Raw genomic sequence first — 134,410 nt, 5'->3', positions numbered from 1 at the left:
AGAGAGTTTCCCACTTTGTGTAACTCTACCAGCTAATGGGGAACTGAGATACCCCACAAGTCAGGCTGCTTTTGAGAAAATGAACTTCCCACTGTCTCTCCAACAGGGACAGAGACAAAAAGCAATCAAAAAAAGACTGTGGAACTGGTGTAAAGCCTCACACCTTGAGTGAAGTAGGCTGAAAGACATCTTCCCCTATCACCCGCATGTTTCCTTGGCTTTCCTTTCTACAGAGAACCTGTGCTTTGTTAGAAACCAACAAAATTCAGGCCAGAAACTGGCCCAGCTCTTCTGGGGAGTGTACAAATACACTGCTGTGTTGTTGCCCATGGAGGAGAGCAGCCAGTAAGGAATCTCACCATGGAAAGGTGGTTTTTGTCTATATTCTGATATGAAGCCCATGCCTATCACCATGTGACTCCTGAGTGTAATATAATCACTCTTTGCTTCCTTAACCCAACCTACAACAATGAATGCATTGCTTTAGGAAAAGTTAAATGTGGTTTTCCTAATAAATATTATGGAGGGAAAATATTTGTAGTGAAAAAATCCTGACAAATACGTTTTTTATTGTCTTGTTTCCTTGATTATCTTCCTTAAATGACAAGAGTGTAAAAAAATATGAGGAGAAAAAAGTCTTTATAAAAATAATCTTACAGTCTACTTCAGTTATCAGCAGAAAATATTTTGCACATAGGCTCTTGGCAGGTCTGGAATTTACATATAAAGAGGTACAATAGATTTACTAACACAGAGGTTGCCAGAAAAGTCTTGCCTGTTGCAATGCTTTTTGCTCCACAATTTCACTAAGCAAAGATAAATTACTAATTCCACTGTTGTACATTTCAGAAGTCTGCTTGCAATTGCAATTCAGAGTCATCAAGGTTTTAGTTTACTCTGAATAGTTATTACTTCCAGGCATGCTTGGATGCTCTTGGTAAGGACTGAACCCCTCCTCTGTTCACACACAGAAGATTATACGTTTCCTACTCCAAAGACCGGTCAGCATTGTGCACCCTGTGTAGCGCACACTATACATTACCAGACTCATCATTCCCAGATGAAGGGCTCTCACATTGCATGAGATCAGCTGCAGTATCTGGACTTAGGCTGGGCTTTACATTCCTGCAGACGTTATTCTGCCATGGCAGGACCCATGTGCTCTGTGACCTCCTCCCCACACTCTGCCGGCCCTTTGGCTAATTACAGGGGTTGGCAGCCACACCGCCTTCTTTCCAGGACAAGCCTTCTCTTCATTCTGCTCCTGCCAAAAATAGTCTGAGCTCAAAGAGCAGCAGAGGTCACCTCCACTTGGAAATCTTTGTTTTCTTCTGCCTTCCTACTCAGTTTCAGGCATTTGTATTCTGGATGAACTTCACTTAGATGCTCTACAAATTACTGTAATAACAACCATAATAATAATAGAGGAGGAACGGGAAGATCTGTTTAATTGTAGATACTATATATTCTTAATCCACTGTCCTCAGCCTGGCAAAGCATTAACCCTTGCTTTTACCCTCTGTACACAAATGCCACAAAAATGTCACTGGGAAGAGCAAGACACATTGGCACCTTGCCCAATACCAGTGTCTCTACTGAAGAATATCTTTCACTACAGAATTGGCTTTAGATTTCTCAGCAAAACCTTGGTTTGGGGCTGCAGCCAAGAGGTCTGAGGAAGAGGTAGAAGGACAGTGTGGGAGAGGGCAGAAAGAGAGCTGAGCAGAGGTGACACATAAAGGCTTGGTGTAGCACTGAGCTGACTGCCAGTTAATCAGAGTTTGGAGGTCAGCAGATCTTTCAGGGGGACTCTGAGAAGATCAACAGCTTCTCCTCCTCTCAGCTTCACCAGCTCCTCTTCACTCCATTCCCCCTGGCCATTGCAACTTGCAGAAGACAGGCTGAGGTAGAGACCAGTGAAGAGCTCTGAAACCACAACTTACTGCTGCTCCTGTGGCCCAGGCTGTGGCTACTGCTGCTGCTAGGGGGGCCAGTGCTGGTCCCTGGCTCATGGGAGAAGCTGCCACCCACAAGTACTAGTCCCTCCACCAGCAAAGGCCCCTGCACACAGGAGAGCAAGCTTGGCTGTAGAGAGGAACACACCATTCTGTCAAAACGCATTGCCTCTAACACAAGCTGAGAAGGTGTCCTGCCCCTGGGGAGCAGCCCACTTTGCTCATGTGTGCAGCCAGCCAGAGTCTGTAACAGACCCCAGTAGCAGCAGGGAATATTCCTCTTCATTGATCTTTCCACTGTGATTCCACCTGCATGTGCCAGACCACAAACCTGTTTTCAACTCATTTGTGCCCATACCCTGCTTATGAGGCTGCTTTTGGGGGTACTGGTTTTTAAGCTGGGTGTCATTTCACTGACTGTCCCGGGCTGTGCTACACCATTGGTGCTCTTCCTACCCCCTACCAGCTGCTCACTTGCACAGCTCCCCCTCTTCTCTTTCAAAGCTGTTCAGCACCTTTTTATCTTCTCTCACAACCGTTTCAGGAGTGTTTGCCTGCTGCAGCCTGACCATAAACTTTTCCCAAACTAAATCTACCTCCTTCCTTCTCATTATGCTCTCTGCAGTCTTTCTTGCTGAATTTCTAGGGAAGCTCTGTTCCTGCAGCCTAGCCTGTACTAAGCTGTCATCAGCTCTTCCCATTTGCTCTCCATCCCCACCAGATCTGGGTCACATAGGAAGTTCAGACAGATATCTTCACGGAGAATATTTCAAGAGCAATGTTTTGCTTTTGTGGATCATCTGAAGTCCTCAGCATTGTTGTCAAAGTATTTTCCTAGTGTTCAGTGGTGGGTCCCAGCTTTTCTGTGCTTCCAGCTATCGGATCTCAAGTCCTGTCACAGCTGAGATCAAAGCCTTTGGCCATGCTTCTCTCCTTGATTTTTTACAGAATTGCTCCCATTGCTAAGCCACCGCTCCACAAAGAAAGTGGGGGTCAGGGGTATTAAGAACGGAGAGGGCAAGTATTAAGAAAAAACAGGTTTCATATCCATATCCCCTTCCTTTGTAGGCTCAGCATCACAGATATGAAACAGTGAAATAATAGAGCACAGGCTTCTAAGTTTGCCATCGTGTATGCCTGTAAGCCACAAAATAGTACAGTGAGGGGCTCTTCAGTAGCACTTTCCCGTACTTCATACAAGTGCTATTGCTGGAAACTTTGAAACATAAACGAGCAATTATTATTGTCTTAAGTCACGTACTTTGGATAATACTGCTACCTAAAGCCAGTATAGAGGTTTCTGACGTTAGGTTCAAGGACTGATGACATGAGTCAATATTTAACTGACATTGAGAATCATCTATTCTGTTATTCTTTTTTCCTCCTGTATTTAACAGCCCATTTATTCATTACCTTTTACTTTGAGTTTCCTAACAAATAAAAATACTCTCCGAAGTGGATCTGGTAGTCTTCTAGAAATTGTTGCCTCTCTGTCCACAAATACATTCAGGGATGCATTCACTGCATTGAGCTTTTTTTTAAAATTTTGTCTTTATATCTTTGCATGTTTTTTCTGGCTAATACCTTCCCACCCAGAAGACTTGCTTTTAACTTAAGCAACATGTTAAAAATAGTCTTGCTATTTTGGCTCCAGGTGCTGGACTGAAATCCTGTTCACTAATTGCTTTCAAAGACACAGAATTGATGTGTTTGTTTACATGTATACACATTAGCCTCATTTAGGCTTTATTACTGTTAAGTTCTTGGATCTTGGTAGATGAATTTTATGAAGTATGGACACTGCTGTTTAACATCTGGCCACATGTAGCTTTACACAAGGCTTAAAATCCAATTTTAAAAGTCAAATAATATTAGCACTGACTGTGAATCCATGTCAGTGACCCCAAAATGCCAAAGGCTTTCAGGTGCTGTTAGAGCAACTGAATCTCTCTGGCATCTAGAGAAAGATGGATGACTTAGCAGCTGAATGCTCATCCAGCAAAATGACAAATCCAGGCAAAACAAAATAGATTGTCTCTTTGGGGATGAAAGCAAACAAAAGATGTACAGCTGCTCGTCAACATTACCTATTCTGCACATGCTGGATGAGAAATCAACAGCGTGACAAAGCACAGACAGTGAATGCACTTCTCTTGCAAAACAACAGGTATTTCCTGGGCAAATCTGCCAAGGAATATTAAGAGACAGCATGTAAAAAGCAGCTAAATTCACTAAAAGTGGGAAACAATAAGTATGTCACGCTCCTGCACCGCATTCTACTGCACAGCAGCACGATGTAGCTCCAGGGTGAGCCCAGAGCCCGCTGGGCAAAGCGCCGCTGCCTGAGCTGCTGCCGCTCAGCGGCCAGCGCTGCCGCAGCAGGCTGAGCATCCCGGGTAGCACCCGGAGCGCTGCGCTGCCCCAGGCTGTGCGAGACGCAGAAACAGCTTATTTGGTAAGGCTTATCAGGAGGAAATATTTCAGTTGAAGTGAACAAGCCAAGCATCTTGCTGATAAGAGTAAGGCAGAATAGACAGAAGAAAAATCTAAGGAGCTTTCATTTTATTTTCTTTTAGTCTTTCAAGTATTCCATTTTTTGCTTGTTTTGTTTTTGTTGTTGTTTAAAATAATGGGTCTAAAAAGTGACAGCAAAGGAACAAAAAAACAAACAAAAACAAAAAAAAAACCCAAACAAAAAAAAAAACCACCAACTTGCTCAAAGGATGGTAAAACCAGTGCTGCCAGTGCCTCTGAGATGTTCAACACTGCCATCATCTGAAGCACGGGGGGTTCCATCTGAATATGAGTAAAAACTTCTTTACCTTGAAGGTGACAGAGCAAACAGGCTGCCCAGAGAGATTGTGGAGTCTCCTCTGTAGACATTCAAGACCTATCTGGACACATTTCTGTGCAGTTTACTCTAGGTGTACCTGCTTTAGCATGTCAGTTGGACTAGATCTCCAGAGGTCCCTTCCAAGCCCAACCACTCTGTGATTACTGATGGGGCCAAAGCTTCTATAAAACAGAGAAATAGAGTGGTGCCAAGGACAGCCACAGCCTTCATGAGGTTAAAGTGGGGAGCATTACTTAGACAAGATCTGCCCGCCCAGTTGTGACCACAGATGCTCCTTGACAGGTTCATATCTTCTCCTGCAGTGCCCTTGCCCTGAAGCAGGTTCTCTGTAACATTACCTCCCTGTCTCCCTGACAACACTAAGCAGCAACTTAACTCCCTCCAGAGCAAAATGTCCCACCAGTACTCTGGGACATGGGCAACAGACCCCAGTTTGCCAGGGATTTGTTCTTCAGGGATTTTGGTCACTGATTCTGCAGCCTCAGAGTATTTGCTCACAGGGACCAAGCACTATCCCTGGAAAGCTGTATACCCTTGTCCTGCTTTTGCTCTGGGGAATGCTCTCTGCAGTGCTGCTCCTCCACCTCAAAGTTACAAAAGCATCGAAGGGCAGCCTGCCCTGGGTGACAGCAGAGTAGATGAAGGAGGTAAGCACCAGGGTGCTGTTTCTTTTTGCAGGTATTAGTATCGGTGACACATGAGCTCAGTTTAAAAGGGTATTTTCAGACTTCTGTGGTAAATTGCATTGAAAGCAGAACCCAGTAGGAAAGGAGACCTTCAGAGGCCAGGGTGGGAGCAACAAAGCAAGAAGAATCTGAAGGTAGTGAGGTACAACTTGTGGGCTTTTTTGTTTGGTTTTCTGTTGTGGTTTGATTTAGTTGGGGGTTTGTTATTTGTTTGGGTTTGTGTTTCTTTGTTGTTTATTTTTGTTTGGTTGGGTTTTGGTTTGGTTTAGTTGTTTGTTTTAATTCATTTGGGTTTTTTTTTTTTGGCCTGGACAGGGATTTCTCCAGAAGGACATACATTTTCAGTAGGGCTCTGCAGGAGCCCTGGCAAAGGCTGCCAGCAGGATACATCCATCCTGGCCCAGCCTGCAGCATTTTCCAGGCATCAGCACCACGGTGGTAACTGTGATGCCCATCACTTTTTCATTCTCTTTCTAGCAGAAGGACAATTGTGCCTGACTGAGCTTCACTACTGATTCATTTCTGCCTCTGAGATTCAGTGCCAGCCCATAAACCACTAAGCCCTTAGTATTCCTGTAGCTCATGACTCACACGAACAGGAGAACTCAGCATGCAGCGTGTTGTCTGTACTAAGACTGTGACTCTAAGGAAATACTCGATCTCTGAGTCTTCTTTAGAGGCCTCTGAAAATAACCACACACAGCAGACTGTTTAGGTAGTGTGCTTTAAGACCTCAGTTTCACATCTAAGAGATCAGCTATATTGAAAACAAAAAACCCACCAATCACAAAAAAACCCAACAAAACAGGAACTTGGAGCAAATAGGCAAAGTCTAGCTCTTCTGTTCTCACTTTCTTCTGGGAGGCACAGGTCAAAACCAGCCTGGCAACACTTGAAGCAGTTCTACACACCACAGCTGTTGAGAAAAACATTAAATTTAATGATAGAAATTATCAGTGTAGGCTCCAATACTTTCTTTGGAGGCATGAGGAGCACAACTATGGCTTTAAACAGGTTAAATGAATCTCCACAATGAGCTTAGGGCATGGCCACCCATGTAATAACTGGAACATTTAAGGTCAGCTGTTTGAGTGGATCTCTCAGTTACAGAAGCACAGAAAAGCAACTCTTCTGCTGTGTCCCAGTAGAGAGTTTCACAGGTAGAGCACTGAGAAATGGCTGAGAAGCACAGCTAGCAACCTGACTGGTTTCCCAGGCCTCACTAATGAGGAAAGGAGGATTCAGGGCCATTAAGATCACATGCCATCTGGTTGGAAAATTTAAGTTAACACTTCTGCATGCAAATAACCAACAACATTACAATACACTAAGTACATTTGTAAGATACATAGGTGGGAATCCATAAAGCCTCCTCCTGAACCTACTTTCATAAAACCTATACTACAAACAACTTTATATAAAGTTACACAGTGGTATGTACAGATATCAAGTCACCCCTTAACAATGTATGCTCTAGGCACTACTAAGGAAGGGAGTTAAAGCCCTCTCCACACACTCAGACAAATATGCATGAAGCTCCTTAACAAATTTATGCTTTCAAATCCCATTGAGCTTGCCTTGGAAGAAATTAACCATGAGAAGGGACTGGAAAAACTTGCTATAAAACATAATTCAGAAGATGTTTCAGAAATGAAAACAAAAACACCAAAACACAAAACAAACAAAGGAGACTGAAAAGAGTGGATGGGTCAGAGTTGAGTTTCCCATAATTTCAGGAACTAACAAAGCTACCAACAATAAATACACATTACCATGTTTCCAGAATGCTTGCAATATTGTGATAAGAGGAGTGGTGTGGGACAAGCAGAACTATTGCTATTCACTGCAGTGGTGCCAAGGGTTCATCCCTTAATGCTTCACCCACTGCACCCCTATAGTTAGGGAGTTAATTCCTCTACCTTTTCCCATTCTTGATACAGAGACAGTAATTGTATGCATAAGCTATGTGGCTTAACAGTATATCAGTGACATGACTTTGGGCCAGTTTCATGATCTTAAGCATTTGGAGTTGACAGTACCCATGACTGTGGATTGTCAGCTGCAGATTCATGAAGAACCACAAAAGCACAAACAGTTTGCTTAAAGTGACAGTCCAGTAGCCTCAGGATGGTTAATTTAAATGATGGAAAGTGAACTTGGAGGTTTCTTTGGCCTTCTTTCATATAGAAGAATCTCAACCAGAGAGAGAACTGATATTAAGCATGACTGTCAGTGAACAGTGCCTTTGAGGACAACAACAATACACCTACAGAGAGGAATTCCTTTCTCATCTACAAGTCAAAGAAGGAAACAATTTTATTATTGGGTTGACCTCAAAAAAACAATATCAAAGACTTGAATTCAGGCAGTTTCCTAAGTGGGTCAAACCCTCTGGTTTTGTAATTTGTGGCACAGTCCTCTGAAAACCAGATTTCCAAAAGCACATAGTGCCAGTTTCTGAGCTCAGATTGAGAACCCACAAATTGGCTGGACCATCAGAAGTGCTTTGTACATATTATCTCCTATTGGGACAAAATCTTTGAAAATCGGTCTGTAACTCCATGAAACCACAACACTTACATTTGCAAACAATTCAGCCCATAATATTTTCCCACAGCTATGCCCATGCAAATGAAAAAAATACTACTTGTATAGAAACTACTTAATCCATGTTATTCACATATACTGATGCTCAATTCTCTAGAATACCTGGGAGAAAGCAGCAAGGTGGAGGCTTTTTTGTCCTAGAACTTAAGTAGCTACAAAGAAAAAGTCACTTCTAATCCCCAAATACAAGCTTTCTATCACTAAAATGCAGACTGTTTCACTTTTAAATGAAACTTCTTTAAAAGTGATCTCAGAATCCCTATTCACACAAATAGTTTTTGTTTGCAAGGGTAGTTATTCTTGAAGAAAGGGCTCAAAGATGGAATTGAAAGGTGATTCAAAACGTGCAAAAAATCTCCTGTAAATCTATAGTTCAAAACAAGACAGAGCAGAAATAAGCAATTCACATTATGTCAGGGACAGTCAGTTCTGACTGGAATAACTGACAATTATTTAATAGCCTTTTGAGTCCCAGAAATTGGCAGCAAACCTGATATTTCAGCTATTTGGATAAAACTCTTCCTTGTCTCTAGGGTATTGCTGTTTATTTGCCTCAATTCTATTAATCCCATCTTAACCAGGTATTCAGAAAATGCATGATAGCAGAATTGATCTGTCAAAACATACTGAACATTCTTTTCCAGAGGATTGAGAAATAATTCATTAAAGTAGTTCTTTTGCAACATCCTTTGGCTACACAATCCCTCCCACTGGCTTCTTATAAGGATAAATAATTACATCTATTTTCTCACTACTTTCTTTCTCTACAGACTTTAGCAAGATACTCACATACACTTTTACTCCATGTAGAGCAGGAAGTTACTTTTTTCCCCCCCATAATAAAACAGTTCCTCATTCACTCCCCAAGAGAAGTGTGTAAATTGTCACAGCAAGGCACAATGACATGCAACAGTAAAACTGTAAGCATTCTCATGTCCCATTGAACTTCAAGATAAGCAAGTGGAATTAAAAAAAATAATGGAAAGACCAAATCTTAAGTGCATGGGTGAAAGGAAACTGGAAAAAATTACCTACAGCCTCCACACAATGAAGCAGATCCATGTCTCCAGGGGTTACATCAGGGAGGTGAAAAGCTTGGCTTCCATGCTACAAGTCACCTACAAGGACTTGACCTCCTCCGAGTGTCTCCACAGGCTCTGCAGAGTTTCTGGTTTGGGTTTGCAGCCTCTTTTGCCTCAGACAATCCCTTTCCTGCTGCCACGGGTCCCTTCGCACACCTCCAGCCCTGTCCGCCCTGCAGACCGCATTCACTGCAGAGCCACCAACTGCACAGGTAGCACAGCTGCTCCCAAACACTCAGAGGCTCTGAAGATGGTGCAAAATGAGAGGCGCTATTGCCATGCATCCATGCTATGTTTCGCACATTCAGAGACACATCCTTCTGCTTGCTGGAGATCACACAGGACCAGTAAGTTATGGCATTATGACAAGAATACAGAAAAAAAAATCTATACACAAACCTAGCTTCCCTATCTGAATTTTCTGTTCCCAGTAGAATAAGGGTGAACAGCATACAAGATTTTTTTCATTTGTCCTTTTACAAAATTATGGGTTATTTTCAGAATGCAACTTTGATTTAAGTACTGGTTGGTTTAGTTCAGGCTTGTATCCAAACCTTTTAGAACAGTTCAGTTAAAACAGTTAAAAGTAGTAGTACAGGGTTTACTGTACTTTTTCCTTTAACAGTGAAATGTTTTGACTGGAAGCAATTTGGGTCAGGAGCCATTTTTTATTATAAGTGTATTCAGATCCTGATGGACCAAAGTACAATAATAAACGTGGTGGGTACTGATTGTTTATTCTCACTTGAAAGTAACTGAGTAGTTTTACCATTAGGTGGCACCAGAGAATATTTTAACATTCATATACAGGACCACTGGAACCGAAATCTGGAATGGTCTCAAAGCAGATATATACACTATATTTAAAAGAGTCATCTTTGCTATGCATATGAGCAGTTTAATTAGTTGAGTGTAAGTGATAGCTTTACACAGCTCATCAGAATGCAAGTTACAGCTAAATCCACTATTTCATTATTAGCATTTTTTTCCTAATCTTAACCACACATGAGAAATATTTAATGTGAAATTGCCATACAGTTTGATTTAACTGAGATGAATGGCTTTGTAGTGTTTTATTTGTCTTACTGAAAAGAATTATATCTGTGTCCAGACAATTTCAAATGTAGGCTATTAAAAAAAGACGCTTTCGACAGTGCCTGTGCATACCTGGTACGATTCCAGCTAGGTCTATGAATAATTTACCAGCTAATGCACTCTTTTCTGTTTATTAAATAATACTCTTAAGAATAGTAAGACAGGACATAAGCAGTAGCCATATGTTTCTTCTTGAATTCCAGCTAGACAAATGACCTGAAAATTGCTGTTGCAAGAACTTCTAAAACATATGGCTAAGTACAGGGAATTTGTTAACTTCTTGTGTCAGATCCAAGAGTTTCCAATTATTAACAAAAGATGGCATACCAACCCAATTACTCCTGATATATTCCAGTCCAGATAGATTCCAAGTAACTATAGCCGTGTGGGTGTATGTGATTTGAAATAACAGGGATCACTGAAAATTTAGTGCAAATAAAAAAAGTAGACCTTCTACGTATCACATTCAGACGAATGTGTCCCAGTATGCTGAATGTGCTTTCAACAGGAAACAGGAATTTTCAGGCATCCTACCAGCGCTGATTTCAAGCCATCATAAACTATTAGAGGTACATTTACTTTCCAACATTACAGAAAAATCCTGCAACAGCCTATTTATTTCATTTGTCAGAGTGGAAAAAAATACATGTTTCTTACATAAGATAACAAAAATGTACCAAATCATTTTCAATTACATTTTTTTAAAATTATTAATTGCAGATTGCTTTATAAAGCAACATCCTTGTATTGCTGGATAAACATGAGGCTACAATTAACAGTCAGAACACTGGCACATTATACACATAACTGATATATCTGACTAAGCAACTGAGTCCAGTCCTATGTTCTTACTCATAGGAGTACTTAGACCTAGACCCTGCAGACACAGTATGTTCTCATACCATGCCTTCTCCAAAGAATCTCTGGGCATTCCACTTGACAGCAAGATGGAAAAATAATGATAAATTCACAACAATGAACCAGAATTCATAGAACCACTAAGGAAAAAAACATGAGGAACACATTTGTAAAATAATATTTCATATTAATACTGTAAAACTTATTACATCATTAAGAGCTATATGAACTGTCAAGGATTATTCCCACTGTACTATGTCAGTGTAGCAATCCAGGTCAATGGCAGTATATCCTTCATCAAGTATTTCTGTGGTTTAATTTTTGATTTAATCCCACACTCATCTTGCTAGGAAGATAGAGGCCCACAGGTCACTTCACACTGCATCTATGTTTGAATTCAGTACATCGAAAGCCACTGCTTAAGTCCTTTATTTTTAGCTTCCAACTACTGCAACTGTTCTAAGCTTCAAGCCGTGAGTGGTAGCACAACATATGAAATGACAATTATACATAAGCAAGCCAGTTACTGAGACATTTGCCTTTTGATCAGCCACAGCCCTGCAGTCACTCCTCAGACATCGGTGCCCTTGGGTCACATTGTGCAATCCCCACCAGAGCAGGATTCACTCATTACACCACAGACCTCCAGCTTTGCTCTAGCAGGAGTACAGCCTGAGTAAATGCTGCAGGGACAACCCCAACAGGCTCCTTGCTGAGGAAAAAGCCTGACAGGAACCACATCACTGGTGAAGTGAGAGGGGAAAACACCCACAAAGCCCAAGAACCTCCTCATCTTCCTCAAGATTTCCAGCTAGACAAGCTGAGCATGAGAGAGACTGGGTCATTCCGACAAAGGAAACAAAATTCATGCAAAATGATCCCCAAATTCTTAGCACAGACTAAACATTAAAATAAGTGCATGTACAATAAATGTTTAAGAGTCTAGAAATGCAGTCTTTTCTTAAAGGCTCAGCTTCCACCTTCATGAAACCGAAAAAAAATCACTGATTTAACTAATCCCTTATTTACTATATCAACTTGAAGAGTAGTACCTGAGCTGTTAGTATAAAAAAAAAAAGGCAGATTTTTTTTTAAAGAAACACAACTTTGGTATAATTAATATGTCACAAGGAAAAAATAGAGGTAAAAAATAACATTTTGTGCCTGCCTAAAAGTTAACTACAGTAGGAAGATTTTTAAAAATAAACTTTAAAAAGTTTATTCTGAAATTTGCTACCTCCATGCTGAGCAGAGATGACTGATGTATTCCTCCCAAACAAGATAAAAACTAAACTGTTGTTCCTTATCAGAGCAAATAATATCTGGCACTGTTCATAGGAATTTCCAATATTAACCCACCTGTAAACCAAAGAAAACATTTTCTCATAGCTCAGGAATCGCAGTGCCATGGCAGCTCATTTGTAAGACACAGGAATGTTGCTTGTGAAACTTAATCTGGTATGAGCATATGGAGGTTTTTCAATGATTAGCTATTGTTTTATCAGCTCCTTAATACAAAAAGATGAGTTTTCACCAGAATGTGAATGGTATCTAACTGGAAATGCTTCCTCACCACCAGAATAAACATTAGTAGTCAACAGGTCTTCTTAAGTGTCCTTATATACCTTTTTCTTACTAAAAAGTGGGAAAAGTACTCAGAGGACTCTGCCATGAATCAAGATACCAACTTCTAAGCAACAATGCACTTGCCAAAACACCAGTCCCCACTGCACAATATGCTCCACTTGTCAAACCTGGGCTCTCAGACTTGCATACAGCAACAGCCAAATACATATTTTTTATCTCCTCCTTTTTGTGCAATTAATTTTGTTGGGGATTGTACTTTGTCCCTGAAGTGCATTCACATGTTAGAGCTCCAAGTATGTGACTCCATTCCAGCAACACACATAAGCAGACACATTAATTCAATCACACAAGTAAGCCAATTGATTTTGGTGAACCTACTTCTACACATTAAGCCAGGCTTAAGCACCACAGTGAACAATGGCCTTTATATTCTTAGATATTGTCTAGAATCATCTAGTTATCTTAATGTCAAGAAATGTATGTGCCATCAGCTTCAGCCACTTCAGAATAGTTGTGTCCATGGTTTTTATGTTATTAGCTAAACATAGATGTTGTGGTGCTGCAGAGTGGCTGCTCGAGGGATCTGTGCCCTTCTCACCCTTCCTGCTGAGAGACAGGACATCACAGGCGAGCCTCTTGACTACGACATTCACAGGTGATCCAAGCAGTCTGCCACTGCAGTAACTATACATCTGCCACTGGATTATGTGCCTGTTATACTGGTTTTGTACATAAATGATTATGCATCTTTCATCTGCTTTCACCTTAAGGCATACATCCCCTTGGCCACTCCAACACCACCCAGTTTGTTGCATAAAATGAGTTCAGGAAGAGGACAGACTAGTTAAGTGAGCTTCATTTAGCACACAGGATGTGTGCAGTAGTCCCTGTATTGCAATATGACATCTCACAAATGAGAGCCCCCATGTCCTTGGCTTCTTGCATCCCTCTGAGATGGGTCTGCTCTTATCTAACTCCACTAGCTCCTTCTTGTGCATGATGGTTGTACAGAAGAGTACTGCTCATTAGATGGAATCACTGCTGCACCTCTTTAATTTGGTTACGTGGTCTGAAACAGTGGTTTTGTACTGGATATTAAAAGATTTGTTTATTTTAAATATCCTAACAGTCAGATAAGACACACTCAGTCCATTTTAGTACAAAATGCATAACATTCTTAGAGAAAAATGTGCGAAACTCCCACAACTATTTAAGTTAATAATTAAAAGGCCTTCCCCTAGGGTTAACCAAGTCAAGTTAGTGATTCATCTCATTTAAAAGTGCACATACTAGGACAAAAAGGGAATGGAAGGCTGTTTATTTTTTCATTCTATCCATGCATAGCTCTGTATTATAACTGCAGACAGGAATTCAATATACATCCAGAGGAGTAAAATATTGCCACATACTACGGTAGTTGTGACAGAGCACAGCAAGCCACATACCTTGAAGCCATCCAACCCTCCCAGTGCCCCTCAGATTGCTATAGAAGACATACCTGCATATCTGAAACTACTCTGGTGACTGCACCAGTTCAAACACTGGCATTCAATCAAGAGACAGGCAGACTTGTACCTGTAGAAACACATTTGCAAAGTTACTTTTACTTCCTACCTCCTGGACAGTCCATGGTAACTTGTACCTGGGAGTCCTAGCCAATCACTACTCCAAGCAATGCTTTAAAAGCAAATTTGCTTTAATCTCAGTACTGTTCACAGCTTTGCAGAAAGACTAAACAGCAGGAGAAGGCAGCAAGTAGAAAAAAATTCCAGGGAGGCACAGAAAGAAATTAGGTGCTTGATTCCTGTTGTAAACAAAACTAAATTGACTGCCTAATTTAATTTGTTTTCTGAGAAACCTTTTTTTTCCTAACCTTCTCACCTACACCAACTAAATCCAGAAACGCAATAACCCCAGCAGTCACCAGTTTAGCATTTTGGAAAGTAGATCCACCCCTTCTGCTGCCAGAAAATTGCTCAGCAGAAAAAACAATGTTAGTGTGGTCAGCCTTACAAGAGACAACTATTTACTTGAGACACTAGTCAATTGTCACACAGAGCTCCAGGGGAGAGACTAGTTGCTGCCTCCATTAGGCAATAAACAGGGGTTTCACGCCAAACCGAACTCAGTCCCCATTCTCCAACATCTACAGGCACCAAAGCTTTCTGCAAAACAAGAGAAAAGCAGCAGCTCCAGTCACCACAGCAGAGGTGCTGTATTTCCCAAAAGCTATTATCATTCCATGAAGGTGATACATTAGGGAAACACTTTTTTTTAAACAAAAAAAAAGAAAACATTCAGCACAGTCCTTAAGAAAAAAATACATACAAAAATACAAGAGTGCAGCACCAACTCCAAAACCAGAAAAAAGTGAGAGACTAGAAAGATAATCAAATATGATACTAGAAGAAGTTATTAGTAAATGATTTTTGATCATTTAGGGCATAAAGCATAGCCACATTTGTTCATAATATGCCATGGCTTCAACTAGCAGATGTAGTCCGTAATGAATAGTAAAATAAGCCTTTAACGAAGTTCCACATAACATTCATATAAGTAAACTAGAAAATTGTGGTTGAGACTAAGTTTCTAGAATAAGAACATACAACAGTTTGAAATACGGATTCAGAAAAGAACACCTTGGTATATTGCATAAGAAAATAGAATCATAGATTGATTTAAGGTGGAAGGTCATCAACCTGGTCCCATGTTCAAAGCAGGGCTGATTAAATCACATTGCTCACAGCCATGTCCAGTCAAGTTCTGGCCCATTGAAGGATGGAAAGGCCACATTCTCCCTGTGCAACCTGTTCCAATATCTGACCATCCTGAAGGTGATCATGTTCTAAATACAATCTCTTCAGGGCTCTGTGTTCTAAGATACATCCACTATCTCCATCCTGTCATCAGCTGGCTGCTCTTTTGAAAAAAGAAAAAATAATAGCTATCAGTAAGGCAACCCTTCTATGTGCAGCCACAGGAACACTGGAGATTGTGCTGAGGGCAACACCAGCTGTTCCAGAAAAATACCATTAAATTAGTTGTTCAAATTTGGAAAGAAATACCAATTTATGTCTTAAATTAGTTTTCAGATGAATTCTATGTCAACATACAATCTTAGTAATTACAGTGGAAACCCAGGTTTGGCTTTACTATTTGTAGCCCATTCATGCAGTAAGATAACAAGCATTCCTATATAATTAGTCTTGGTAGTAATTGTGTTTAGTTGTACTTTTTTTTAAGAGCAAGACAAACATGATTCTTTGAAGCTAACATTTTGAAAATAGGCATATTAGCAAATTGATAGTCAGGTATTTATTAGGCAAACTAAAGAACATGCTTCATGGTATTGCCAAAGAGTATTTGTTAAACTACAATCTCTGGATCAAATCTTTTATCTGTTACATGTACAAATTCATCTACTCCAACACATCTGTATAAAAATGTCCAAGAGCAAAATGTTTTCCTTTATGTCCAATGAAGTTCTTGGCCATTTACAGTCACTAACCTGATAAAACACTATTACAGACTTGTTTTAGGAATGTAATTCAGTCATTTCAGTGCTTCCTGTCTCTGCCTCTGTGGACTAGTAAACTTGACTGCAACAGTTTGGTTACATTAACCTAGCTTTTCTTGCCATTACTATGATGTTTTTCTTTCTTCTGAGTACCATGAGTCATTTCCTTAAATCTTTGCTGGTTTGGCTGCAGTCTTTTGGATACTAGGAACTGCCAGTGCTCCTCTTCCACTTCTGGTTTTAATTCCACTGTGTGCTAGAACCATTTCTCTATTACATTGGTTTTATCTAAGGTATTTTTGTTGAAATAATTAGATTTTCACCTGATGTAAGTAATCTAAGCTTAACTGCCAGCACAGCTTCTTTGAAGCCATACAAGTTTACAGTTGTTGAGGGTCTGAGCCCCATGTTCTATTACTCTTCTGATAAAGCAGATGACTAGCTGTTTCCCATGTGTTTAGAAACATGGCTATACCTCTCAATTATTTCATTCCTCTGCTTACACTGAAGGAATAAATTGAAAGACCTATTTTTGCCTAAGTACATAAAGGCTTCTGATGCATTTTGATGGCTCAGGTAGTCCTCTATGTATTCTTAAGCCTTGGGCAGGAGAAAACACATACAAAAAAGGAACAGGAATATCGGTGCATGAAGTCTTCGACCTCTCAAATGTGAACAATTTTTTTATTCATTTATTTCCCCACTGGATCACACACAACTCAAGCCAATTCTTAATAAATAAATCCAGATGAAGAACACAGGTTTCCTGAAAGACACAGCTTAACATGATCGGTACAGAGGAGACCAGGCAAAGTTGGTTTGCATCATCTTTGAACCACTTGGGCTCAAGTCTTATCACTACTGAAATGGTTCTTGTGGGCTTTAGGAGACTCCATAAAAGCACAAGAAACCAAATGACATTCCACAGTAAGCATCTGCTTCACCAAAGTGTTACATAGATAAGGAAGAAGAGAAACAAAAAAAAGAATGACTTCTGAAACTACCTCTGTATGTGGCCAATATACAGACAAACAGTGTACCCTGGCCACCAGTGATGTCCCCACTAGCACCAACAGGAACAATACACATTTCTAGTATTGTAGAAGCCAGCTGCAAAGCCAGGCTTGCTTCCCCTCACACCAAGCAGTAAGATCATGGCTGTGTTGGTCCTAGACAGAAACACTGGAAAAACCAAAGCTACTCCTTTCTCAGTCATGGCCCATGTTTAATACATGCATTAAAATGAACTAGTTTTACCAAATATTTAATTACGCAATTGGTCCTCACTCTTGGTATAGCCAACACCTCAAAAAGGAAGAAATCTTCCCCTCTTTTATTCCTCAATTAGATATTAAAATGATCATATAACACAGCATATAATATAGTATGAGATATGAAAGAAGAGAATAGGATTGTTTTCATGCATCCTCACAATGCAGTTCATACAGCTTGGCTACTGCTTTACACATAGCTATATTCAGCATTGAGAGAAGTACCATGCTGAATTTAAGGTAACATCTATACAAATGGGGAACAGAAAATATTGAGAAATATTGTCTCCTAAAAACTCCACATGTTCTGAATAGCTTTAGCAAAACTAAGCTTCTGTAGCACAGAAAAAATAATGCAATAGAAAGATTGTGTCAGTTATCAGTTTCCTTGTGCTTATGATGAGGCAGCCTCCCTGCCTCTGAGTACTTGCACATCTTCTCATAAGGACAAGAAATTTTTTGCTCTCACAGCCACTTGTGTGTTAGAGTTCATGGACCTTTTGTCTCCCTTCCTTTACTAGAGCTCACATTTTTTTTTTCCTTTGTAAACAGAGCAAAAAGTTACTCAGAAATCAAGCAAAACTAAAGAAATCAAAGCTACTAAGAGTATTAGGAGAGGAATGGAATTAAAATAAAAAAATAGAGACGATCTTTTTAAGACTTGTTTCTTCTTTTTCCTGCAGTTCCACCATCCAATGAAATACCAAGTCTGCTCAAGTCAACTGGTTATTTTAGGTTAAACAAATTAAACACATTTAATTTCCAAAGAGAAAAAAAATTAAAAAGCCCCTTTTTTTGGTTCTGATGACTTTTCACTCAGCACAGCTACTTATACCTGCATAAAGCAGACATCAGTGTTATATTGCCAATAAATAACTAAAAATAGTAACATTTGACACTGGACAAAAAAGCAACTACACATGGTAAAGGGTATTGGAGAAACAGTCGCCTGGAGTTCAGACTGCAGCTCATAAGGACTTTCCTTTTTTCTGATAACTGGAAAACACATCTGTATCACCTTGTGTTACTGAAAAGCCTGCTATAAAACTCAGTATAGTTCCACTAGTGTCACCTCCAAAATTCTGGTCATAATTAAACAGCTTCAGTTTGCAGTATTGACACTCATCCATGGGGGAGTTGGGCTCCTTTTCAGGAATCGAGGCCAGGCAGCTGATAAGGGACATTCCTACAACAGAAGGGAAGTTGCCAGCAGGGACAGGACCAGCCAGGAGCACAAGACAGCAGCGCCTCAACAACTCAAACAATTCCACCCTATCTCAACAAAGCAGGAAGAACAGGGTGCAGATAACAACTCCTACCAAGAGCCTCAGACCAGGGTCAGTGATGAATCACCACAACTCACCCAAGGAATACATGCAAGAACAGCAAAAGACAGGACACCACCCACCTACAGCACAGGCCCCATGTCCCATCAAGGCAGAGACAAAGGAGATGGAGCTCCAGCACAGCTCAAACCAGGTCTTTGTGCTTGGGACGGAGCTTAAATAGAGTTCGTGGGCCCATGGGTGGAGAGTGTTGGTGGGACCCCAGGTGAGGCTAGTCAGGGAAATTAAAGCTTCTCAGTGCACTCAGAGCCCTGACAGGGCACAAGTGTGGCTGCTGAGGACTGACAGTCATGTAGCTGTGGACAATAAATGCAAGCATGTTTTAATTGCTAAATCTATCTAGGTGGTTTGTGTTTGTTTGTTTTGTTGTGTTTCTTTTTACACAATAGTGACTGAGAAAGTGCAAGTGACTTTTAGTAGTGAAATAAAGTATTAAACTTGAAAGAAAAAACAATTAGGATCCTCAAATCACATTTTCTGTCTGATTTCTGGTAGACAACCGAAGGCTGATCTCAGCAGCTATTAGTGTTTATGACTGAAGTGGAAATGCATGAATTGTACCAGCTATTTTACATAACATGGAAGCCTTGAGTGACCAAGGGTGCCTGTGCAGTTTACACTTTGTTGTGGGACTAGTATAATAATTTAGTAAATCTTATTTGCTGAGACAAATGGAAGAATAGATTTTAACAATGTGCCGTTGTTAAATGCAGCATTTATTTATGCAGGATGCTAAGAAAGTACATTACATGTGCAAATAATAGCAAACCAAAAGTGATCAGAATATTATTAATAAAGAGGGTCAATGCATTTGGAGCCCGACTCCAGAAAACACTTTAACATACCTATAATTTTATTTCTATACATTTAGGAACGAAGAGGAAACTGTTCAATTATATATTTAATTTGAGTGAAGGATTAACTCCCCTCAGGGGTAAAGTTATATCAGAAATCAGTTTAGGTACCTTCTCCCTCTTTTAATAAAGACATTCTTTCCTCCCTTCCACTTTAAACCTATTTGAGTGAACAGAAGTTTCAGAACAGGAATAATTATTCTTAATCCAGGAGGAAATTTTTCCTGTGGCTTCTGAAGAAGAGAGACAGTCTTTCTTTCTCTTAAGTAAGAAAATAATACAGTTACAAAATACAGGATTTAGATTCTAATTTACTGAAAACATTACAAAAAAACTTTTCCTAATTTATAGATAAATAATGCTGTTCCTTTGACAGCAATGCAGGATATTGCCTGACAAGTCAATTCTCAGTGTAGTGTTCATGTTCTCAGTCTTTTTTGTTTGTTATAGTCCCATCTCCAACTACACCCTCATTCATGCTATTATTTATTAAGTACTCTCCCCACATATTAGCTAATATCAATATGTTCCTTCTAATTGGTAATATTTAAATCTCTCTTTATAGTAGATTTCTGTTTAGATTTAGAATGTGAACATATTACTTTGCTTCTGAGAGACAAAAGAGACAGGTTGCGATCTTGTCAGAAATTGCCACTGCAATTTCCAAGAGTGAAAACTGCTAAATTTCTGAGCCTCTTACATTTGTTTCTAATTCTTCTTATGTTTCAGCAAAGACAAGATTCACAAAGTCTGTCTGTTGAAAAGTCTTCCAGAGATTAAGATGTTTAATACTGCATGGCTGTAATAAATACCAGTGTATATATAAAATTGTATAGCACATTGAATGTTACCAAATGTTAACACCTTGTATGTGGTAAGACTTTTAAGCCTAGACTTTTTCAGATCCTCTGGTTTTCTGTCAGGTTCGCCAAGGCTGTATTTATTCCCTTACTTATTCTCACAGCTATTAATGGCTTTCTTTAAAATTCCATGGTGATGGGTGAGGTATCAGAAAACTGGAAAAGGTCAGTTATAGTGACTGTCTTATAAAAGGCAGGGAAAAACAAGAAATTTTAGCCTAGTCAGTTTAACTTCAGCTCTCAGAAATATTCCAGAGAAAAAAAAGTATCACACAAATTGGAACGGGTAACTAGAATACGTAACTTAATAAGAAGATCTACACACAGCCAGTATATATCTGACAAAAATAAATCTCATTAGACTAATGTGTTACTACAACAGACCAAGACTGTCTGCAGACTGGGGAGCAGCAGCAGAGCCCATACTTAGGACTTGAGCAGAGTTTAAACATTATTTCCTGTAATATTTCCATAAGGTATAGCAAAAATTGCCAGATGACGACATAAAAATGGGTGAATAACCATCTCCACACAGGATTGTTATGATTGTTTCACTGTCAAAATGGAAAAATGTATCAAATAGGACTGTGATTTTCTGTTCTGGGTCCATATCTGTTCTGTTTTTCATTGATGATCTGGATAAAGAAACTGGAAGTGTTATTAGAAGGTGTAAAAAATAAAACTGCAAAAGTACAGCATTAGTGCAAATGGATGTTAAAAGATCAGAAAAACAGACTTTAAGAAAAACAGGATGAAATTCAATACGGACAAGACCAGGAGACCATGCTCAGAAAGAGTAATCTACACCATTAATTAATTAATTAATCTACACACATAATGAGGAACTACAAGTTAGACAGTAGGTTTTCAGAAAAGGACCCAGGGATTAGAGTATATCACCACAGGCCAGTAACATCACGCCACAAAGACAGGATAAGTGTGGCACAGAGATGGGTAAGCTGGAGTGCAGTTTGTGAGACACTTGATAAGGTCATGCAGTTCTGTTCAGCACTGGAAAGGCCTCAGCTGAGTTACGCTCTCCAGTTTTGTGCTTTGTGTTTCGTTGAAGAAGGATGTAGGCTGCTGTGAAAAGGGTTTGCTGGAAAGCAACAAGAAACATGACTGCTGAGTATGGGCTGAAAGACACAGAGTGACTAGTTAAACAAAAAGCACACTTAAGGACTGATCAATGCTTGATAAAAGTCTTCACAAGCATCAAAGGTTGATACAATGAAGAAATAATCCATTCACCACGTCTGTGGTGGACGTGACAAGAGCTAATGGCTTTAAGTTACAGCAAGAATAATTCAAGTTACTTATTAAGGGGAAAATGTACCTCTTGATGGTAAGTGAAGCACAGGAATTTCCTGGAGAGGTCATGGAGACCTCATAATTAGAAATTGTAAAGGAGTGGATAAACAAATATCTATCAGGAATGAACTCAGTATAGTTAGAAGATGAACTAGATGAACTTTTGGAGATCTCTTTCAGTCTTTTTTTACGGTCCTATGGTTCACTGTAGCTGATAAGATGTTTCAGAATCTCTCTGCTCTTGGGAATTTCTAGGGGAGGTAAAGTTTTTGTAACAGATGTGGAGGACCTTCTATTTATATGCTTGTGTGCCTTAAGTGCATGCTACTTTAGTACATAGCACGCCACAATTCTGAGAAACTGGAGTTGATGTGGCCTGACTGGGGAATATGGCACAACATCATGAAAGTCAAAATATTATGGGCTTTTCTGCAAAATACATAAATACAACAAATAATGTCTTTCAAGATGTCCTCAGCATCACTTTTCACCAGTAATAAAGATCTCCTAAACAACTAATCCCAAATTCAGCATTCTCCCTAGAAAAAATATTTCTACATACAACAGATCACTTTTAAGGATTCTATATGCCTCCTTCTCTTTCCCCACCCTCACTTTTTAGCTTTCTGAGGTGGTCTTTTTGCACATGGCTCCCACCTCAAACAAAGATAACTGCATTTTGCTCCACAATGGTGTTGTGAAGTAAATAAATTAAAGAATAATAAATAAGTGCAAGCTCTGGAATACAGACTGTGCTGTATTAACGATAAGTTACATTGCACCACTCTTCCATTTACAGATAAACTTTACATGTTGTGCTGGTGGAGTGCAGAGGTATCCAGCCACAAGCTCTGTGCTTTGGCAGCAGAGCCAAAGCCACCTGATGTGACTGTCCCTTCTTGTCCAGGCCCGGGGACATACCCACATTCTTCACAGGAGAAATCCTACACGACTCTAAGTCTGGAGGTTCTATGGAGTCCCAAAGAGATGTGGCTTATAACAGTAGATCAATCCATTCACAAATCTCCTTCAGATCCATGGGATCTATTCCACGGCAACAAATATTATACAGTAGACTTTGCATTTAGAGGCTGAGTGCAGGAATAAAACACTTTTCTGTTCAGTTACATGTTTTCTGAGATTTGCAGATATTCTGTGTGTGTGAGGTGAGGAAAAGAGACCAGGATGAAAAAAAGAGGGAGAGAATGTGGCAAAATACACACGGTATGCCAAAAAGAGAAAGATCCTGTTATTCTTTTCTTTGATCAAGCTACTGGCCACAGAAAAATGGCCAACATAGATTTTATATGCCAAAGTCAACTTCAGTCATTTGATCTTTTATCTGCCAACTTCCACCCATTTTCCCCAATTGTATCCACATTTAATATTATTTTAGCCATTAAAATGTGGTTTCCTACTTAGTTCAAGTTTTCTGGGCAACAGACATTTTATTCTCCCACTGAAACATATTGGAGAAATAAAATATCTTTTGTGCAACAGAAGTTATATTCTACTGAATATATACTACCAATAATAACTCCTAATCACTAAAACTGTTAATTTCTTTTATCATTTATATGGATTTAAATAGGATGTCAAAGAGTTTAGTTCTTGTTTTTAGTCTAAAACCACACTATGAGAGGGTTATTTTCAATGAATAAAAACTGCACATTGATATTTTTAAGAGATCTCTGATTTATTTTATTCTTTACATGGCTGCTGGAAAAAATACTGCTGAGTTCAACCATCACTAATTGATGAGAAAGGTTTATGTGACTAAATCACGGGAACCGATAAAATGCAAGGGAAGTGACCTCCTACATTGAGAATCTCTGACTGTAAATCTCACTAGTTTCTGACTGGAAAATACCCCAAAAATTGTTTTGCTCAGAGGTGCTAAGCACCTGTAGCTGCTGTGGCCTGTAATTGACGCTGTCAACACTCGCAACTTTTGCACATTTGGACTGTGTAACTCACTGGTCCTGGCATCTAGAAGACAGACAACTCCAGCTGGTGCTGATCTGGGGTGAGGCAGCAGATTTCACTGAATTTCAGGTTGTTTTGAGATGGACACTGTTCAATTACCCATATTAAAAAACAAAACAAACAAAAAAAGTGGTTAATAACTGTAAACTTCTGAACTAGGAAGAAAAAGACTTTTGGTCTTTCCTCAGACTGCCCTGCACAGCTGAAGTATTATCACACTACAAGCAAAATACTGTGAAAATTGAAAATTGCACTGTTTTCGTTACTTATATTTGTATTTTCTATAGTTTTTTTACTTTAGCTTTTTTATTTCCCGTGGTCATGAGAAGTCTCAGAATCTTGCGAGCAGTGTGTTGCCTGCAAGCCACTGGGTAGCATCCACAGAGGCTGTGAGACCACTGAGTGAATTAAATACTAGAGCTGAATACTGGATGTTTCCGCTAAGATTGCCTCTCTCCATGCACACAGTGTTCAGTACGAAAGAAACCATGGGTACTGTCGAATTCACATTGTCATGGCACTAAGTGGGAAATATGTAAAGACTCAGCAAGTCAAAACCTGAACCTCTGTGAAAACCACTGCATATTGCAACTGGACACAGAGCAGTTATCATCTACCTGAAGTATCAGCACAGCTCCTGATGAATTTTAACATGGTCCTTCAAGCTTGTGTTAACTATGCGGTGAGTTTATCATCACCTAAGTCAGCTCTAATCTTTGTGTTGCTTTCCAGCAACCTGGTTTGGCCATCATGAAACTGAGAATGCTCCTCCAGTATGGGAGAAAACAGATGACAGACACCTGCAGCACCGCAGGTGAGCTGTGGTGCTCTCAGGGTGGGAGATCTCATGGGATTCCGGACACGGCACTGCTAGAGCATCTCATAGCAGACTGCTTTTTCATTGGAAAACAGGGATCCATCGAAACAGAAAGCTTTTGTTGGAATATGTGAGGTGCAGCATAACTCTTTTTGTCAAAGAGAATTGCTCAGATTCAGGAGAAATGAGCTGGCTGGCGCTGGAGAGACCCAAAAAGAGGGATATGTGTGCATCACCCTCGCCTGCCTGACCTGGGCATCCAGACTTTGGGCAGATCAGCCCTCCAGGCTGTGTCCGGCTGCAGGAATGGAGAAGCGGCACCACTGCAACTGGACCAGCATGTCCACTCATGCTGACGCTTTCTCTACATGGGTGTGTGCTTTAGGGCTTAAAGTGTTTGCAAAGCCACACGAACTGCACTATGCTATAATCTAGCAGCGGGATGCTGGCTGTGGATTAACGCAACTGTGCCTTGAAGGTGAGAGATGTGTAACCCGGTTTATTGCGGTGCAGCACAGGGCACTTCACCTTTCTGAGGCTTCACACAGACAAAACACCCAGCTGAAAGCCAGGGCCCTCCTCTACTTGACATCTGTCAGCCTTGCCAAGCGAATGCCGTTTCCAGGACGTGCCGTCGAAACTTTGGCTTGCCCGTTTCTCCTGCACACACACGCCATTTCGGGGACACCCCTTTTGGGCGGGGGGGCTTATTCAGGGCCCGTTTTCCAGGGCCGCCACCCTGCCCGTCGCGTGTTTCGCCAGGCACTGCACGATCGCTGCCGGCGCTCCCGGAGCGGCGGGGGCCGGACGGCTGAGGGGGCCGCGGGCAGCCCAGCACCCCCCGCCCCATCCGTCCCGGGCACCGCTCACCCCACGGCAGGGCTTGCCCTGAGCGGCGGGCGCCTCCCGGGGCGGGCAGGACGGCGGCAGTCCCGGAGCGCCGCTGGCAGGGACCCCCGCCCCGGCCCGCCCTGAGCAGGAGGCGGTGCCCTTGGGGGCGGCATCTTCCCTCCCTCTCCCCTCCCCTCCCTCCTCCCGCCGCCGCGCCGCTGCCCCCTCCTCCCGGGCCGCGGCCAGGGATATCCCCGGCCCCTCCCCGGCGGGCCGGCGGCGGCCCAATGGAGGCGGAGATGCTGTGCGGGTTGCGGGCGGGCTGGGGGCGCCGCCGAGCCGCGGACGCCGCCGCCGGCCCGGGGACGCGCACAGTCGGCGGGGAGCCGGAGGCAGAGGCGGGCGCAGGCGGCGGCGCCGGGGCCGGGACTCTGGCAGGCGGCGGCGGCGGCTGGGATGAGCCGGGGGGGCGGCTGTGGGGGCAGATAGCGTCCCGCGGGGAGGCGGCCGAGTGGGGCTCGGAGCGGCGGCGGGGTCCGCCTGGCAGCGCCATGGCGGCTCAGTGCGACCCGCTGAGCGGGTACCTGCAGCAGCCGCTCTCCGACCCGGGCTCCAACAGCGAGCGCAGCACCGACTCGCCCGTGCCCGGCTCCGAGGAGGACTCGGCCGGCCCGCCGCGGCCCCTGCACAGCCCCGAGTGGGGCGAGGAGCGATTCCGGGTGGACAGGAAGAAACTGGAGGCCATGCTCCAAGGTGAGGGCGGTGAGAGGCGGCGGCGGTCCCCTGGGGGCGCGGGGCGGCGAACTGGGAGGGGAAGGGCCGCGTCCCTGGCCCGCCCGGTCCGGCCTTGCACTTCGCCGCCGGGCCAGGGTCCTCTTGTCAGCCCGTCCGTCGCCACAGAGGGGCGGTCCTGGGTCGGCGGGAACCCCGCGGGCCGGTCCTAGGCTCTCCGGCGCCGTCGTGGCCTCCCCGGACGGGACTGTGCGGGCTGGGGGGAACCGGCTCCTTGTCTTCCCCGCTCTCCCGGAGCGGAGCCCAGTGTCGCGGCCGGGGAGCGGCTGACGGGGCACCCCCGGGCGTCAGATGTCGCTTGGGTCCGGGCCGGCCCCGGCGTGGCGGGTGGTGCCGGTGGCCAGCCCCGCCGGGACTCTCCCGCGGTGGCAGCCGGCGCGCCGCGGGGCTGCGGCTTCGCAGGTCGAGGGCTCTCAGAAATCCCTCTTTAAGAACAGCAAATCCTCGCCCGGTCCGGGCGGTTCAGGCTCTGGGCTTTCGAGGAACGGCCGAGGCCGCCGCGCGGCGGGCAGGGAGGCTCCGAGGGCAGTCGGCCCGGCCGGGGGAGCGGGACGGCAGGGGAGGGCTGACAGCCCGTGCCGCGGGACTTGCTCTGCCTGGCTTCTGCTTTCTACTTTTTTTTTCTTTTTCTTTTTTTTTTTTTTTAGCTTAAGACTACATATTTTATCCCGGTATGTTTTGAATTATCTCTGAGTGGAAGTTACGTAGGCAGTTTTTGACAAAGTAGCATGAGTAGCGATTGTGGGTTTTGTTGCTAAAGAGCAGCATAATAGATTTAAACTGATTGAGGATGTTGCTGAGAGGGGTGATTCCCCTGGGGTGTTCCCTGCTCTCTGCCCTGAAGAGCCCCTGAGAACGGAGGTGAGTTTCAGGTCTTACTATGTCAGCTCTCAGGGCATGTTTGGATCAACAAAGGAAGATGAAGGTGGTTTGGAGCAGCATATTCCTTCCTCTGGGATTACTGTTTTGTAAACATTCAATGCTAACACTTGACATGGTAACTCACATATTTACTTACAATTTCAAAACAAATAGACCCCTGCAAATATCTCACTGTTGTTCCTGTGGCATGGAAGGCGTTTCATTCACTTATGGAGCTGTGGGCACTCGTTGCCCCACCATCCCCTGGCAGAGCAGCCATGGAGGAGCAGAGCGGGTGAGCTGGGTTGGCCACTGAAGAGCTGTGGTTTGACTTGGTGGCTGCAATGATTGGAATTTTTTTAATTGAGATTCTGTCTCCTGGGGGTGAGTTAATCTTTAATCAGTTAATACTTCAGTGCTAGTAGAAAAATCTCATTATGTAATGCAGTAAAGAGGAAAGAATTTGGAGAAGCAGAAGTCTCGTAATCAGCAACAACTATTTATAAAAATGTGCTCATCCAAAGTGTCTCAAAACAAAAAACGTGGGTATTGAAAAGAAAAAGTATTGCTGTGTATGAAGTGGTAGGAAAAATGGTTGAAAGTTAGAGTACTGTAAGAAGATTGAAAGTTGCGTTAAAATTTTCCTTTAGTAGCAAAATAAATTTCCATTATCTCATCCCACATACAATCCTTCCTTCTGCTGGCTGAGGTAGGAAACGTGAAGGTAAACAAAGCTCCTAAGCAGAGTCCAAATACTGTATAGTTGTGTCATCCAGTAGCAGCAAGTGTCAAAACCTGAGATTTTTCATTTGCATATTTTAATTTTTTTTTTAATCATCATAATGGTTGATAGAGTAGAGTGAATAAGCGCAAAGAGAATCCTGCCTACTTCTTGATGAGAGGTTGCTGTGTGTCCAGTCTAGCACACAAATGCTTCGGGTGGTGGTTTGAGGGGTTTTTACATCAGTTACCATTTTTTGTGAAGAAAAGCAAGTGTTGGACTTTGTCATAAATGATTTTTGTGTGAAAGCTAAACTTTCTGGCTCATTGGTAATGAAAAAGTGCTTGTTAGGAAACAAGAGGCCAACATAATACTTCTTTCTATCTGAAAACTCTAAACTGTTAAACATTATCACTTTCATTCGGTTTCCTCTCTGTACTTTACAAGTTTTCATCTCACCTCTTGACTTCCTACAAGGCAGGCTTTACTTACCCTTTTCTTGTAGAACACCTCAATCACTGTGTAGCTCTGCCCGGGTGTCAAGGAGAGCATGATGAAGGCCAGATCTGAAACTGGTACCCAGAAATTCAGAGTCAATTATACTGCTGGTTACAAGCCAAAGTTGATTTTATTTTTTAACCTCTTCCCTCCCCCCTTTTTTTTTTTTGCTGTCTTTTGGGAGTGTAAACTTTGACTCCCTCTAGTGGGAAAGGAACCATGGAGAAGAAGCAGTGTGCCATCTCCAGAAACTAACTTGTTAGAAAATTCATAGAGTTGCATTTCCTATGGTTTCTAATACCACATCCTTCCCTGGAAGTTCTTCAGATACATAGACATGGCATCATGGAAGAGAAACATCTCTTTAGTCTAGGTGGTGATGACCAGATTTCTGATTTTCCAAAGTTTTTTCTTTTTTTAATTTGAGCTGGTGGAAATACAGCTTCTTATTCATATTAGATGCTTAAAGGCTCTTCATTTGCTTCTACTGGCTGCTAGAGAGCATGTTTACACTTGTGAAAGTTAATTTTAAATGCTTAAAAACTTGCAGTTTCTTCTCACATTCACCATAGCTTTCTTATATTATGGGAAAGTGAGGAATATGTCATCTGTAGTTCAGTTGTCTTTAAAGCCAGGTTTGAAACAGCATCTGTAGAAGAAACCTGTTGGGAAATGTTCTCGTTCTTGCTTGGGCATCCCTTATTTTTTTACTAGTCAACATCTGTTGTTTACTAATGATGAAATGTGAAAAAGCAACCAGGAGTAGAAAGAATATGAAGCAGCTCAGCGTTTGGCTTGGTGCTTCTGTGGCTCAAGATGTTGAGTAGCTCTCTTTCAAAAAAAGATGCTGTGGCTAGTTTGCCACCAGTTGTAGCTGAAGCACAAATCAAGCCTGGATTGAGGTGTCAGAAAATATTGATGGATTTGAGACTGCTCCTGGTATATATATGTATTTTTTTCCACTTCAAAATAATTGGTTTAGTATTTTTGGTGTTTTGAAGTTTGGTTCTGAATGGCCTAAAGATAAATGTTAAATGAAAGGTAGAGGGAGCTGCTCTAAGAGCTGCTTTTTTTTCTGTTTGGGATATCGGAAAATGCAAAAGCTGTTTTAAAAACCTTGAACATAAGAATTATTATGTTCTTGTTGTGTCCTGCTATTTTGTATGACTGTTTCATTACTTGCTTATAGCTGATTGGAATAGTGTTCCATAAACTACTCTGTCTTTGCAGTGGGGTGTCAGCTATCTTACGCTGGATGTCTTTGTCAGAGTTTGTTGGTGAAGAGATCCCTTTAGAATATTTTTTTTTTCCCCAGGAAGCAAATAAGAATAAAAGTGAGCTTTTCTTTTCAGCAGTGACAGAAGGTGGTATTTGATAGTAACCCTATCAGCTCTGCACTACATTCTGGTGAATGCTGAGGTGATGATACTGTGGAATGATTTAGGGAACGTCTGAGTGCCTGCTACCATAGCAGCCGAGTATTATTACAAAAATGCAAAACACTAAACTTAGTGAAGCTGTCCAGAAAGTATAATCTAAAGGCTAATTTCACAGCCATCAATAGACTTAGCCCAGTTGGCCATGCATCATAAAAACAAACAAAAAAAGACCCCAACAAACAACGACAAAATGAAAGCAAAACGCAACACCTTTTTCTCTTGAATGGTGTCTCTTATTTTTGGCTACAAGGTGTTACGCCAGTGGATTTCAGATAATCCTTTTTCTACATTACCTTCTTTAACAGACTTTGGAGGTTTTAGTGGGATGTATGTACGGCACATTCTCAAGTACTTTGTGACTTTATAATGCAAGATCACGCAACAGTACTTGGGTTAAAACAAACCCAAACAAATCCATGTCACTGTTTTTCAAGAAGAGTCCATCTCTAGCAGTGGTGTGGATGCCTATGGCTCTTTCTTTAAAAAAAAAAACACAACAGCTTTGTGCCTGTTAGAATTCAGATTTTCTCTGTTCTGTGTGTTTGCGTGTGGTGGTTTTTTTGGTTGTTTGTTTTCTTTAATGCATCAGCATTCGGTTTGGGGGCTGTTTTGGTTAATTTTAATTTTGGGATCTAGAGACTTTTTCATGAGTGGTTTTATGCGTGGTGATTTTTTTTTTTTCCCCTTCTCTCATGAGGTAATTCATTATTTGTGTTGGGTATTGATAACTAAACACATGAAGAAAAGCACAGACCTATGTGCTCAGGAGACTCTGAAGAGTACTCAGCACCACGAATACCCTGTTTGCTGCTGGGTTCATCTTCCAGAGCAGGATCTGTTGAGACCAAGTGGGGCACAATTTAATCTGGGTGAAGCCTGTTTACTGTAGATCTACTGCAAACCAATTGTTGATTCCTTTGCCCGAGGGTCGCCCTTGAGGCCGTGTCCCAATCCCAAGGCTGCACTTCCGCAATGCCCCGTTCTGATGCTTGAATGAGAACAGATTTATTTTGTTTGCTGATCCATCAGGTGAAACTTGCTCTATGTAAACAAGTATTTTTTCCCTACTTAATGCGTGACTATGTGGGAAATTGTAATTGTAATACTTTTCTTAGACTTCTCAGCTAGTTTGTTTCAACTACAGAGAATGATAAATTGATAAGTGGGACAAGCAAAGTTTGAGGGGGATGGAAGGGAAGATAAACACCTGCATTTGAGTGTACTGAAGACAGTGGAGATGTTCTAGGAAATTAAGGCCTCTGCTGAGACTGCTAAAAAGCATAGATTTATTAGAGGCTCGACCATGAAGAAATGAATTAATAGACTTTGAGTGAATTAGCTGCATAATAGGCAATTGTAATTGAATTAGAGTGGTCCTGGGTGTAATGGTTTCTGTGTGGGCATAGCAAGCTCTGTGATAAATTTACATTGTGTTTTTGTGTTCAGATGCGTAAGTAGGAATTAATACTTCTCTTTTGGATTTTTTTTTTTTTTGGTGGGTATGATGGTGGCAGGGATCAGTATGATAAAACTAAATGTACTGTCCTGCTTAAAATAATTGCTACACCTTGCTTGCAACTGAAGTTAAAAGTACTAAGAATGCTGTTGATTTATACCTGTGTTTAGAGTTCCCCATGTCCCTGTTGGAGCTGGAAGAGATGTGAAGTGTGTCTTCTCTTTGACTAGATTCTTACTCAAATATCTTACCAAACTCTTTATTTTAGTTTGACTTAAACGCAGTTTCTTTTCCTAGAGGAGGAAAATATTTTTTCTACTAAATTGTGAGATTTCTCTTGGTGGTTTTTATTTTTTTTTCAGTTCTTTGCAATGTATCAGCATAACCTGGACAAGGACATAGTTGTGGGGAAACTGGAACCTTTCTAATAGCATTTACATTCGGTGTTTAACTTGCATGTAGCAGAAAAAAAATCAAATTCTTTGTCAGGTTTTCAAATCCCTAAAGTGCTGAATGGTCTCTTTCTACAAAAATAAATACATGAAATGAATTTGTGTGACTTGTAGTTTAAAAATGTTCTTGCATTCCTTTGTTAACAATTGTAATAATACCACTTTCTCAAGTTTCAGTGTTTTTTAAGTAGTACAACGGACTATCATGGTTTGGCATGAACTGCTAAGTTAAGTATTGCTGGCTTGCACATTCCTGTTGGTTATATTGTAATCTTTACCTCCATTGGAAAATATGTCCTATTTTGAGTACTTATTTCAGGCTCTTGGCTTTATGCCTGTCAAACAATGAAATACGCTACTTTTCTTTAATTTCAGACCTCTGTGTCGAAGATCTAATAGCTTTTTTTTTTTTACAGTAGTATTCCTTACAGTGAAGACACAGTAGTAACTCTCATGAACTTTAAGCATAAAAACTAATACGCCTACACACGAGTTGGAGTTCAGATAGCTTATTAATTGCGTATACTTCTTGTAGCCAAAGGAATGAGTACTTGATTTAAGAATTTATTCTTTAAGATGCAACCTGTTAATCAGTGGTAGTTTTAAAAATAATTTTGACTTAAGCAAGTAGAAACATTCCTTGAACATATCTGCACCTTCTGTTTAGTATTGATTTTTGGTTTATGACGGGGCTTTCTTGTCTCTGGTTCAGATCAGTATGAATGTATTGCATGGGGCAATGTAACTCTTCATGTTTCAGTAACTTTTATAGCTGATTTATATAAAGATGTCTACAGCGATATCCTCTTTACTGGAATAGGAATAAATAGTTTTCAAAAAATTTCCTGTTCAAGGTTCACTGATATTGTGAGGGGACGCTCATGTGTGATAGCAGCTCTCTGCCAGGTCGCTCTGTGTGTGTGAAGCTGTTGGAGTAACTGTGATCCTCATAGTAAACATGGGGCTGTATCCCTTCTGCTGTTATCTCTTGTCATCTCTGTAGCTAATAGAGTCTGAAGAATCTGGGTATTCAACAAGTTCTCACATTTGTATGCAAAAGTGTAGTTTTTGGATACTGGGGAAAATACTCTGTCTAATCAAGAAAAGATGGATGTGATGGGTACAGGGTTGAAAACAAAGCCAGATAACACCAGGTGTCTGAATAGCTAAGTCATTTGCCTAGTAGCATAACTACGTTTAATTTTTCCCCTGCAAACCAGATTGCATGAGGAGAGATTGATGGGCATGTAGCAACACTGGTCTGTCCTACTCATTATCCTGGCTGTGTATCTCTAGTGTAATAGAAACCAGGACACAGAAATTGGGAAGGCATGTAACAGGCACTCTGTGCCTGCAGGGCAGCTACAGAAGGGCTCGTACATTTTCTGGGAGATCCACATGAGTGGGTACCTCCCTGAAGTGCCTGGTGCTAATTCAGGGAGCATGGATGGTGGAATTGGAGGTCTCTCCTTTGGAGAGTAAAGGAATCAAAAGATTCTTAACTACAAAGCTTAATGTTAATTTTATGTCTCCAATTGTTGAGTTAAAATATTAAGTCTAATATTAGACTGTAATATTGGAGCATAATATTTATTAATGTTATTTATTGAATAAGACTATAGATACACATTTTTAGGTAAGTGTTTGATCAGACAGCAGTAATAGAAATGGCTCTTTGCATCCTGGAGTGTACTCTGGGTTTGATAAAATAGTGACTGAGTGTACGGGTCAGTCTGCCTTCCTCAGGGCAGCAAGAACCATCTGCTGGGGAAAAATGGCCTGTACATCCCACTTGAAAAAGTTCTGGCAGGATTTAGGGTTGTGTGTTTCTTTTTTTAACTTCAGATTTCTTATGCCTATTGATGCTTTTTAGTATCTTGTCAGTGAAACAAAATACTGATCGAGCAGTCAAAAGTTATTTAGGTTGCCTTTGCATCTTTTAGCTGCGATTCTCTTGAACAGGTAAAAAATTACTAATACTTCCTAAATCTTTAATCTTAACGGCTGGACTTCAAACTGAGGCATCAGGGTTCGCTTAGGGAACTGGATAAACCAGCTGGAGGTTTGGTGGTGGAGCAGTGGGAGGTGACTGCGGGCTCCAGTGGCCTTGCTGGTTCCATGGTGTAGTTCATGGACCCCATGCTGTGCTTTACACCGTGTCCTGCTGATCTTACTGATGGCAAGTTGTGAAAACAAGTCTTCATAATGCAGCCTAGATTGGGGCACAGTTGTGTTATCTCTATAGCTTGGATTCTGTCGTATAAACCACAGAAAGACTTGTTGCTCTGTGTACCCTTCCATGACGTTTGTTTCTTGCACATGTGAGGGAGAAGAAACAAGAGAGAACTGGCTCTTTACCTTTCTTTTCTTTCAAGGGTAAGGGGTTTTAAGAACTGTTTATGGAAGTATCACTTGTGATGAGAAAGACAGACAATAATAGATGTTGCATTTAAGAGGCATGAGGTTTCCAGTCCTTCTGCCAGCCTCCCAAATGGCCAGCTGCCAGCAGCTGCGGCTTGTGAATTTGGCATCTTGGCATTAACAGTTTTAAAGTGCTGTGGAATAAAGCTCCTGTTTTTAATGTTTAGGGGTTTTTTAATGTTATCCATGTTGGTGTTCCCTAGAACTTTAAAGACCACATATTGACCCATTTTATTAGAAGCTAAGGATTATTGGAGCGCAGTGTGGTCACTTGCTAGGACATACATAATCTGCAATCACCTGAAGATTTTTTGAAGCCGTAGTTAGCAGCTGATAAGTGATATGCATGTATGCAGTTAAATGTTTTAGCTGTTACGCCACCTCTGGAGAGGTACAGATCCAGCCCGATAAAAATGTCACTGGACTAGAAGCAGTATCCTTGACTGATCTGCCCTAAGACCTTGATTAAATTGCTTTTCTTTCCCCAGTCTGATTTGATGGTTGAGCCCTTTTGCAGAGGCAGGAGCTGGTCTGTGCAGTTCCCGCCCCAGTGTGGCCCCAAATTCCCCATTCCCATGCAACTCCAGTACTTGCCTGGTGTGTCAAGTTTGCCATAAACCTTGTGAAAAATACCCTTGCAGAGAAAACTTGATAAACTTGTATGGAGAAGTTTTCTCTAAAATATTAAGCAAAAAGCGACTCTCCATTCCTCTTTTGGCTTTTTGCCTGTTAGGAGCATGTGTAGATGCAAGTGAAGCATGAGTGGTTCCGTCTTCCATTTGCTGAACTTATTTGTGGGCCAGGCCTGGGAGGCTTCGCTCGGTCTCTGTTCCATTTTCTGCTAAAACTACTTTTCTAGACCTGTCCAACATTTTATTTAAGAAACTATGGGGTGGTCATTTTTTTTTTCTTTAGGTTAGTTCTTCTATACAGCTTTTTAACTTGCAAAGATAACTTCTATTTGTAGGAGTCACAATGCCACGGGATGTTTTTGCTCTGGATGCTGGAATATTACAGAGCTTTTGAAAGCAAAGATTACAAATAAGAATGAATGCCAAGGAAAATAAAAAATGAGGCCTTATGCTTATTTCACTTGAATGAACTAGAATATAATATATAAAAAAAGATTGGGCTGTGTTATTTCTCACTTGGTACAATGTATCTGTAAAAGCTAGATTCATTGCTTGTACTAGCAATGAGATGACTGGCAAAACAAAATGAAAATATCATCTGCTGCTTATGGAACAGGTCAGATTATGGTGTTTGTCAGGTTAAACTTCCTTCTTGGAAAGGAATTATGCTGTATTTCCTTGTGAGGAAAACTTGGAGCATTTTCATAAGGAAATTCATCTAAGCAGTTTGTAGTATAACACCTCTGAAAATCAGCATGAAGCCAAGTAAATCTGGCCTGAAAGAAGCAATGTTAATAGATAACTGGAGGCAGAAAGTGTTGATACTAATGATTTCTCCTAGTTTTAAAAAAGGTGCTGTTTCAGTCCTTTTGAGCTTATGATATACATACATGTTGTATGATATAATTGTGCTATTAGTATCTCCCTATATATTTAAAAAAAAAAATTAATTGCATTGATATTCTAAAGTTTCATGGTGAGGTTTTATATATATTTTCACCACTTCCTTTTTTCTTTATGAAATATATTTTTTTTGTCCTACTTACAGGTGATGATACTTTTTTCCTTTCTAAGCAAAGTCTGGTTTTTGGAATCTTTATTACCACTCTGAATTAGTGGTTTAAACTAACCTTTAAATTTGCCTTTTTCCTCTATTGCCAATAACTCTGTGAATGGAGGACTTTGATTATATCTATTTTCATTGGCTCTGTTCTGTTCAGACTGTGCCTGCAGTAAATTTATGGCAATTGAATATATGAGATTGGTAACTTAAGACAAAGCATCTTGAGAAATGTAAAAAACAAAATCTGTAATTCCAAAATAAATATTAGGTCAATTAAGTGATGCATTTTTAATGTTATGGAAAGCTATAGCAGATTGATGTCTTCTGAAGAAATTCCCTGTGACCTTTATGGTAAAATAATTGAATGGCTTGTGGAAATATAAACTGGGATCTGGTGAACTGTTTGCAGTGTAATTGAGCTAGAAGCGATGTTGTGTTGTAAGGTAGTTCCTGTGCAGAAGATGATACTGCGATACAAAAGCCATGATGAGTGACAAGTTAATCACTTGAAGAAAAAAACAAAGGCATTTAAAATCGTATCTGTATCTGTAACACATATATTTAAATAACAGATATGTATTTGTATGTAATTCAAATGAAGGATATATACGCATGTTATCCTTACGTGACATGAAAATACTTCATTTCATTGTGATCCACATCAAAGAATGTAAGACTTGGTCATGCATGTTCTGAATGTGTAAGTGCATCCATGGGTGAGAAGTGTATAGAAGGTGGCATACTAAATTACTTTAGATGGCCTTTGTTTACATGCAGTTAAAGCAGTTAAAATAGCATTGAATTAAATACTCTGGATATGGAATACATTTTTTTTTTTTATATAGTGGAAAAGAATCTTAGTACTTTTTTTTAATAAAACAAACATAAGTGCTGTTTTTCCTTAGTAAATTTACTTCTGGAGTGGATAAGAGAGAATCTGTTTCTAATCTGCTCCATGTGCAGAAACAGTGAATAAATTTGATCAAATCTTTAGTCCTTTATAAGGAATTCCTTTTTGAAATACTAACATATCCTGCAGAATTTTCTTTCCTCCCTCTGCGTGGAAGACATTACCATTACTAGGGTCCAGAATACATGGATTCTCAATATGTGTGAAATTTTTTAATGCACTGAACAATTGAACATATAAGGATGTTTTCTGGGTTGCTTAGGAGCAGTCAGGTTTTTTACTTTAAGTGGCCTTCAGTGACATATTCAGATTGTTCAGAGATTTGGCAGAAATAAAGTCGTCATCCCAGCGTTTGAAACATGAGGAATCGCTTAAGCTGTGAAAGATGTAGGGTCGGCTTATTGTAAAGTTTTGTTTATATTGAAGCATTTACAAAACTTTATATTGAAACATTTACGAAACTTGAAATGTTTACAAAACTTTATATTCTGAGTTCTTGTAAATGTTTGGGAGCAGTGAGTGCTAGAAGAGTACTCTATTGGGTGTTAAGTATTGATTTAGGTGACTTCACCACCTGAAGGATGCTAACTTTGATTACAGATAAATTGTAACTGAACTAAGTTTTTTTTTTTTTAAAACTGGTATCTGTATCTAGTTGGAAGTGTATTTCTGTATTTATATATAGAGCTGAGTATTGTTAGTGGTGTTTTGAGTTGAGAATGTAATTCAGGCCAACTAAAATGTAAAATATTACATATACTTTTTTTTTTCTTATGATATATCAATTGCATATTTACAAGGATATTTTAATAGGGAAAGAGTGACATGGCTGCCTGGGCAGGTTGGCCAGACCAGAGTTGTAGTAGGAGGGAGTAAAGGCCAAGTTTTTCAGACAGATGGGAAAGATTTTCATTTTAAAGCGGGAAATCTTGGGACCTGAGAGGCAAACGGAGACATGACTAAGAGGATTATAATAAGTCCAGTAGCTTTGGATGTGCGCATGGAACATCTCCTTGTGTGTTGGCCGGACGTGCTGCTGCAAGAGGAGCTGCTCCTGGTGCTTCTGTTCAGCTTCCCATCCCCTCTCTTTGTGTCCTGTGAGAGGAGAGGAGAAACCGCTCACCGGCTCTGATCCGCTCCTTCCAGCGGTGTAATGAATCAAGGTTGACTGGAGCACATTCAGCGTTTCTGCAGCTGGTGCGCAGACTTGGGGCTGTTGCCACTTTGTGAGCGAGAGCAGGCTGCGGGGGCCCAGGGAATATTCAGCTTCTTCCCTCCTCTTCTAACCTGCCCTTTCAGAGGGAGCGGAGCTTTGCTGAATGCTCATATTTTAGTGTAGGCTTTGGTGTAAACACTTTCTTACCTACCCAGACTTGCCCTCTTTCCATGTGATGTGTAGAGCAGGGAGACCTGGTGCATATGTCAGAGCTTCCATGGGTCAGATCTGCTTTGCTGGAATGGAGGCACTGGTAAGATAGCGAGGACTAGTGCATTTGCTATTTGCAGTGGTAAAACAAATTCAGATGTGGCAGTGCGTGTTAACTTCCATATTAAAGATTTAAACTGGAGGACCACGATGTAGAGCTGCGGGTTCTACATCAGTCATCATTGGTTTGCATCATTCTACTCCAGAAGAGAGAAGCAGCAACCATCAAATAAATTTTGTAATCTTCTAGAGATGTTAAGATTATTGTGCTTTGAGTACAGTTGAGTCTTCACTTCATAAGGTATTTGTATTGTTCTGTTTTACTGATCATCTTAATATCTAGCAAATTATTTTGAAATAATTGAGTTACTATATGTGTCTTTAAGGTAGATCTATTTTACCTGGCAGTGTGATGATAATGGTAAACATACAGACAGAACTTCTTATTCTGAAGCACTTTAAAGTCCCTAGTATTTAGCATTATGTTGTAGTTTATCCTTTGTTACATCATTTTAATAATCAAAGGAATAAGAATTCATTCTTGACAATGTCCAAGTAATTTTATACCCTGCAAAGGAGTTTAACATCAACAAAAGTTAAAACATTATAGTCTCTTCTAATTATAAAATAGAAAAATCTTTCACTGTGTTCTCTTGTATTAACAACTCCTAACTGATGTAGTCACCTCAAACATTCTGGGTTTTGGGCTGTACCTCTCTAGTTCAGGTTCAGAAATACAGAGGCTATTTATCTCTTTAAGTAGTTAATGAGTTAAACTTCGTTGTATTTGAAGGGATAGTATTCTGACATTTTTGAGGACAGAAGAAGAGATGAAGAAGCTTGTTTAGGAGGCAGAGAACTTTTCAGGCAAGTTAGTATGTAATTTTTAATTCAGGTTTGCTGTTGTGATGTTTTGTTTGTTTGTTTTTAATGTGCTCTAATGACTCCAGTACTTTCTCTGTAAATGGCAGTTACTGCCCCAGATGGATACCAGGTCCAAGCCAGTATGTACCAGCTTCTTTTGCTCAAATACAGCCTGTTTAGTGATTTTTCTGGCAGGAACTGCTTAATTACTACAAAGTAGAGGTTGCCAGCTGCCTCAGCATCCACACAGGGTTTGGTGCCTGAGCTTGGTCCTTGATGCTGCTTCTCTAGCAATGTAAGAATAGTTGTCTTTTCTGGAGAAACATCTCTAATCTGTGATCAAGTGGGCTCATGCTGGCACAGTTAGAGCTGGTAAATGTTTCATTTTGACAGCTTAGGCAACAGAAGCCAATTTGTCTTATTCTAAAACAAGATGTTTCTTCTGACACCTTAAATTCGGTGATTATTTTTCAGCAAGTTACAGCAGAGATTTGTATCAATTTCTACAAATCAGTTTTGCCAAGGTTGTGGGTTCATAGTAGCCAAACTGTCTCATGATTTCAGGGTAGCAACTTAGAGCTGAAAGTATTTTATGGTCAAAGTCAGTTGAGCTGTAACAGGAAACCCGAATTCAACCAAAATCAAAATAAAAGAAAAAATGCAAACAGGAAATGTTACTTTTTTTGGCAGTCTTAATAATATTATAATAAAGGCTTATGAACTCTAGAAATGGAGTAGACCATCCAAGCTTTCACCACTGTTATTTCTCTTTTTTTTTTCTTTTTAATTAAGCAGAATTGAGATTTGCAGAGACTTTCAGAATCTTGTGAGTTTTTTTATTTTTATACTGGCCATTGCAATGTTATTTCCTCTGTATCAAGACAGCTTTGGGAGCTTTGCCGTGTCTATGGAAAAAGAATAATGTATAAACTTACATGCTTTTCCTTGCAGAGCAATCGACTAGTTTCCATACAACTTAATTAGTCCTAATTATATGCAATGCCTCACTGCTTTTAATAATGTACCAAAAAAAGAAAACAGTAGCCAAATTATAGTTTAAAGGGACAGCTGGAATAGTTGAAGCAGCACTGGTACAAACAGCATGAAGAAAGAAGCTTAAAAGCATAAATTCAGTGATAAAGTCATTTGCACAGTAGAAAACAGAGTTGTCAAGTTTGTCTCAAGAAAAGGCAGTAAAAATTATTCTTCCTTAATAATGGAAGTGCATAAAGTGTGTTGGAGCTACCTCTGATGCATTGTGCTATTGCATGCAGTTGATGGTGACACTTGTAGTATCTCGAGCCCAAGAATAAGTTGTACTCATGGTAAGTGTTGTCTTTAGAATGTGGCCAAATAAATAAAGTGTGTGGTTTTTTGTTTCTTGTTGTTGTTGTTAGAATACCTGGATTTCAGTGTTAGGAGTTGGTATTCTGAATCTTGGGTTTGTGTTTCTGTATGTGGACTTGAGTTGTTGTTGGGTTTTTTTTTTTCAACTGTAGAGGCTTGATATAAAATCACTTGGAGTCTCTGCTAGCTGCAAAACTGGGAAAATTCCTATGGATTAATTGCAACTCTAGGAGAATCCAGTTAAATAAAGTCAATAGTAGGCGGCTTTGCTTGATACTTACCATTTGTGGGTTGGACTGTTTGTCATTTTTCTGGAAGAGGCATAATGTAGTTGTATGCTTCGTATTCCAAGTGGACATTTTCACTTTAGAGAGGATTTTTCTGAGTTTAAAATGCTCCTTTTCTCTGGTGTCCATTGCATCTGCAGTGTGACAGCAGAGCTGAGCATCTGCTCTGCTGCTGGAGTTCTTTCAGCAGAGACTTATCATTTCTCAGTGCCTTTAAGATTACTGGATGAGGACCCCTTCAAGATTTCAAGAGCTAGTTCTTATGGAAATACCTCACGTCTGCAAGTGGAAGTTTCCAGTATGATACATTTGCAAGAAAACTCTACTAATATAACTTATAGTATTATTAACCATCTTCATCTTTAAGCACAGTCTTCTGCAGCCTTGAGATACTGTTTACTCTGCTTAAAGGCTCGTGAAACATGAACTTTCCAAACATTCAACTGAGGAACTAGAGCAGCAAGTCCTGAATTTTCCCTTTCTGCTTAGTTTTAAAGCTAATCCATTTAAACTGCACAAAGAATGTTCTTTTTCTGTTAGCTGGTTTGCACCGCACGAAGCTATAGTTCACGTTGTGGAACATCTTGAAGTCTATATTATTGTAACGGAAGAGGAATGTTAGGAATCTTTTGTGGACAGTTTATTTTTTGCCGCAAAGCTTTCCGTATCCTTGCTTTGGATGGAAAAGAGTAAAGGCTGTAACTGCTTGTTTAATTTTTTGTTCCTTACTAGTAGGCATTTTCTGATGCAAGGACTCCATGATCTATCCTGTCCTTCCTTAGGAGAAACAAGACAAACCGAAACAAGCAAACCAAAACAAACAAAACAAAAACCCACCAGAAACAAACTGTAGGGTTGGCAATTGTAGGCAAGATACTTGTCCTTAAATTTCCAATTTTCAACTTTTTTCTCTTCTGGGTGACTTGTTGGCAATACTCAGCATTACTCTAGGTTTGCATAGTTCTTGCAAACCTGTGAGAATACTGACCTGACTTTCTCTGTCCTGAATCACTGTGGAAGAGAAGGGTGAAATAAAGGCCAAGGGGTCAATATGTTGAGAAGAACACATCATTTAAGAGGGTGGTCAGTGTAGTTTTGTTTTTTCTTAAATTACAAGAAGAAAAGGCATTAAAATGTAAATTTAACTTGCAGGAATTCCCAAAAGTATAAATCGGACCCAATGTGTGAAAGACTTGTTTTATGAGGGTTTGATAAAGCCTTGAGAAAGTAATGAACACTTAAAAGCTTCAGATTTTTCTGTGGTTGTGTTACTTGTCTGTATGCATTGCAACTTGGTGTTGAAAAGTCATGTCATTTAAAATAGTTCTCAGAAAGTGAGAGAGAATGATTATTGTCTTTTGGGTAAACAGTGTACTTCTTAATAGGGGTTTTATATTCCTGCTAGTCATTGTTTTTCATTTTTTGTATTATTTTCTTAACACAGATTTAGAAGAACGAAGAACTAAAGCACTACTTTTCAGTATTTATTAATTGGCTCTGATTAGGAACTAGAGCAAGGCATTGTTGCTTTATTTATTAATTAACTACTCACTGTTGTTTAGCGAGACAGTAGCCAAACAAAAGCACACAAGGAGTAGTGACCAGTCTGTATACCAGGGTGGTGGTTGTTTTTCACTGGAATACTAAACTGATGTCCCCTTGGCTGTCAAGTGGCCAAGGTGTCCTTGTATTTAGTAAAAGTGAGTCCAGTAAAACTGAGTACTTGAGGTTTTGCTTATTGTTTATTCTGTTGAACCTAAAATGCTGATATTTTTCCTTTTTGGCTGAAGATAGTGCTGATGGCTATTGCAAACAAGCAGATAGTAATTTTTTTAATTGATGAGTAACTTGTCTCCTTCACAGAAACCTGACCTCAGTACATGCTTATGTCTGGGAATGCCAACTTTGAGTTACTTTACCCTGCTCTCAAGTGCACTGTATTTCTTTAGGAAGGTTTGTTGTTCAGAGACCCTTTCCTGTTTGAAACAAAACTCTTGTTGAATTAGAAATTATGCATTCATACAGTGTTCTTGTTTTTCCACATATCAACTACAGATATGATTATTGTAAATTAAAATAATTTGTGTAATTAATTTAGAATAATTTATGTGTACATGCTTACATGTTTTATATTGTATAAATCAAATACAGTTAGGTACATCTCAGGAGTAAATGGCTCCATAAATAAAGGAGTCCTTTTTCTCATATTACATATCTTTATAATTCCTAGTGAGAAGTACGTTCAAGGACACTCTTATACTGTTCCTTAATTATAGCTGTTTGTTGTTCTTTTTATAAAAAGACTTTTAGATAATGTTTCCTTTTGCTAGACTGACTTGATGTTTAAGTTGATGCTTTAGGCTAGTTATTTCTTGACTTATTTTTAAATAACTTTATCAATATTTATGTACCTGTTAAATAAAAGCATGCTTTCCAGTAGTTAAAAATCTCAACGTTATCTGCTGCCATAGTAATCTAATCTTTACATGTTTTTGCACAACACTTTGTTAATATTTTTGTCTAACCACTGGCCATGGTTTGGGTTTTATGCACTATCAAGTCCTCAGAGTGACCTTATGCTCCTTGATTATAATATATACCTTAAAAATGATAAGGCTTTTGTACACTGTCAGCTCAGGTTCAACAGTTAGATCTGAATGTGTCTGTTAATTATTATAGTTAATTATGACAACTACAAACAACACAAATTGGCAGATAACAGGGCAAATAAGATTTTAAAGTAGACTTGATTTTTCTCATTGGTTCACCGACATTCCTTCCAAATTAGTGACATTTCCATGTCACTTAGAAAGCCAGCGTTTTGGCAAAAGCTTTATGCAGGCACGAAACACGTGAACAATGTTTATAAAAACGGGGATGTTTTTCAAGTAGAACATGTTGAGAGATGTTACACAATGTTTCATCCGCAGTGCTTTATATTGGTAGCTGGCAATGTAATTTTGCCTTTAGTGATTAAGAATTATGATTTTTGCATTTGTAATCCCATTACCTAAAATCTGCTCAAATTTAAAAGAGCTGTAAGCCTTATCAGTTGTTACGCAGTGTACTGTAGACTGTCTTTGAGATTTGTTTTTGAGGAGTAGGCTGGTATGCCACCTGAGTGGAGGCACTTACTACTGTACTTGAGATTTTGAGCTTTTTGCTTTAGTACTGAATATGCATAGAAAAGAAAATGTAAAGATAGACTTTAAGGGCACCACTTTGCTGGTAAATGTCATGCTGGGATATGCTAGATGCTTGTTATGATGCTTACCATAGCTTCATCATTAATTGAGATGTGCCTTGTGCTGATCAGCAAGCACTTAACGGTAATACAAAATATTAAGTCATGTTCGGGTCATTTATAAATGTGCATGATGATGTATTAAAATTTTCTGCTACAGATTAGGTTTTGATGAACTTTCTTACTTCTCCTGTGTGCAAGTTTTTATTACTGTACACACTGAAAATAGATACTTTGCATAACACAGAAGAAAGAATATTCATGTGGACTTTTATTGAAAAGATCCGAGTTGAATAATAATGAGCAGAAATGGTACAAAATTATTCCTGAAAGTTACATTTACAAATTGCATTTTATTAAGTCAGCTGCACTAATATCTTGCTACTTAATACTGTTTTTGTCTGAAAAAATATAGTATTTCTTCAGCTAAAGCTCCCACACAGAAACGGGAGGCAGAAGTAGGCTAAATATCAGTTCCTTGCTCTTTTTCGTTTGTTTTTCTAGATTTTGGCAGAAATCGCACATTCTTTGTTTTAATTTTTCACTTCCTCACACTTGACATTTTATATCCTTTAAGTTTACAAGTTTATTTCCAGTTGATTTTGCATGAACTTAAAGGGGTTTGGTATACTATCAGCTCTTCGAAGCAGGACTTTAAGTCTTAAAAGTGGAAAAGAGAAACTTTAATTCCAGAAATACTCAAGGTTACTAGATAAGTGGGTTGCGTAACTCAGAATTATAGTTGTCTAACCACAAAACAATGCTTTCTTGTTTACTTGTGGTCATTAATTTAGCTTAAGCATTTCCTGCTCTGTATCACAAGGTTTTACAAATGGAGTTTTGTAGATTTTCTCTGGCTTATATGTTTCTTTTAAACAACAGTTTTAGACATAGCTTTGTGTTCATAAAAATACAAATTAGCTGGTGGGGGCTAGATACTTTTCTTCAAGATCATACACTGTGGGCAATGATTTGCTTGCGTGTAAAAACAGAGGAGTGTTATGATTTGAGTAACGTGTTTTGGGCCTGTTTGTGTAGGCAACGTAACTTCAGAACAACTCTCCGCTTCCTGGCTATTTCTTGAATGCCTTGCTCAGGTTATTGAAGTTTGTGGACTGGTGAACCTTTTATTCAAATGCTGGCTTTGAAATCTTGTAGTGATGTTTATTTAGAAGTAGCGTGATGCCTATAGTGATTTTGTGATATTTGCTTTGACTGCTCAGGGTTATTAGAGGTTTCAGGCCTGTACAGGATTGCTTCCTGAATACTGGAAGGTGCAAATGAAGATTCGTCACATCTCACAAGTGTAGCAGTTCAAAGGTGCTGCCAGGACACAGCAAGTCTCTTGGGCAATGGCAGGACCTTGCCTCTGAGGGGTGGAAATCACCAGGAATCTTATGTTCATAGATCTGGCTTTCTAAAGACCTATCTGTTAGGAGGGTTGGGGTGGGGGGAGCTTTGTAGTTCTATACATCTCCATTAATACGGAAACCAAGAGAAATTTACTTCAGCATGTTTGTATATATCAAAGCATGGCCCAAAAATACATGTGGGTTTTGGCTGAGCTATAAAGTTGGTGATACTCTTTATAATATGTTCATGTATTTTTATGTATTCAAGTACTGAAAAATTTATACCCCTGACTAATTTTTGTCATCTTGAGATCAGCCTAAATTTGAGAAGAGTCTGTGTGAAGATGGTTAACAGCCTAGGTCAGTGCTTTGAGGTGAATGGGGAATCTTAAGCTTATCATCAGTTTTCCACCATCCATATGTAGTCTCAGTGATGCGTGCTTCCAGCATCTCTATTTAACTTCAAAAAGAGCTTTGGCGTCTTTCTGAGAGACAAGTCTCAATAGCATTGAGCTATTTGAATATAAGTCTTTGTACATTCTGCAAAATAAGATTTTGATTTGTTGTGAGTCTTGAGGGGATTTTTGTTTGTTTGTTTTTGTTGTGTATGTTGGTTGGTTGGTTTGTTTTTTTACCTATGTCTGACTAATGGTCTCCTTAATTTTTTCCCCAAGGGAAAAGATTTATCTTCCTGTCCTTCAGCTCTTCATTGATTGAAGAGAAAATAGTTGTAGTTTTTCTGTAGTTATTGATGAAAAATTGACTAGAAATTGTTGGTGAAAGACTGCAATTATCATTCACCTGAAGTTCACAAGGATTTGCTACCTATGTACAAACATTTTATAGAAGATGATTTACTTTGAAAAACATGTTAGTAATAAAAAGACACTCTACCAGTGTAAGTGCAAAATTCCTTGTGGAGTTATCTTTCTGTCCAGAAGAAGGCTTTCTCCTGGTGCCAATTTAGAGCAATTTTTTTCTGGATATGTGTCTGCTACATCTCAGTCTCGTACTGTTCACCTCTGTAGCGTTGCTTCAGTGAAGAAGCAGGTGGGGTTTCCCAAACAGAGTAATTTTAACGTAAGAGTTAAAAATACTTGTTTTAATTTATTTTTGTCTTATTCTCTAAAATCAGAATGCTTATGCTTGTCTCAAGCTATCTGTACTCTTTTCTGCTAAACAGTCCACAACACTGAAATACAAGCTATTAAGTTACAGGTAACAGCTTGTGCAGTCCACATCTTCTAACATCGCCTGATTTGAGCCAGTGTGGATGCCGAGCTCCTGGCTCAGCTGTACCACTGCAATGTAAAACAGGGCAGGATTTTATCTTACTGTAAACTGTATCTAGAAATCCTAATTATACAACATGACATTCTTTCTTCACTCTTTGTGTTTATGTTTGTATGTTTTTATTTATATGCATATGCATAAACAGAATTATTTAATGCTTTGGCAGCTGTATATAACAGTTGTGTTCTTTAATATGGGAACTGTTAGTAAGAAAAAAATGATGAAAACATTAACATAAAAACAGCTGTGAAAATACAACTTTTTCACCTTTACCAGAAGGGTCTAGACTTCTGTTGTGCTTTTATCTTCTTACCTAAACAATTACTTCATTTCCTTAGTTTCTTGCAAACAGAAAGATCTTGGTGTTGTGAGTAAACTTTAGTTTGGTGAAGTAACTTCTATTGCTAGTTTTTGTTCTGATACATAATTTGGATTCCTTGTCTAGCTAATGTACGGGAAAATAGGTGACAAATCGGTGCCCACTTTGTGGTGATACATAGCTCTGAATTGGATCTATGGGCAAGTTTCTCATTCCCTCTACCTCTACCCTTTGGGCAGATCCATCTCACTCTCTTCTTTACATGACTACTTTGTAATTTCCACATTGTTGTTTGCTCTATATTTTGCCATGCGCAGAACTAATTGTATTTGTTCCTGAATGAAACAGATGAGCTTGTTGTATTCAAGTGTTATCTAGATTATGGTGATATCTAGGAGTAAGCCAAATTGGTACATTTTTTTCTGTAATTAAACCTGTGAACAGTATGAGTTGAGAGATACAATGCATTGCTCTAAGTTGGGTTACACGTTAAAGTGTGATTTTTACATTCTGTGTTAAGATATGAGGTTTTGTATGTTCTCCAGTTCTTAATTAACTGAAGACTTCAATGCCTTGCCCCAGTGTGTTTGCATGTGCTTATTTGAATCTGTTAGTATGTTATATTTTTCTTCTTGACTTTTTAAACTTTTTGTCCTTTATGATTTTATACTAGTTTATAGCCAAGTTATGCTTTTCATGAAGTAGCTAAGTGGGTTTACATTTTTCTGTATGTAAACTCAGACATCTGTTTTTTTTCATTCAGGAGGAGTAAAAAGATACAAAAAGGATTTGATTTAGTTTTATCAAATAATCAAAGCAACAGTTGATATCTAGTGGCTACCACTTCAGTAAGAGTGTCAGTAGTGTAACACATTATATATTTAATCTAGAATTACTCACAATCTTATACTGAACTGGATATCAGTTATTCTTAATTTAACAGCCCTCTTCTAGAATTCCTCTGTAGTCACATACCTATAATTAGAATATACTAAAAATAAGACTGAATTGGATTTGATTGATGTTTGAAATATCAATGAAGGCATTTTGTTTCTGTGTGAAATGGAATTGTATAGACTTGTAATATATATTTGGTAATTAATATAACTTATTTTCATGGTGCCATTTATACATAGTAGAATAGGTACTGAACACTTGTACTAAATACTTTGGAAGGAGACTGGAGTTGTGAAGCAAAAGGAATAAAAGTATCTCTGAGTGGGATCTGGGAATTTACATCTGAGTTGATCTATCTGTTTTCAAACTGACTAACACAAAGTAGACAAAGGCAGATATTCAATAGAATGCTCAGATTAAAGGAAAATTTATGCCATGCAGTGCAGAGGTGTGGATTTGTGAGTGTGATCTTTTTCATATGAAATGTTCCCAGCTGTGTAGATGTGTACGAACAGGGGCTTGGATGCCTAGGAAAGGCATTAACATTCATTAACATGTATCATTTAAAAGCTCTGAGGCTTTTTTTATTTTAATGTCAATGAAAGAAATAAGTGTTTTTTGGAAAGAAAAAGGGAACTGTTTGTGTTTTGTTCTCAAAATATTCTAATTGCATCCAGGAAGCTGGAGTGTGAGGTTGGTTGGTTTTTAGAAAACCAAGAGACCTAATTCCAAATAATGTTTTTTGTCCCATATGTATTTGAGGAATCTCGCTCAGCATAATGGTTCCAGATATGCATGGTGTCTTGTTACTGTTTGAAAAGGCTTTTTTTCCTTGTAGCTCAGTATGTAACCTGCATTTCAACAGACTTAAACTGGTTTCCTGTATAAAGCTTTGTCTTTGACTTAATCTTGGCTTCTCTCCTGTAACTCCACATCTGTGAATGACTCATAACAAGCAGGGCCATCAGAAAAATATTGTGTACATTTTTATCCAAATCTGTAGGGTTTTTGTCTTTAATTTTTTTACAGCCTTGCTACATCCCTTGCTCCCATGTAATGAATCATACAGTATCTGTACACATACCTGACAAGAAGGGTGGTTATGCATTGAGAGAAAGTTGAATGCTAAACAAATAGAAAGAATATCCCCAGCCATCAATCTGCTGAGAGCAGAGCTTTTGTATTTGGCAGTTGTCCTCTGTCAGCCCCTGGGGCACTTGGGATATTATGATTTTCTTTCCTCCTGTAAACAGCAAGTTCTGTTAAATGGATACTCCAGCCTGGGGGCAGAGTCGGATCTGTGGGGCACTGGCAGTAAGGGAGGTTCTGCCTCCTGGAGCACCATGGGGATGTTTTTGAGCCCTCGCAGGATCCTGTGAGCTGCATCCCCACTGCAGAGCCTTTTAGAAAAAATGCAAAGCGTTACACCTCTCACTTCTTACTCTGACATGAATGTTTTGACTCGTTTCCAGATGCACAGGGGCAGCTCAATCAGCTGCTCTGTCCCTTCTGGAGTGTTTATGGTGACTTAGGCTGCAGGGAAGAGGGAAAATGCTATAGCCTAGACGATGGGTCTTTGTCTCCCATCTTCTCACTAAATTCCTTCCTAGGTGAACAACAGCCCCCCAATTCAGTGTGAATTAAGTGCACATCAGCTCATATGCTAACAACAGGGGAGTCAATTTAGGCAAGATGAAAGCCTGGCTGGAATGGCTTAACCCACTGCCTTGTTTTGATCTCTTCCCTTGTGTCAGGGAGTAAGCACATCGGAATGGAAAAGTTGGTTGCTGGCATAAATAGCTTTTCATTGCTGTGATGAGGAATGTTTTACAACAGCAATGGGCCCTATGGGATATTGGTGAGATTTTCCTACAGCTACCAGAGCTCCAGTTGTTTCCTCCAAAACTACCTCTCTGGATCATGGGTTGAGGGAATTGATACTATCTAGACTGTGTTTAATGTGGGAGAGCACTCTTGCTGGCTTTGCGGCCGGCCGCTGGCTGCTTCTGTCCGTTGTGCTCCTATAAAGGATTCGGAACAAATTAATACAATGTGAAAATTGTTTCTGGCCAGCCTGTCATTTTGACCACAGATTCCCAGATTTCCTGAAAAACGGAAATGTAGAAAGGCTTGTTTAAAGGAAAGGAGGCAATTAACTAACTCCTTGAATAAAGTAACAGAAGTTAAACCACCTCATCTTTCCACTTCTCAGTAGAGGTGACATTTCTTGGGATATGACTCCACTTGGCATCTTTCTGGAGGTGGCTGAGGAGTGTAAGAAGCCTGACGTTACAGATGCTTTATTCTTATACATTTAGGTGGCAAAATTGTTTTATGGACATTGGAATGAATTATTCTCTTCCCTTTTTAGTACTGTATCCAACATATTATCAAAAAATGTTGTTGTCCAAACTGGGGGAAAGACACCAGGGTGAGCTAAAGTGCATTAATGCACTTAATATATGTTTTAATCAGTTTCACTGATACTAATAGCCATGGATCTTAATAAAGCTGTCTCATTGAAACTGACAGTGTTGGTTACTTTCACTCTTCAAATTATCAGTAGCACAGATACAAATTCTTTCTGTCTTAAGTGAAATTAGAAATACTCAGCTACTACAGCATTTACATGGCAAAAGGCTGACTTCATCCTTAATTAAAACAGAAGAAAAATGTTGCTTATAAGTAAGAAATCTGATTATAATAATCTAAGAATCTCTTGGTGAAAAATTATCTAAAGTTAGGTCTCTGTTCTTGAAAATGAACCTTTTCACAAAGCAAAGAAAACCTCAGTTTGCCCACATCAAATATGTTCTCTAACTTCATATATTTGAAACTTTAATGGTGTTATAGAAGTTCTGGTGAAAAGAAGAAATAAAATTATAGTTTTAAAAATGTAATGTATGAATGCTTACAGTAATGCACCAGCTGCTCTTGTTTCAGAAAAATATCTAGTATCTTTTACAACCAGCAGCCCTCTAGTTGGGATGTCCTGTCATGAATTCTTTCTTCCTTTGAATTCTCATCTCCTTTCCTACAGCCTAACAGCTGACTATAATTCTGCATGGATGTTCTCATATAATTTTAATCTTTTACAATACAATTAAAGTGCTTACAAACTTGAAATTAAATTCTTGCGTTAGCTTGAGACTCCTTGTGCTTGAAGGAAAATCTTAAATGAAGTCGTTCTTCTTGTTGTTGTTTTACAGTCTCTCTGCTTCTCCCAGGTGCAGGGCTATTGATTTAATCTGGAATTCAGAATGTTTTTTTGAAGAAAAGTGTAAGATATATAGTGACTTCCAAAGAGACTCATTACTCTTTGATTTATCATGTTATAGCTGAGCAACTGAGTATTCTAAGGGACAAGAGGCTTTGGTTTCAACCTAGATTTTGACAGTGAGAAATAGAAAGGTGAGAACAGGCTCCAGAAATGTGAGCATCAAATTAAAATGTTGCTAAAAGTTTGCATGAAGGAAGAGGAAGTTGAAAACTTGATCTAGAAACATCAGCTGGGATATCTGCTATAGGAAACAGCAGAAATCCTTGGATACATCAGAAGGCTGGTGTAGGAGACTTCCAGGAACATTTTACCCAGTGTGCTGGAGCATGGAGTACAAGAATGGACTTGCACATTGTTGGGATAGATGGCCAGTCATCACTTTTGCTTTTTGGTCTCTTCCTGCTGTACGACTGCAGTTCTACCACAGCAACCATAATCAAGCTGTGAAGGGGACGGATTTGTTACTGGGATTTCTACGTGTAAGGAAAGAGAAGCAAAATAATAGAGATGATGGGGTGTTGGAGCTTTAATAGTGAACAAGTGTTAATCTGAGGCAGCTAATAGAGTAGTTCTAATCAGGTAATACAGTGCTGACAGCCAATTAGTTTTCCTGGCTTCGTTCTTCAGAGCAGCTGGCGGGAAGCAAAGCATTTATTTCACTGTCTCAATCAAAATCCTGAATCTTATGCCACGTACTTGACTGCTCCACATCGCATAAGGCAGCGTTCTGTGGTTGTGCGGATAAACCAGACCCATGTGTGCTGTTCAAATGAGAGATTTCTGATGAGGAAAAAGGGGCTCCCAAAGCAACCCCAACTTCACAGCCTGTTTTCAAGCTGTGACTTGGCTGTAAAAATAAATAAATAAACAGACTTTCTCTGTGCAGAGACTTGGCAGACAGCTTTTTCCCTAGAGATAAATCTGTTTTTCAAAATGAGAAAAATCTGTTAGATATCTAAAATTTACAGTTGTTATGTATTAGATTATTCGTTCTGGATAGACTTTTATAGTTACGCAACTCTGAAAATATTGATGTAGAGGGGGAATCGACAAGGCAAGTAGCCTTCAGTGTAACTCTATTTTTTTTCCTTTTTTATTTTCCCCTAATGCTATTAGTTGCCAAATCCATGGGGTCCTTATGGAAACTAGAAGCAAATCTCTAGCAATACTTGTCCAAAATCAATGTATTTGTCTTTAGTGTATATTTTTTTTTTCCTTGACAATGCATGTGTTGGTGGTAGAAGTAAGCATGGTTTATTTTAAGCTTTGCCTTTTTCTCTGCATTGTTGTTTTCTTTATTCATCGCAAATGATGGATAGATGGATGAAATTTTATAGGATGTGTAGGATGGCTTTAATTCTTTGCCAACAGTCTTAATTTTAATATAGGGGAAGAAAGGTTTATTGGAAGGTACATATTCTAATAAGTGAAAATGCCCATATAGTCTTCATGATTCTGGATCTGAGTGTAAATGTGGTCTTTAGGAGAGAACAAAGAATATGAACATCTTACCTGGCTATGTTTCCATGTGCATTCAGATGACATGGGCCTTGGTCCAAGAAACCTCATCCGGCCAGCAGGTGGTCCAGATAGACACCATAGATGCTGGACTTCCTGGGGGCTCATGGACATGGGATTTCACCATCAGGGTACAAGTATCCCATGCTCAGTCTGCTTTTTTCCCCAGCACAACTTGTGTATGTCAGAAGTTACAGCACATCTGGCCTCTTTATGGATGGCTTAGTAGCTTGTGGATCAAGTTCCTCCTAACAGAAGGAGATACAGTGGAATCCACCCAAAAAATGTCCAGATATTAAACAGTCTATTTCTTGTCATTTACTCAGCATGCTGAAATTCTTCCAATTCTTCCTTGGCTGCTCTACCAGATAAAGAATGCTCCCATATAAACTTTTTAAATTTGTATCACAGATATCTTTTTGTCTGCAGTATTTTTTCCCTTCTTAATAAAAGGGTGACACTCTCATTGTCGCCTTCAGTCCAGGAGTCCTTTTGTCACAGAATGAGACGCTGGGTAATTTTTTTAACATCCCAGGTATCATGTATGTCCTGACTTGACAAATTTGTCAGCGAGGTAGATGGAAGGTATATTTTTGCTAGTTTTCTTGGTTGTTGAGTGCACCAATAACTTCTGGAGTATTTTGGGTTTTGTTTCCCTCACCTACCTCCCGTTCTGATACCCCCAGTTGAATTCTTTGCTTTATTCTAACCTGTATGTGCTGAGCATCTTCAAAACATCAAGGTTGCTATATGTGAACTTATGGAAGTTTAAATGCCTGATTTTCATTCACTGACTCTGGAAAACTTGGTCATATTTATGGAGCCACAGGAGACCCTAAAATACTGAGACTAATGATAGCTGTTACAGGTTGGTTTCTGAAATTGATTATAATAAATAATGAAGTGAGAAGAATATGTAATGTTACTTAAAAGCAAATTGAACAATTGTAGTCAAGATTGTTTCATGTGCAGAATTCTTGTTTGTTTAGATCTAGTTACATTTCTTGCCAGACCCTTTAATTTCAGCTAAATTGTCTCTTTAACATCTTGGTTCCTAAGCTGAGAGCTGGAAGTGAGACTGGCTTTTTAACAATGAGAAAAGGGGAAAGCCTTTTTTGTTTGGATGTCAACAAATTCGGTTCAAGATCAGTTATTTTCTTTAAGAATGTATGCTCTAGCTTTTCCTAAAAGCAGATTTTCAGCAGTTTGGCTTCACTCTGTGGCCATCGAGGTGGAATTCTTTACCTTGGCTTGACATAAGGCAGCTTTTGGAATATGTATGGGTTAGTGTCTGACTTTGCACAGGAAAACAATTCTTTTGTCAGGTGGTTTCTGGTTCAATGAAAAACATTTTTAGCTGGGTGGTGGGTTTTGTATGCGATAACCAGCTTGGTAACTTCTGAAAAATAGCGCAGCCTTTCAATATGAATAACTGTCACTTTCATTAAAAAAAAAAAAAAAAAAAAAACAACCCAGTTATGTAGCTACCATGTTTCTATGGCAGTTTCAGGAAAAAAATCAAATCTAATTAACATGAGGACAATTTCAACATAAGTGTTATGAATTCCTTCTCATTCAGTAGACAGTGATGACTTACCTTCAGGTAAATTATTCTACAGTTCCTTGAAATGTTGTCTTGTCTTGCTAAAATTAAAATAATACCTAGTTATTTATTCTATTAAAGAGTGTTTTGATGCCAGGAATGATTGTTTCATCACAGCTGAAACATGAAAATCAGAACATGCTTTTACATTGTCTTATAAATATAGTCTTTCAATGCAGATAGAGGAAGAAGTTTTGACCCTAATCAATGTAAAGACAAATTCACAAATATATTACATTGTGTTTTCAATAATAATTTCAAGACTTTAAAAAAAAAAAAGACACAGAGCTAATGTGTGAGATCAATGCAGAGTTACAATAATTCATTTAAATGAGACTTGACTTAATCAGTGTATCTTGGGTCCAGTTCTTGTAAAACATGGCTTGTATCGTAACAATTTTTTTTTCATAATTAAAATAACATTAGAAGTAAAAGTTCAAATACGTTTTTCCAGGTGAACTTAGAAGAAATTACAATTGGGCTTTTTTCTGATTTGGTGATGAAGTAGCCAGGCAGTGTACTTCATGGGTACCATAATAGTTAACACCTGTTTCAACTGTTTGATATTTGTATTGGATGGAACCCTGGCAATCCAATATATCTTGAAAAGCAAAAACCTAATCTAAAATATTTCATGGTATGGAAGAAATTATAATAAACAGAGTACAGCTTAAAATATAAAATGCTTATTATGCACATTTACATAGCCTTTCGTCTGTATTTCTGAAACCAATGTTACCATTTTGTGTAAAAACAATCCTAGTTTTGTGAAGGTCAGTTAAGTGATTATTCAATACTATAAAATAAATACTGTTTCTAAGAAAACAGTATGTCCTGGGTAGCAGAGGTTGGCAGACATGAACCAATTTGTCAGTCAGCAGTCAGTACACTGTATTAATTACCATTCTCTCAAATCTGTTTTGGGGACAGGGGCCATTGGCGGGAGGGTGAAGTGGTCTCTTAAGGCAGGTCACCAGGCACAGCTTTCCTGAGCTCACCTGGAAATCCTGTCCAAGTACTGGTGCTTGTTCGTATTTCTCATTAGAGACCCTGTGAAGCGGTTGTCATTGGGCACACTTAGTTGAGTTTGAGGAGTACTTTCATTGACTTGGTAGCACTTTTCGCTGTAAAATGTGCTCTTTTCCTACATGGGTCATATTTGTGGTGGCAGAGGAGCCTGTGGTTCTGAAGAAGATTTACAAAAAGATAATTTTGTCTGGTGGTGCTTCTTGAAGCTGTGGTTGCCCAAACACCTTCAGCTGGCACATGGAAGAAAGATCTTCTCCCTCTGCCCTTCCTGGCCAAGGTAGACCAGGAGGGTATTCTAGTAAATGCTGCTTTTTCTACCAGGTGTAAAGCTGGTCTGTGTTGCGGCTGCACAGGAAGAAGAGCAGAACAAGGTGGAAGGGAACAGCAAAGGCTCTTTCTTTTGGTGGCTGGAAACGTTCTTATAAAACAAAAGTCTGTCTTCCACAAGTAATTACTTGGACTTGTCTTTGAAAAACATTCTCACAGCAACTGAGGATGGTGAGGCTCTAGTGACCTGTATCTGTAAGAAGAAAACTTTAAAGTGTTTTTAACTATTATTTGAAGTGGAATTTAGCCATTGAATAACTGAATTGCACTTGTTGACATAATACTTCCTAGATAGGGATTAGTGATGGGAACTTAAGTGCTAGGAGTTAGTGTCACTTTTAATGTTGTTTGTTACTGATACTGTATTTTAAAATAATTAATTTCATTTACGAAGTCGGACAATGCAAACCTTTCTCTGTTGAAATGTGAAAGCTTATTTCCAGTGTAATGATGAGCTGGGCTACCTTGTGCCTCCCATGCAGCACAGGTACTCACTGCCACCCCCCTCAGCCTCCCACAGAAAGCTTGTTCCCTTGGGTGTTTGAGATCTCGGAAATTTACAGCTTTTTGAAGAAAGCTTGGTTTCATATTAAAATTTTAATTAATATTAGTAAGATTACTAACATTCTCTGCCAGGGTATATCTGTCAAATGAAAATTTTGGGAGGTTTTTAATATATTTTAAAGTTGAGGTTTATTTTGAGAGTTGGGGTTATTACTCTCAAGATTTGTTTAGAAAGAAGTTGAGCTGAGGATGCAATGACCTGGCAGACTTTTTTCCTAAACACAAATTAACGCTTGCTTTTATCTCTGTTTGTCTGATTTGAGGTGAACCTCAATCACTTATCAAATTGCAGCACATTGTAGTGAATACTGTAAGTGGGTTCCACTCTAATGACTTGTGCATAAATTTCATAACTCTGGAATGCTTCTCTTACTCATTTCCTTGCAAGAGATGCTGGTTTTGTCTTGTTGTTTGAACAAGGTCTGTTTAACCTTTCAATTATGAAAGAAGAGGATAAATTTTCCTTCATGTTTGGTTAGTCTTACTGTTTTCAGAAGTGCTAGAACTGTCTCTGCCTGCTTTGGAGAGGAAGAGAGACTTCAGGATAATATCACGTGAATGGTAAATGTTTTGCACACATTGGAAACTTTCTTAAAGATAGACACTTAGTTTGGAGGAAAACAGAGATTAAAATGTATGTGATTGTGGGTAGCATCCCAAAATTCATAAACTACTGATGAAATTTATTTCTTAACTCTAATTTCTCCTCATAGGAATAAAGCAAATTTTAGGAAGCAAGTAAAATAAGAGTAAACCAATATATCTGGTACAAAGTTATATCAACAGGAGGGAGGACAAAAAGGAAGTAACTAGAGAATAGCTAGCTTAAAAGGAAATGTAATATACTGCTTCATGTAGTTTATCTTCAAATTTTTACGCATTTTTTACTTTTATAGTTTAAGATACCATCATAAGTGTAACTCAGTACTTTAATCTGAAATTCTGAGCATCTTGATAAATTCAGTGGATAATGGAGATAGTAATGACTAGCTCACCTTAATATACAAGAACTATTTCATATGAAAACTGATCAGAGGCCAGCCTCTTCATGGATTAAATAGTGCTGCATCATGGACACAAATTGACAACATACTAATATATTACAATGTGGTTTTAATCATGTGAAGAACTGCTTTAAGGAACAGAGACCTTAAACTTCAGTGTCTAAAAAACACTATACAGGCTTCCCTGTCTTCTCATAGATATTGTGAGACCTGACAAGTGTTATCATAAAACATATCTCATGTCCTGAAAAGCTATAAGGAAATACCAGATCTTTATAGTATGGTGCAACAACTGAAACCACTGATTATTAAGTAAAGATGCTTCTATAGTGCCATTTGCTCCAACTTCACTATCTCTATGCTTTTTTTTTTCCTGTGAACCCGGTTTAGGATGTTCTCATTTCTCTTTTTCCTTAATTCATCCGTGCTTGTTGGAGTCCATCTGTTGTACCATACAGTTGTGGGACCAAGCTGTAAATCAGGTCACCAAAATGATTCAGATTTAAAATAAACCTACAATAAAAAGCTTGGAATTTGCTTTGTCAGCATTCTGTTTAAATGCCCTGCAGAGCATCACTGCTGTTATCTAAGCCATCTCTTGTTTGTATTCAGTTTAGAAATCATGTGTTTGCAGCTGGAACAAAATCTGTCTATTCTCAAAACTGCAAATTCAGCCTCACATCTGTCATGTCCTCATCTCCGATTTATCCCCTGTACTCTCTGATTAAAAGCATGTTGGTCCAATGTTTCACTTGAAACAGTGTGGTGGTACTCTTCGTTTCCCAAAAGTGTTCCATAGCTATTTCTGAGTTAATGGAAAACTTGTAAAACAACATGTACCTATGACATGGCTGCTGTCACAAGAAATTTGTTTTCTTACCTGCTGGTATCTGTAGCTTGTAAATCCAAAAAACTGAAATCTTCCCCAGTTACTCTCTCTGCTTCCAGAAAACCTTGTTCTGGTGAAATATGCACCAGTTTACTCTTCTCTTACAGGCACTTGTGGGTTTTGAGGATGAGGAGGGCTTTGTTTTCTTCTTGGACTTGTGGAACTGCGGAGTCTGGTGTTGCTCTGCAGCAAGATGACTGCTCGACAGGCTTCGTTCATCGCCTCTGCTCTGACTGTGCTGGAGCTAAATAACGTGAACTTCTGAACTGTATGAGATAAAACTGCCTAGCGTACACTTTCTCCATGGTATTTAAGTGTCATTATTGATATTTTGAGAAGCCTGGCATTGCTTGCTCTTGGGTGGAAAATGTCTTCTCATGCCTTCAGCCTCTCTCTGCTTGGTTGCATTTGTTTTTAGGTTGTGTTAGCTGAGTTAATATTAAGAGTTTGGAATTGTTTGTGTCATTGGAAGAGCAGGGAGAAATAAATACCTGAAACAGAGTTTTGAGGCTAGGGTGATAGGGTGAGCTAGAGGTTTGTTTTGGACATGAGAAACACAGAAAGATCGTGATGATAATGACTTCCTTCAGTAATCCAGTACCATTCAGGACACATAATTTTTGTGCTTGGAGTTCCATTAGTAGGCATCCCTTTCTCCAGAGAAAAGGAAATGATCCTCTTCATAATCAGTTTGAGCTGTTTTGAGTTGGTTGCTAGGTCTCAGGGTGCAGCACAGATAAGATACAACATGAGCTATATGCAAACAGTTGTATCATTTTAAGTGCAATCATTTACATTAAATAAATTTATAATTATGTGGGAGGGTGAAGCTGTCCGAGTTTTTCCCTGCTAACAAGTGCTGCTTTGCCCAGGGTTGCCAAGCCCTACCAGTAGCTAGGTTTGATGCCACTTTTGGCTTCAAGTCATCTTCATTGAATGTTGTTCTCAAATGTGCTTCTGTCTCTGGTTTATCCAGTGGCACCATTTCTGGGGGAAGAATCCAGGGCTGCCTTTTGGTTTTACCTGCTTGGAATGTCAGAGCTCATGTACTTTCTACTAGCCAGTGTTTGTTGCAAAATTTCACTGGATAATAAGCAATTGAGAAAGGAATATTTAACAGCACTAATAAGTTTTTAGGTGTTTATGGCATTTTCTTAGTCTTAATAAACCACATAGCAGTAGCTCTATGTTTCACTTCAGTATAAAAAAATAACAGAATAGAGGAAAAATATTTTAATGTGATTCTGGCCTACTATAATGCTCATTCTTGTTTTGGTTCTAAATTTTAATCTTGATATAGCAAATCTTGTGCCTTTCTAGCTTTCTTCTGATCCTCCTGTTAATAGAATTACATAGCAGAATATGCAGTGTGAATAAATCATTAGACTTATGGGACCATATTTACTTTGTAACCAAAATATGTATCAGTATATTACAGCTCTAGTGTGCAAATACAAACATCCGCTTGGACTCCATCCTTACCAAGTGACTTGCAAAAGGTCATTCTGGGTCTTAGTTGTTGACAAATATTTATTGCATGTGAGAGAATTACTCAGTTATAATTTCACAGTAGCATGTACTCATTGATAATTTCTATATGTGAACCTGTAAATTTTATCCTATGTATTTAGTAACCTGGTCTGGGTTTTGTTTTACAGCTGCTGCTGAGGGCAAAGGAAAAAGTGGGGAAGACTTTTTCCAGAAGGTAAGAAAGATATTTTAATCCTATAAATTCAGTTGACTAGAGGAGAAAATATGCCCATTACTCAACCATGAGCTCAAGTGATTCAACTTAATGTGCAGTTTTCACTGTATTGATGAAATGTTTTACAAATGCTTATTATTTAATGTGTTTACGAGCCATTAGCTATGCACGGAGTGTGATGAACTATATGTCCCTTAGTGTGTACTACTGTCATTCATGCTCAACAACTTAAGTATTCTTTAACTGAAAATGTCAAAATACACATTATGAAAGCTTCTTTTGCTTAATAGCAGGGGGTTCACCTAAAAGATGTTGTGAAGTGGTCTTAAGGTTTTTGTGTCTATGGATAAACGCTACATCCTGTTATTGAAAAACTGACATGAGACTTACTGTGGTATCATTGAAAGCATAAATATTTGGTTGAGAAATGGAAAGGCCTTTTAAGAAAGAAATGCACAGTCCACAGAGTGATTCAATAAAGATTGTGGTTAGACAGAAGCACGGAAAGACTGGAAAAAAAAACAGTCCTTCAGCAACTAAACTACAAAGAGCAACATGGTCAAGAGTAATGACTTTGAAACTATTTTTGCCCTCTTTTTTCTTAATAGTGTGTAAAATATTATGAGTTATGTTAATGAAGATCTGCATACAGTATGCTAATAAAAATCATCATTTTTTTCTGTACTATAGAGAAGACACTAAGTTTTCATGCTGTATACTGATATACCTTGAAACTCTTTTTGACTTGGTTTTCCATTAAACAAGTAGTTTGCTGTATTTTACATGTTTTCTTCATATTTATAAATGGTACTTCAAAACAGGTCCCTTTAGTCATGAAAGAATACTTTGTCCTGCGTGTGGTTGTCGGATGCCTCGATGAAGGCTGGTGGGGAGGAGTGTGTACACTGGCAAAATGTTTGTTTTAAGGAGTGTTTTATAGGAATCTTCAGATTATGTTGCTCTTGACTGACAATGTGTTACTTTTCTGAATGACATGCTTGTGCTTAACTGTCCAATAGTAGTGTGCACGGAGGAAGAATGTGTCAATAATTCTTAGGATTTTATGAAAATGCATGGGGGATTTTGTTTACTTGCTGCAACAAAGCTGAGCCACAGTAGCATATAATTCATTCTACAAATTCATTTTACAACACAGTGTTTTCTCACACTTGTGTAAATCTGCTCATAACTCTTGAAGCTGCAGACAAAATATTTCCTCTCTGTGGCATTAAGTGGCTTATATTTTTGACATGTATTTGTATACTTGATTATTTACTGTAGGTACGGTGTACCTTAGAATAATGTACCTATTAGTGTAATAGCAAAAAATACAGTTTTGAATTTATTAGGAGAGCAAAATGTGCTACAACTTGAAGTATGTGAATAAAAGTACATTACTTATCCATACTGGTAATAAATTTAGTGGCTATTTTGGCATTAGTATATTGTCATATATGTGCATAATTGTTATATAGGAACAGTGTGGATGCTGCAATAGGTTAAAGCTACTTCATTTTGCCTGGCATTCTTTTTGCAGTCTCATCTACTCTATAGTTTAGATTACTGAAGTTTCTAAGTACATACACATGACATTGCAGCTAATAAAAACAGATGGAAACTATCTGCTTTGAGAGTTTTCTTTTGTTCAAAAAAAAAAAAATCTTTGGACAGTTGCTCATAGCTTACTCACTGTCTCTGTCTGTGCAATTTCCTTTAATCAGGGTTACGCTTTTTCTTTCTCATATGACATGAATAAGGCAGTTTCTGGAGGTAAAATGAAGACTCTTTTCATGTGTTTCGGGCTGTGTAGTGAGGAAGAAGGTGATTTGTAGCATTAGAAATACATTGCAAACTAAGGTGGCAAGATACTTTCAGAAACTTAGTATGAATTTGAAGCTATAGTAAATGCATTTTTAAAAATAGTTTTGTAAGTTACTCTTGAGGGAGTTTTTGAGTGGAATGGGGAGGGGAGGTGCATCACTTAGGAGGCGCATCAAGAACTGAGGTTGTATTTGGCATAAGTAATGCCACGTGTGGTATTTTCTACAGACTACCCTCAATGTGCTGAAGCTGTTGTTGGGTGGAAGGAGTGTGTGGGGCGGAAGAAGTTTTCACATGAATGCTGAAATGACAGAAGTGACAAGGCAAAGATTCAAGACGGTGATTCCGTATGTCAATACATGCATAGTAAGAGGGAGGAGAGAGGCGGCCTGGACTGGAGGGATGGGAGGAGGGAGACAGACACGCTGACTTCTGGCAGGCGGCTCTCAAAGTGGCCACTGGGCTCTGCTGGGTGGCTGGTCCATGGGAACAGGTCTCAGTTCCTCATCAGCTTGTGCTTAGGAGGAACACAAGTTGCTCACATGCTCTCTGAGCTGGGCCCAAAGTCAGGGGCTCAGCCTGGATAGTTAAACTGTATAGAGTATGCTCTAATGAATCTGTTGTGCTTTTATTTAAAAGTGCATACCAGGTCTTGGTGCTAAGTAGTTTTTTACTGGTCTTTAAGCAGTATTACCCTCTTGGATTTTTGTAATCAAGCAGACTCTGTGAATGTGGACCGTTCCTACCAACTTTTACCTTTTGAAATTTAGTACAGAATAAGCTCCAGATCTTGGCTGCAAGGGGCAAATTAAGCCATTTCTGTCCTGTCATGGTAGGGAAGATAAAGTGATGAAGTGTCCCTTCCTCTGCTCCTGAAATGAAAAGTAGATAAATGATATTTGGTAGTGTCACTTTAAAAAAATCTGAAGACTTTAGCACACTTTCTTCCATGATTTCTACATTTTGGTACTGCTTCAAAGAATGGAAAACCTAACATAGTCTAATGTGGATTGTTCAAAGCCACTGGGAGCTGCTAATAATTTAGCAAGAAATAAGTAAATAACCTGATAGGTTTCTCTCTGGAGCTCTCTGGTCTGCAGTTCAGTGACAGGTATTCTTAAATAAACAAGGACTGGCTTGCTGTTGTGTTACATACTATTTATATAAAAAGATCCTTGTGGACCTTGCTCTATATATTATTGTCTTACGTATTACTCTCACAGAATAAAATAATATGAAGTTACTACTTGTTCTTGATCCAAAGCCCATTTTCAGTTGATGGTGGAATTTTTCCATTGAGTTCTGTTACATCTGGTTCACGCCTCATAGGCAAGCAAGGCCCTTCCCAGATGAAGCCAGGACATTGTTCCAAGGAATATATGATTTATGTAGCACTATAGATATGCATGGCACTCTTACATAAAATGTAAGAGGGTGGTGAGTCTCTACCCTGAAGAGTTCATAATCCAAAACAGATGAGGCTTGGCCATGTGGACAGAGGGGAATTTAATGCTTTACTTTCTTCTTAAAAACATGGAAATGTTAGTGCTGGTGATAACCTTTCATTCTGTAATTTCTCAGGGCAAGAGTGGCCATCTAGCATTATCACAGGACTGTCAGTATGGTGGGCAATAGGTGAAGGTCATGGGTTTTTTAGACGTTGGGTGGAGCTCTTGGGCTAACGTGGGACAGCGCTTGCAGAAGGTGGTGAATGGAAACGGTGCACATGTGGTGTTTTGCCCAGGTGCTCGACTCTAGGTCTGATGTAAGCTTCTCATTTCAGCATAACTTGGTGTGTACGTGTGTTAGTTGTGGGCTTTGGGAGTGTTTTGGAAGGGTTGTCCTCAGCTCTTCCTCTCCTGGCTTTCAAGAGCTTGTTTGCGGAGTTTGGTTTTGTGGAAAGCACAATGTACTACCAGCCAGCTGTAACTTCTAGGTATTATTGTTTCTGAATATTTGAGATTATTTAGGTTTTGTGTGGTGTTTTGTGTGGTTTTTGGTTTTGTTTTGTATTTTTACCACAGAGGAATGGTTTTTGTAGGAATATATTAATTTACACAGATGCAGATAGAGTTTTTTAAGGTATTATTGGATTTAGGCAAAAAGTGTGCTTAAATGCTCATGTTTCTCTTGATGGCGGACTGTCATTCCCCAAAGGGGGTATAATCATGCTTGGAAGTGTGATGGTCAGATTGGACAAATATTGCATGTGTGTCCCAAAATCTATTCTGGTAAGCATTAGGGGTTTAGGAGTGGAAAGGAAGACTAGGGGTTTTTTAAATTTTCTTTCCTGTCCTTATCTGTAACATGTTTCATCTGTAGCTTCTTATCTTATTCAATAAGTAGCACATTAAGAGATATTGAGACCATTTTGGGGGCAATATTGGGTGAAACCATCCTTTAAAATGAGTTGCCTTTTCAGTATACGTTGGAAGCAGTAGCAGTAAGAGATTTTAAAACAAAACTCCAAACAAATACCCTCTCCCCCCAAAAAAACAAACCAACAAAACCAAACCAAAACAAACAAAACCCCACCTCTTTGAAGACATAAAAAATGGGAATATCTAATTGTATCTTTAGTCACCTCTATTTTAAATTCCTCTTCTACATGAAGTATTTATTAGTGTTTATTACCTTTTTATTTGTTTAGTATGCTCTGGCAGCAAAGGGTGTAAGGAAGCTGCCTTGAGCCATGTTTATCTAAGACAGTGAGAGACCTGTTTTGCAAAATCCTGTGTTTTCACGTGTATCTCTGGAAAATGTTTGTTAGGCTGATCTGGGCCAAACCTTGTAATGTTTGCGAAATTCTTATGTTTGAATATATTGATACAGTATTTATGTATGCCTGAGTGCTTTTATAAGTATAGATAGTATGTATTGATACAAATAAATTTAACTAAAAATATATTTTTCTATGTGCAGTAAGTCAGGCTGAGAATTGGTCGGTCTTCCTTTTTAATCTCTGAACATGAAACGTGTAGGTAGAGCTTCAAAAGTGAATGGCTCAGGGCATTTTCAGACATAAAAAATATTAATCATTGACCTGAGACTAAGATGTCTCAAGCTGATTATTTTCCATGATCAGCAGTAACTTCTGAAGGGCTTTCCATGTGTCTTCATCCATGACTTCTCTTGTAACTATAGTTTGCCTAAGGCTGTATTCCCTTTTCTGACGGCAATTCCTTAGCTATCGGTTTCTTCCAGTTCATGGTTATTATACATTATCATGTTGGGTTTTTTTCCTATATTTCAACCGCAGGGGCAGTTTCGAACTGCAGAAGCTCCACACCTTCCACTTTTTAATGGGTAGAAATTAGTATCCGCATTAGCATTAAAATAACCTCTTGATGTAGAGTTTGCCTCATAGCATGTGACAAGGATATATTAAGGCCATACGTCTCCAGAATGGGAATGAAATGCCCAGCTGTGCTAGACTGTGATGGGAACCACTGGCATGTGCTTCTGATTTACATGAGGCTTCCTCTCGTTTCACTTCCTGGGAAGAGGAAGCGGCTGCTCAGGGAGGGTGGTGTGGATTAGGGGTCTAAAGAATGTCGGTGGCAGTCAGTGTTTGCAGAAGTCTTGAGGTGGAGAGGTTTGTCTCCCTTTTGGCAAACCGCACCCAGTGGAAAGAAGGAGACTGTTTAGGTTGGATCCGTTTCTCTAAAAAGGTAAATCAAGAACGCTTACTTAACTTTTTGCTTAGTTCAGGCAGAGTTAAGTGGTGGGAAAACGGCATTCATCATGTGTCTAGTATAGCAATCATTCTGTTAAGGAAATGGGGTAATTACAAGGTTTATTTATTTATTGGATCTTTAGTTTCTTCAGTGTTGCTTCTAAAATAATGGGAACAATCTTCAGAGTTTACCTGTAATATGAAAATGCTATGATGGGCTTAATCCTTGAAGTGGAAAATCCTTGAAAATGCTCTCTGATGGGCCTGGTCCACTGCACGTAGAAGTCTTAAAACAGCAACTGTCCTTGCTGAGTTGCTTGTGAATAATTCCCTTGGCCAGAAACAGTGAGGATTTTGATCCTGTGGTATTACACGGAGTGGCTCTCCACTGCTGGGAGCTTGGTCTGAGTTCCAAGTGAATCAGAGTTTCAGTTGCTGATGATGTTCCATTTTGTGCCACCTTATTGCTATACTTAACATTTTGTGCAAGGTCAATTGCACTGAAAAGCAGCAGACAAGAAGCAATTTGTCACTGTTATCTTGACTGAGATGGTTAATCCTTTTCACACTGAAAGTTAAATACTCTCTTAAATAGAGGAGGGATTTTGGTCCTTGGAAGTGGTTGTGATCTTTCATTTCCCTCTAGGGGGGGGAAAAAGAGGTGGTGAGTATGAGAAGGATACAAGTTAATAATACAACTGGATTCCTGATTAGTAGGGAGGAGACTTGCTGCTTCCAGAGAGAAGAGTTGGCTGCATACTTGTTTCTAACGATGTGTTGTGGGGGGTTCATTGTTAAGTCATCTTTTTTTCTTAGCTAAACTTCCCCCTTTTATATTAGTTGTGTAGAATTCATTAATGCTGTACACACAGATACATTTATAGGGTTTTTTGCATGTTTAGATAATCCTTTTAAATTTTTTACATTACTTTCAGCCATTTATATAAAAGAAAAGTATTACCTGTGACCTTTGATTAATATTTCCATTGAGGGTGAGTCAAACATTCAAGCCAAGCAAAGGAAGGACTTTAGTGTTTCACCATAGGTAAGGGCATTTGATCAGAAATGTTCTTCTCCCTTAACTTCATTTGCTGTATTTGTAAATTAAGTACAAAGTTCTGTAAATGTTATTGTTGCAGAAGGTTCGCTTAGTGCAGTTGTGGGATGCAGCAACAATACTGCAGTGCTTTCTTAAACAAGACTCTTGTTTTAAGAATGCTCTTTTCCAGTTCATTTCAGGTAAAGTGAAGGTTAAAAGATGTGGGGTATGTGTGAACATGCATGTGTTATCTTTCCTTCTAAGCTGAAAATGCCATAATGGAAAAGGAAACAATATAAATTCCAAAGCCATATCCACATAGGTAGCTTTACCTAGTTTTCTCCTTACTGGTGTAGAGCTTTTATTTATGTCCTAAAAGTTGTAAAGCTGATGTTATATACTCTGCTGCTTTTATTCCCTTTACATATAATCTGTTAATTAGTTCTTTTGAAGTATTATCAGCTGATCCCCATTGATCAAAACTATGAATACATAAGTACATTACCCAGGGTGTTAATCTTGTCCTCTAATTTTAGCTTTGGTACTTCTTCATCCTCCATAAGTTTACCTTAATTATTGACAAAGTTCATTAGGAACAATTGTGAATACCTAGTGAGGATGGTAAGTTTGTTTAGAGTTAATCTGGGCTAGAATATGGTCTTCAACAACAAAACAGCCCGCTTGCTGCTTTGTGGAAGTCTCAAAGTCTGTACGTGCAGACCGCAAAAGTATTGGATATGAGAAGCTGGAGGAAAGCATGTTAGTACTGTGCTTAGTTTGACATGAAGCTGTGTAGAAGTATGACAGTGGGAAACAGGTGTGTTTTCCTTCTATTGCCTTTTTATACCCCAATCTAAATTAGTTGGAAAATTTAGAAACACATGTGTGGCAGTACTGAACCTTATTCATACAGCTTATCCCATATGATAAAATATTACCCTTTTCAAAGACAGGTGAAGTTAGGGGAGAAGGACTGGGTGAGTAGTCAGATAGTTCTCTAAAAATGCATTTGGAGTTTCTGACAGAATATGAAATAGGAAAATCAGGGACCCCTACCCGACAAGAGACACATGCACTTGCTGCGTCCTCGCACTTTGTTCATCCTGCTCCTTCCTGCACAGACACTTACACACCTGGGGCTTGATCCTCGTCCTCCCTGTGCATAATTTTGTTGTGTATGTTTAAGTAGTTTACATTTGCATGTGAACTACTAGTATCCACAATCTAAATGAAGAACAAACTTAGTGTTTTCTATGTTTAATCATTTTAAATCTCACCCTGTATAGGAGATGGCTTGTCTGCCCCGCAGGAGCACAACCTCTACCCTCTGAGTAGTGGGTTATTCCAGGATGCCTGGGTGTCCTGCTCAGGAATAGCCTCTCATCTTCCCCTGCAGAAAGGTGCCATTGATACTGTGGAGTCAGACGCACTGTACTGCCTTCTTTTGAGAGTAATAATTGTAATTTAAACAGTGGATTCTAGTTTGGAATTTCATATATAGACTAGCTTAACGGGGTGGGGGAAGGCAGAAATCTCACAACAGAGCTTGGGATAGGAATCCATTGCTATACCCAAAATATTGGCCAGGCTTGCAAGAGGGCTACCCATTTGCACAGAACTTTGGGCTAAGTTTTGTCATCTCATCTTTAACTTCTTACATGCCCTGTATGTCCTCATCAAACCCAACAGCCCTTGATGGCGGACCATTGATGTGCTGGCTCTGGCCTCAGCAGTTCTAGAGGCTGAATTCATACTGTCAATTCCTGGATAACTGTATGCAATTTCTTTTTGTTTCTTGTTCTTCTTTCCCATCCTTGTTCTTCCTCTGCTAAACGTGCCCCCCCCCCCCCCCAAAAAAAAAAAAAAAGAATAACTAACCATTAAATATGATACTACTGCTGGTTCCAGCTACACCCATTGCTCTGTTCTTGCTGCCAAAATTTGTGTTCAGGGGTTAGTCATCCTTTGAGATGTTGCTGCATTAGAAGCAGTAGTATCAACCCATGTAGAATTTTCTTTTCGACTGTGACTCTTCAGCTTGGGCCTTCTGCTTATATAGAATTTTCTTTAAATTTTCATGCAAATGATATTCCACATTTCAAATAAACTGTAAGAGTGAACTTGCTTTTACTGCTCTAAATGCATATGTGCTGAGGGAGCCACACTAATACAGCTTCTCTGAATGCACAAGATGAACACTTTGTAAAACAAAATATTCAGAGACTGACAAATTTTGTGTGTGTTTGTTGTTATTAGGCATCCTGAGGTCTGATATTAAAATTGTCATGTCACCATTTGGTTAACACTGGATTAGATTGTACATCTAATAGTTTCATTTTCTACAATGAAATGATCATTTGGATGTTAACAATTTTTAACTAGTGAAATCTGCAATACTGAATTTTGGCTGTTTTTGTGAGTCTTAGTAAATTGGATAACTAATCCCTTTGCCCTGTTACTTTTGTCTGGTTAATTACAAGCAGATTTTGCTTCCAAACTGTGACTGTGTTTATGTTGAACTCATTTTGAACTCATTTTGTCTGTGTCTTCTTAGAAAGAGAAATGGTTTTGTTTTTAAAATTAAAATTGCTGATCAACTGGAACTCCAAACTTCTAAATATTCTGTGCACAGCTTCAGCTTTCATTATGGATCTTAAAGCTGTGTTCAGAACGCAGACTTATGCTTTTCATGTTCAGTTTTAGAGCTGCTGGTTCACTTTTTGTAGCTACTTTGAGTTGAAGCAGTTGAAGCACTTCATTTATGAAAACTGGACATTTTAGCAGAAAGTGTTGGCATCAAATGCAGCTTCTGTGCATGTGTAGATGATAGTGGGTAAGGACCTGTATCTGTCTTAAAATTAGTATTTGTCTACTAAAAAGTCATTTTGCAGATGTTGCTGAGGTTAAGACAGTACTATGTGTTGGGTTTATATTAACCAATTTCCTTATTAGTTTAAGATTGTTCTATGTGTAGAGTAAAATTAACAGGCACAAAATGAGGGTGATATTTATCTTGTGGTAAGATAAATGTGATCGGACCACTCTGATCTCTCATAGTATTTTCAATGACTGAATTAATTTTGTATCCTGAGGAATATTGTAGGTAATATTGGGAAAAACAAATGCTTAAAAGCCTATATCAGATGATGGATGACATCATGTGAAGTTCAATTAGGTTTTGGTCTCCTTTTTGTAACTGCTTAAAGGCTGTAACAAGACAGATTGTTTGGTTGTTTTTTTGTTGTGTGTGTGTTGTGGTGGTGTTTTAAAGCTTTCTCATTCAAAACCATACTTACAAAGCTTTTGCAGTTGTTTCACCGTAAGGTTATTCAACCAGCATATTTGTCAGGTTCTATAAGGCCATTACCATGGCACTACTTTTACTATTGCTGTGTTTCATTTTTTTCTTTGCTGTCTTGCACAGTAACTTTCATCTTCTGCAAATGGATGGAGCAAATCTTGTTGACGATGGGGGGAAAAATGGTTCTCTGAAAACAGCCCTATTGAAAATGGGGATGAATACAGTGATGTGACAAAACAGTCAGGCACTTTCCCTTCAGCAGCTCTGTGTGAAATATTTCTTGGGTACGAATTATCCTCCAGAAATCTAGTAACCTATAGTCATCCATAAAGAACTGCTGTGTTTTCTCTAACCTGATGGATATTCAACTTCAAGATTACCAAACTTCTACTTACAGAATTTCTATTACCATGATCTTTATGTAAATAATAGTTTTTTCTAATCCTTTTTGTTCTTTGCTGTCCTTGTCCTACCCTCACACATGGGATTTTCTTCTCTGCAGCAGTTTAACTCTACACTGTTAACACTGGGAAGCACTTGTTTCTACTAATACATGCTGGGGGGTGCTTCTGGCTCTGAGTGCTTTGTAGTTCTTACGTCAGTGAAGAACTGGATATTTATCGATGCTGTGTTACAATGGAGATCGGGAGCAAGCTTGAATTTGCAGATGCAATTGACTCTGAAGTTCCAGATGGTCATGTTACCAATAATAATGATTGTCTAGAGGTGCCCTTATAATTGCTGCTCCAAGGTGTGCACATGAAATATAAATGAACAGTGCTTATTCTGCATTTCTAGTCCCTTTTGGTTTGGTTGGTTTTTTGTTTATTTGGGTGAGGTTTGTTTGTTTGTTGTTTTGGGGGTTTTGTTTGTTTTGTTGGTTTTGTTTTTAGGAGAGGGCTACTGGTGCAGTTTAGCTATTTATCTTGTATGTCACACTTTAGTGTGGTTTTGTTCTTTTTCTAATTCACTGTCATTTTCTTATCTTTACCCATTTACCTCTTCCCTTAACTTGCTACATTAACACTGCATCAACTTATTTTAATTTTAAATTTCATATGCTTGGAAAAATCACATCTTATTTGGCCATACATTTTTGCCTTGCTGGAAGACATTATACTAAGAAATGCTCTCTCTGTGAGATGTGTAAATGTGAGGTTAAGAATGACATGAAGAGTTGACTCAAAAGATAATTCAGAATACAGTTTGGACCCTGCCATGATTGTATGCTTTGTGGTCATTTTTTGTCTGTGCACAGGGTCACTTTGAGTGAAAATCAAGATCTGGAAGGATATTGTTTTTCCCCTATAGTGTCCTTTTTTACTTTGTCACAGAACGTGCTGAAGCAGCAGGACCTGCCCCCAGCACCCCAGAGGAAACTGGTTCACTTTTAGAAGGGTTAATTAAGTTAAAGAATCACTGCTCAGTTCCTTCCTCTGCTACTCATTCACCTCTGTATTTTATGCTGCCTCAGAGCCAATAATATTTATTTTCATGGATATGGTCACCTGTAGTTATTGAGCTTAATTTTCTTTTGTGTAATGTACACAACTGGTCGACTAAAATACTTCATGCAGGATGCTGAGCTTTCAGCATTTGTCACCAGGCTCATGGATGAGATTTGCTGTTTGCTTCCAAGGCATGGAGCGTAGTCTCTGAAATATTCCAAGTACCAAAGAAGTTAGCTGCTCTCTGAGGATTTTCATTCTTTGAAAGTTGGAAATAAGGTACCGTTGCAGTACTGCAGATGTTTAAGTGTCTCGTGCCATTGATGTTGTTGATCTAAACCGAGGTGTTTCTGTTTGTTTTTAACCTGCACAGAGTAAAACCAAGGAAGACTCTTTGCAGACCAAAAACTCAGCCATTCAAAACATGATATGGCCAAATAAATAAAGCCACCAGTGGGCTTTATAGGCTTTTAATAGCATGAAAAATTCAGGGCGTCTACAAAACCTTGTGTTGTGTGTTTTTTAAGAAGTGAAATATGTTCTTACATATAGATTAAGATAAACATGTACCTGTTCTAAAAATATAATTTAAACATGTTTACAAGATTTTAAACATCTATTAATTGTCTAAGCACTCTGCATGTTAAAATGGTGTGTGTGCGTGTATATATATATATATATCTTCCATTGTATTAAGTGAGATTAAACTGAGGAAGCTCATTCCTCACACTGCAAGAGAGGGGTTTTCCATTGATGAAACAAGAAACTGCCTTTTTTTTTGACAATTATGCTTGCAGTTTCAAGAGCTACTGTTGTCGTTTCACATGGAATGAGCTCATTGTTGAGCTTGAGTTGGGAAAACCAATTGTAGAAACTCACTGGTAGACGCAGGTTCATCTCTTACCCATTTTTCATTTCACTTTGAATGAGAGCTGAGGCAGAAATGGCTGAGATGCCTGAATCCCAAAGGTGGGAAGATCAAAAATAGATACCTTAACACTAATTACAAAGAATACTACTTCCATTTAATGTGCTTGTTTTAAATGAAGAAAGGTCTATTTCATAATGTTGTTCTTCTTAATCTACTGCCTGTGAAATACTTCCTTTGAATTCTGGGATGCTCAAATGCTCATGGGCTTTTGGGGGAGTTTTGATCCCTTTTCTTTTTCCCGTCGCATTCAGGGCATTCCAGTTTCCATCCAAAATCAGTTAAACAAAACTTAGAACATAAAAAAAAAAAAATAATTTCTTGCTGTCTTAATGTAAAACTCCCCAAAGTGCTCTAACTATAAGTTTTTCAAGCTGGAATACAAGGAAGCCAAAAGTTTTTCTTCCAGCTGCTTTCCAGCTAGACGTTCTTTTTCTTGAAGGCCCAATGATTTGCAGCTAGAGACAGTTTTTTTCAGGGTCAGGGCAGAGTCTTACTTGTTTTGTTGATATCTTCTTGTATCCTGTGTCATCTTCTGTATGTTCTGCATGGAGAATAGCTTACATATTTTGGCTCCGTAAACACTCTGGTTTCCCCTGGGGAAAGGGGAGGAAGGGACGATGTAGATGCATAATTTCTAAGGGTTTCCCTCATCTTGAGATTTACTATGGGATTCAATCTTGCTGCCAAGTATGCCTGTTCCCTTTGGTCAGTTGGTCCCTCAAGGTGAGTAAAGTACAGATTAGTATGAACCCTGTCACTTTATGTGAACAGAAGGGAAGCCTAAGCAGAGGTGCTATTCCATAGAGACCATGAACTCTATTCACTCATCCCTCGCCTGAATTTCCTCTGAATGTTTTGTTACTGAAGTATTTATATAATGAAAATACATGTATTATATCTACATTACTTGTAAAGTGAGTTCTGTTTTCTGGTTTGTTCATTTGAGAGCAGTACTGCTGCTTTCAGGGTATGTCGCATTAACACTGAGTTTTCACTAAAAAATATTCCATTGCAACATGCAGTTGATGTTTTTATGGAATTGAGTCCAAATTTGTTTCAGGACAAAAAAAATATCCTGGCACTTAAAACTGCCTGGGTTAGAGTGGTAAAACAGAACTAAAAGTTGATGCAGCAGTGATATATGCTATGCAGAGTTTTACCATTGCACAGTTTTCAACATCATTTTTACCTTCAAGTTTAACAGCTACAGTAAAAATTAAGTTTCTTGTTTTCTACAGCTTTGTGACACTCCTGCTGTTACAATAATACAATATCTAAATAATAAAATAAATATAATAGTTTAAAAAGCAAACAATGTAATTTAAACTCTTAAGGGTTCCTATGAAAGCCCCAGTTTCTCAAAAATAAAATGTTACTTTCCATTGCAAACCTCTTTAGGCAGTTAAAATGCTTGAATTGTTTCACAGGCAAGATAAATTATTTTCACTGGTAAAAAAAGACGTACTATAGCAAAACCCACTTTATTTTCCCCTATATAATATGTGATTTTCGAAATTGTGTAAAAGCTGATTATTGCAATCAGCTTGGAATTTATCATGAAGTTTATTGCTTGGAGTTGAAAGCCAGCACATACTCTGAGCATTTTTATACTTAAATAAATGCACTTCATTTAAATGCATCCAAACTTTTTTGTGTGTGGTGTTGTTTTTTGTTATTGTTTGGTTTTTTCTTAGCTGCCTAAGACAGGTGATAAGCTTGTCTTTGTAGTGACCCAACTGAGTCTTCTTTTTGGTCTAACGCGATAGTTTTTAGCATTGTGTTCTGCAAAGCATTTGAGGATATTAGGTGGCCCAACCTCAGTGGCTGGCGGTCAGACTTATTTTCCTTTGAAAATCTCAAATACATCTTCTCATACGTCCCCTGAATGTGTATCCCTGAAGCTGTGGGCTTCCTTGTGTTTTGGTTTAGCATGAGAAATGGAGAGAATCGAATTTCTTCTTTAAGACAGAAGTCTCCAAGCTTTAATGATAGAGTAGAAGACTCATGGGATGTAACCCTTGTCTTGAATGATATTCAGTCATTCCTCTTCCATCTCCTCTCTTGTGGTTCTTTATATGTTGGATCTTCTCTCAGTCCTGCATTGCTCTCTGTTTTATCATCCCCCTTCTGCTTTTGGCTAATGCCTTGCTATTTTCTGTGTATTTCGTCGCCTGTTGTACAATTAAGAATAATCCTGGCCCAAAGCCCTCTCAGACACAAGTGAAATAGCTTTTTTTCACATGTGGATTGGAATATTGTGACAAGTATGTGTATGTTGCTGATGGAGTTTCACCCTCCTGGAAATGTCTTGTTTCAGCTGTAACTTATTATCCAATAGTTGCTGAAACCCAAAATATAGTATAATGCAGTCTGGCTGACATTTCCAGATTTTCCACGTGGTGTACTAATCTGGAAGTTGTTGTGATGTCCTGGGGATTTGGATGTAACAGATAAGAATTAAGAACTGTTAGAGAGGTTTGCCTTAGTTCCATTATGGTAAACTTATTGATATTGTAGCTGTTAATGCGTTCATTTACTTCTTGGAAGTTGCTTTGCTAATTATTTTGGAATTTTATTTTTTTGTTATTGCTTATGTCTGCAGATGACCATAAATGCTAAAATGTACTGCTTTGTTTAATTCCTTCCTCCTTCCCCCGGTTTGGTGAGTTAACTTGTTTAGATAGTGTCTGCTTTTTGTGTATTGTAGTTCTCTTTTGTTTGAGCAATCAAAAGAGCACAATTACTTTGAAGTTCTTAGGAAATGGAACAAATGTTGTTTGGTTTGGTTTGGTTTTTTTATACAGGAGGAACCTGCCCCTGAGTTGCTATCTGAAAAGCCCTCTCCTTTTCCTTTCCTACCTCTTTTTTACTTCCAGCAATCAAATATTCTTTCAGTTCTTCTGTTTCAGTTTGTGTTTTTTTTCTAGTTTACAGCCTAAGTTTACAGTGAGCACTTTTTTACTTGTTACCATTATATTCATTAAATGATCTCCTGAATACTTATTACCCAACATGAATTTCTCAAAATCACTAACTGTCTCAAAGAGTATGACCCAGCAGACCATGGGCAGTGGTTACTCCTGTCTGTCCAGTTACTGTAAGGCTGCATGTGGAGTAGCTTGCTCACTTATGTCCCCCTCAACCCAAGGAAGATCCTGACAAATGGGATAGATTCCAGAGAATGATCACCAGGTTGATCCAGAGCCTTGGAGAAGCTGATGTGCAGAGAAGCTGAGGGCAGGATTTGTTCAGCATGGAGGTGGTGAGGTAGAAGAGGGTCTGATCACAGCCTTCATTTCCCCTGGCGGTGCTTAGAAGGTAAACTGAGTCAGGCTCCTCCTAGAGGTGCACACTTAACAATGGCCAAAGGTTGAGCAAAGGGAAATTCAATCAGGTATGACAAAATAATTTCTTGGTAAAGGTGGCCACACACTGGAGTAAGTGTGCAGAGAGGCTTTGGAATCTCCTTCCTTCAAGATAATGGAGCTTGATGGGCAAGGCCTGAGCAACCTGACCTAACTTTGCACTTGGTCATGATGTGAGCATGAGTTTGGACCTAAGTGACTTCCAGAGGTCCCTTTCTTCCAAGCTTGTTTTGATTCTAAGACCCCTTCTAGCTGACATTACTCCAGCTGAGCAAACTGATCACTCTTAATCTGTTTTTATAATAAACCACTGAAGCTTTCAGAGGAGTGAGGACCTTTTTGCTTCTTGCTGTATGAAATCTTGTCCATGTGAGAATAACTGGACAATTTCTTCCAGGTGAAAACTCATCAGAGCCTTCTTTTTAGTCAACATCTCTGTTAAAAAAATGCCTTGTCCAATGCTGCCTAGCATGATATTTAATAATGTGTTTTCTTGGCATCCTGTGACCATCTAATATGGGCAGATCTTTCTTACTTCCTCAGATATTCTTTTTTACTCATGATGATCAGATACTCCCATCTCTCAAGTGTAATGAGAGGTATGATCATGATCTCATAATACTTATTGATGAGATCTCAATATCCAGGAGAAGTTCCTTAGTCTCAGTAGACAAACCCAGCAATTTTGATTAATACATATGAAGTCTTTGCTGTCATTCAGTTCCTTCTCCTGTATTACTACTTAATGTGTTAGGGATGCACTGTAACTCTGTGCTAGTGTTAAATTTCAGTATAATATGGCTAGTGGACTTGTTCAGTAAAACAAGTGTGGCAACAGAATGAGAGTCTACATTGAGCCAAGTGGCTACATGGATTTCAAACTATTATATAAATGTGTGCATGGGGTTTTTCCCTGTCGGCCAGCTGGGGATTTATGGATAGGTTGCACACTATGTTATAATAAATGCTGTCAAATCTCTGCTCTGAACTGCTAAACCAAGAGGTAAGATTTTTGGAGTCTGAATAGGCTTACAGCAACAAGTTACTTTCAGGTAAAGGTGAGGAAAGAAAAACAAACAAACAAAACCCCACCAACCTTGTGAAGGCAAACTGATGTATTTTGACTTATGGAGACACTAAAGGACTTGATTTGAAATTGACATGCTTTACTTAGAAGCCATTTTAACGTAACTAAAGAAATACTTGTATGAATTGTAAGACTTTGAAATTCCTGCTGATAGACCTAGAACATGATGTAGCTGGTGGTGGTCACTTGAACTTAACGGGAACTGTTGAGCATCTTGGTTTGCGCTTTAGATTTCTTTTGAATGATCACAACTCACCTGTTACCAGACAAAAATGCTTCTCAAGAAAAACAGAAAAGTGGTTAATGACTTGTGCTATTTGTAAGTAATAAGTCAACAGATTTTAAAATACCAAACATAATTTTTGCCAAAAATGAAATTTTGATTTTGTAGGAGAGCAATAAAAACTTGATTTCTCACAAATGCATTCTTTTTAACAGATTATGGAAGAAACAAATACACAGATTGCTTGGCCATCAAAATTGAAGATTGGAGCAAAATCGAAAAAAGGTATTTTGTTTTGCACTCTTTATGGGGTGGGATTAGTTGTTAGAGAAGCCACTTCTTAGAGTCAGGATGCCAATACTAGACAGGTCAAATATTTTCTTTTTTATCTGTTTGTATAAGAATTCCTTGTTAAAGTTAGCTTTAGGTATTTGCTGTACAAACTCACTTCAAGTAGCTTGCGCTTCTGCAAGTACTTTAATATCGATACTGTTGTACTTACAGAAGGCGGCACACGTGCCAAAGACAGTATGATTCTGCATCTAATCTGAATGGTTGGTTTATTTTACAGTGGCCAAAGTCGATTAGTCTTTCCGGTAACATCACAGATTAGTGGGTGTTCTATGAGGTTTTTTGTTTGTTTGTTTCTGTAGAGTCCAAAGATGTGTGGTGGTCAAGCCCTGTTAGAGCAATATATGTTCCTTGTGTCCCCAGCATGCAGTCTACATGCTTTTTCAGTGGCTTTAAGAAACCTAAGTAGAGCTGTTTCTTAGGAATGGCCAGTATTATGTGTTTTAAATTATGCTTTCTTTTGGAAGCACAGCCTATGATTGTGAATCTGGAACATGTCTTTTTGAATTAAGCCTTCTTACTTCTTAAAGAATCATAGCTGTGACTGAACAAAAGTAATACTTAATTCTTCTTCTCTAGGAAAAATGAATTTGGAAGCAAATGTTAACATTTCTGTTCAGGCTGATACATATTAAAAACCAAGAAAGTAGAGTTCAAATAATTTCTCTGTATATTGTATTTAGAATGTGTAGGTGGAGATGTGGGCTAACAACCTTTGTAAATGGAGATGGTCTCATGTGAAGAAAAATAATCTCTTTAGAAAGGCGCAGGATTAATAACATTTTTATGGTGTAAAGTGAGATTCAGTCTCTGAGGTACTTTCCCACATGTTATTGAAGTACAAATTGATTTTATATATAATATATATAGATATATATTTCCCTCTCCCTCACTTGCAAGGGAAAAGAATCTCACTGGAAAGATGAAAAGTGGTGAAGGAATTCAGGCTGGAAGAAATGCAGGTTTCATGTATAGGTATATATTCATATGTGGAGCTAATGTTTATGGTAACGTGAGAGTGAGAAGGTCGCTGTGCAAACCTGTGCTGTACCTGTGTTCCTCTGCGGAACTCCTGAGATGCTGTGAATTGAAACACGGCTAAAGCTCCATAGGAAACCCAGGCAGGGGAGTTTGTTTTTTCTGTTGAGGGGAAAAAAGAATAAATAAAGCAATACTTGCACCTGTTTTCTTTCAAATTTAAATGAGCCTAGTTCTGAAGCTGAAAAGAGGGGTAAAAGAGGTAGCTGGGATTCTGTATTGGTACTTAGAGATGCAGCTTTATGTGTAGATTAATTTAACCACTTTAGTAGTTACTCAAAGAGAAGACACTGTTAGATTTGTGGTGACACTCTATCAGTCTATGGAATGAATTTGAATACTGGGGGAAATAAAACAGCTAGAAGTTATGAGCTGATAATAAAACTAAAAATTGAGAGGAGGGAACACATAATACAGCTGGGCATACTGAGAGCATCTGCAGTGGGAATGATCATTTTGGAGAGTCTTTATTCCAGAAGAAAGTTTAGATAGGGCTGCAGGCTGATCATTTTGGTGCTATGCTATACTATTAATAAAGTTTCAGAGGCCTGTGAACTTACAGGGTAGCTCTAGAGTTAAGACTTTTACTCTCTGGCCACCTTTGCTCTGGGAAGTTTTGTGTATATATACACACACTTAAGATAGTAAATTACAATATGTGTACAAAGAACGCTGTAACCTAGAGGTTCCTATTTGTGAAATAAAGTGTAGTTTATGTATTCTGTTTACACTTGGTATCAATTGTTTGCTATAACAGCTGTTTATATAGGGAAAACATTCTAAGTGTTTAACATACTCTAGCTTTACTTAATGACATTTTGTGATTCAGAGGAGAGTCTGCAGCAGATGACTGGCTGGCTCTCTGGGATCTTGAACTCAAAACATGGAATCTTTCCCTGTCCCCTTGGCTGGGGACCGAGTGCCTGATAAGCTCATTCAGTGGGGGAGAAGTGGTTACGGATGTACAGGCTTGTACCCCAGCCATACACTGTACCCTGTCATATTTAAGTGATACCAGATTTTTTTCATATACTTTTCCAGTAAAATTTCCTTGCAGTTTCAGTAGCTTCACGTTCTAAGGGCAGATAACCTACAAGTTGCCAAATTGTTTCTTTTCTGTGTTATATGAATATCAGCTTTTGAATTGATGATTGCAAAATACTAAGTATTGAGTATCATAGTGGTAATTCATTAACACAAACTTGATAAATATTTTCTGAAATTTTTTAAATTGTGAAAGGCTAGTGTCTGGATTTAGCATATGCAAAATTTTGAAAATTGCCAATTAAAATTTATTGTTTAATATGAAATTGCTAGAATAGCTCTCTGCAAAGGCTAGAATGAAAAAAAAAAAATCAATTATCAACTCTCAGCAGTTTCATAAAGAGCACACCAGGAATTTCCTGGCTTTAATGAACACCAGATGCTGCAGTCTTGCTCTAGTGCTGAGGGATAATGAGGGTTAAAGCGTTTTGAAATACATGTTTAGAAAACACACAAACAGATATAAATTTTCCAGTAGCATCCTTAAGGAAGCCACTTGCTCAGGTTGGCAAAGAGATCCCGTAACATTAAGGTTTCAGAGAGGGAAGTGAAACAGTTTAAAGTGCTTCTGAAATGACTGATTCCTGCCTAACAGCAGTGAAAGAGTCGGCACTGGGACAGTCTGCTCTGCTTTCCATGGGTGCTGAAGAGTTCAGGGCATCCCAAAACCTCAAGTTCTGGAGGCTTCAGATCTTCTGTAGGCCAATGAATTAAAGATCGAACTGAGAGACAGTAACTTTTCTATCCATTCCCCTTTTGCTCTCAACATACTTCTTCACTCTGTTATGGTTACTGTTCCTTAGGAATGCTATTAATGGTCTTTTAAAGATTTATTCACTGGTATAAAAGTTTAGAGTAGATTGCCAAATCCCAAATTGTCAGATGCTGGAGTTCCACAAACACATTGAAAGCAGGAGTACGAGAACTTTATTTCTCTTCTCCCTTCCCCAGATACTGACCTGTCCTGCTTTCTGGTTCTTGTTGTTCAGCCCTTTCTGCTGTGCTGTCACTCATGCTTATATTGCCACATAGGGGACCAGGCTGGCTTAAAACTAACCACGCATAATTTTTACTATTGTAGAGGGGTGTGGTTGGTTTGTTTGTTTTGGGTTTTTTGTGCATTTGCTATCTGGCTTAACCCAAACTATATCCTCAGTCTACTTCACCTCATGGTTATATGAATCTGTAATGCTTAATGCATTGGGAGCAGGTGAACACCACGTAATTCAACAGCAGTGCTTGTTGATGGCAATGTAAGGTGCTCTTTAGGAACTTAAGAAATGGGTATATGTGAGTTTAGATTTCACCCATATTACTTATTCTTTTTCTTATTTCAATTTTCCCCCACCTCTCCCAGGTGTGTGCCTTTGTATTTCAACAGCCATAAAGAAATTCTGGTGCTATGTGTGTGCTCAGAATGCAGACACCCTTGAAATGGCATTTGGGTAACAACCAGCATAAGAAACTTTTCAGCTCCTGGAAACTTGGTGGCTCTAGGCAGGAATTTGTTCAGAGAGTTGGAGCGGAGAAAATTTTGGGTGGTTAATAAAGGTGGTAAGGGAAATGCAAATGAAATTGAATTGAGCTTACGGAGCAGGGGTATCTCTGGGGTCTCTCACCATTCACATTCAAAAAGGGCTGCTTTCACTAAACTGCCATTTTTCTCTCTTTCTCTCTGTTGTTCCTGTATTTTCATTCCTCTTTGTCCAGATTACAATTTCCAGCTCTTCTTTATCTGCATCATCTGTTCAACTTACCTGCTCATTTCTTTTCTTTCTTTCTTGAGGTGCTCTTATTTAATTTCACTTGTTCTTTCTTTTGCTGTTTGTGGTTTGGGAGTTTGGGTTTTTGTTTGTTTTCTTCTTGTCTGGTTTTCCTCCCTCTTACTACTTGTGCATTTTAAGTTGGTTAAGAAAAAAAAATCCAATCCATTGTTCGTTTGTCTGTGTTTTTCTCACTTGATTTTTCTTTTTTTCTTACTCTTTCATCTTCTGTTTCAAAAACATCAAGCTTCAGTAACTTTTTTAATGTAAGGTGCTTTCTATTATTGAAACATTTACTACATGCTATTCTTCATGAGTATATCAAGTACATACCATGTCAAATTGATATCTAAGGAGAATAGCAGGAGGGGAGGAAGCCCAGTGGCACTGAAGGTATTAGAAGGATGGTGGCCGTGACTGTCAGTGGGCACTGCTGGTATTCATTGCCTGGCAGTTTGGTTTCACACTTTTTCCTTAAACTTTGCCTTTTGCAGGCTGTCTTGAAAGCAGAATCCCATATTTCCTTCGTTCCATCTTAAGTGCTGAGACAAAATGCAAAATAAAGTTAGTAACTGTAATACTGTATTTGAGGCAAGTAACTGTACTGAGAGACTTCAAGCAAATTAGATCAATATTCCTCCCATTTATTTGAATGTTTAGATGCGAGGGAAGAACTTTGTGCATTCCAGGAGGCTTTATGATAAAAGCTAGAGACTTTTTTGTTAAAGCAGAAGTGTCACTACATGGTGAACTTAAGGGCAAACTTGCATGCAAGTTACTGCCTTAGATATTAAGAGTAAGCTAACATGTAATCTCTGTTTGTTGCTTCAGACCTTTAAGTCAATTTTCAATTGTTTGCCAATATTGTAATAAAAGCTGAAGTTCACATTTTGAGAAGAAGAAGGGAGAGAGAGAAGAGAGAGAGGTGCATCAGGCTCTGCAGCCTTATGAAAGCGTGCAAATATGGTGCTGGGTTATTTACTCTTTTGGCATAGGTTTTCTGATAAAGCTCCAGTCTGATTTTATGCTTTTCAAATAATTTCTTTTTCTTTTTAGAAATAATTATTTTTCTCAATTTAGTTTATCAACAAAATCTTGTTGCTAAGTCTCTTATAATAGAACAGGATACACGGGGAAGTGGTTAACAGAAGAGCAGTTCAGTGCTGTACTTGCCAGAATGTAATGTCTCATGTACAGACACTTCATAACTTACACACGTGTTCCATGGAGAGATTACATAATTTCTTAAAACATAAATGCATCCCTGGCTGTTATGCAATATTGCTTTCAATATTGGAACTCAGCTGAATCCCACATTTTTTCAAAGGAGAGACTGTCTTTCCCAAGTAGAAGATTCAGTGAAACACATGGCAATAAAACTGCAAATGCCTCAAATCGTATTAATGGATGCAAGTAAGACCTTGTCAGTGGTCACATTCAAACCCGATAGTTTATGATGAAATGTCAGTGAAAATGGTTAATAACCCAGTGCAGCATTGTTCTGTAGGAGTTATGTGAGCTTTAAATGGCATTGTAACCTCTTGTAGAGTATGTCTGGATGCCTCTGGATTCTCCTTCCCACCCCCCCAAGAAAAAAACACAACTGAAAACCAGAGACCCCCAAACCACATCAAACCAGAACATCCCTAAGCAAAGCAATGAACCTGATGAGGCAGCAGCTGAGAAGCTTCGAGTACTGTCAAAAGTGTCTGGGTGGCCAAAAGTCATCTTGGACCCTCACTTGAAGATATTCTGTCTCATTATGATGATAATAATTTGTAATAAATGCAAAATTTAGAGAAATGAATGAATTTCTCTGCTTTCAGTTATCACTGGGATCGCTGGAGTACTGAAAGAATTTCAGCGTAGGATACTAAACTTTTAAGTTACATGCTTAATATTTTTCTAAATACCAGGTGGCTTGGTGTAGTTCAGAGGCTGGCGTGTTTACAAAGTGCAGTTATATAATCTGAAATTTTCCCCATGAAATTGGCCAGGTCTGAGTTTAGTCAAACAAGCATAAAAGTAACTAAAAATTACCTAATAGTTTAGGCTGTTTACTTCTTCGTCTTATATAACTGCTTAAGTTGAATACTGTAGACTCTATTTCCAACAGTTTGGCATCCACAAGACTGAAGACCTTACAGTTTAAATATATAATGCTATGCTGTGTACGTGCATGTATATGCATATAGAACAGTGACCGTTGGGATTGTTTTATTTTTAAAGTCTTCAGTGTTTTCCTTTTTTTCAGGTTTGACATGTACACATAGTTATCCTTACTTAATATAGTTGCAGTCATAACACAGCTCTTTAATTCTGTGTTTTCCTTAAATGACTTCATTATCCTGGCTCAAGAGAGTTTAGGTTTTTTTTTCCTGGTGCATATATATTATACCTGTTTTGAATTTTGTTTCAAATTTGTTGAGAAGTGCATTGGAAATAGCTGAATTGTGGAAAAACTGCATTTATTAACAACACAGCATCTATTAATTACCCCTGCTGAGTTCTGAGATGTTTACCTTCTCATTTTGATTGTGTACATGGAGATAGTGTTTCTTGTTTGATTCTTTTGGTTTAAAACAACAAAAAGTCTGCCCTGAGAAACCAAAAAGCAACCAACAAAAAAGCAAACCAACCCCACAACCTCCCCACAATCCAAACTCCAATACTGGGCTATGAAAACCCATTGATTTAAATGGCAAGAGCTCTTGTATAATAACTTGTCTCTACGTGTGTTGCTTTTAATAATGGTCACATTCTGTACAGTATCATAAGACCACTTCTAAAAGTGTTCCTGGAAATGAATGGTAAGGAGGAATTGCTTGTGTGTTCGTGTTTGTTTGTTTTTTGGTTTTGTTTTTAAATTAATCTACATACATTAAAAAAATGACCAGATAAAGTCTAACCTATTTGGATACTCAAACTTGAGAGTCAATCGTGTCCGGTTAACCTGACTGCATATGAAACTCTTTGCTGTTTTTACAACGTAGTGAGGGAGTATAATGCATCTTTTTTATATTGGAATTACCAGATTCTTTGCAGAGAATATCAATATAGTCTGGAAAGGTTAAAATAAAGGTATATAAATATACACACATGTACGCAGATACATAATGGAGGAAAATAAGCTGCTTCTGTGAATATGGGCACTGAGGTTAAGAGTATGCTCAGACTTTATATAGATTTAGACAGTTTGTGGCCTCAATCTGAACATATTAATGTTTCAAATTAATTGTTATTTATTATGTACACTGTGTTTGACAAATTGAGACTTAAATTCCAGGGCAGAGGAAGTGAAATTTATATCTGCATATAAATGTGAGCCACTGCATCAGCACATGGGTTTTTTCAAAGAAGTTAAAGGTTATGTATATCAGAGATGGTTTAGGTTGCATGAAAACACTTTTTTACAATGGCTAAATTTCTTAATTACACTTGATATGATCTTATTTCTTTGAATAAAAACATGAATCCTGCTACTTTTCTAAAGAATATGCCCATGTAAACTGTCTGAGTCTTCATGTGCATAAAGCTTCCTATAATTTCATTGTCTTCTAGAATTACAGGCTCTTCCTAACCATACGTAACCTCTTAAATTGCATAAAAATGTTGTGGTGAATAATGGGAAACAAAGCTTAAAGTGCTGGAATTGCTTGTATGCTTGTCAGTACATATCTGTATAGCTACCTTATCGGTCTTTAAGCTTAAGAAAAATACTCTTTACTGTAAATTACTGTGAATTACTGTAAAAGGAATTCATAGTTTGTCTTACTGTAAATGCAGTAATACATCGAGTTTCATGCTGTGTGTCAGGCTTAAACGCTAAGCCAGCCCCACCTAAGAAGGTCATAAGGCATCACAGGACTACAGATACTTCAGACTTGTTAATGAAGCAAGTACTGTAACAGTAATTTTTCATAGTTTTGGTCAGTGTTTGTTCTTGACCCAATTTAATCTCTGTGTGCTGTTTCTACTTAAGATAATTGTAGCTTCTGCTGTTCTCATCCAGAAAAAACCCCACAGAACAAATCGAGTGGAAGAGGGTGAACATGGATAAACTCAGCTAATTTTCCTACCTAAAATTCAGTGCTGTGAATAGCCACTTAATTGGTGTAGAGCCCTAAGCTTTGCTTAAAAAGAGAAAAAAAAGGGAAAAGAATAATCCGGACCCTGGAGACCTGCAATGGTACCTGGAGCTTTGTGACAAACAAGCTTCTAGTCCGCTAAGATGCTTTTAAAAATTGTGTCAGCTGTCCCGTAGGGCTGTACCCTACTGTACCCTAACTCTTGATAGGAAATAAAAACGTATGGAGTGATGTCCACTCCTGAACAATCACAGTCTGTTCCGTCATCTTAGTTGAAGATGGTAGTTAAGGGGTGCAACATGATGTGGAAAAGAGAACACCTAAGCCTCTGAAGTGCCTGGATGCTCATGTGCTTAAAAACAAAGGTAACTTTTGTATTGGTTCATGGTCAAGTTTTGGGTTCTGTTGTCTCAGTGTTGACTTCAGTGGAGATGAATGGAAATTCAGGTTCAGATTGCTCAGTGGCACACTGCTTCTTACAAAGAAAATAATATACTGCACACTAGCCAGAACTCTGCCAGCTGTTCTACCGCTGCTGCCCATCCCAGGCTTGTTTCAGGTTCTCGCAGTGCTGTTGGGTGCCTTCCCTCGTTCGTATGGATCTCCACCTTTACAGAGCAAGGGAAATAATCCCTTGTCAATAACCAATCAGGTAAGGTGGGTGGGGGTGATGATTTGATGATTCTGTGCTGTTGGAGAGGAGCTTTCCAGCTGGTCACATGTGGGTCAGCAAAAAGGTGCTAGAAGATGAGCTTTTGTAGTTACTCCACACGTCTTTCCCATCTGTAAGTGGAAATGGGATCCTAGTGCATCAGTTTGAGAAAACTTCATGCAAAAGCAGTAGGCACAATAGTTTTTGACCACTGTACCCACAGGATGGCCTTATTCTGTGTGTTGTAAATAACAATAAAGCCACACTTGGTTGTGTGTTTTCCAGGCACTCCTAAAGGGAAGACTGGTAGCTACTTTTATTAGAAATGAAATTGAGGGAAACAGAACTGTGTTCGCAGATCCTCAACAGCGCAATTGTGGTCTCACCTCCCCTTGCCTTCTTGCGTGCTCAGGGTTCGTCCCTCGGCCTCCATAGCGACCTGCCCGCTAGCTCAGCCCGCGGATGGGGAGGGCATTTGGGGCGCCTGCTTTATTGAGCCCTGTGCTCTTTTGTCAGCAGAATTTTTCTTCAAGCTGTTTAGTTTTGGTTCCCAAGGTATGAAGTTGTAGGTCTGACTTTATACCACTTCAGTAAAACTTCTCTTAAAAATCTTGGCATTTAAATGGCTTTTCCTTGTTGGTGCCCCTGACAACCGAAGTGTTGGTTTGGGTATTCTGTGTCAGTGCTCTGTGCATGGAGAAAAATTCCTTTGCAGCTTTTATTTGACCTCACTAAAAACCAGCAAAAAGATTCATCCTGTTATGCAATTGTACAGCTGATAACTGTGTATATTTGTAGAGGATTTTAAATTATGTGCATATCTTAGGAGAACATGAATTTCACAACAGTATGTTTGTGCACTTTGAAGGTAGTAATGTCCGGAGATACAGGATGCTCTGTAATGTTTCTTGAAAATGCTAACAAGATTTGGGGGACAGGGAAGGGGAAATCATTGCTTAGACCTGCAGTGCTTCATAAAATAGATGTCAGTTTGATCTGGTACATGATCTGGGAAACTGCAAGTTTTTTCTCATCCGTAGAATGGCATTAAACTTATTTTTGTGCTTGGCCTTTGCACAGCAAAACTAATGCTCTTTTGCATTTCCCCATAGGTAAAAACAGATTAATTTGATCATTGGGGCATTTTATGTTGCTTTTTTAAATCATGTAACTTAGGTGAAATAAAACCAAATAATTACACACTCTGAAATGCAGAATAACTTCATTTTGGAAGTTCTTTATAAGATGGATAAGTATGTAGTTATTGTATGCCTTTCTCTAGGTACTCTGGATTGTATCCTCTGAATTACTTAAAATTGGTTTATCTGACTTGATCTGTCTCTGATATAAATCAAGTGGATGTTTTCAAAAGAAATAAGATTACAAAAATGCATTAATAGCCTGCATCGTCAGTGATGGTCAACAGAATACAGAAAATGCTGGTCAGCTAATTCATATCAGTCATTCAAGTATTTTAGTCTGACAGGCTCTCAGGGAGGCTGCAGTCATCTGCTTGTGATGCTATATGCTATCTGCTTGTTAGCCATTATCACTCTCTGAGAAGGGATTATTCATTCTCTTTGGCATTTGTCATAAGAGATGATGAACTCTTGGTGTCAAACATCAGTTGAAGCCCCAAAGAATGTCTTTGTTTTGTTTTGCAGCATGTACTTTTTCCTGGGTTTGGTTAGAGTTGAGAAAGGAGAAGTGTCATGTTTCATCTTGTTTTAAGTATAACTCATTCCTGCTTCCATGTGTTTAAATCATAATGGTTCAGGTTTCAAGGGATGTTGAGTTCTTGATGCTGATCTAATGCATTATTGTATGCAAACATTTGACACTAACATGAAAAACTTATTGCAAGCCTAGTTGAGGATGCTAATTTAAACACATCAGTTATACTTTAAGCATTGTTCAGTGAATGGTAGTGATGTGTTAGGTTAATAAACCTGATTCAAAGTTTTGTTTTGATTTGGAACAAAAATAGCTGAAGTGGAGGAGGCCAGGATGCCAAAGCAGCTTTCAAAAGCATGGAGAAACTAACATGTGTAGGAGAAATTCATGTAAGGATCTTGTCATAGTTAAAAAAAACCCAAAAGAACAAAACAGCAACAACAATAAAAACGAACCAACCAACGAACCAAACAAACAAAAAAAAACCAACCAAACAACAAAAACAGAAAAAGCCAAAACCAGCCAGCACCGTAAAATGATAAGGTCACCAGTATTACTGGGGAGATCACTTCCCTCTGCAAACCAGTGCAATGCCGATACACTGGCTAAAATTACAACGTAAGTGGGTATTGTCCTGTCTCTGCAAATTTTTCTACTATAAATGAAATTCTGATTAATTTTTTAAAATTGCATTGCTTTCAAGCATTCTTTATACTGTGCATTCTAAATATAGACTGTGTCTGTGCCAAAGACCAAGTGCAAACATACAAAACCATCGTTGATATCAAGTCTCTTTAATGACTTCCTCTGGAAACTATAATTTGAATCATTTGATTTTTTTTTTTTTTTTTTCCTCGAGTAACAGTAAGAGGGAATATCTGAAAAATAACTAGAGTATGGTTTTCAGAATTGTAATCTTTTCATCTGGGCAAACTTAACTTTGTATGAACTGTGCTAGTCATTTTATTCCTTGATTATTTGGCAAGACTAATAGTTCCTGTAAAGCCACTTGGATCTAAAGAGAAATTGTTCCAGGACATAAATAGTGTTCTTGTGGATTTTTTTTTTTTCTCCAGATTTTTAGCAGTTACAAAATAATTTGTAATTTATGGTAGATGTTTGCAGAGAACTCTGATAGCTTTGGCTGCGTGGCAGCAACTGAAGCTGCTGCGTTGGTGCAGTTTAACTAGTGAGACCGATGCAATCTGGCAATGTTTATCAAGAAAGGCGAGTCGCTGCGGGCTGCTGGCAGCAGATACTCCCCATATTAACTCCTGCAAAAGGGAAAGGCAAATGATGTCTTGTTAATGGGAGGGAAGCTGTGGGAAAGGAGAAAGTTGGGAATGAAGTGGAGTGGGGGAAGTGACAGGGAACTGGAGAGGAAACGAGAGACTGAATAAAATTGGAAAGAGGTAGATGTGATTCAGCAAACGAATGGCAGGGAAACATGGGGTTAGATTGGAAGTCTTGAAGAAATAAAGTTTTTGAAAGAGCAAAATAACGAAGATGGTATAAAGGTAATGAGAAAACAGATGCAAGGTGGAAAGAGGAAGATGTGAGGGAAGGACTGGTTGAAAATACATACCAAGAAGCAGAGAGGAGGTATCTGACATCCAATACATGTCCTGGTCTTGGAAATGAGATTGTACACAATTCTAAAGTTTGTACTTGATGAATATCCTGGGGAAAAGTTGGTAAACCCCACTGTGCTGATGCAGATGTTCATTATTGTTCCAGACCAGTGACTAAATATCTAACATGTCGCTCTTCTTATCTCCAATATCTTTGCCCCCCTTCCATGAAGATGCAATTTAGACGACTGCAATTTCAATTTGTTTAGTATTTAACAGATGTCTTGTCTTGCGTAAAAACATATGTACGTTTTTTTAATACTCGGAATGCAAAACATTAATTTCTAGTCTATGGGAGCTGAGGATATTGGCACTTTCTGCTAAAAATCATAAAATAGAGTTAGAATGTGCGCAAGTAAAACAAGACAGCAATAAAAAGGATTAAGTTTGAGTGCAACTGTCATCCAGCTTATTAGATTTGTGTCCAGTGCAATGTCAAATAATGTAAACTGCTTGGTTTCACAATGCTGGCGAGAGTGATAGCCAAAAAAGTAAGCTGAGAAAATATTGGGCTCTAAGAAAATGCAAGCTGTTTTGTGGAACTTGCTTAAAATATTGTAATGCAAAACAGTTCCCACCAAGATTAGTAATAAATTTGTAGAGTTATGCTAAGCTATACATGTGCAAAACACATCCCTGTGTGTATTTCTCATCTCCCATTTCTATTGTAACAAAGTGCAGTGAGAAGTTAAGCTCATGATTGCTTTCCTGCCCATGGGTGCTGTCATGTGGAGAACAACAAACACGAATTGACTTCTTATAGATAAACATTTGGTCACTCCAAAGGAATCTGAACTTTCAAAATGAGCACACGCGTTCTGGGAGGGGATAAAACCACCAAACATCATTGTTTGGGTGCAGTATTTGCTGCTTTCTTTTCTGCTTGCAGGAAATTTCCTTGAAGCCCAAGGAGGTCCTGTGACTTCCCATCCCTAAAATGATTAAAATGCAGTGTCTGTCCTTATTGTACATATTCTGATATACTGTCCCATGCTGGGTTGTGTTTTTATTGATCAATAATTGATAGGTTAGCATGTGTTTATAGAATTTGCAACCCATATTAAGTTGACAGAACACAACACCCAAAACAAATTGGACAAATAATGCAAAATTAGTAACAGCTCAGTAATGGCAATTCAGCGCAGGCTGCTTGGAGAAGAAAGGTGCACAGTATTAAAGAGAGGGGTTTAAACATCATTGTGTACCACAGATTTAACAACCAATGGAGCATGATGCTGTATCCCAGAATAAAGTAAACTGGAATGTATATTCAGACTCAATGTTTGTAAATAAAATAAATATTTATTTTATGCAACTTAGTAGTGTGAAATCACACCGGTTACCAGTGCTTGTCTTCAGAGTTTGAACAATTTGGAAAGAATCCAGGGGAAGACAAAGGAGGTGTTTGAGAACAAGAATTGGGAAGATTTGTTTTAAATCTAATGTTATAATGACTAAAAAACCGTGAAGGTTATGTGGGAATAGGAAAAATATGATTGCTATCAGTGTCTACTTAGGAAAGGATTAAAAACAAACATTTCTGTCAGATTTCTCTTGCGTTTTAGTGAGGACAAGGATAGCTAATTGTTGTAACAAGTTACATAGGCTTTGGTGTCTCTGCTAGTGGAGATTTTTCAGTACATATTTAATAACTATCAACAGTGCTCTGGTATACTAGATCCTGCCACAAAGGTGGCTTAAATTACTACCTGTAAGAGTTCAGTCCTTTTTTTTTTTTAAAAGAACTGGTACCGATGTAGTTGCTCACTGAGGGATGCTACAAGAAGGGATCCCTGTAGAAGAGCTGTGATACTGCACATCGGTGCTCTAGGGAGGGGAGCAGAGGTTTGGATTCTGTAAGTGAAGATGGGGTTTGTTCCAGGGTGAGAGGACTGGAAGAAAAATAAACCAAAAACTTAATATAGAGAAGGCCTTTAGCAGCATGAATTACTGGTAAAATAAGGGATGGAAGCGATAATGAAGTCTGAGTTCAGGAAAAAATGGACTTTGTGTTTAATTGGCTGATTCATGGTACTAAAAAAAACTACTCAGCACTGTAAATATCAGATCAGCCCAAAGGAAGAAATTCTCAAGAAGGAACAGGCTCTTGGTGATTAATTCTTTGGTTTTCTCTCCCCTCTACTCCCACCAATATACATTGACAGACAAGGATAGTTTTTCCCTAATTTTTGCTTCTTCCTCTTTTGTCACTTTAGTAAATACAACTTGAACCCCAGTCTTTGCTGACTTCAGCAGCGGCTGAAGATGAACACCTGGTAACTTATATTTAAGTGCTTAAATTTAGCTTCCTCAGTGCGTGTCTGCAAGCAGTGTCCGTCGCTGCCCTGTTCTCGCCTGCTGGCAGGGGAGCGCTGTGAGCAGTACCCAGGTATTTAGAGCCGAATGGTGAACGTTGTGCTGTCCCAGCTGGTTTTGCTGGTGGGTGGCACGGCACCTGTGTTTGGTGCATCTTTTGAACCTAGGTGGTGATGTGCAGGAGCTCAGCCATGCCTCCTCTGCTCTTTGGGTGCCGTATTCAGTGGGGAAAAAAGCAGGCGAGGTACACAGCAAGTGTCTGGAATAAATCAGTGAGGGGTTATTGACATTCGGGAGTTTCTCTCAAGCAGCGTCTTTGTTTTGTAAGTCTTGTGTTTGCAGGTAACTTTTGGAGTGGCTCTTACACCTGGTAGTAGCAGTAAAAACAAGTATTTGCAAAAATTCTTTGTTTAATTCTGGTTGAAACTTGTCAGAGTAAAATCAGTTGAAAGCAATTCTTTGACTATGACACATTTATTATTGATTGAATTACCAGTTTTTACTTTCTTTTAACTATACTTGTGAGCTAGAATTTGACTTTGATTTTTCTATACTTGATGGAAAACTTGTCTTCTCCCACAAATATTTAGACAGCGAAACTGTGGGGACAATTTTCAGCTGTTTCATGTTGTTTGTCCACAGCTGTTGCTCTGAATTTTCCTGGTTTAAATTGATGGGACATGACGCATTTGTAGGAGATGCTGGAACTGGGTTGTAATATTTTTTTTCTTTGCTATAAAGAAACAATTATTGGGAAACTAACACAGCAATTTTTTTTTTTTACTTTTAGCTGTGTATATAGAACTTGAAACAATGACTTTTGAGTTTCTCAGCATCTCACTGGCACCCATTTTCTAAGTGGATTGGGTATATTCTCTACTTGAAGGCCTGAATCTCACATTCCTCACAATCATCTCATTTTTCTGTAATTTGTCAAGATTGACAATATTTGTGTATTTTGCAATTCAGCGTGCATGCACACACACAAAATATCATCCAGTCCCTTTTTTTGTGGCTGCTCTCCTCAGGTTGAGAGATAAAGCTGGAAAAATTCAGCTGTTTTTTGTGTTGATGTTTGGCTTGTGGATATATTTATGAAAAGAATCTGTGTGGTTTTAATAGCTCTCAGAGTATTCACCTTAGCAACTCGCTGCTAAGATTACCTGTTACCATTTAATAACTATGGCTTATCTAAACACAACTTTGTAAATGGTGAATATTTTCTGTAATATGGTGCTAAGGCAATCAATACGTAATTGATTTAAAGATTTAAAGCAAGTGTCTTGCTGACATTGTGTTTATTGTTTGGAATGCCAGATTAATTACAACATGTATGGCAGTTGCTGCATTATGAGCGACATCTGCTTTTTGTTAACTTTCTCTGTAAATGAGAAACTGCCAGTGCATACTGTTTCTCATATTCTGAAGAAAAATTCCCCAAACCCTATAACTGTGTACTTTAAAAATTAACAGACCTTTGTGTTTAGATCACAAGTTAGTTTATTTCCTTTGTTTCTGGAGGAGCTGACCCAAGCACAGATGACTCCTCCCTGTTTTGCAATAAATAAATGAACAGAAGACTGTCCCAGGCCGTTTGAAACTTGGCCATGGGAGCTCATGTTGATTCGATCTGAGCAGTGAGACACACACAAATCCATAGCATCCTTGTGCCAGCAGCTGGCAGCAAATACTTCATTTACTGGAGTTACTTAAACGAGCTTCCTAATGCTGCCATCTCAGAAACCAGCCAGATCAATTAATTCCTCCCCCTTTGCAGGCAGTGTCGGTGACAGCTGAGAAAGCTTTTAAAGAAAATCACCTTTATTGCTCGAGCCTTTTATCTCATTTGCAGTTGGCTTGTCGATTCTTCTGAGCTCTATGTGTGTGCACATACAGCAACAAATGCTGGTTCTACCCAAAAAATGTAAAATCATTAATTGTATCACTCAAAGAAAGATACGTTTTTGTGGTCACATTTCTGAATTATTTAAGGAAACAAATTCTAAGTAGCAAGGAAGCCAGCAGGTGGGCATGCTGCTTCTAGTAAATTTACAGCAGAGTGATTTGATCCATGTTTGTTCCTGGAAGAAGAGCTGGAGCAATGTTTTGGCCTTTTTCGGTTTCTGACTAGGGCTTGCTGTACTTGCCATAGCAGCAATTTGCTTGTACTCAGGCAGATAAGGGAGAGCCAAAATACAAACAGAGTTGTAATATGAAGGGGATTATCAAGGGCCTCAATATCCACTGGGAGTGCTTGGCAGTATCTCTAGTAGAAACTGAAATTTCAAGCCCTGGAATGTAGTAATATAAACTCTTATCATTGTAATTAAATTACTTGGAAGTAGAAGTTTGCCACAATCATTCAGCAAAAACTGGAATTAGCTGACTTCTTGGATTTTTACAAGCTTCTAGCCATTGCGATGTGGTGCTTACTGCATTTACATGTAAACTAGAGCCTGACGTAGTCTTCCACTCTGTGCTCCCCATCCTTTTATTTAAACCCAATTTTGGGGCACACAAAAAGCATTTTAGCGGAACGGCTGCTGAAATTCACATCACACAGATGTTCAACAGATGATTTAATTTTCCAGATGTGAGTTTTGCTATTGGTATAATACTGGAGAGAGACAGGTAGAAGAGATGCAGGGAAAATTCATCTGAGAACAGCACAGGGATTGTTTCCTGATTTCAAAGCAACACCTCACAGCTTTCGGGTGTTTTTTTAAGCACATCATAAAGAAATTACTCTTACAAAGGAGCAGTGTGGGTAGTGTGGTGATTACTTGCTCTGAAACCCTCCCTGAAAAAAGAAGCAGAAGCTTTTAAGTAGGTCAGTGTCCTTCAGCAGATGAAGGTTCATTTCCCAGATAGCCACAAACTGCCAGTCATTATGGAGAAAATAATTTAATATCTGCAAATAAGAATAACCTTTAGATGTAAGATATACAACGGTTACAGTGCCATATGGATATTACCGTGCTAAAAGTTGAGAAATGGGAGCTTATTATATGATTAAAATGTGTAAATCAGTACTTGCATCATAAATCACTTGTAAAAAAGCATCCTGAAGTTTTCAACAGTCATAAATACTTTCCACTACGTGTCATTTTCTTGATTAGGTGCATCACAAATTCATTTAGAAGAAAGATGGTAACACTACTTCCCCTATCTGCTTATTCTTTCTTCCTGGAGACTACAACCTGCAGAGCAGTAATGCATGGATAAAGCTATTACATTGCCATGCTGGCTTCAGAAAAATAAAACAAGGGGAGGGGTGCAACTTATGCTTTTAAAAAAATACTACTAAAAACTAACCTTGTTCAATGAATGGCAGAAATGCAGAAACTAATCGTTAACAATCGTGGCAATTTTGTGCACTTATTATTATTGTAACTTCATAATATCTATTAAAATCTAACATTTCAAACTTGATATATAGAAAAGTGATCTTTCTGTATCAAAACCAAAAATGACCGCCCCCTTTAGAGCTTCATAAAGAGTTAAGGAAGTTGTTCTTCCATAGTATCTCTCTATTGCAAGCAATGTTATTTGTATCCGGTAGAGGTAAAGATGAAGCAAGCAGTGAGTATGATCTGCTTGCACTCGGATTCTCTTTCATAAGAGACCATTAAAACACTATTAGACCGGGTAGGATTACTGAGCAATAAGTGAATAACACCAAAATACACAGGTGTTATTTTTATCATAGGTAAGAAAAATCAAGTACTGTTCAAGATGAGTAACAAAGGTCTGTTAGAGCTCTAAACTCAGTCTTTAGGAACAGTTCACTAGAATGCAAATAGTAAAACCATCCAATGGAGCTTTTTTTGCTTGGTGTTTGCAGTATTTTTTGCTCAAATCTTACTGTTGACATTGCACTGGCCAGAAATATCTCTCTACCGCCTGCCAATTGGTCATATATAACCATTCCTGTTCCATATGGGTGTCTCCTCTCTGGGGTGCTCTGTTCCTCTGGGGGGTGTTCCAACTCTGCATTGTGTTCATTGTGCTTCACATCTTTACTTGGCGGCTGATTAAGCGCTTTATGTTGGACATTTCTACCCGTTACGTTTGGGCTGGGATGTGATGCTGAGAGGCAAATACATTCATCATGCGTGATCTGACTATGCCTTGCTGTAACTTGAAATAAGAATAATTTTCAAGTACTTCATGTAGCTGGTGCTTCTTGGTTAGCTTTCGAGAGGGTTGTATGGATGTTTCTCTATTGGACTGTTTTTCTCTTTGTTTAAAAACAGAGACAAAATCAACAAAAAAAGGCAGTTCACTACATTCAGCAGAAACACAATTGACATAAGAACGTGTAAAACTAAAACAATCCAGAAAAGGGAAATTTTTATGGAGCGAATCCTTTTTACTCTGTGGAAGTGTGATACTAAAGCAGAGAAAATAATAGACTATTTGTAGTTGTAACCAAAAACATTATGCTTAGCTGTCTTTGGCTTTAGTCACCAGGTGTCTGATGTCCTGTCAAGAACCAGCTCTTTTGATCTTTCCGCTAAGGTTTCATTTTGTACTGATGCTCAGAGGACAGTTCTGTTTGTTCTGTTCCCTCAGGTGTGTGTAGTGCAGAGGTCTTTGCTGCCAACCAGCTGCATCCTCCTGTTCCAGCCAGAGAACTAATGTGTTCCAGTGGCTGTAAAAAAACAGCTCAGGTGGTAGAATACAGTGAGTTGGAGCAGTGAGACATGAAAAGGCACAGCAGTGACCGGGGAGCATGAAGATGCAAAGTAAGCATAGTTGGAGTTGAGTGTGGGACAATTTGAGAAGAAGGTCGAGCCTCAGGCACCTATTTAGGCTCATGAGTCAGATGTTACAATGCTTTTTATTTAGCAAAACACGGCCACAATGATTTTGCAAATGTGTGTGTAAGAAACTAAAATTATCTTGAGGCTTATGCATCACAATTTGAACCTTGAATGTGAGTCTGCGTGCAGTGAAGATAGAATGGTGTTATTTTTTATAGCAATGTTGTGGGTTGTTTTTTAAATCCTCTCAAGTTGATCTTCTAATACTATAGTTTTTCTCTTCTCTTTTCTTTTTTTTTTTGTTTCCCCAGCATTGTGGTTCTGTTTTTGTGTTTTGAGATACAAAGGCAACAGCCTTTTAAGTAATAAACTGTGAATTCATTGGTTCCATGCTGAAAAAAATATGACATAACAGACTCTGTGTCCTGCTGAGAGATTGACTTGCTTTGGGTGGCTGCTTAGGCAAGAGGCTGAAGAACAACTGCCCAAGAAGTAGCAAAATTGCAGCACGGCATGTGCCTTTTAGTGTCTGAATGCATTTATAATATGTCCCTAATGACCTTTTTCAGAAAAAAAAAAAAAAAAAAAGATATTTAGGCTAATTATGGTGGTAAGATGCTGAAATGGTGTAACTGAACTGGAGTCTCTGGGTGATTACAATTAATTCATTCTCATTTCTTCTTTTCAGGTTTTCTTCTTCTCCACCTTGGCCTTCCCTTTCTCCCTTCAAATCTGGTCACTCTTCTGTTTAAATTGCCATGTGTTCTATTACCTCTTCCTTGTCTTGCCTCTTTGCTTACGCTTTAAGAGAAGTCTTTCCAGCTTCATTTCCTCTGTCACTGGGTCCAACATCCAGTCATCAATAGTTTATTTCTCCAAAAATAATAAGTTGTACAGGTAATCTATTTTTTTAAAAGCTTATCTGGTGTTTCTCGTGAATTTTCACTGAATTCTGAGCATTCTGAACACTTATTTTTAATGTTCTGCTGGGATGTATCAAGGCCGCTAAGAGACCCAAATGTGTGAGGTTCATCTATGATTTGATATACAAGTGCACCTCGTTTTATTTATTTTCATTTGTGAGGCTACATCAAACAGATATTTCACTTTAAGTAGCTGTTTTAGTTAAAGTAGCCTGTTAACATGTTTTAAAGTTTTCTTTTGAACTACACTGTGAAATCTTCAAGAAACAAAGCGCTTTTCTGTGCTCTACCAGATGTTGCATGGCATTTCTTTTGTTTTGTGAGTGTGTAAGGTCGATGTTTTACCCAGTCTCTGCCTCGTGAATGCCTCTGTGTGTGTCTATGTATGTATATCTGCATATACATGTATTTTTAGAAATGGTTGAGAGAAGTAAAGAGCGGATAGTAGGCTTCATCATACAGTTGTTAGAGTGCCGGATTGAACACAATGCTCCGATATTAATGCTTTTGAGGTGACTACGTAACAACAGCTAAAATGTGAAAAGAGCAAAGGATTGCTTTGTAAACTGCTCTCCCTGGAGCTGTGGCAGAAGCAGCGCAACAAGTGTTTACTTGTTCTCAGCTTTCTTCTCATATTCTGTGTAGAACAGAGATTCTTCTAAAGATGGCTTGGAGTTGGATGCCGGTAAGGGGAGAAGTTAAGAGTTAAAAAGGTCTGAGAAGGCAAAGAGCCTTTCAAATGCCAGGCGCACATATAGGCAGTAGCTGTGGCTCTTCTGAAGGACTTTTAATCAGCTGTTTGTCCACAACAAACAGATCCCCTCTGATGCCCAGAGCCTGAGGATATGTCTACTCTGAAGACACTATTAATTGCTTGCAGCCCATGTTGAGTTTTGTGATGCTTTGGGTTGGCTTTAGATCATGCCCAAGGTAGCTGCTTTAAATCAGACTGCAGCATCATCATCATTTCTGAACGATATTTCAACTACCAAAAAAAAACCCACCACCACACCAAACCTAAAGCAATAAGCCTCGTGTTGTTGAGTGCTGTGTCTGAGGATACACAGTGAGTCTGCAGGAGGAAACGTCCTGTTGCATTCTGCCTTAATACACAAATAGCTTTTTTCTTCTCTGTTCAGGATACTGTGAGGTGAAGTAAGAGAGGATGAGAATTCTTTTAAACTGATAAGCCAACAGCAAGAAGTGCCCAAGTGACAAATTTCCTTTCTTATTCGATCAAGTTGTTTTGCATATGCCCTTAATCATGAGCATTTGCTGCATGCTTTTAGCCTAGTGCTGCTTTTCCATGGGAATAGATGGAGCCTATTTCAAGTCTGTCTTGTTTATCATCAATTATCATCAATCCATGTAGTTTGGTCAGTGAATATCTGCTGTAACAACGGTACACACAGTACTTCTTAATTTATTTAAACGCATTAAATTGTTTTCCCTTTTTCCATATTAATAGGAAGTCCTACTTGACCTTTTTGATGAATTCACTTTTTCTGTAGACCTATGTTTGACCTCATTGTAGTGTGAATAATGTACTTGCTCTTTGAGCGGAAAACATACCAAGTTACGTGTGTTCATGTGGCTTTCTCTTTTTATTTTAACTTCTCATATAGCTTACTGCGTTTTTGTGTTTTCTGCCCAGTTGTCTCACTGTTTTTAGACCAGTGTTATTGCTGTAACTTAAGTCTGTTCATGCTGTAAACAATCTAGGTGTGTAGCTGTGCTCTGAAGAGACATTAAGTGTAATGTCTGATTTGCAGGAGGGGCCTACACAGTTAAACGTGTTAATTACTTGAAATACTTCTTGCCTGGCAAAAGTGCAGTGTAGATGCATTTATACTGCAAGAAATGTCTTCTTGCTCAGAGGAATTTTATTTTGTTTACTGAAATGTTGCACACAATAGTAGCAAAAAAGCTGGAGGCTTGCTGGTGTAGCTGTGGACAAAGGCTGAGGAGGGGAAAGCTCTGCCAAAGTGTGGAGTGAGGAATTTGTGGATAGGAGCAATAAAAGGCCACTTCAAGGCAGGAGTCTGGCAAAATGAAGACTGTTGAGAAAAAAATGCAGTATTTTGTGTTGTGTAACTTCAGCTTTCTATTTTATGTAAATATTCTCCCATTCTTGAGAAGGGGTGGGGGGAGAGAAACCCAGTCTGTTAAAATTGAATTTGTCTTTTCTTAGGGAAGAAGATACTGCCCATCAAAATCAATTAAAAGATAGATTACTACACAAGGAATTTTTTTTTATATATTTTGGAAGACACTGCTGCAGTTTTTTCTTACGAGTCAAACTCTTTCTCAGCTTCTGATGCTGCACTTGCATTTGGATCATTAGAGCCTTATATGCTTTTAGCACACAGACTTCTTCTGGAACTCTTTTCTCTGTTTGCAAATAGTTTTTAAAGCTTTGTTGCCTCATGTTCTTCATTCATGCTAGGCATCTGTTCTTTGCTGTAACTCTAGTTTAAATAAAGTATAATTCCAAACAAACAAAAAAAAACACATTGTGCAGGTGCTATGGTCAGCCAGGTCAGCCTAGATACTGACTGGAGGATGATCTTATGCATATCGTTATGCACAGTACTATGCATATGTTACACCTCCTGTACCTTTATGTTGGGCAGTCCTCTTCAGACTTATAACAGTGCTAATCGTCTTGTTTTGGACTTGGTTGAGAATCCATTGCTACCGTTGTACCCTCTAGGGACTTCAAATACTAAATGTAGAGCTTTATACACTGCATATTTCTATCTTGGTACTAAGACAAGGTAGTAAATTTTGGCTAAATCAAACAATGTAACTGTAAATCCATGGAATAAATACTTCCACCTGGAAAATAGGTGTCAGGGAAAAGCTTTACATTCAGCCCGGTCTAATCTAAATACAATAACAAGTAGTCACCGCTTGTCATACACAAGTACTGAACACGCCAAGCTTGTGGTGCCAAGAAGTTACAAATTGTCTGGTACCATTTTTAATGTGTTTGGCTCCTTATTGGTGGCAGCGGTTTCAGAAAACATTTAGAAAGCTTGAGTCAACTGTTTTAGCTGCTCCCTTGTATCAATGTGCAAAGATTTTACATAGTCATTTCATTCCCACTCGGACAGAAATCCTGAAAATGATCTTCAGATACTAGCCAGTTCCAATCTTTTCCACAAAATACTTCAGATTAACCAGAAAGCTGAAGGTAGGTGCTGATTCCACCAGTGATGGGTTTCCTCTGTTTAGCAGACAGTGGTTTGAGGTCAAGTGTAGCCTGACTTGCACTGGGCTTCTGAGCACTTTGGGAGATGTTGCCTTCTGGTTATGTCCTGACAAATCCACCTGTGGTGCAGTGTTTGAAAACAGAAATGGAAGGTCCTTGACTTTGAAAATAAGTAATTTAGCCAGGAGAGAGAAAAAACAACAACAACAAAATGCTCCCCCGAAAAGCCCCAAACAAACACAGTCAGCTTCTCTAACTCATTTTCTTTAATGGTTTTGTCAAATTAGAATATTTAGGGTTGGGCTCAGTAAAGGAGATGGTAAAATAATAGGTGATTTCCTTAAGACGTATGGACCTTCGTGGGAAGACATTATTGAACACTAAGGGTTCTTTAATCTTGGAGGGGGCGGGGGGTGGAAATAATACAAGAACCTGTGAGCCTGAGTGAAAACTATGTCACAAATCAGGCACAAATCTGGGAGGCTGAAGCTGCTGAACCTTTATAGCAGACAATTTTCCATTTATCCACATTTTCCAGAGGAACTGCAAACAAAGTGATTCCGCAGAGAGGTATATTTAAGAAATATAGGAGTCTGTAATACACAGAAAATCAGATTATATGATGTAATTGCCCTTCTGAATTTTTAAGCAGTTCCTGAAGGAACTGTTTGTTTGTTGGTTCAGTTAAGGAAGAATTCTCTCAACTTAAAAACAAGTTGCTTCATATCCATTACCAACCACTGTGTCATTGAGGAGAAGCCAAGTCAGGAGAGGGTACTTAAAATCAACTCAGAAGATTTCATAGTATGTTTTAGAATTGTCACTGGCGTCAGTGGATTCTCTTTTGCGTTGTGCATTCTTCTTTGCTTTTGTTTTTCAAGTGAGTAATTGAACTCTTTTTCTTCTAAAAGAACAAAGGGTAAATGTAGAAATACAGGATTTTTGCTGGAGCTGTCAGTATCAGCAAAAACTAGGAGTCCAACAGAGACAAGAAATGGAAAAAATAGATGTTATAAAATATATTTTCACCCACAACTAAACAATTAATATTATGGAAGAGCAGTAATCTTCTTTGGTACTAGTAGGATGCCAGGCTTATTTCAGATATTTTTCATACTTGTGACCAAATGCGTATTGAAATATAATGTTAACAAATATGTGAAAATCAACCCCGAAGTGGTGGCGGTCTGGATTTGTGTTGTTTCTGGTTGCCTCTAAAGAGCCCTTGGAGCAGACATAGCGTGATAGAATCTGCTGCTGGGAATCGCTGCCTGCGACACCCACTTCAAATATCATTCGCAGCTTAAACACATTAGAACCACATGGCTTACTGTCAACTTTAAAAAAAAAAAGAAAGAAAAATTGCCCTTAAGACTACTTTGCTTTTGTTTTTCTTTTTTTTTTTTAATTTACTTTGCTTCATTGTGAAAAGGCTGAAGCAGCAGATTTTTGGATCTTCTGTAGATTCCATGCATGTACCATGTTTTTTCAGCTACACTTTTTCCATTTTTAAAAGTGGAATATATCTGTTTCGCAGAACTCAAAATGCTGCATTTTTGTTGACTTTCATGAAACTTGGCAGTGAATCCTGTGTTCCTTCAAGATTTCTGTATCCCCAGACGAATGTGCTCAGAACTTCCCAGTAGTAAAGACTGGAGGCTTTTTATTGTTGGAACAAAAAGAGTATCCAGACATGGCTTAAACACTTTCAATTTTCAATTGAGTACAACAGGTTTACAACCTGAAGTTGTTATTTGGCATTTCTTTAGTAGTGATTTCAGGCACTGAGATGATGGGAAAGGCAGATATGTTGTGCTACAGCTATGTATTCTCCTGCCATTGAGAATATGTTTACTTTTATATACCCTAAGATGTGTGTATCTAGCTACCGCAATCAATAAGATTAATTCCTTAGCCCTAAGAGGGTTTAGAAATTTTGAGAACAGTTTATCCTGTCACAGGGGGAGAAAGCACTTGTTACCCATCAGAAGGACAGAGGACTCAGGGGCTGGGGAAAGAGAAATAGGCATCACCTGCAAAATCATGTCCTTGTTTCTAACACTTAGAAATGTGGGTAGTAATTGGGGATTTTTCTGTTTGTTTTAATTGAATGTTTTGACAGAAACTTTGCATTGTGGCACTTTATGCTTCTGGACACCAGATGGTGCTGCTAAACTGTCGAATATGTAATTTTCGGACTTTTTTGAGTAACCGATACCTGATTTAGTTCCAAAGCCAGTTCTGTATTTTTCTGACCAGGTGTATATTCCAGGATACAGAACTGACCTGGCAGCTCAGCACAGCACTTCCTGCTGTTTGAGGGTGGTGGTCTGAAAAGCACAATGTTACCTAAAGTATGGTGTAGAGTCAATATTTTAGATCTCACTGGGCAATAGCTGCCATCAGCTGGTGTTCTTCCTGGGTCCAGAGCTTAATGGCAAATTTCAGTTTCTATACTTGACACTTCAAAGATTTGATGTATTATTTCAGTGTAATTTAAATTTGATTTGGTAATTTCAATTTGAAAATGTCTCATGGAGGCACCTTTATTGCCAGCTTAAAACTTCAAAGGATAGTTCTAGAGACAAATTAAAAATTAAATATAATGAAATTATTATGAGGGTGGGTTTGAGGGTTATTTTTTTTAGACATTGTGTTAAGCTTGAATAAGGCTGCCAAAAATCTTCTAGCTGTCCTCTATTAATATTTGTTTGAGAAGACGTGATGACTTAGCTATGTAATTGCATTACAGACAATATTTCTGATACTGTAATGCACATTTGGCATTTGATTTTTATTTATTTTAAGTTTGTTATCTATAACAAACTCATCTGGTAATCTTAACCATGGGGCTGATGGGGTGGAATGATACATTTGTTTTTTAGCTGAATCCCAAAGGGTAGTGGTACCGTTCATTGCTGAACTATAATGGATTCAGATATTTTTGATAGATGTTTTACTGTATTTTTCTTACAAGTCTTTATTTCTTTTATAGATCCCCATATTAAAGTCTCTGGAAAAAAGGAAAATGTTAAAGAAGCAAAAGAGAAAATCATGTCTGTCTTGGACACAAAAGTAAGAATGAAATTACTTAGAAAGTCACCTTAACCCCTAATTTTGTGGTGATATTGATCTCTTTAAATGGGTTAATCTAAACAGAGGATATTTATGGACACTCTGGAGTAAAGCCTCCAGTATATTCCTTCTGGATGTCAATATTTGGGGAATACACACATATTTAAACATGCAACAAAAAAATACTTGCTTAAAGCACCATTTCCAGGTCTAAATTATATAGAAATAATATTTCCAGCCATATGGTTAAAAGCATACAGTTAGGTTGGGTTTTTTACTTTAATCTGAAATACACAGCTTCGTGGCAAACAGTAGATTATACGGCCACTTCAGTGAACCTAAAATTTTGTGTTTGTTTGAAATTTGATTTTGGGAGCATTCATGCAGTCCTGTTTTTAACTGTTACTGTATTTCTATACTCTGAAACATTGGGACCAGAATTTCTAAAATGTCTAAAATATTGGCCAGAGGTCTCATACCTTCCATCAGCTTTTCTTTTCAATAGCAAGTCTTTTGGGGCAGCGTATATGGCTTCCATGTAGTTGTATGTCACCGCGCCGATTCTCTCAACAGATTGCCAAAAGGAACAATGCAGTGATAAGCACAATTTTTTGAACAATATTAACAGCATTGTTATGGTCTGATAGCAATATAGCTTTTAAGAGCAGCAGAAGGCAGTGTTTATATGTTTTAAAAATTGATATACCAGAAAAATGTAGTGTGTTTGTTAAAGGAGGAAAAAATTCTGTTGTTTTAGGTCCCATGGCTCTGTGATTTGCCAAAGTCTTCATCATATGATGCTTTCACATCAGACAGGGGTGTGTGAATGCAACTGAAATAACACAGAATTAAAATAAATTAGAGTGGATTGCAAAAAGACATTGAAGTCACAGTTGATAAAAGCTAGGGCATGTTTTAAAAGCCTTAGACATTTTTTGAAGACGTATCTTTAGGGTATTTATTTCCATGTTATTTCCAAATTGGAAAGAAAATGTGAATGTTTTAGCATCTGACTATGATCCATATTAAAAAAAATGTTACTTGACTAGAAGTTAAGCCAGTTAAGCCTCTGCAAAAATACTTTGGAAATACAGTTTTGAATGTCGTTCCTGAGGTTACACAACTCTAAAATAGTCAGGTTTTACGGTGAACAAATCTAATAATCAATGCTTGATTTCCAGAGCAATCGGGTAACCTTGAAGATGGATGTTTCACATACAGAACATTCTCATGTGATAGGGAAAGGTGGCAATAATATTAAAAAGGTGATGGAGGAAACAGGATGCCATATCCATTTTCCAGACTCAAATAGGAATAATCAAGCAGAGAAAAGCAACCAAGTAAGTATTTTTTAATACTTTAACTCATTTGTACTTTAACTCATTTGTACTGTAATTCCTGAGAGTACAAAAAAGTTTTAAACATCTTTCATCAGTTTGGGTGTTTTGGGGACTGGTCAGTTTATGTTCAGGGAAATAGATTTTTAGTATTTATACTCAGTGGAAAGCATAGGACTTCCTAAGTGAGCAGATCTTTAAAAACAGATGGAAACAACTTGTGATGGCTCATGAATTAAAATAATGTTGAACATATAGAAGTCAGCAACTTAGAGTGAATGGTAGAGAAGCAGTATGAAAAGCACTGCTTTTGTAAATTTTTTTCCTGTTCAACACTTGACTTATTTAGCATGTTGATTAATTTCTTGGTGCTTTTGGCTTGTGGTATAACTTAGTTGAAACCTAAACTTGGTGAATATCTAGCAAAAATGAATGTCCTGTTGTAAGAGTTCATCTTCATTAGAATTAGTCATGGAACCCAAATTGTGCATCTTCTGTGATGCTAATATTGCTGGAATGTTTACTCTCAAGTTTTTTACCAGCATATTTTGAATTCCCTTGTGTGCATCGCAGTGGCTGCTGAGCAGATTACAGTAATTCTAAAACATACAAGAAAACTTAAAGCTGCTGATTATTAGCACTGAGCATATGTATACAGTATTTGATGCAAACAGCTGTATTGTTTGATGTATCAATTTTTTCTAGTTGCTTAAGCCTATGTAACCTAAAATTCTATCATATTCATAGATTATTTCTTTAAACTGTTTTTCGTGTTCAGGTGCTGCTTAGAGAACATATTAGGATGTCAGCAAGTGTGTAATAAGTAGTGATTTTTTTAAATTTTTTTATCTTAGAACACAGGTGTCTAAATAGCATTTCCAGTGCCTCATTTGAAAATGTGATACTATGTTTTCTATATTCTTGCTCTTCCAGGTGTCTATTGCAGGACAGCCAGCTGGAGTGGAGTCTGCAAGAGTTAGAATTCGGGTAATAATCTATTTCAGTATAGTGTTCCCTTGAAAACACCTGAAAGGAAAAAATATGTAGTTTTGAAAACCCTAGGGTTGTCTGGCTCTATCTTATGATAGCAGGAATATAGAAACATTGTGAGTATCCATGTGAGTAAAATTCAAAGGGTCTTATAAAAACAGTGATTCACGCTTTGGCCAAATTTTTAACTAGCCCAAGGTAGATCCTGAACATGAAGTCTACAGTATGAGTGAGATGTAAAGTATCCCATACTGTGTCTGAAATTGCATCTTAACTTACCCTCCACAGATGACCTGCAGAAGCTCAGGCATCCTGTGTGAATGTAGGACTTAGGAAAGGCAATTGCTGTCTTTTTAATTTTAACCATTTTCATGTATAATTTGTGTGAATAATTTGGTGGAATTCAGTTTTGTTCTACGCTCGTAGCATTTTTCTATCTTTACCTTTTTTAGTTCTGATTTGTATGTCTATTTTGGCATGGATAAAAATAAATCTAAAAAAATTACGAATGCTTTTTCACAATGTTTGTAGTCAGGTATGTCACACAACCTTGGTCTTGACAGTCATGAAAGAATCAGATGTTTACGTAGCTATGAAGCTGACTTGTTTGATATTGACTTGTTTGTAGGTCTGCATGTCCTAAGTGTGGGAAATTACCTGGCTTTATTGTTGCTACATAGTTGCCAAAGATCTTACTATTTTGGTAAAAAGAGGAAATGAAAAACAAAATAAAGCCCATTGAAACAAACAAGTCCTGTGTCTCTTAAAGTCAGTGCCTTTTTCCACCTCAAGGATACATCTTTATCAATGAACCTTGGGCAGAAGATGTGTGATGTCAATCTAATCATCGCTGAGCAATATGATTCATTAATAAAACTGTAGCTTTAGTGGGTATGATTTTGGTTTTCAATATTTGCTCTTCAATGTTTTTGTAGGAGCTGCTTCCATTGGTACTCATGTTTGAACTACCTATTGCTGGAATTCTCCAACCAATCCCAGATCCTAATTCTCCCACAATTCAGCATATATCTCAGACATATAATATTTCAGTTTCTTTTAAACAACGCTCTCGAATGTATGGTGCTACAGTCATTGTCAGAGGGTCACAAAATAACACAAGTGCTGTGAAGGTAACGTGTTTTAAGTAGGTGTCTACATGTCGTAAATATAGTCATAATTTAGTTACTTAAAAACTGTACTGCTGTTATATCCTGCCTCATGAGCAGATGTTGTTATTGTATAATCACTTTGGAAGCCTGAGGGTTTGATTTTTTTTTTTAAACTTAACTGGTGTAGGTGAAGTGTAAAAGTGCCTAGAAAATAGATTTAAGTTTAGAGTTTAGCATTGTTTGTGCAAAGCTTTTAATCTGGTTTTAATCTCTTGCACATCTGTTCAGGTTTTCAGGCATTCAGTAATGTATGCTATTCTTACTCATCTTTTAATTAAAATTAAATTATTTTTTTTTAAAAAAAGAGAATTCTTTATGCTTTGATCTTCTCAGTAGGACCTCAAATATATAACCCAACAGTCAGTGAAACTGGGCTTATGAGGCCAGATTTGGGAAATGTGAAATTGACAGTCAAGTAAAGGAGCTGCCATGAGCCCATTTATCTTAATAAACCAAAACGGCTTCCTTGTTAACAACTGGCAGTGAGACAGATTGATACGGTCTCAGATGGGTGTATCTCAAGACAGTAAGAACATCGTAGGCCAAGATTGAAAGACAGATTTTGCAAGTATACCTACCCAAATAAATCTCTATCAACTTTATTGCTGTGTGTGGGCACAGAAGGTCTACTGGGTCCACACCATTTGCCATAGCCTTACTGCCTTTTACAATGGCAATGAAACACAGCATTTGGTCATAAAACAGGAATAGTAGATAGAGTTCAATCCATCTATCACCTTTAACAAATCAGTCACTTTTTACCAAAACAATTTTATTTTCATTGACTGTGGAATGCGTGACAAGTAGGGAAACGGTCTGAAATGTTTCGTGTGCTTGTGAGCACTCTTTCTTTCATGGGATTCTTGCATTTCCCTGCAGGAAGGAACAGCCATGCTGTTAGAACACCTGGCTGGGAGCCTGGCCTCTGCAATCCCTGTGAGCACACAACTCGACATCGCAGCGCAGCATCATCTCTTTATGATGGGGCGGAACGGCAGCAACATCAAGCACATCATGCAGAGGACTGGTGCGCAGATCCACTTCCCTGACCCGAGTAACCCACAGAAGAAATCCACTGTCTACCTCCAGGGCACAATTGAGTCTGTCTGTCTTGCCAGGCAATATCTCATGGTAAGTACTTTCCATGAAACTTGTTTGAGAAAAATGGCAGGTTATAGAAAATAAACTCTTTTGTATTATATACACTAATGATATTTATGGGTCAAATATAAATTAGCCTTAGAGAGGAAGGATTACTACTCACATTGCAAAAGGCTGATTCAGTTGAGTGCTTTATTTTTGTCAGTGTTTTTAGAGTGTTCGTAGTTATCTAAAATATTTGTAGTCTCTGGGATCAAGATTTGAAAAATGACCTTGGTACCATAAGTGCAACAAAAGCAATTTAAATTTATTATAATGATACACTTCTGAGTAGAAGGCAGATTTTTGGAGGGTTTTATTGTTGTTGGCTATTGGGTTGATTGTTTTGTTTTGCCAACCTGCCTTTTCCGTGTTTGTCAGGTAAGTAGGTTTCTTTTGGGAGGAAGCGGCAAGAATTTCTCAGTTCCTGTATAGGCAAAATTTCAAGGACAATGGGGAACTGTAGGAAATAATTACTCATTCTGCAGTCTCTTCTTTCTAGTACCATAGCATCAGTATTTATAAGGCCTTTTATAAAAATAGCTCCGATGATTAATATTATTATTTGTACAGATTTTTTGTTATGTTAGTCTTTAAGCTTCACAGATATTGTTGTAGTACTAATGTTTGTACACAGATTTTTATATATATGGATATTTACGAACCAGACATGGGAGTGCTGGACTCAAATCCAGTGCGAAGCTGGTATGAGGATAAACCATTGAATTCTGGAAGTCCGTGTTGCTCTTACATTTCACTGTGCCTTGCTGTGTAGTGGAAAATAAAAACATGCTGCCTTTCTGTTTATACAGTTATATTCATGATTATTTTATTCTAGGATACTAATGTCTGTAAAAATGAAGAGAGAACCTTATGTATTTTCTAGGTTAGATTTAAGCTGTGCTTTACTGGACGTTTATGAACTAGGGGGAAACATGAACAAGTTATATGAACATCCAAGTACACCTTTACTCTAGAAACTTATGAGAGGGACATTTTTTTAAATACTCAAGTTCAATTTAATACCAGACACATCAGTACAGTTTAGTGTGCCACATCACATCCACTATATTCCCCTTTAAGAACTACTCACCAGGACACTTGTTCTGTTTTATCTTGCAGGATTTTTATGTCCTGAAACCATTGTTTTCAGTTTTGTAGATAAAACGAGTATTAAAAGCAAATTTTGCAAAGAAGGAATATATCTCCTTAAATAATAAAAAAAATGAAAGGCCAAGGGAAGGAGTAACTAACCAGATAAAAATTTACCTCCGATTCCTGACTTCGTAAAACCACTATTTCTCAGTTTCAGATAAAAACACCTAAATGTGCTGGCCATGCTGAGACCTACACACAGACACACAGCTGCAGTTGTTCTCAGCTGCTTTGTTGAAATAAACTTCACTTGATTTGTTTTCTTCTTGGGCTTTGTTCAGTGGGATGAGATTCCTGAGTTGCAGAGTGACTTTGCACAAGGCAATCTAGTAATTTCTAGATATCCTGTGACCATTGAGGTTTTTGTTGTTTCTTGGGTTTGGGCTTTTTATAGGGACATGCTTTTTTATGTCAAGTTTTAGAATTCCAAGTGTTTCAGAGATGTCATCTATGTCACTTGTCCAGCTGATCTAGGGCGGGGGAAGAGAAAGGTGAAAGTTAAGACCTGGGCAATGGTGCCTTTCAGATAAATTTTTTTCAGAGTTGTTTCCTTATCTCAAACATAGTTTAATTTGAGCCGTTTGAGTGTATGAGAGTCCTACTATCAATTCCTGACAATATTTTGCTCTGATTTAATAGATAATAGTGGTTCTAGATTTGAATCCTACAGGCACCTCGTAAGTCTGTATAAATAGCTAATGCGGGGTGCAAGTGCGCTGATGGGAATGTCAAATATTCAAAAGTCGTTTCAGCCTTATACCACAAAACCGTTCAGAACCCCAGGGCAGAAAGATACACCTGTATTCTTGTATGAGAGGAAATGGCTTTACTTAAAATTTCACCCTTGTTAATTTTTCTGAACATACTGTATTATGATGTACACAGTTGAAAATCGCTATATTTCAGTTATGCTAACCTTTTCATGGAAAAAAGATAGGTTATAAGTTTTATGAATTTTTGTGTCTTTTCAGGGTTGCCTTCCTCTTGTGCTCATGTTTGATATGAAGGAAGAAATTGAAGTAGAACCACAGTTTATAACACAGTTAATGGAGCAGTTAGATGTCTTCATAAGCATTAAGCCGAAGCCAAAGCAACCAAGCAAGGTTGGTGAAAAGCTTATATATTCATTTTAGGCTTTCATGACAACTTTTCGGAGCTGATGAGTTGACATGTCTATTTCTCCCTCCTACATTAATGGGTCTTAAGCTTGTAAGAGGCATTAATATTTTCTGTTGTAACATTGATATTTCAAATAACTGTCCTTTATGGTAACTTGAATTTCATTAAATATATGATAATACAGAGACTAGCTTTCATATGGAATATACTGATAAAAGAAATAAATCGTGAGGAGAAATGTATCTGACTAGAACCACTCTTGATTTGTTTTTAGAGAAAATAATCTTAAATTGTAGCTCCCCCATGTAGCTGCAGTTTTCTTTAGCTATCAGAATTAAACAAAAAAAGGCAAACAAAATATGCCTGTGAGAAAAGTCTCTGTTCTACACAAGATGTTGAAAAGAACCACAAGAAACAGAATTTTAAAAATTCTTTAATGGGAGATGTTAATTGTAAAATACTCAGGCAACTATGGATAGGCAATTCTCACAGCTATCTGCATGGTTGTACATAATGCCATAATAGGCAAAAACCTCAAAATATTAAACGAGTATTCCATTGTGTCAGTAAGTAAGCTTCTTTGTGTAGAGATTATAGAAAATCAATACAAGGAAACATCATGTAGAGAGTGTACAAGAAAAAGGTAATGGCTTTTGTAATTTAATTTATCAGACATTTGTTAATTTATTCTCAGCTATGAATTTAATAGCTGAATTTAATATGAAAAACTTTTTTGTCCATTTCGAGGTATAGACCGCTGATAAGAGAAGAGTAGATTTTAATTATTGATTCACATCTCTAGATCTTGGGGTGTTTAAGGTTTGATATACCAGGTAACACCAAGGTACAATAATAATTACTTTTCTTGAACAGAAAGGTCTTTCTCTGGTATCATTAACAAGTGCACACAACATCCTGAAAGTTAACAGAGGCCACTGAATTTGAATAGTTGTTAATGGACCTTATCTCACACTGTTGTTACTGATAGCCGTGAAGGAGTAGTAATAAGAGTTGTGTGTTGCAGATCCATATTATGTAGTTACTACTCATTGTTTTTTTCTTGTTTGTTTGGGTTTTTCTTGTTTTCTTTCTCTACAGTCTGTGATTGTAAAAAGTGTTGAACGAAATGCTTTAAATATGTATGAGGCACGGAAATGTCTCTTGGGACTTGAAAGCAGTGGAGTCACCATAGCGTCAAATCCCTCAACAGTCTCATGCCCTGTTGGTTTGTCTTGTCCTGGTTTGGATATCTTGTCCTCAGCGGGACTGGGACTCACTGGGCTTGGTATGCATTATATTCTTCATATACTTTTTAAAAAAAAATATATATATATTTATATTTGAAACATAGTTCACTTGTACTGGAAAAAAGGACCAGATGTGTGCTTTGCATAAGGAATCGCGTTAAGGCATTAGAGAATTCCAAAAGCATGTGGCCTTTCAAGGGCTTGTTGTAAAACTTCCTCCCAGGCTTTTGAAATCAGCCTTGACTCATTTCTGTAGAAAATCCTCCTCCGGCAGCTCTCAAAGCACTTGGCTCAAAGTGAACGGGAAGGATGTGCAGGTGAAGTAGGACATTACTTTTACAACTTTCAGAAGAAACTCTTTAAAATGAAATTTCTTTCTTTGGCAATATTGTGATGTTTGGGGCTGTCCCAAATTTGGGTAGGCACCTAAGCCTATCAACACTACTGTGAAAGGTAACATAGCTAACACCAAATTCCATTTCTGGCTTTACCTCATTGGCGTTGAGGGAAGCACATGCTACTAGTTTAGACCTTACTTATCAGTATAAAATTTAGGACAGAAATGCATTAACTTTCTGTCTTAATGTAATTATACAGAAGAAGTGTGTAGTCCAGAGTGGAATTACCACATTATTTTTAAGCTCCACAAATACCATATTATCAGAAATAAAACCAAGAAGTCCAGAAGAATTTAGTGACAAATCTTGACACTGGCTCTTGGAACCTGGAGTTCTTACACAACCACCATGCTTCCTGGAAACCTGCCATCCCAGAGAGCTGTGTGGTGACATGTCACACGTGTTCTTGGGAGTCATGTGCGGGCGAGTGTGTGTGCTATTTTGACATATTTGCTTTTGTTACCATTCTTGTCATACCTGCACTTTGGTGTTGGTTTTTTTTGCCTCTTTATAGCGCTGAGCTGTCTTGTGAATGTTCTTCCATGGAGAGCTGGTTGAAGGGAATGCTTTTGGAATAAGCGAGGCATCTGGGGGATGATTTGTAGTCAGTACTGAAGATGTAAAAAGGGATTCAATTCTTAGTCTGGAAGTAGTGGTTCAGTCATGTGAGCTGCTGAGAAAAAGGTTACTGTCTGAAATGAAGTTAAGATTGTGTGGTGCAGTTGCTTTTTGTCTTTAAGTGATGCTTCTTTAAAACAAATTGGCAGAAGCAATGGAGGGACAGTGGGGCTGGAGAAGCACTCCTTTTATGACAATAGAGTCCAGTAGAAGGACATAAGAGGCTCCAATTCTTCTTTGATATGAGCCCTAGTTTAAGAACAAGCATTCTTAATGTGCTCTGTACACCAAATTAACAGCAGGTTTATTGTTAAAATTTGTAAAATATATGCTGGTGCCATTTAGTGGGGTTCTGTTTATTTTTCACAAAAGTACTAATTAAAAACAATCTTCTGTAAGTCTTATCTAAGTATTTACTTGCGTAATTTTTTGCAGGTCTTTTAGGTCCAACAGCCCTATCAGTCAACACCTCAACTGCTCCAAACTCTCTGTTGAATGCCCTGAATAGCTCTGTGAGTCCCTTGCAGAGTCCAAGTTCAGGCACACCAAGTCCCACATTATGGGCAACATCTCTTGCAAACACAAATGCCACAGGTTGGTAGAAGGCAAATGTGAATTAAAACAACTGTGCAATGACAATTGGAAAAGTCTGGAATCATTTATTCTTTAAAACCTTAATTCTTGAATTTGTCTTAACACAGATGAATAAATAACCAAATTTAAACTTACAACTTTATATATGACAGCATAAATCTATATTATGTTGTCATCTGTTTTATGTATGAAACTGTTAACCTACAATGTGATGGTTAGATAAAGCATTACATTTTGGACATACAGTTTTAATGGAAGTTTGTTTAGTGATATATGAAAGCTATACAAAGATAGAGATTTATATAAAGTACTATAACGTGTGACCAAGTTAAATGAGAAACTTAATCAGAACATGACTGAATTTTGTTACAGGTTTTTCTGCTATTCCACACCTAATGATACCATCAACGGCTCAAGCAACACTAACCAGTATCCTCTTGTCTGGAGTACCCAGTTATAGTCAGAACACTCCGTCTCCGCCACCAGGCTTGACTCCTGTTGAAGTCCATGTTAATGGCATGCAGTCAGAGAGTAAAAAAGTCTCACCTTCTTTAAATGGTCATGTAAAGGTAAGCAACATTATCTCTGGAGAGTGAGATCTGTTTGTCACAGACCTCTGGTAAGGAAAGCTGAAAGAGAAAACTAGATATGAGTAGATTCTTAAAGCCGCTAAGTTTAGAAGTAGAACAGTAGTGGTTTCAAAAAGATGACTTAAAGATTGAAAAATGGAACATTCAAACATACTGTTCTCCTATATTGGGAATGCATTTCTTGTTCTCCTGCACAAATAGAAAAGGGAAATTATTTCAATATTCCCTTGAGCATAACAATCACTTCAGTGATTTGGGGTTTTTTTTTGACAATCGTTTCAGACCTCAAATATCAAGTATGCTGCACTGTCTGCCACATCGCTAGGAGAAAATGTGTTGAGTGCAAATCATAGTGATCCGGTAAGACAAACAAGTTCTCATGGTGCCTCGGAAAAAGTAGCTGCCAAGTCAAATAGTGCAGAAGGTGAGGTTTTGACATTTTATTCTTTTGTCTGCTAGTGTTTCTGCAGTCTACATGCAGTTCATGAAACAAAATGTAAATATATTGCCTGTGTGTCGTTTTTGTAGCCATGCTGAACAAAAATGTGGCTGGGTCTCCTGGATCCATTGTCAAAGAAAATAAAAAGAAATTGTGGCATCTGAGATTTACCTTTGATAGAAACACTTTAAGTCAACATAAATACACTTGTAACACTTCATTTATTCCCTAAGAGTAAAGGGGAAATAACCTATGAAAATTTTAGTATGTTTTACAGCAGCTTAACTTCATTGCTTAAAGCAATCTCTGCTGGCATAAACAAATGTTGTATTTTTGTTTTTTAATGAAAGGAAAGAATTAATGCTTTTGAGAAGGTTATTGCAGAAAATTACATGTAAATCAAACCTAGATGACACTGGAAAACAGAATTTATTTGCATGTTTTGTAACAGCATTTCATTTATGCTGCCTTTTACAAGCTAAAGGATCTGATGAACTGTTCCCATCCTTCTTGGAGGAAGGGAAAGGCACTTCTACTTCAGGCTTTAGCAAATATGTGTGTAAAGGCCTCATTTCCCCTGCAAATACTGATCAACGGGGAGATGCTTTTTTTTTTAGGATTGTGGTCATTTGAAATTGACTTGAATAAAAGGTACATTGCCCACTTGAGATAAAGACTTGTAAAAACACCATTCTAAAAATATTTGAACATTAAGTGGGGAGCTTTTATTCCAGCAAAAGTTATCTGAGCACCTGGCAAGGTTTATTAAAAGTAGATGTAAGACAAAATTTGTTCGAAGTACGTAGTCACTTCTGATTATCAGTCTTTAGATGTTAATATTAACTAATATTACTTATATATTTTTTAAAGAAAACAGTGTGTCTACTGTATATGTGAATATTAATGACTTTTTTGTTCATTTGAACTAGTATTTCTGACTTCTTAACTCTGACCAAGTTATTATCTGTGAAGACTACAATAATTCTGTGAGGAAAAAGGACAGGTTTTTTTCTGTGATTGTCATTCCTTCACCAAGTTCACTTAGAACATAAGAGGGTTTTTTTTTTTAACTATTCTCTTTATTGGCTTTGTAGGTTGCAATGATGCTTTTGTAGAAGTGGGCATGCCAAGAAGTCCATCCCATTCAGCAAACACCAGTGACCTGAAGCAGATGTTGAGCTCTTCCAAACAGGCCTGTGCTAAGAGACAAACAGTTGAGTTACTGCAAGGCACCAAAAACTCTCACTTACAGTAAGTTAAATTTACAAATACAGATTAATGGAACTGTTACCGTGCGGAAATACTTTAACGTGTTTTTGTAGGTAGGAGTGGCTCAGTCACAAGGCACTCAGAGGACTGATTGAAGTTAGGCTTGATTTTTAATCACGTTGGGCATTAATCTACCCCTCAGTTTGATAACTGCAAACTTTGAATGCTTTGTGTACATTGTAAGTATTTTTCTTTGGTTTGAAAAAAACAAATGTCTTTACTCTCCCACAAAAGAATGGGGATTTTTTTCAGAGGAACTTTCATTACTTATTTCTAAAGGATACATGTTTGTGCTTTCCTGGTTTTTATTGATTGCTTTGAGAACAATTCTTAACTGACAGCCTTTTTCCTTTTGTCTGTACCTGAGGCTGTTTTCTTAGAAAAACAATATTGCGGCATAACAGCACGTTCCTAAACAACTGTCTCTATTTTTTTATTTGGTTGTTTTTTGTGGTTTTAATTAGCCAGCAGTGGGAAAGGCTCTTTTGAATCACAATATGTCTTGGCAACAGGGGTTTTGTGCTTAATGCAATGTTTTGTCTGATCTAATTTAAGTAATGTTTTCACTGTCCCTTTTGGGAACCGTTTATCATTGTTCTTTTGAGATGCATATTTTCTCTTACCTCATTTATTTACACTGTTAAAGCTATGATATGTATTTCATTAATTGTGCTTTCATAATTTAGAAATCCAATAATTCCTGCTAAGCAGACTCAGTTGTATGTATGTCTTGCTCTTTTTGTTGAGGTTATAGTGCTCTCAGTTTCCTTAGGGCATTTTTCTGGAGTGGTCTACAGAATCCAAAACATGATCGCTTTGCTCTGAAGTAAGAGTTTCTACTCTTCTAGAGAAGACATAAAATATGGCTGATTTTTAGGAAGAGAAGATTACATTAAGTGGTGCTTTGTTGTGTGCGACTGCAATTATTGAAGCTTTAAGAGCAAGTAGGACTCTTGTTAACTTTCTTAGTCTCTGTCATATATCTCTCCTTTATCCTACTACCATCAGTCTGTTAGAACTGCAGAACTGCCGGCCTGAGTGAGGCTAAAAAGGTGTGAAGTCACACTATGTAGGGATTGCATGTGATAATTACAGATACCAGACAGCTCAAATCTGAATCTGTAAACTATGCCTCATACTGGGTGATATAAGAAGCAGCAACACATGCTTTGTTTCACTGTTGGAGAAACAGGTAAAGGAAAGCCGAGACTTTGGAAATATTGCTATAAACACTGAGATATCTGTGTATTGGCATTTCTTGAATTTTGCTGCTAAACTTCTCAGGGTAAAGCTCAGTTATGAAAATTGCGTTGAACATTCACTGCTTGTGAGGATGGCGACTGGAGTTAACACTGGCTTTGCTCCTGCAGCACTGCAGAGAGGCTGCTCTCGGAGGCAGAGTTAAGCGCTTCTGAAAGTCCCGTGGCTGATAAAAAGGCTCCTGGAAGCGAACGGGCAGCAGAGCGAGCAGCAGCAGCCCAGCAGAACTCAGAGAGGGCACGTCTGGCTCCGCAGCCGCCCTATGTGAATATGCAGGTATGTTTCCCTGAAAAAAACAAAACCTAGTGCAAAATTTGATAACTGCAAAGTGAAATTACAACAGAAAAGCAAAGGTGACTGTTGACTAGCAGACTGACTTGGCATTACCATTTCAGCAAAAACATTTCCCAGCAAAGTCATCAACTATTTCAACTGAAGAGTGGTTTGTCAACTGAAAGTCTTGAAGACAAAAAAGCCATTATGCTTCTATTGAGTAAGATAAATATAAGTACAGAATAAATTGCATGGCTATATTAGTCTATACAAGCATCATTTGTGAGTAAAAACAACGCAAAACAAACCTTGCTTTGAGGACAATTATATCTACAAAAGACACTTTATAACTTTTAATAAGCAATGTCAATACAATCTTTCTATACCTTCAGGTTCATATGTAAGGGATTTACTGGAGAAACTACACTGGTTTTACCTTACAAATAGGAATCTGTGCACACACACTTTTTTCCTTGTATGGTTCCTACTTGCTTAAGTAAAGTCTCATACTATACTATAAACTACTTCCATGTTATTGCAAATCTCCCCAAAGAGACTTTGACTGTTTTTCATACAGTAGTAACTGAGTAGCTTTCGGTACAGATGTATCAGTGTGTGGGTGTAACTAGACTGCACAGAGTAGTGGAAGAAGGGTAAGGTCAGTGGTTTGCAGCCTTTATCAGAGCTCTGGTTATTTCAAGTGGTGAACTTAACAGTTCAGGCTACATATGCTGCATGTTTGTAGTTTTATGTGTATGTTCAGACTTGCTCATCTGTAATTCAAAGACATGTAACTTGATTTAACCAGGGGTAATAAAACCTCAAATCGTCCATTGTCAGAGGTGGTACAAATACAAGATTTCTTTTAATTCTCTCAAAATGTCAGTTCTTTTCCTTTCAGAAGATGAGTGTGTGGTGAAGAACTAAACTTGAAAGAAGATTAGTAAATACACCTGTGGTGCCTAGTTTACTGTCTAAGATATATGTTATCTTTATTTAACTGTTAAGGAATGTTTTAAATGCTAATAACAGATTATTAAGGAAGAGAAACTATGCTTGAAAAAATATCTTATTAAAAAAAATTAAGAAAAATTCTGCTCAAACAGGTTGTAATTCTGCCTAAACAATTTGTAAATGTTGCTGCAGGCTCATTCAAATTGATACAGGATAGTTATTTAAAATCTTTGTTTGAGTGAATGGTTTAAGTAACTCAGGCTCTAACTGGACTGTCAAATTACTGTGCAGTACTTCAGGGTTCTCCTAGATGTATTCACTGACCAGTTTCAAAACCTTTGTTTTTACAAAGAGCTGAGTACTGGAATGACATTTAGTTAGAATGGCAACTAAGCTGTCTTCTGCATGTTTAATTTTTAGGCATTTGACTATGAACAGAAGAAACTACTAGCAACCAAAGGTATGTGGATAAACAGTGACTTCTGGAAAGTTTGTTAGTATACGATGGAAAGAATTTTCTGAAGTTTCAGGTTTTTTAATTTGATTTTTTAATCAAATTTAAAGCTGATAAGTGAAACAGTTGTACATTAGTTTTCATGTTACAAAAACTTCTTAATACCAACATAGCATAAAATACAGGACAAACAACTTTCAGATGGGATATTCTCTGTGTGAATATTTCCATGTGCAAATGTTCCGTGTTGTTTTCAGAGACCTCACAGCTGTAATTCTTGTTTTTATTTGGATGCATATTAAGATGTTTGTTATGTCAAATAAGTTGTTCCTTATTTCATGGATAAATTAAGTACAAAATTGATAAGAGACTTAAACATATCTTTTACCCCATTTAAAAATAAACCAAATACACTCACACCAAAATCACCCCAAAACCCCTTATTTTTGAAACAGATTATTCTTTTGACTTCCTTGCAGCTCTGTGGGGTCTAACTATCTTCTGACAGAGTAAATTGCCTTAAGGAAGAGTAGGTAGGATTCAAGCTGTGTAGGGTGTGGAAATGTTTAGAATTTACCATTTCGTGGGTTGAAGTCTGTTACATGACTTCAGGGTTATAACTGCAGTACCTTTACTGCGTTAAGAGTTACAAATTTGTCTCTCTTTTTCAGCTATGTTAAAGAAACCAGTGGTAACAGAAGTGAGAACTCCAACGAATACATGGAGTGGTTTGGGGTTCTCTAAATCTATGCCTGCAGAAACTATCAAGGAACTAAGAAGAGCAAATCATGTATCATACAAGCCATCTATGACAACTACATATGAGGTATAAAAAATATGCTGTAATGATACAGTTATTTCTCTTGAGAAATGTCTATAACTTTTGTAAAAAGAAGTCTTGAAGGTAAGGTATTTGGCTTTCCTCTTATGGTTCTAAATATTTTTTTATGGTGAAAAATGTTTCTTTGGTAAATATTAAGGCATCTGGCATACATTCAGCCTAACACACCAAGGTATTTCAGCTTTATAAATCTTACTCTAGCTTTATAGAAGTCTGCTCCTGAAAAACATATTTATTTAAGGAAACTTAAAATAACTTAGGGGATCAAATGTCTCAGTAGTTGTAGACAAGTGGTAGAAATGTTGTAACCAGTGTGTATAGAACAGATCAACATGATGTGCATCACTGCATGGTGGAGCAGTGTGTTAGAAAAGGAAGCATCTGTGGCTCATCTTCTGTCGATGAAGCTGTAGAACTGGAAGAGCTTTCTCTATTTGCACTATTCACTGGGCCCATGGAGAAGGCATCTGTGAGGTCCAGCAGGTCTCTTCAGAGTCCCACCATGGGAATCTTGCAGGGGATTTATGTTCTTTGCTTTTCAAGGATGTTCTGAAGTTGCTCCTTAGCATGTTTCCTTGTTGTAATCTTCCCTGCCTTTCACAGAGACACCTTTTTCTTTATTTCTGTCCTACTTATGTAAAATGTAAATAGTATGTTTCTTCAGGACTGGGACTTTATACAGCTTTTCTACAATACACCTGTCTCTTAATGCAAAAGAAATATTGAATCATGATAGAAATATGCTTCGGTGTCCCCCACTTGATGTGTGAACTTATAGTGTCGTTCAGCTACGTGTAATAGGTTTGGGTAGACATAATGAGTTTGCGATAGTAACTAGAGGGAGAGATGTGCTGCTAAAAGTTGCTAAGTAGCCATGTAATTCTAACCAGGAACACTGTATTGTAGTCACTTGGAGTCTGTGCACACCACAGGCTTAGCTCTTGCCAGTGTTAGGATTCCTGCTTCCATTGTTTGGTATGAGCTATTGAGGAAACATCTGGAGAAGCTAAAACATCTGGATTTCTTGTGTCCTCCTATTTAGCAGTCTTCAACATCTGTGGTGTCAGAAGCAGTGCTGCCACAGTTCCTCCATACACATATGCATTAGAGATGTGCTGAAGTCTTTGAACAGATGTAGTAGTGATATTATAGTCTAATGCCTGGGAGGTTAATTTGTAAAACAAGTTCACCAAACATATTTCATCTTCACTGTGGTATTTTACTTTGCATTTGATGTTGCAGAAACATCAAGTGATGTCTTTTTTACTTCATGCCTCTTAGCCATCACTATGATCTAACATAATGTAGAGGCCCTGTCTCTTGTTCTTCTGTAAGACCTGAAGTTAATTCCTGCTTTTTTTTCATTTGTTGAGTCATCCTAACCACACCTCACACCTTCCTAGTTTTGCCAATAACAAGGAACTTTCACCTGTTTTCTTCAGTGGTGTCCCTTTTCCTAAATAGTAGAAAAGATTGCTGCCTCATAAGTTTTGCTTTTCAGTTAGAATTTGGTGTAAATGTATAGAATTAAATTGTTCATTTTGCTCCACAATTTTCAGTTCATGTGTGTACTGTCAATAATGTCTTTTTTTGGGTACATCTCCTCCCAATTCCATAGTTAACAGCTGCTTTCAGGGAATACTCTTGCCTTATTTTGGAACATTCTGACTCACAGTGATGGGAATTAATTAGTAATACTGAGGAATATGAAAATTATTTTAAAAATAAATCTGCAAATTTACAACAAAAATTCTGCAATGGTTTGTGTTGTGTACTTGATCCACTTACCTTCAGATATATGTTCTGTTATGTTCACTTCCATATTGGGGAAGGGAACATGTAGCTGATAGACTTTGTCTAGAATTTGTGGGAATTTGATGCTATGGAACATTTTAGTAACAAACTTGGAAATATTGAACAATTTATTTTGAAGCCTGGTCTTCAAATAATTTCTGCTTCAAATCTGTAAACTACATATGTTTTAACCACATCTGCTGTTTTTTGTGTCCGGTTTGCAATTTGACTGTTGATCAACTGCCAAAAGAATGTTTTGCAAACATTAAAAGCTGTTTGGTTTCGTTTGCTTTTTTTTCTCTCAGTCACAATGAAACTTCTGTTTTCTGCCCACGTTTATTTCTTGTGATTTACAGGGTTCATCGATGTCTCTCTCGCGGTCCAACAGTCGAGAGCACCTGGGAAGCGGCAGCGAATCTGATAACTGGAGAGACCGGAACGGGCTTGGACCCACAGCTCATAATGAATTTGTCTCCTCAATTGGCAGCCCCAAAAGGAAACAAAATAAATCAGGTTAATAATTTCTTAAGATCTGATTTTAAAAAATCAGTGAATATTTATCGTAATATAAATGTTTCCTGATATCACTAGGTATTTGAATTACTGACACCTGTGAAGTAAACTTCTTTACAAACTGAAAAGTGAAAGCATATGCAAGGTTGTGTAGCATGATATATGAATAATGGTCCAAAAGGAAAACTTTTAAGGAATTTTTTTAAATGCCAGGCATTCTTGCTGAAAGCTCTTTGTCTTGGAGTTTTTCAAGGTGTACTGCAAACAGACCGCTATAAAAGCTGATTTCCGGATTACATTGTTCTGCTCTGTTATTGATGCAACAACCACAGCCAGGTGTTTATTGGGCTCTTTGCTCACTGGTGGAGAAGTCATAACCTGTGCTGATGTTGAGTTTTAAAACATGATTCTCTTTATGGTGATAAGGCTGTCCATATGTTTGGCATGGCCTAGCATGTGAGTTTAAAAATGTTTCCATGGATACAGGCTGTAAATTTTGTACTCTACTTTTCGAACAATGTTTGAAAATTTTGCTTCAGTGGACAATACTGGTCTATACTAACTAACTTTTTTTATGAAGATAACCCTCTTAGGAATCTAATTTAAAATTGTATAGAGAGTGCATTTCAAATCTTAGTCTTTTATAAAAATATAAGGAGGTTTTTTGTCTGTATTGTACTAAAATAATAGCCAAATCATGTGGGTACTCGATAGTTCCTTTGCCAGGAATTGCTCCAGCATGGCTTTTTCCCCATCCAGACCAAGAGGGGCTGGTTGCATTTGCGTGCAATGATGTCTTCCAAAATATTCACTGGTGAAAAGAGGAGAGGGCTTAAGAAATGTGATCTTTCAGCTCATTCCTCAGTACGAGTTCCTGAGTTGTATCCATGTGACAGTTCACATAATGTCATTTTGTTGCTTAAAAGATTTACCCAAATATCCTTCCATAGAAAACAAACACTGGAACTTAATTAAAAAAAAAAAATTGCTTTATACTGTTCACTTTGTCACACCACTGAGAGTTTTTTTGCTGACCAATAAAGATTTAAATACTTTGTTAATGTAACCATCTAATGGAATATAATGTTGATATGACGGAAAATCCTGTGCTTCTGTGATGTGACTTACAAAGTGCAATTCTTTCTTTCCAGCTGAGCACTATCTCAGCAGCAGTAACTACATGGACTGCATCTCCTCGCTGACGGGGAGCAACGGCTGCAGCCTCAACAGCCTGTTCAAGGGATCCGATCTGCCCGAGCTGTTCAGCAAACTTGGTTTGGGCAAATACATAGATGTATTCCAACAGCAAGAGGTCAGTGTTCCTTTGAAAGACACTTTCAAAACCGTATCATACATCTTTCAATTTCCAGATAGCCGGCGTGGACATGAGTGCTCTTTTGTCCTGCAATTTTAATTTGTGCTTAACAAAGAATTAAACTAGTTTGTCGATGTGTTGTTATTATCCAAGAAAGTTTAAACCTGTATTCCGGTGACAGATTTAGGTGTGTCACATCATTACGGTTAGGCCACCTGCAGGATTTACTGGCTCAGAGTCCCCGAGCTTGTCCTGTAGTTGTATGTGGGAAGTTGTATGTGTCAGACCACCAGAATTCGGTGTGCAAGGGAGAAAAACAGATGTTTGTGTGGGTGTCAGCTCCTCATGTGGTAACAGGGGAAGGACCACAGCTGGATTTGGCAAGGGTTTGCCTGCAACCAGTCTGAAAGTGGCAAGGTCCTCAATCTGAGCGAATAAACCCAGCTGTGTCCCAGTTAATTCTGTGTACAGTTCCTCGGGGTTATCTCCACTGTTCCATAATACCTGTATTATCCACCCATTAATCCTTTCCTATTGTCTCAGCCACTTGCTAAAAAGGAGAGATGGCTGTTGTGGTATATAGCACTAAATATGGCTTCTGTTTGACAGGTGGGTTTTTGTGTTTTGTTTTTTCACTCAGGAGTTAAGTGTGATGAGGAAAGTGATTTGGCCAGAGTGAAAACAGAACAATTTTCCACTACATTTCTCTGAATTGTATTGGGAGCAAAAAACCCACAGACATACATGGTTGCACATAGGTTGGAATGCTGTGAAATACCTGGTGCCTTAGCTCAAGTGCATCACCAGTAGTTGAGCAGTTGTCCTTTGCTAACCTGCTGTAATCTGAAACACCTGCAGTATCTGCAGACATATGTACCTGGCTATTCCCAAGTACATTATAGCAATTGTGGTAAATATTAAATCCTAAGACTCATAAACAAATAAGATTAATTATTCTCTATCCTTTTCTAAAACTGCTCGCTTCTCAGTTTGTCTTATTTGTCAGAAATACAGAGAAGCAAATTGAGCAACTGTGTGAATAAGCCATTGGAAAGCCCTGATTGCCATTTACACTCAAAGAACAGGTTAGCAGAGTAACTGTAAAATGTGGTAGAAAAAAAAATTGTGAAGCTATCCTGAACCACATTTATGGTTTAATAGTTTTTGCAAGAGACTTGTTTTGCATAATTTCCGTTTTTCTTTTTACTCTAGATTGATCTGCAGACATTCCTTACTCTTACTGATCAAGATTTGAAAGAGTTAGGAATTACCACTTTTGGTGCCAGAAGAAAAATGCTGCTCGCCATCTCAGGTAATTTACATAGATTATAATTTGTTTATATATATATATATATTTTTTTTTTTTTTTTAGTATCATTTTTATCTTTCTCACTCCAGTTGTATGTTTATAGTTGACAAAGGATCTTGGAAAGACTGAAAAGTATGAATCTAGTCTACAGGGGTCATATTGGCTTGCTCCTCATCAAAAGGTGCTTAAAACCAGGCTTTATAGACCTTTCACATTACTGAATAAGACTGCAGTTGCATAGTCCTTTGAAAGCTGGAGCTTCATAGAAAGTTTGTTTCACAGTAGATTGTGAGTTATGTTTTATGGTCCAGGCTGTGGGTCCTAGAAGCTCTGGGACTTAGTGCTCTGCAGAGTGTGAACAGCACGACACAGCACTCAGAACTGGTGTTTTCAGGCTTTTTTGTTCCCTCTCCTCCACTTTAGTGATCAGCAGAGCCATCATCCTACTGGGAAGAGTGTCTGCTTTGGTTTTGGTTTGTTTTTTTTTTGCTTGTATGTGTATTTGTTTTTTCCTGTTTTTTTTCCTCCTCTCCCAAGGCTAGTTCTTTCTACAAAATGTATAGGTGTGAAAGAAACACATAACTCCTACTTGGAATTTTTCCAACCCACTTTAATTAAAAGGTTGTCTTGTACTTCGCATGCAGAAAGAGGAAGGCCAAATACAAGTTCTTAGTATGTGTTGTGGTATATAATGCCTAACTATTTTTTTTCCTAAGTATAATATATAGCATGAGATTTCATATTACATAGGAGGGCTCTGTTGTCATTGTCCAGGCATTGAATTTGTATGAGAGGGTTTTCCTCAGGTGCTTCATTTGTAACCCTAGATCATTTTTCTCCCAATTGCATCTCTTCTACCTATTCTGTTTGTGAATGGGGTTTTTTTTCAATTTAAAAAGGATAAAAATGCAATAGACTTTTTCAATAAGAGTCATGAAATTCTATGTAATCTTTCAGTGATTTGTAGATCATGGAGTTTGTTTAATAGAAAAGTGGAGAAAGGAGCAACATTTTGGATGAGCAATTGCTAATATAAGCTTAGGGTGCATGTTTGAATGATAGGTAAGCATCTGTTCTTTTCTATAAGTCCTTATTAAGATATTCCTTCAGTGTTGCATTTTAAACTAAAGACTTGTGCACCGAGGGATGATCAAGATGCTAATAAGATTTTGTCATCTCAGTTTACATTGAGTGGTTTTGCTGCAGACATACATTCTGTGTGTACCTTCAGGAAGATTGCAGCCTTTGAGTATTGTAACAGAACCTTTTAAAAGTGTTCCAGCTATGTCAATTTGAGCTAAATCCGTATTGCGAAATACTATCTGCTCCATGCTGTAGCAGTGCCAAATAAGTATTGCACCTACTAGGTGCCTGCATTCCAAGCAGCCTCTACGAGTCTTAACCTGGCTTTCTGTCATGTTGAGCTGTTAAATTGAACGAGTGCCTCGCAGGCATTTTCAGTTCATACTGTTCCATCCAAAATATCTTATTTTATATATATATATGTAGTTTTGTTTTGTATCAAAATATTAAAATCAATTTCTGATGAGAGATTTATTTTAACGTGTTTATAGAACTGAATAAAAACCGAAGGAAGCTCTTTGACCCGTCCAACATCCGCGCCTCGTTCCTGGAAGGTGGAGCCAGCGGGCGACTGCCGCGCCAGTATCACTCGGACATTGCCAGTGTCAGCGGCCGCTGGTAGCAGTAAGTTGTGGCTCAAATCAGCAGTAGAGATGGACATGGCGATCCTGTGGACAGCCTTCACTGCACACCACCCTCTGCACTTTGGGAGTTTGGGTGTCAAGGACCAAAGCATTTTGTCTGCACAATACTGTGCCAAAAAAAACCCAGAGAAAACACATTTTGTCTGTCTTTCAAAACACCAAATGTGGGTTATGTTTTACTCACGTAGATTGGACAGAATTTGCAATAATAATAATAATAATAATAATAATTTAGGGTTCTTTGTTTAGTATTTTATTACCTATAACTATAATGTATGCACTGAATTTTTACTTTGAGTGAAGGAAGAATGAAGAGCTGGGATGCCAGAGAGCATAGATTTTGCTTTTATCAAGATGGATTTTTCTGGTACTGCTTAAAATAATTATTGAGGTCTTTCTGCACTTTACATGTTCTGACTTCTTGTCCTGTGGAAATTTACTTCTCTCTTTCCATATCCATTTTTGTATTGGCACTAATCAAACTTTCGTCAGGTATTCCTGCATTAAGTCACATCTCACTATAATGGTACTAGAAACTGGTTCTTATGCAGATTTTTTTCCTTCCCTCTGTCTCCCTGGTAGTTACCTGAAGAGATTGTTTGAAAATCAAGCCACTTGTTAGTGGACCAGTCCTGTTTGCTCTTAGGAAGCAGTCTCATGCTGCTTGCAATAATACTTGCTCACTGTAACAGATGCAATGAAAGACCAAAATGGACCTTGCAATATTAACCCTTTGCAGTCATCGTATTTAACTGCCGCCTGTTATGCTAAACCTGTTTTTAATGGTTGTCTCAAAGCAAAGGGCTCTTTTTAGTACCCTGCCACTAAAGGACACTTATTTATATCAGACTTTTATTTTTAGATTCTACACACTTACAATATGTAACAGATTAAACCGATCTACTGCAGATTTATGGTAGAGAATGAAAGGCATTCATCAAACTAGAGCTCTGGGCTGTCAGTTTGATTAAACAGACAACTAATCTAATTTGACAAGACAGCACTGTTGCCATTTAATAAGTGACACATATTACTTACATGACTATGCATGCAGCAATTAAGCGACCTACATAAAACAGGTGTAATAGCATCTGTTTTATTCAATCTAGATTTGTAGTTGTCAGCTGCAGAAGTGTTTAAAACTCTGGAGATGAACTATTTCTGAAACAAGTTATGTTCAGCAGAAAGAGTCCATGTTATGAGTGGCTAGAGCTAACTGTTGCATTCTTATACTGTGAAAGTCCAAATAATTTGGCAATATTATTCCTCTGTCTTTACAGATGTCTTGTTATGGGTTTATGAAGGGTTCTGATATAATGAAGGAATTAATGAAGTGCCTATTTCTGCAATGCAATATGAAGTTTCCAAGCATTAATTTGTTGAAAAGCATTCCCATAAGAACTATTATGAATTACCTCTACTGTAGCCTATTATTTATGTTCAGTGTACAAGCCTTTTGAGATGGACATAAACCACTGTCAAGTGCTCTTAACAGAAGGCATTAGAATAACATTTACAGTAGTTGGTTTTTTTGCAAAAATGGGTGAGAAATAGTTTTGACACTTTCCGTGGATAATTCTTTCTTTTAAGGTGAGAATACAAACTAATGTATAGAGAAATTTGCACACACAAAGGGAAATTAAAGAAACTATTACTTGATGGCACAGATGATCAAGCAATAATATAAAGTCTCGTTGTGGTAAGCAAAAAATAACTGCTCAGTACTCATTTCAGCCATATCTACTTAATGGTGTATAGCTGGGTGACTTCCGCTCTAGGTCAAGTAGCAGTTTGCTTCCTCTGACTTTAAAACCGTAGTACAGATCTGAATGGATAAAAATGCATCTTGTACACACACAGTTGTTCACATCTGTTTCTGTGCTCCAATGCCAAAAGTCAATATCCACATATCTGTATTAGTGTGTTACACGGGCAAGAGCGTCTTCATGGAAACCTTTGTGAAAGCCACAGCTTGTAATTCTGAAACTATTTACACTTGTGCTTAGTTCTAAGCATGTAGATAGTTCCATTTGCATGGACTACATATGTGCTTACAGATAAGCTGTCATTTAAGTGTTTGCGTTTGCAAATCAAATTGTATTCAGTCATGTTAATTTTATAAAATATTTTTAATGAAATAAATATTCAGCAACACTTTGTACAGAATTTTCTGCAACCCTTTCTTATTATTTTGCCTAAACTTAAAAGCATCAAAAGCCTTTACGCTTGTAGATTTTTTTTTTTAAGTCTTTTGTAAGTACATGCTATGTATCTAGACAATACTATACTCAGAAACTGATTTTATTACAGAATTAAGTTGATGTGGTCTTTTGCTGAGCAGTACTTATCTACACCAAAGTGAAGAATTTCCCATTAACAACATTATTTTTCAATAGGGCTTCACACAAAAACAAAAAAACACACTGGAAGAAAAGAATTTCTCACTTATTTTGATTCCACAAAGGGAATATGACAGTACAGTGTACCGTATTGTTAGTGTTATATTATGCACAAATATTTGACTTGCTACATAAAAATGTTAGTTTTAAATCTGTGCCTTAATAGTGACCAGTTATCTGTAAATATAGAGCAGATACAGATTGTATTTTTGTGGGTTGTGTCCTTTTAGTGATTTTTTTTTTTTTAAATAAAAGATGAAATTAAAACATAAAAGTGGGAATTTTCAAAACTAATCAATGTTGCATAAAATAAATTTATATAACTCCCTTGTATTCTGATTGGTTATTGAAGTATTTTTTTTATATAGACTCAGTTCCAGGGATGCTTGCTTGTTAATAAAATATAAAAAGCAGTATTTGACGTAATTGCTACATGTTTCTTTCACATGCTAATGCTCCATGTGTTTTACAGTTCTTTTTATATCACATAGCGTGTTTGTCTGGCTCTTAAATGAGAATGCTTTTTTGAGATACCCCTCCTTAAAATGAAGATGAAAGGAGTTAAACTGTCTCAGGTTCAGTTCACAGCAGGTTTCACTGGTTTGGCTTACATGAGTTTTATTCTTTCTTTGGTCTTCCCATACATGTTTTGGTGTGGTTAGCAGGACAGTTGTATTTACTCTTTTGTGACGGTCATTGTACTATCACTTCCAGAGTAGAAGTGGAAAAAACCAATCGGGACTTCATTTGGGATGCTGGCTGCACAACTAGTCAGAAGCTTGCAAGAGTCATTGTTTTCGGACGGGGTAACATCTGCATAATGTTACATCAGTCTTGTCTGTTTACTTGACAAGTAGCGATAAAAGTTTAGTCTTTCTTACCTCAGTGTATTCACGAATTTCATGATTCCAGCCTAATGTGTTTTCTTCACAGTTTTATATATGCAGTTCTCCATATAAATTACAGTATTTCTGGCTCACTGACCTTTTACAGATCTGTGAGTTGTTTTTCTGAATACCTACTGAGAACTGCAGATGTGGGAACGAGTCTGGGAAGGTGACAGTCAACAAACTTCTCTTGGGGACAACTGAAGGGTATAGGGCCGAGTACCAACTCACAAGGCATTGGCATGAATTATGTGGAAATTGCACAGATAGTAGGTAGACTTGCACATTGCACAGAGTTTCTGAAGCCTGAGCAGTGGTGAACTACAGGGGTCTGAAACAAGGTAGTTTCCTTTGTGGAGCATTTATTTGGGAATATTGCTTCTAACGGACCACCACATGGCTTCCATCAGGAGAGGAGTGAGGATGGTGTGGGGAAGAGGAGGAACAGTGGTGGTGTGTCAGAGCTGGATGGCAGCTCTCCAGTTCCCAGCAGCTGGTGTGGCACAGCCTAAATAGGATTCTTCCCTGAACAAAGAGGCTTGACCATCCAGATGCTCATCACCTCTCTGCTACCAGTTAGAAGAACAAAACTGGTGATTTCCATTCTGAAGAGGAAGATGTCAACTGAGAAATGTTGCCCATATACAAAAGAAAAGCGATGTGTAGAGGTTAACAGTGAGACAACTGTCCTTACTGTTTTATGGAATCATTGAATCTAGGATGGTTTGGGTTGGAAGGGACCTTAGAGATCATTTAGTTGCAGCCTCCCTACCATGGGCAGGGACACCTTCCACTAGACCCCTTGTCCTATCACTGGCCTTGTAAAAACTAAAACAAAGCAAAACAAAACAAAGTAAAACATCTTTAGCTCTCCTGTCAGCCCCACTTAGGTACTGGAATGCTGCTGTAAGGTCTCCCCAGCACCTTATACTGTCCAGGCAGAATAACCTCAACTCTCTCAGCCTGTCTTCATAGGAGAGGTGCTCCAGCCTCTGATCATCTTTGTGACCCTCTTCTGGACTCACTCCAACAGGCCCATGTCCTCCTTATGTTGAGGATCCCAGAGCTGGATGTAGTACTCCAGGTGGGGTCTCACCAGAGTGGAGTGGAGAGGAGAATCATGTTGCTCGACCTGCTGGTCACGCTGATGGTGATGCAGCCCAGGATATGGTTGGTCTTCTGGGCTGCAAGCATGTTTCTGGCTCATGTTGAGCTTCTCATCGACCAAGTCCTTCTCCTCAAGGCTCCTCTCAATGCACTCTCTGCCCAGCCTGTATTTGTGCCACTCCAATCAAATGCTTTGGCGGAGGAGACATTTTTCCCAAGCCTTGGAAAACATGGTGTATGAGTACTGTTGCAGGCTGGCCAGGAAAGGTGTGGTGTGGTAAGCAAGGATATTCAGAAATTTGTGCTTGTTGTGCGAAGTAAACCAAGAAGTATTTGATTCCAGACAAGCCTGGACACTGCTGGAATTACCTTTAATGCTTGAAGAACCGGCTTGTGTTGTGTCACAGACATCTGAGCAGAAGAAAGGCTTGGCTTTTATCTGGAGTTGCTGCAAAGATCTTTAGGATTTGAGAAGATGGAAAAGCAAATGGACTTGTAGAAATTTTTGCAATATGCATCACTTGTGTCTGCAATATTTTTAACAGCTTATCTGAAAGTGGAGAGCTGTAAAGACATGTAGGCAAATAGGGGAAGTGTTTACAGAATGCCTGAAATGGTTAGAAGATAAATGAGCTCTTATTTTGAATTGGGAATAGTTGTGAAGGGAAAAAAAAACCACAGAAAAACAAACAAACAAAACAAACAAAATGCAACCTGAAAACCACCACACAAACTCATGCTTTTGGTGTAAATTTCCTTTATTTTTCTTCTGACTTAAGAAACTATCTGGGGCATTTCTGTATCTGAAAATTAAATCCAGAAATTACAAGAGGCTTTTAACAGATTGATTTGCTATTGTATTAAGGAAAATTTGGGTTTTTATCTTGTGTCCTGTACTGCAGATATACAGACATTTCTGTTTGTACTGTTCCTGATTTTAATGATTTACATGATTTCATGAATCAACAAAGCAAATATTATAAATTTTACAAATTATGCAGGCTCAATTGGAGTGAGCAGTGTGCCCTGAAAGGGCAAACCACATCCTGGGATGCATCATGCACAATATAACTGGCTGGTCAAAAGAGGGGATTGTCCTGCTGGATGTAGTGTTAGTGCGACCTCACCTCAAGTCCTGTGTGCAGTTCTGGGGGCCACAATTTAGTAAGGATGCGAAGGTGCTTGAATGTGTCCAGAGGAGGGCAACAAAGCTGGTAACGGGGCTAGAAGGCATGTCCTGTGAGGCACAGCTGAGAACTTTGGGCTTGTCTGGTTTGGAGGGGCAACCACATTGCTACCTGCAGCTTCCTGAGGAGGGAATGTGGAGAGGGAGGTGCTGAGCTCTTCTCCCTGGGATCCAGTGATAGGACGTCGGGAACGGTTCAAAGCTGCACCACGGGAGGTTTACACTGGACATGAGGAAGCGTTTCTTTACCAAGAGGATGGTCAGACACTGGAACAGGCTTCCTAGAGAGGTGGTTGATGCCCCAAGCCTGTCAGTGTTTGAGAGACAATAATGTGCTTTGACTTTGGTCAGCCCTGAAGTGTTCAGGCAGTTGGATTAGACAATCCTTTTAGTCCCCTTCCAAATGAAATATTCTATTCTGTAAAACAAAATAAATTAGTAGAACACTCATATCTGCAATTTTTTAGTATTGACACAATATTAGGAGGAGCTAATGATTGTTAATCAGATTATTTTTTCCTTTCATGTTGATGAAAGTATACTGTTAAAGAACAGACTCAAATATTAAGAAAATGCTTGCTGTATTAAGATTGAATAGCAAAACAACCGTAAGGAAAAGCAAAAACAACTCATAACTCATCAAAAAGCAAGTGTTCAGAATTGAAGGAAAAGAATTATTTGCAAACTTTGAAGTTGCTGGTTGTTCTGTGGGGTTTGTTTGTTTGTGGTTTGTTTTGGGGTTTTTTATATATTCCAGAAAATACTCTGAAATTCTTGGAATTTCATGTATGTATAGTTACAGTGTATTGTTTTGTTATTCCCAGTACTCTTTAGATTATCTTGAGCTATGAGAAGTATTCTGTGAAATTCTTTTGACATTGAATTGAATCAGAGTAGATATGAGTTAGTTTGGTAAATGAAGATACTTTGTTATGAAGATACAGAACCCTATGCACTAGTCACAGCATCACCTAGTGTCCAGTTTCTCCAGTCTTCTAAGGAGTAGGATTTGGGCAATATTTGCTCTACTGAGAAATCGAGAATGATTCCAGATGTTTGACGAAAATATGAACACATTGTGATGGAAATTACCTAGTTTGTGCCAAAACTGTGTTGCAACTTCATGGAAACTAACAGATGGAAAAAGCAAAACATAATATGAGAATAAGAACCAATTATATAATGGAGTAAAAATTTGTCACTTCTAACAATAGGTGATGAATGTTTTTAAGAAATAATGTTGTCACTAATATAATAACCTTAGAACTGTGAATTGATACGGATGATGTTACACTCTTTTGCTATGATCGCAGTTTGTCATCTATAAAGTAGAGAATATTTGAAGAGGCCTGAAATGCAGGTGGCACTACATTATGGTTCCCAAAATTAAAACCATCCTTGGAAAACATGGCACTAGGTTATGGTTCCCAAAATTAGAGCTGTCCATGGAAAATGCAATCTCATGCTCTACGTGAACTGTGTAGAAGAGAAGAGGAAAAGACAAGATTTTGGGGCGAAGGATAAAGTAAGAGGCCTCAAGTAGACAGTAAACTTTGCTGTATGTTACATGTGAACATGCATGTTACATGGAACCCAAGAATGAATAAGTTTTAAAGCAAAAGAAAATTCAGGGTCAGATATGACAACATACAATCTTTTCTTCTAGCAGGAGTCTTTGCAACGTGTATCAGAACAGTTTTTGGTAAGCCTCTGTTTTCATGTGGAAGGTCACCTCAGTGCCAAGTTGCTATTGTATGGTACCAAAAAGATCCTTACTCTGAAATAGCTGGAATGCACCATTGGATGCTTAGCAATGACAGTTCAGTACTAAAAATCCTGATTCTTTTTGGTACTGAAAGGTATTTTTTAATATAGTCCAGTATCTAGAAATCAGTACCAAAAAAAAAAAAGCTAACATGGTACACGAGGCTAAATTGCTGACAGATTTGAATCTTGCTTGGAAATTGGAGGGGAGACAACTAGCTAACTAATCCCTGTGGGCCAAGAGATATTTTTGTGCAGCTATATTAAAATTATCTTTGTCCCAGCAGTGTTTCTCCTTGCACCAAACAGTGACAATAGCCAGTAAGCTGGAATGCTGAAGGCATCAGTCACATAGGAAGGCTCCTCTTGAACATGCCTCCAGCACTGGTTTATCTTCTGTCTTCGCTGAAAGTGGTTGCAGATGCTCCACTTTTGACTCAGTGCCTTCTTTCCATAATACTTTTGGATTCCAAAAGCTAGAAAGGGCTAATTTTTAAATTTTACATGCAGTTTCATGAGCTTTTTGCTTCCACAAGCACAACGCTCAGTTCTTTTCCGAGGAGTGATTAATGTGGAGAGTATCCAGAACCGCTAGTGTGGATAAGAGCTTTGAAGGATTTTTTTGAAGAGATTTAAAAGTCATGACTGAAGACTGGAAATAACACTTCTGGCACTGCTGCCTTTCTTGGCTGCTGGTGGTGTCTGCTCACCTCTCCTAGATCTTGGCTCTCCCATCCTTGGCTCTAGTTTCTGCTCTCTTCTGGTGAGCAGTCAAGTTTCAAACAAATACTATTGGGAAGTTTTGAAGTATTTTAAATTTTCAGGCAGACTTGTGTTTCCTTTGCTTTTCGTGTTGGACTTCAAAACTAGGGCTTTAAAGGTACAGATGCTAATGGTGATCCTTGGCCAGTGTGAGGAATGAAATTTATGAGCACAACGTAAAGAGTACATTGGGATTACAAGGCCGGTTTAGATGAGGGCATGGTTTCTTCAAGTGGGCGGTTCATGAAGAATAAGTAAAGGTAACATTAATTTACTCGTTTGGTTTTTAATACATTCATAAAAAGAAGCATCTGTCCTTTTGCCTGGTGTTCTTATTACAGATTAAAAATTATTATGCAAAGTGACTCCACAGGGCACTTGCTGTAACCAGTAATAAATACACAATTATTTGTAGATTGAAGGATTATTTAATGTCCACCCATTTCCTCTTTTAACATTAGTTATTGGAGTACAACAGCACATTTCTTCCTTGCTTCCCATCTGTTAATATTTCTGCTGAGGCCAATGGCCAATGCGTCCATGTTCTTAGGCTGTATATTAATATGTGGTTATTCTCTGCCCTGGAGCTGCTGCAGAGACGAGATAACAAAACCTCAAAACCAGAATTGCTAATAATCCAGCTCCTGGTGCATCTCGCTGTGTA

At 38.4% G+C, this 134,410-nt stretch overlaps 1 protein-coding gene across 1 annotated transcript; it reads left to right on the top strand.

Moving 5' to 3' along the window:
- Nucleotides 1-26,053: 26,053 nt before the first annotated feature.
- BICC1 (BicC family RNA binding protein 1) lies at nt 26,054-125,619 on the top strand (the record flags this gene model as incomplete). The annotated part of the gene is made up of 21 exons (XM_080348111.1): nt 26,054-26,270; nt 59,664-59,710; nt 76,817-76,886; nt 103,057-103,136; nt 104,318-104,476; nt 105,407-105,460; nt 106,399-106,593; nt 107,512-107,763; nt 109,899-110,030; nt 111,145-111,331; nt 112,745-112,903; nt 113,276-113,472; nt 113,776-113,917; nt 115,027-115,183; nt 116,572-116,737; nt 118,109-118,148; nt 118,814-118,968; nt 121,134-121,290; nt 122,442-122,602; nt 123,818-123,917; nt 125,489-125,619. Exons 1-21 carry the CDS (start codon nt 26,069-26,071, stop codon nt 125,617-125,619), a joined length of 2,943 nt encoding a protein of 980 aa, XP_080204237.1. The 5' UTR covers nt 26,054-26,068.
- Between the last annotated feature and the right edge of the window lie 8,791 nt (nt 125,620-134,410).

The sequence above is a fragment of the Nesoenas mayeri genome, assembly GCF_963082525.1.
Source record: "Nesoenas mayeri genome assembly, chromosome: 7".
NCBI lineage: Eukaryota > Metazoa > Chordata > Aves > Columbiformes > Columbidae > Nesoenas > Nesoenas mayeri.
This window is presented reverse-complemented; position numbering and strand designations above follow the sequence as displayed.